The sequence below is a fragment of the Stegostoma tigrinum genome, chromosome 9 (genome assembly GCF_030684315.1).
Source record: "Stegostoma tigrinum isolate sSteTig4 chromosome 9, sSteTig4.hap1, whole genome shotgun sequence".
Taxonomy (NCBI): Eukaryota; Metazoa; Chordata; class Chondrichthyes; order Orectolobiformes; family Stegostomatidae; genus Stegostoma; species Stegostoma tigrinum.
Genome location: NC_081362.1, coordinates 4266377 through 4391847, shown reverse-complemented (window position 1 = coordinate 4391847; position 125471 = coordinate 4266377). Strand labels below are relative to the sequence as shown.

General features: G+C 41.7%; 2 protein-coding genes across 3 annotated transcripts; one reads left to right on the top strand and one right to left on the bottom strand.

Moving 5' to 3' along the window:
* The first annotated feature begins 45260 nt into the window (after positions 1 to 45260).
* Positions 45261 to 110616, top strand: LOC125454685 (calcineurin subunit B type 1). 2 transcript variants are annotated; one of them, XM_048535724.2, is made up of 6 exons: positions 45261 to 45643; positions 66320 to 66359; positions 96132 to 96308; positions 105141 to 105200; positions 106455 to 106639; positions 108705 to 110616. In XM_048535724.2, the coding sequence occupies exons 1-6, from the start codon at positions 45641 to 45643 to the stop codon at positions 108750 to 108752; spliced, it is 513 nt and encodes a 170-aa protein (XP_048391681.1). In that variant the 5' UTR covers positions 45261 to 45640; the 3' UTR covers positions 108753 to 110616. The 2 variants fall into 2 exon arrangements, with proteins under 2 accessions (XP_048391681.1, XP_048391683.1); XM_048535726.2 differs by lacking the exons at positions 45261 to 45643; positions 66320 to 66359 and adding an exon at positions 95818 to 95942.
* Positions 110617 to 111200: 584 nt separating this feature from the next.
* pno1 (partner of NOB1 homolog) lies at positions 111201 to 121493 on the bottom strand. The gene is made up of 7 exons (XM_059648320.1): positions 121264 to 121493; positions 119904 to 120053; positions 118139 to 118222; positions 116191 to 116251; positions 115362 to 115479; positions 114681 to 114751; positions 111201 to 111427 (listed from the first exon to the last, which is right to left on the bottom strand). Exons 1-7 carry the CDS (start codon positions 121450 to 121452, stop codon positions 111360 to 111362), a joined length of 741 nt encoding a protein of 246 aa, XP_059504303.1. The 5' UTR covers positions 121453 to 121493; the 3' UTR covers positions 111201 to 111359.
* Positions 121494 to 125471: the final 3978 nt, after the last annotated feature.

Here is a 125471-nt window from a genome sequence, read left to right as displayed (position 1 = left end):
TAATTAAGAGGTTAATGACGGTGATGGAGTCACAGTCAGTTCTTGGGGGAAATACTCATCTGGTTCACTAATATCCTTTAGGGAAAGAAATTGTTATCCTTATCTGGTCTGGCCTACATGTGACTCCAGACCTGCAGCAATGTGGCTGACCCCTCATTGTCCTAAAGGCAAGTACCATGAATGAACAATTAAAAATAACATTATATTTTGTCTCATTTACAGCAAGGGGGAGTGGGCTACAACATGAACGTGACTGATAATCATCGATTGGATGTTAGCTCAGGATTATTCAGTAAATGTTGTCCAATCGTGGAATCAAATCTAATGTTGAGCATCATGTTCTGAGCTTGGAAAGTTGCCATATTTATACCTCTTTCCTTTGTTGAAAAAGATGTCACATTTGCAGTCTTCCAGTTGTCTGACAGTAGTTCCATGTTGAAGGGGGATTATTTACTTGTTATATTCTCTTCTCAAGTGAGGTAGTCATTTAGTACTTCAGCTAAGCCCTTTCTCTCTACAAGAGCATTCCCTTTTTACTCTCTAATTGCCTCATTCCTTTACCAACAGATACCTGCTGTATATGGATTTATAAAAGGTTTAAAGTTACTGTCAGTGTAGTTACATTTGATAAATCTCTGTAAGTGAGTCAGAGTTGCTAATTGCTAATGAGTTATATTTTCCACCAAGAAAGGACATGTATCCATCACTCTTTGCTCACGTAATTTATTTTGACAAAATTGGCAAGTGAAAGAATAGAACCTGATTTATCTGATGAAGGATGCTTGGCACCAAGTCATTTCAGGATTTTGAAATTTTCTGGGTTATGGAATGATGTTAGAATACCTAACCATGTGGGCCAATCAGAAAACACTATCGATACAAATCTTTAACTGAAGCATAAAACAGTGAGAAAACATTATAATGCACCACTGAAAATTGTTTTACACACCCATATACTGTATCTACCACATTCCATCTCCCAGAACCTTGTGCTAAGATGATGCCATGAGCTACTCGGCCATATTCAAAAAATGTTTCCAGATGCTGGGTGTTTCTGAATAGCAGATTTCCAGTCTATAGAGATGATAGTGTATTGACAATACTGTACAGCCAATTTCATGAACATGAATGTTTCTCTTTATAGGCTACTGTGTCTAAAATACAGCAGCTGTGAGGTTAAGAGATAACAAAGTGTGAAGCTGGATGAATGCAGCAGGCCAAGCAGCATCTTAGGAGCACAAAAGCTGATGTTTCGGGCCTAGACCCTTCATCAAAGAAGGTCTAGGCCCGAAACATCAGCTTTTGTGCTCCTAAGATGCTGCTTGGCCTGCTGTGTTCATCCAGCTTCACACTTTGTTATCTCGGATTCTCCAGCATCTGCAGTTCCCATTATAACTGTGAAGTTAATCTCTTTTGATGTCACATGAGGCTTGTGTCTTCCCAGGGATGCTTCTAATCAGGCACATGGCTCATCCCCTTCAGCAGGCACCATGTGTGTAACACTGGAACCGCATAATGGAATGCCAAAGTCAAACATCAGAGTCACACAGGATTTGGTATGAACATGGAATCACTACACTGTGGAAGCAGGCTATTCAACCCATCAAGTCCACACCAACCCTCCAAAGACTGTCCCAACCCGACCCACCATGCTACCCTATCCCTGTAACTCTGCATTTCCCATGGCTAATCCACCTAGCATGTGCATCCCTAGATACTATGGGCAATTTAGCATGGCCAATGCACCCTAACCAGCACATCTTTTGACTGTGGGAGGAAGGCAGAGCACCAACATGAAACCCGCGCAGAAACAGGGAGAATGTGCAAACTCCACACAGACAGTTACCCGAGGCTGGAATCGAACCTGAGTCCCTAAAGCTGTGAGGCAGCAGTGCTAACCACTGAGCCATTGTGCTGTGCAACATATCTTTGACATTTAGCAGTCCATGTTCAAAGGTAAGCAACATCTGCACAAGACAAATGCCAGGCAATAACCATTTCCAATAAGAGACAATCTAACCACTGCCCTCTTGACATGAATGGCACTGCCATCACTGAATCCATCACTATCAACATCCTGGGGTTACCATTGACCAGAAACCGAACTAGACTCACCATTTAAGTAAAGTAGTTATGAGAACAGGTCAGAGGCTAGAAGTACTGGAGTGAGTAACCCACGCCCTGACTCCCCAAAGCTTGCCTTACAAAGCACAAGTCAGGAGTGTGATGGAATACTCCCCACTTGCCTGGATGGGGGCAGTTCCAACAACACTCAAGAAGCTTGACACCATCAAGGACAAAGCTGCCCGCTTCATTGTCACCACATCCACAAATCTCTCCACCACTAACAAAGAGTAGCAGCAGTATGTACCATCCAGAAGATACAATGCAGAAATTCAACATGTATCTTTAAGCAACACCTTCCAAACCCATGAGAAGGACAATGTCAGCAGATACATGGGAACATCACCTCTTGCAAATTCCCCTGCAAGCCATACACCATCTTTTCTTGGAAATATATTTATTATTTCTTCCAAGTTACTGGATCAAAATTCTGGAATTCCCTCCCCAACATCATTGTGAGTCTACCAACAGCTCATTGACTACAGTGATTCAAGAAGGCAGCTCACTACTATTATCATAAGGGTAACTAGGGATGGGTAATAAATGCTGGCCAGCCAGCAATGACCACATGCCATAAGTAAATTTTTAAAATGCAGACAAGAAACAGGAATAGGTTCCTGGGCCCTTCAAGTCTGCTCTGCCATTCAATAAGTTCTTGCTGATCTGATTTTAACGTCAGCTCTACTTCCCTGCATCTCCCCTGATCATCTTTCACCCCCCTTGGTCTTCAGGAATCTGTCTACCTCTGCTTTAAAAATATTTAAAGATTCTGAATGAAATTCCAAAGATTCACAACTCTCTGATAGAAAATAAAAGCTTCCTCTTCTCAGTCTTGAATGGGTGACCGTTTATTTTCCACAAGATCTAGATTCTCCCACATGAGAAAATGTCCTCAGGATGCTATATGTTTCACTCCATTCAAAGCCCAGATGCCCGGGGCTAATACAGGTTCAAATTGCACAATAGCTGGCGAAATTTAAATCTGTTAGCTAATAAATCTGATGTACCTGACCAAATGTCTTTTAAATGTTGTAACTGTACCCACCTATATCACTTCCTGTGGCAGCTCTTTCAGATATGCACCACTGTGAAAAAGTTGCCCCTCAGGTCCCTTTTAAATCTTTCCCCTCTCACTTTAAACCTATGCCCTCTAGTTCTGGACTTCTCTCTCCTGGGAAAAAGACCTTGGCTATTCACCTTGTCTATGCCACTCATGATTTTATTAATCTCTATAAGATCACCCCTCAGTCTCCTATGCTTTTGGGAAGAAAGTCTCAGCCTATCCAGCCTTCCTTTTAACTCAAACTTTCCAGACTCAGTACCATCCTTGGAAACCTTTTTTGCACCCTGTCCAGTTTAATAACATCCTTCCTTTAGCAGGGTGATCAGAAATGTACGCAGCACTCCAAATGTGGCCTTACCAATATATTATACAGCTATAACATAACATTCCAATGCCTGTACTTAATGCTCGGACTGATGAAGGCAAGCATGCCAAATGCATTCTTCACCACCCATCTACCTGTGACGCCACTTTCAAGGAACCGTGTACCCGCACCCACTACGAGATCTCTCAGTTCGACAATACTCCCTAGGTCCCATCACTAATTGTATAAGCCCTGGCTTGGTTTGTCATTACAAAATGCAACACCTTGCATTTATCCAAGTTAATCTTCAATGCCATTCCTCAGCTCACTGGGCCCAGTTGATCAAGATCTCTTTGTAATCTTGGATAACCTTCTTCACTGCTCGCTTTACCACCAATTTTGGTGTCGTCCACAAACTTACTAACCACGCCTCCTATATTCTCATCCAAATTGTTTATATAAATGACAAACAACAGTGGAACTGGCATCGATCCTTGCTGCACACTGCTGGACACAGGCCTCCAGTCTGAACAATAATTGCCTACCACCACCCTCTATCTCCTACTGTCAAGCCAATTTTGTATTCAGTTGGCTAGATCTCCCTGGATCCCATGTGATCCAATCTTACTAACCAGTCTACCATGTAGAATTTTATCAATGGCCCGAGTTAGTACTGGAGATCTGGATTCTCATCCTGACCCTAAGAGTAGAGGTGATGGCAAGTACCCATGACCAAATGGCTCATAACGAAACATTCACAGACAAAAGGCCAAAGCTCCAGCTTTGGGTAGCGAACACTCTGATGAAGGGTCTAGGCCCGAAACGTCAGCTTTTGTGCTCCTGAGATGCTGCTTGGCCTGCTGTGTTCATCCAGCCTCACATTTTATTATCACAGACCATAGTGATATGGTTAAATAAGTAGATGTAAAAATAAGAGCAAACAATCTGAGATTCAAAAATCTCAGGTACAGACTAATTAAAAATAGATGTAGTGTTGAAATGGCTGTGTGAATAATAATACTCACGAGCAGGATTGTGAAGGACAAAATATGTTGTCATTCATATAAATAGATGTATTTGCAGGGCATGCAATTCCTTTATTGGGTAGAGTGAAATTAAGTCACATGTTGTTACTGTTTAGGCCCATTGCTTTCTTTATGAAAGTCTATTCTCTCTACACTGCCCTGCTCTGCTATCGATTTTCAACCGCAGAAGATATTAACCTGTTCAGATTGATTGTGCATATTGTGGAGTTGTGCATGTTTTGGAGTGCATTTGAACGCTCTAACACACCATAGATTTAATGAAACATAATAGAGCTTCTATTCCATGTCAAATGAAAGCTAAATTCCATTGTAACAAACATGGGCACAGTGGGTAGAGCCTTCTCAACCTTATAGCGAAGTGAGAAAGTCAGGAGGATCACATGAGATTAGCAGGACAGGATCTTCCCATCATTGAGAGTAAGAAGTTGCATTTTCCAGCCAAGTGTCGAGGAACGAGTTGAGATTCTTATTGGTGAGTGGCAAGATGCTTATTTACACGCTTTAGTATCCTCATCATTCTCTCACTGATATGCACCAGGCAGCGACAATTCCTGACATGGAACTCAGAGCAGGGACCTGGTCATACCAGCTTCCCGCTAGCTCCTTCAGTCACCAACATCTCAGGGCACACTCCATGGGCAGCAACTACATGTACTCCATCATGCAATAGAACCTCCAGGTCCTAAGGGCAAAACAGGGTACCCAATTGCCAGATAATAAAATGTGAGGCTGGATGAACACAGCAGGCCAAGCAGCATCTCAGGAGCACAAAAGCTGACGTTTCGGGCCTAGACCCTTCATCAGAGAGGGGGATGGGGGGAGGGAACTGGAATAAATAGGGAGAGAGGGGGAGGCGGACCGAAGATGGAGAGTAAAGAAGATAGGTGGAGAGAGTGTAGGTGGGGAGGTAGGGAGGGGATAGGTCAGTCCAGGGAAGACGGACAGGTCAAGGAGGTGGGATGAGGTTAGTAGGTAGCTGGGGGTGCGGCTTGGGGTGGGAGGAAGGGATGGGTGAGAGGAAGAACCAGTTAGGGAGGCAGAGACAGGTTGGACTGGTTTTGGGATGCAGTGGGTGGGGGGGAAGAGCTGGGCTGGTTGTGTGGTGCAGTGGGGGGAGGGGACGAACTGGGCTGGTTTAGGGATGCAGTAGGGGAAGGGGAGATTTTGAAACTGGTGAAGTCCACATTGATACCATATGGCTGCAGGGTTCCCAGGCGGAATATGAGTTGCTGTTCCTGCAACCTTCGGGTGGCATCATTGTGGCACTGCAGGAGGCCCATGATGGACATGTCATCTAGAGAATGGGAGGGGGAGTGGAAATGGTTTGCGACTGGGAGGTGCAGTTGTTTGTTGCGGACTGAGCGGAGGTGTTCTGCAAAGCGGTCCCCAAGCCTCCGCTTGGTTTCCCCAATGTAGAGGAAGCCGCACCGGGTACAGTGGATGCAGTATACCACATTGGCAGATGTGCAGGTGAACCTCTGCTTAATGTGGAATGTCATCTTGGGGCCTGGGATGGGGGTGAGGGAGGAGGTGTGGGGACAAGTGTAGCATTTCCTGCGGTTACAGGGGAAGGTGCCGGGTGTGGTGGGGTTGGAGGGCAGTGTGGAGCGAACAAGGGAGTCACGGAGAGAGTGGTCTCTCCGGAAAGCTGACAGGGGAGGGGATGGAAAAATGTCTTGGGTGGTGGGGTCGGATTGTAAATGGCGGAAGTGTCGGAGGATAATGCGTTGTATCCGGAGGTTGGTAGGGTGGTGTGTGAGAACGAGGGGGATCCTCTTGGGGCGGTTGTGGCGGGGGCGGGGTGTGAGGGATGTGTTGCGGGAAATACGGGAGACGCGGTCAAGGGCGTTCTCGATCACTGTGGGGGGAAAGTTGCGGTCCTTGAAGAACTTGGACATCTGGGATGTGCGGGAGTGGAATGTCTTATCGTGGGAGCAGATGCGGCGGAGGCGGAGGAATTGGGAATAGGGGATGGAAATTTTGCAGGAGGGTGGGTGGGAGGAGGTGTATTCCAGGTAGCTGTGGGAGTCGGTGGGCTTGAAATGGACATCAGTTACAAGTTGGTTGCCTGAGACTAGGCCAGCTGTGGATGACTACTATTTGACTGGATGCACAGTTGGGCTTTAATAATTGCACTAGTATCAAAGAACCTGGGAGATCCCAGCAATAGGCATTTCAGCAAGGAGGGGAGGCTGGACAAGCACAGCCTATTTTCTTTAGAGCAGAGTGGGGTGAAGGGAAGATCTGATTGAGGTGTATCAGATGATGAGAGTCATGAGCAGGCTGGATAGGAAACAGCTGTTCTCCTTAAATTAAGGGTCAGTTATTAAGGAGCATAAGTTTAAGGTGAAAGGCAGGAGGTTTAGGGAGGATATGAGGAAAACCAGATCACTTAAAAGATGGCAGGAATCCAGAATGTGCTGTCTGTGAAGCCTGTAGAAGCAGGAAACCTTAAACTGTTTTAAGAGGTATGTGGGTGAGTACCTGAAATGTCATAATGTTCAAGGTTATGGACCAAGTGCTGGGAAATAGGACTAGTGTGGATAGTTCAGTGTGGGCTTGATGGGTTAAAGGGCTTCATCTGTGCCATATAACCCAATGTCCCCCTGTGTGAGTGGGAGAATGTAGTGAGAGGGGTGCCTTGAGGGCATGATGTATTGGTAATAAGGTAGATTTGGGAAGATAGCATGAGAAAACTCACCAAGGTTTGCAGTGAGAAACCCTCCTAATCTGTCACTCTGATTTTCTGTTTAAGATTCAGCCCAAAGTATTCCATGCATTATCTGAGGAGCTCATTTATGATGTTATTTTGTAAAGTGTTGGGTAAATTCTCACTCTTATGATTTGGGTGCTACTTGCCTACTCACTGTAGAATGCAACAGAGTTTTATAATACTGAGGTCAGCAGAATGTCAGTTCTTTCCCAAGGGTGGTGAGATTAAAATACATGCCCTCTTCTTTCAGATCCAATAGGCCCACACTTGTTCTCCTGCACCTGCAGTACTGGCCCATTCCAGCAGCAATCCAGTTCAGCTTCTTTTTGTATGGTGGCTATCTTTTTTTTTCATAACTCTCATGAATCCCTCCACAGCCTTGCTTTACTCTATCACTGCAATCTTTTTCAGCCTGAAAAGCCTTTGAGATATTGTTGCTCCTTTCAGATTAAACTCTTGTGCATCCTTGACTTTAATCCCTCCACTATAGGTGGACCTTGTTCTATAAAGCAATAGATATAAAAGGGTTAATCCAGGAGTGAGCTGGAGACCCATCCACATTGATGCAGAACACAGCCACTAGATGGAGCATCAGGCAGGTAGGGAATCATAGAAGATAACGAAGTGTGGAGCTGGATGAACACAGCAGGCCAAGCAGCATCTCGGGAGCATAAAAGCTGACGTTTCGGGCCTAGACCCCTCATCAGAGAGGGGGATGGGGAGAGGGAACTGGAATAAATAGGGAGAGGGGGAGGCAGACTGCAGATGGAGAGAAAAGAAGATAGGTAGGGAGGGGATGGGTCAGTCCAGGGAAGACGGACAGGTCAAGGAGGTGGGATGAGGTAGTAAGTAGGAAATGGCTTCCTCTACATCGGGGAAACCAGGCGGAGGCTTGGGGACTGCTTTGCAGAACACCTCCACTTGGTTTGCAATAAATAACTACACCTCCCAGTCATGAACCATTTCTACTCCCCCCTCCCATTCCTCAGATGACATGCCCATCATGGGCCTCCTGCAGTGCCACAATGATGCCACCTGAAGGTTGCAAGAACAGCAACTCATATTCCGCCTGGGAACCCTGCAGCCCAATGGTATCAATGTGGACTTCGCAAGCTTCAAAATCTCCCTTCCCCCTCCCCCCACTGCATCCCAAAACCAGCCCAGCTTGTCCCCTCCCCCCACTGCATCCCAAAACCAGCCCAGCTGTCTCTGCCTCCCTAACCTGTTCTTCCCCTCATCCATCCCTTCCTCCCACCTCAAGCTGCACCTCCATTTCCTACCTACTAACCTCATCCCACCTCCTTGACCTGTCCATCTTCCCTGGACTGACCTATCCCCTCCACCTCCCCAACTATACTCTATTCTCAACCTATCTTGTTTTCTCTCCATCTTCGGTCCACCTCCCCACCTCTCTCCCTATTTATTCCAGTTCCCTCACCCCATCCCCTCTTCTGATGAAGGGTCTCGGCCCGAAACGTCAGCTTTCGTGCTCCTGAGATGCTGTTTGGCCTGCTGTGTTCATCCAGCTCCAAACTTTGTTATCTGGGATTCTCCAGCATCTGCAGTTCCCATTATCCCAAGGAATCATAGAATCCTGACGGCATTGAAGCAGGCTATTCAGACCATTTGAGACCACACTGACTTTCCAAAGAGCATGCCACCTACAGCCATGCCTTGTAACTTTGTTTTTCCCCTGTCTAACCCACCTAGTCCACCCCTGCACACAAAGGGGCAATTTAGCATAGCCAATCCACCTAACCTGCACATCTTTGGGCTGTGGGAAGAAACGGAGCACCCGGAGGAAACTCTCTCAGACTCGGAGAATGAGCGAACGCCACACAGTCACCCAAGGACGGAATCCAACCCAAATCATTGGTGCTGTGAGACAGCAGTGCTAGCCACTGTGCTGCCTGTTAAGGGCAACACTGGGTGATTCTGGCAATTGCACTTGGACACAGTCTCCTATTGCTTGCTTTATCATCAATACAATTCTAACAGGTACTTGGGTATAATAAATATTACCTTGCTATCTTTGATCAGCACCTTATCTGCTGAGACTGTTTGTCCTTGACCGGAGACGAATAAAAATCGCTAGGATAGTATAGAAAGAGGATTGGCAGCATTCTGCCTGTGGTACCCAGGCTTTATCATCTCTATTATAACTGCCGTGTCTTCAGTTGCCTGGACTCCAGGCTCTGCAATTTCTTGCCCGAAATCATGTCCTTCTTTTAAAAGTCTCCTAAAACCACTTTGCTTGAGCTTTGGGTTGCTTTTTGTCCTGTTTTGATCAGTAATGTCTCCTGTGAAGCGTTTTGGGATATTTTGCACATACCAAGTCCCAGGATCTGGCTTGGCTTTTGTAATGCCAGACACCCTACCAACACACCATGTTATGACTCATAATAAAATGCTGCAATGACAATATACCTGAATTTGTTCTGGCACAAGACCCAGAATACTGCAGGAAGAGGCTTGAGAATTGAATGAGAAGATAATTCCATTTCTATTAAGCAACTGAATAGGAACGAAATAAACAATGTGCTTGTTGACAAAATGAAAGAGGAAAGGGTTAGCAGAGACAATTGGCCATAGATGCAAAAACTAAAGCAAGCCATTCAGCCTGGTCTCTCATTCAATGAGATCATTACTAGCTTGATAACCCACAACCCTACTTCCTGCCCTTCCCCTATAGTCCTTGATTGCCTTAATGATTAAAAATTTCTCTCTCTCTCTCTCTCTCTCTCTCTCTCTCTCTCTCTTGAATATATTTAATGACCCAACCTTGACAGCCCTCTGAGGTAATCAATTCCACAGATTCACACACCCCTCCTGAGAAGAAATAGCTCCTTATCTCTGTCTTAAATGTGTGACTCATCATTATGAGATGATGCCCTCTGGACTTCAACACTCTCTTTCAAAGGGGAAACAACATCTCTGCATTTACCCTGTCAAGATCCCTAAGTACCTTGTATTTTTCTTTAAAGGGAAAAATAAAAGCCACAGGGAAAGAAAAGTACCAAATAGTCATGATGGTAAGAAGGATGAGGAAAGAGAAAACAGCGTAGAAGAATAATTTTTAATCCATTTGTGGGATGTGAACATCATTAACTGTGCCAGCATTTATTGCCCATCCCTAATCACCCTAGAGAAGGTGGTGGCTAGCTGCCTTCTTGAGCTGCTGCAGCCCATGGGCTCTAGGCCTCTGTACAGTACTATTATGATGGATCCACAATGTATTTGACAGCATACTCCTGAATTGACGAGTTGTCATTTCAAAATCAGTACAAAATAGGGCACTATCATTAGGTCTGTATTTAGCACAACTTCTGACTTTCCCACAGAGCACCCGTCTTTCCTCACTCATTCTGAATCTGGTGTTTTTTTAATTATATGGGTGTTGCTGCAAATGGCTACTGCTGTGTCAGATTGAACTTCAGATCCCTGACATTGACACATGAAGCAAACAAGAAAATCAGACTGAACATCAATGGTTTCAGAGATAGTAGGAACTGCAGATGCTGGAGAATCTGAGACAACAAGGTGTAGAGCTGGATGAACACAGCAGGCCAAGTAGCATCAGAGGAGTAGGAAGGCTGACATTTCAGAGAAGGGTTCAGGCCCAAAACATCAGCCTTGCTGCTCCTCTGCTGCTTGGCCTGCTGCATTCGTCCAACTCTACACTTTGTTATCTCTTAATATCAATGGTGCTGGGACTAGTGAACAGCTCCCCCTGGTGGTAGGTTAAATTTCAGCCGCTTAAGTTACTTTGCTGAATTTTATCCTGGGCTGTAGTAGTTTGAAAAGATCCGATCTTGGGAGCTAAGCAGACTCAGGCCTGGTTAGTACTTGAACAGGACTCCGCCTCGTATTACCAGATGCAGCAGACTTTTAAATGGGCCCTCTTGTGATATTGTACCCACACCTAGGCCAGGAGACCTAGGTTCGAGTCCCACATGCTCCAGAGGTGTGTAATAAAATTGCTGAACAGGTTGATTAGGAAAACATAGAAGCAGGAGTAAGCTATTTGACTCTTGAGTCTGAACATAGCCCAAACCCTTGAAGAGACAGATGGCCTGGCTTTGGATTAACTCTGTCAATACAGCAGACCCTGGAATTGACTATTAATTCACAACATTAGCATGAGCAATACATTTGGGTGCCTGAATTCAAGTTTAAACAAGATGCTAGAATGAGTACTGCTGAAAAAAGATGCATTTTGTTGGAACTTTTGGTCTTGCATTCTTGCAAATTGTCCTGATGAATGCATGTAAGGGGGAACAACATTTTCTATACTGTACAGAAGCTAGGAGAAGGAGTAGGTCATTCAGCCCTTCCCTGCCCCACTCATCAATATGATGATGATTAGTCCTCTAACTCAATGCCACATTCCCAATTTCTGCCCACACCCCCTTATGCCTTTTAATATCTAAAAATGTAGCCATATTTTTCTTTAATATATTCAGTCACTTAGATTCCACGGCTTCCTAGTGAACAGAATTCCACAGATTCACAAATCTTTTAAGTGAAGAAAGTTTTCCATATTTAAGTCCTAAGTGGCCTACTAGGGAAGACAGTCTCCCTATATCAATTATGTCCAGCCTGGTTAGAATGTTATGTTTTAATCAGATTCCCTTTGAGCCTTGTAAACCTGGCTGAATACAGGCCCAGTTGGGGAAAAAAAATCCCCTCGTACAATTGACCAGTCATTCCTAACATCTATCTAGTGAATCTCCACTGCACACTCTCAATGGCAAGTACATTCTTTGGTGGGTAGGGAGACCAAAATTGCATGCAGTCCTCTAGCTGTGGTCGCTCCAAGGCCCCATGTAACTACATTAAGGATCCTTACTTTTGAACTCCAATCTTCTTGCAATGAAGGCTAATATAATATTTGCCTTCTGAGTTGCTTGCTGCACTTGCCTGTATACTTTCATTGACTACTGTACAAAGACACCTGTATCCCTTTGTAAAATCCACACTTCCCTATATATCACAACTTAAATAATTTTTCTGCCTTTCACATGAAATGTGTAACTTCACATTTGGCCATCTTATACTATAATCTTTGCCACTCTCTTAAGTTGTCTAAACACTGAAGCCTCCTTGCATTCTCCTTGCAATCCTGCCCTGTTTTGTGACATCAGCAAACTTGGAAATGTTGCATTTGGTTGCCTCATTCAGATCATTTATCTATATCATGAATGGCTGGGGTCCAAGAACTGATCACTTGCTGTACCACACTAGTCACTGCCTGTCACCTGGGGGGGGGGGGAAAAACCCATTTACTCCCAGATTCTGTTTCCTGCCTGTCAGCCAATTCTCAATCCATGTTAATACATTACAGTCCATCCTGTGTGCTTTAATTTTTACCACTAGACTCTTATGTGGGACTGTATCAAAAGCCCTTTCAAAATCTAAGTACACCATATCCACTGGTTCTCCCTTATCTATTCTAGTTTCATCATTAAAAATTCCAGTTAATTTATTAAGCATGACTTGCCTTTTATAAATCCATACTCTTTGTGCAATCCCACTAATGCCTTTCAAAGTGATCTATTACCACAATTTTTATAATAGACTCTAGCCTTTTCCTCACTACTGATGTTAGGCTAATGCTCTGTTTACTCTCACCCTCCCTTTTTAAATAACGGGGTTACATGTGCCATCTGCCAGTCTATAGGAAGTGTTCCAGGATATCTAGAATTTTAGAAGATGATTAGTAATGAATCCAATATTTCCAGGGTCACTTCCTTTCCTACTCTGAGGTATAGATGATAAAGTCTTGGACACTGTCAAGAAAGATGAAGGTTCTTACTGATGGCTGCAAGGTGATTATAATCAGCAAAAGTTTGAAAGTTATCATTAGCTTTGATCCCTGCCTATAAAATGTTGGTAATGAAATACTTACAGTCAAACTTTCTCTTCTGTTTCACCCCAGGTTCCTTCACCGTCTTCTTGACAGTTTAGGTTTCTCACAGTTTCATTTCGAGATAATGGGAACTGCAGATGCTGGAGAATCCAAGATAACAAAGTGTGGAGCTGGATGAACACAGCAGGCCAAGCAGCATCTCAGGAGCACTGTTAGGTAATCTTACAGTCAGATTCAACATAATTGTATAGTATTTTTGTATATTGAATGGATATGTAAGCAGAGGTAAATGTGCTAGCATTTTTGAACTGATTACTTACAACAATAACATGAGCCATCAGATGAACAGGCTGCAACTCCATGCTGTCAATTCTCATTCAAATTTCACAAAAAACAGTAAAATGTAATGATATGCAAAATAAAGCTTAACATCCTATCAATCACAAAATCAACGTACACATTGAATAGCATGAGGGGATGTTGGTGTTGTGATAATATCATAATGTGGAGGGCCTGGCTATCACTCTTAGGTCGGGTTTCAACTCCCATTCCACCATGGAATTTAGATTCAATTAATGAAAGCTGTAATATAAAGCATCCCCAAACAGTGACAAGAATATGGAATTCACTATCCCAAGGTGCAAGTATCTTTAACAGGAAACTTGATAAGGAAGGAATGGAAAGATATGATAATGAGGTCAGATACTGTAAGTGGATAGGAGGCTAGCATGGAGCTTAAAAACTAGCATGGACTTATTGGCCCTGTTACTATGCTGAAATTTGATGGAATTCTAAGAGAAACTTCAGGCTAAATAACAAACATTGTGATATTAATAATTTGCCTACTTCAGATAACTATGATGGCACACCGATACTGGGTGACATGGTGGCTCACTGGTTAGCACTGCTGTCTCAGCACCAGGGACCTGGGTTCAATTCCAGCCTCCGGCAACAGTCTGTATGAAGTTAGCTTATAGGATTTCCTCCTTTAGTCCAAATGTATGCAGGTTAGGTGGATTGCTAAATGGCCCTGTTGTGCAAAGGTTAGCCATGATAAATGCAGGGTTGTAGGGGTGGGTGCCCAGGAGGGTTGGTGTGGGCTTGATGGACCAAATCTCATTAGAGAGAGACAACCAGTAGTGAGTTTAACCTGAGGAGCGCCATGCCTCAGGCAATGGACGAAGTTAAAAAAGGCAGGACCTTCAGGGGAAACTTCAGTTGATGCAGATAAAATCACGTGTGACATGGATAAGGTGAATAGCCAAGGTCTTTTCTCCAAGATAGATAGAAGCACCTAAAACTAGAGAGGTATAGATTTAAGATGAGGGGAAAGATTTAAAAGGGACCTAAGGGGCAATTTTTTCACTGTGAAAATGGTGCATGTACGGAATGAGCTGCCACAGGAAGTGGTGGAAGTGAGCATAATTCCAACATTTAAGAGACATTTGGATGGGTATATGAATAGGAAAGGTATATGGGCAAATAAGACTAGATTAATTTAGGATTTCTGGTCAGCATAGGCAGGTTGGACTAAAGGGTCTGTTTCTATGCTGTACCACTCTATAATTGAACCCACACTGTTGGCATCACACTGCACTGCAAATCAGCCATCTATTCATTATTCAGTTTCACTTTTTTTAATCCAGAAGTGCTCTTCCACACAACTGAATGATCTTTTTCCCCCATCACCAAACTGCCTGTGGCATTTTTATCCATCCTAACTCCCCACCAATAAATCATCTGTGTTTTCAATCGAGGAATTCAAGAATAGCAATACAAACCATCAAAGGTGAAGAGGAGGGGCGAAATCAAAATGGATTTTGAAGGAGACTACTCAACTTCACCTATTTTCTAATCAACCTGTTCACCTCGAACAGGTAGGACTTGAACCAGGACCTACTGACTCAAAGGAAGGGATACTACCATTGCACCACAAGAGCCTCAAACTACTCAGCTTCACAGTCCTATCCACACATTTGTTCCACTTGTACCCTCTTTTATAGCCACCCAGTCAAATTTTCTTATTAATGAAATGCAGGCATCACTGGCTAGGCCAACATTTATTATCCATCCTCATTGCCACAGGACAGTTAAGAGTCAACCACGTTGCTGTGGATCAGATAAGGACAGCAGTTCCCTTCCCTGAAGGGGACTATTGAACCAAATGGAACTCCTCCCCCTGCCCCTGACAATGAATTCAGGGACATCCATGGACTCTCTCAATTCCAGATTTTCAGTGAATACAAATCCCACCATCTGCCATGGTAGGTTTCAAACCTGGTTCACCAGTGATGATAACATCACCAGGCCACTGCCTTCCCAAACCAGTCAACAAATTAATCAATTAACCTGAATAATCTGCTTAACAATTTACTACACTGAGATTTCCTTCCTTTCTAAATAAGATAATTGAAGAGATACAAACAATGTTTGAACGAAACAAAATGAAAATCAAGGATCAGTGTGGAGCTGGAGGAACACAACAGGCCAGGCAGCATCAGAGGAGCAGGAAAGTTGACGTTTTGGGTTGGTACCCTTCTTCAGAAGTCAAAATGAAAATAAAACGTTTTTTATTTCATATCCAAATTTTGCTTTGTATCACAATTGATCAGTAACTTTTGTTTCTTATTCCAAATAAATGAAATCAATATTCCATATTTCTACATTTTTCTTTAAACAAAAAGTTAAAATCAAAAAGTTAATTTGTTTTCACAATGTCTCAGATAATCAGGTAACCCTCTTCAAAGTTCTCCAATAATTTCTTGAGACAAGTATTGTTTTTGTGAAATGATCTGACAACTGGTGACTTATTGTCAACTCACTTTATTTTGGAAATCTTCTTTCTCTCTGCTATGCTATTGCAAATTGACATACCTCATGCTTTCAAGTCCATTACCACAATGTAATTGAAGTTTCTTGCTAGTGGGAGGCTCATTATGCATCATGGCAGTGTTCTCCAAAATTTTTAAGTAACCCATATATATCACTGATCTCTTCTGTAATGATGTGGAGGTGCTGGTGTTGGACTGGGGTGGACAAGATCAAAAGTCACACAACACTAGGTGATAGTCCAACTGATTTTTGTCTGAAGATACAAGCTTTCGGAGTCTTGCTCCAGACACAGAATTTATAAACAAAAGATCAAAGGGTCATAGAACTGAGAATGTATTGAACAAACCTAAGATGGCTGTTAAACCTTTATAACTGATTGAAAATTTAATATGCAAATCCCAGAATTTCTTTCCAGTCACTACCCTGAGATAACTAAAGATTTTATCAGGAGACCTGACATCTCCGGTCAGACATTGCATTTTAGGCATGAGGCCTGGTTTAGAATTTCTGTATTAACTTGGAATCAGATTGGTTTTATTTCCAAAGCAGGAATTTATAAAATGCCACATCGACTGTCTACAAATTGTATGCTTTTTGAACAAAATTGAATGATCTTCAATTTGCAGGTTTGTAATACAAATTGACCCAATAGTTTTGTGTGTGTGTGTGGTGCCGTGGGGTCACCCGTAGTGCAACATTAACCCAAGATCTCAGCTGAGGCCTCATGGGGACTGAATTTGGCTATCTGTCTCTGTCTCTGCTCAGCAACTCTGCGTTGTTGTGTATCCCAAAGTCTGCCTTGGAGGACACTTACCCAAAGATCCAAGGCCAAATGTCCTTGACTGGGAGGGAACATCCCTGTCTGGTGATTGTTGTATGGTGACCATTCATCCATTGTCATAGCATCTGCATGGTTTCACCAATGTACCATGTCTCGGGACATTCTTGCGTGTAGCATATGAGACAGACAACAATGACCAAGTCACTTGAGTGTCTGCCATGCACCAGTGGGTGGTGTTCTCACGTGTGATGGTAGTGTTCATGTCAATGATCTGAGATGTCTTGTAAGGGTTGCCATGACAGGGTTGTGTGATATTGTCCTGAAGGCTGGGTAGCTTGCTGTGAACAATCATCATGTGCAATGTTTAATGTATTCATTGCTCCTTATTCCTACATCCTTTAGAGGGATTTTTACCCTGAGAAGATGGATGGGGAAACTGGCAACATAGTTATATGAACATTAGCATTTCCCTTAACTTCTGTTGACTGATGCCAATAACATCTGCTTGATATTTTGATTAGAGCAGTTAAGTCTTGTTAATGGAATGCAATAATGTCTATATTATTGTACATTATTAAGTCAGTGACTTCCTAAAAGCCTTGGGTTTTATGCCCAGTTTCGTTTTGAGCCTTTCTCCATAGATGGCCAGCTTAGTAGCAAAAGTATTTCACTTGACACCATGTCTGTGCTGAGAAAGTGATTTATCTCACCTATGATGTTGGGAATTTTTTTATTGATTTCAGCATGTTGTCATTCCCAAATCCCAAAAATTCCTTCAGTTTACCTAGATTCTCTTAGTAATAAGGATGAAGATTTTAACCAATCCACTCCACACTGTGGAGGTGCATTTGCTGACTAACACAGCATAAATGAACCGCAGACTTGTTGACTTTTCATCACTGGGTCTGGAGCTTCTTAAAACTAATATACTCCTTGTGACTGATTAGTATCATTTTACCTTCTCTTTCTGAACCCTCTATTTCATGCATACTTCAAAAATCCTGCTATTCCATTAGATAAATTCTTTGCATAATGATATTTTGAGTTGCATCTGAAATGCCTATTGACCATGTGGGAATACAGCAGCATTGTTGCAATGTCAATGGACTGGAAACACCTCTGGGAACTGGAGCTCAAATCTCAGCATGACAACTGATGAAACTTAAATTCAATAAATAAAATCTGGAATTGAAAGCAAGTCTCTGTGATGGTGACTGTGGTAACTATTGTTACTGCAAGAGCCATTTGGTTCATTGGTGCTCTTTAGGAGTGGGAATCTACTATCATTACCTGGTCCGGCCTCGAGTGACTTCATACCCACAGGAATGTGGTGGACTCTTTACTGCCTTCTGGAAATGCTGAGGAAGTCACCATGGTTCAAGGGCAAATAGGGATGGGCAATAAACACTGGCTTATGGACACTCCTGGGGTTCATCTCTCTCTTATAGTTCCCTAATGTCTGTACCTTACTAGTTTTCTCTATCTTCACTCCTTTTAAGCTTAGCTTCTCCTTTCTTATTGACACTGTCAGCCTATAATTGGCTGGTCACATACTGCTGCAAATATGTTACTGCAGTATGTCCCAGGAAATTTTTAAGGTTACAACATCTATTTCTATGGTGTTCTCTTTCTGTAAATCTAAATCCAGTTAATACTAGGAATTTCAGTGTGAGATATCTTAGCGCAGGGAATGATTTAGGAACTCTTCAAGTGGATTTTTTTTTAAATCAGAGGCCAGCAATGCTGCAGAGGAAGTCATGACCATTGGCATAATAGTGAGGAACTCAGGACATAGACAAGTGATGTGGAGGAAATGGTACACAAGTAAAGGCAGGAAGGTGTCTCCCAATGGGCACTCCTTGTCCAATGTCCAGTCCCTTAACTAGGCACTGAGTGACTTTGGCAACAACAAGCCCATCTGCAGCCTCAAAGGCCTCAATTGCCAGCAAGGCCAGATGTTGAGCCACAGATCACCAGCCCAGGCTTTAGCTCTGGTGGTAGTGAAGTATTGGTGCCATCATGCTGCCTAATTAAGTGGTCTACCACCTCCAAACTTTAGTAATACCAGGAACAGAAGGTTCTGTTCCTAGTCTTTATGCTTTTCCAATCTTTATTGACTGAAACCACATTAGGCATCCTGTACCTCAATCAACAATCCTGCCTTTAAGCCTGGTCCTGAGCATAGATTAATCCCCAACTAATATGGTAAAGTCACCATACACCTACTAGACCACAGGCTGCTCTCTCATTACAGAGAGGGATGTAACTGGTGGTGGTTTAACCTGAGGGTCACCGCGCCTCCCACCAGCAGGAATACAAGTATTCAAATGATAGATAGTCAATAGCACTGTATTCACCTCATTTGTGTTGCTCTGTTAAGTTATTAACAAGCACCCAGTGTCTCTGCTTCAAGACCTCTTGTGGCACAGAGGGTAGCATCCTGACATCTGGGCCATGATCTCTGGGTTCAAATCTCACCCCAGGACATCGTGGCCATGGAAGGTGTGTCATAATGCAGCCAAACAGATTTATAATCAATCTGTAAATCCTGTTGATACACCTTTGCAGCCAGTCAGAATAGGAGGGCTTCTTGGCCAGTTAAAACTGCATGATAGAGCAGGACAACAGCTTCTCTACTTTAAAAGACTCCACACACAGGCTGTTGTGGTGATCAAGTGCATTCATGTTCTGAGCGACTATTATATACTAAGACACACACCTACAGATGCTTCTAACTTGGCTGATCTTCTGTGAAGAGTAACCTGAGCTATTCTCAGTGCCTTTCTCTTGAGAGGTGACTGAAAATGCAGCACCACGTTGGGAGAATTTCATCAGTTCTACAGTCCACTGCTGTGTTACAAATCTGCAACTTATTCTGTGCTGCCTTTGAAGAAGCTTGACTTATAAAACCAGAGAGCTGGTTAACACAGGCTTCCATGCAATTGCAGGGCTTTTTGTAATCATACAACGAAATTTATAATTAGATCCATTAGAATGTGCCTGCATGTGTTGCCCTTTCATGAATCATCTCACTCTCCCAGATCATATGATGCCATTGCAACCCAAAGAAAGAGGTTATATCATTCTGTCCAAAGTTTAATCAGCAATTTCACAAAAACAACTCAGCAAAATCTATTAATTATATATTTATTAACATTAAGCACTGTGACACTCAAGCATTGGATTAGCAACTATTATCAGAAATTGGGAAAGATTGGGCAGGCTGGGTGTGTGTTTGTTGAAAAGTAAGAGGTGACTTGTTTGAAACAAATTGAAATCCTGAGAGATCTTGACTCCTGTATTAAGGATGTTTCCTCTTCTGGGAGAATCTAAACCAGAGGTCATTGTCTAAAAATAAGGGGTTGTTCACTAAAGAGATGACGATTATTTTTCTCACCGGGCATTATGAGTCCTTAGAATTCTCTTCCTTATAAGACAGTGGAGCAGAGATTTTGACTATTTTGAAGGAAGACACAGATGATTACTCATAAGCAAGGGGGTGAAAGGTTATTGGAGGTAAATAACAATGTAAGGAGCCATAGTTGAGAAAGGCCATTGGTATTTCTATTACAGAACTTTTTTTTTAGTGCGTGGATAACAACTCCACAAGTGTGTGGTAAGCTGATGGGCCTCCATGAATTACCTCATTTGGGAACTGAACCCATGTGTTGGCTTTACTCTACACTGCACCCAGACACACTGAACCTAACTAAACCCCAAGGCAGGAATATGGTGGAATGAAAACAGTCACAATCTTACTGAATGAGTGAACAGGTTCAAGTAACTGGGCAATTTCATCCTGCACCAAATTCACACAAGCATAAATTAGGGAAACACATTCCAAACAAATAACAAACATTCAATGCACAGTTACAGAAATTGTGTTTGTTTCAGAACAACATATGGTAAGCAGAGGATTCTCCAGGCATGACGGTTCCCAAGTTGCTGGGACTTTGGATGCATTGTATGTGGAAGAAGGCTAGTTAACGAATAATGACGTACATTATCTGGATTGTAATATTCTCATCGCTGTTTGCAAACCCTTCCATTGTCTTGCCCCTTCTCTATCTCTGTAATATCCTTTTCTTCAGCTGTCCAAGATGACTGCAGTCACCCAATTCTCATCCCCTGCTACGCCCTAATTTTTCTTGCTCTACCAGTGGTGATGTGTCATCAGCTGCTTGGGCCCTACTCTCTGGAATTCCTCCCCAATCTTTTTATTAAGATGCTTCTTTTGGTGGTTCTAAATTAACATGGTAGTTATGCTCCTGAAAATGACTGCATTAAATGAAACCATATTATCTGAAAGCCATATTCCAATGAAAATGATGTAAACTTTTAAATTACATTTGAAGAATGCAGAACAAGTACAGAATTCAAGTGGAAGGTTAATACAAACACCAAAATGAAAATGAAAACATGTAAAGCAATGTCTTTTAATTTTGCCACAAATGCAAGACTGGAGGTGGGAGGTTCATTTGGAACTTAAATGTTGAAGACCATCAGACTGTTTGTCTGCTGCTTGGAGGTGGAGGCTTGAATGTTCCTGGAGCCAGTTTTTCAAAACTTATCCAGCCTTGAACAAGGCAGGCAATGGTTAAACGAACTGAACGAGCACAAACTTACCCCAGGAATGCTACGTTTGTCCATATTTTTAAGCCTCAGTGAATCAGCACACATTATTGGAATGATAGACAGTAGAGTAAAAACCATTCAATGGCGAAACCATATTAATTGAGGACTACCTGTACTTCTTTCTGTCTGAAGTGGCATGGTGCCCGATCTTGTTTGATAATTGCTCCTGTGAAGAATGCTTTACCCTTTTTAAGGAACCATATAAATGCAAGTTGTTGTTGTTTAGAGTTCAGACTGATTTCATTCATTAATCTTTACTTCTTGGAATTTTATTTGCAGTCAATTTGCTTCCTCCTAGAGGCTACATTGATTTAACAGAAAACAATTATTCAAACAATAACTCAACTCAGAAAGGAATGATGCAACGTGACACAATCATGTGTGTTTGTCAATGCTTTGTTCATCCCATCACACTCAAGTACAGCCAAAACTCCCCACAAACAAGTTTTACAGCAAGCCCAGCTGTTCATGTTGGGTTTTAAAGAATTGTTTGTCTTCTGCTTTTGCTGCTTGAGGTTCCTGTATGATGTGATCTCTCAGGCAAGGAGGCCAAGCAGAAAATTAAACCTCAGCATTCTGTAGCTGGCCACCAGGAAGCGCATAAGAGCAGCAAACAAATCCCCTTCCTCCCCATGACTGCCCAATAAATAGCCCAGATCATGCTGACAGTTTTTGTTTTCAAAAAGCCACTCTTACTGCGAGGGGAAAAAAAAATCCATTATATACACAGATCTGTGTTAATCTTCTTCCTTATCATTACTATTGTTATTCATATTTTCATACAATAATTTTCCCCAAACTCTAACATAGAGGAATATTCCAAACGGCTGTTATTGCTTTTCCTGCGGCTTCTGCATACTAAACATACATTCAGCCATGGTTAATACAAGGCTGTTGTAACCATGGCGATATATCTATAGTAAAGGCCACAGTGCTTCCTTTTGACAAAGATTTAACTGTTTAGTTTCCCGCGTTATGACTGCTGAAAAGCAGTGTTAAAAATTGAACTAAATTATTTATTGTGTTATTAGCCTTTTGGGCATTTTCATTAGGGAACTGCTCCTTTGAGTAGATTCTTCCCTACAGTGATTATCCACTTAGGAATTTATAACTTTTTCCCATACTTCAGGACTTCTGGCTTGTACCTAACTCTCTTTAATCAATAGGACAAGGAAATTTAAAAGTTACAGGTGGATGAGATTGGGGAAATTCATTTTTATTCAACCCCACAAGAGCAAAATAGTGCAGATACTGAAAAATCTGAAAGACAAACAGAAAATAGCAAAAATACTCAGCAGGTTAGACAGCATCAACGAAGACTCAGAATAAAAGAGTTATTGCAGTTAGTGGGGGAAACTCTTTAATCTCGAGCACGAGGCAGATTCGATGCTGGTGGGAGGTTAATGCATTGAAAACCTCAATTTCCAACCACCCTTGTCACCACCACCCCCGTCAATATGGTATTAATGAAGGTAGGTTAGTGGGTGGGTTGGCACTTTAAACATTGTCGTCAGGTTGTAAGCCAACTAGAGAAGCAAATTTGTCCCTTCTCCAGAGATACAAATCTATTTTATTCTGAACAGTGCCCAAAAGCATACACTCCACTTTTATTTGCAGAATGATTGAACTTATGAAACACTCAAAATGTTCTATTGTTCCCTAGCACTCTGCGCACTACCAGCACCCCTCCCCCCGCAATCCCCACCTCCGAGCCAACACGTACAGTATATTGTTAAGAAGAAATAATGAACCTGGAGTGTTTACTACACGGTCACTGGATCAGGGTTGCTTGAACACATTTTTTTGCATCACCGCTTTGCATAATGCCTTAATGGTGTATAAATGGCAAGAAGCCAAAACAAAACGGGCTTTTGCTAAAAGCAGCTTGCTCTCAAGTATGATGGACTGGGATTTTCAACAGCTATATTACTATGGAGATTTTTATTGTTTCAACAACAGTCCGAGAGAGAGATAATTTTTCCAGCGTATTCTAAGGCAAACAGAGCAAGATGATCTGTCAAACTTTCTAGCTTACTAGTCACCGGGATAAACAGAACACAGATTCACGGTGTTACAGTGTTGCGGAAGGCCATTCAGCCCGCTGTGTTGGTGACAGCTCTCGGTTGAGCACCTCATTCAGTGCGATTCTCCAAACTTCTCACAACCAATTCAGAAAAGGAGGGACGCTTAAGGGGCCTGACAGGGTAAATGCTGAGAGTCTAGGACCAGAGGACATAATCTCAGAATAAGGGAGCACCAATTTAAGATAATGAGGAATTTCTTCTCTCAGAAGGTTCAGTCTTTAGAATTCCTTGCCACAAAAAGCTCTAGGGCAGTGTCCCAGTGTATATTTAAGGCTAAGATAGATGGATTCTTGATGAGCTGGGGAATCAAGGGTTATGGTGAAAATGCAGGAAAGTGATCTGAGGAATGTTGGATCAGCCACGATTCAATTGAATAGCAGGGCAGGCTTAAGATAGAGATAGGGATGTCAGGCAGGATTTTAGGGAGCTAGGGTGGAAGCTGAGAGCTAGAACAAACAGGGTGGTTATCTCTGGTTTGTTACCCATGCCAGGTGAAAGCGAGGCAAAGAACAGGGAGAGATTTCAGCTGAACACGTGGCTGCAGGGATGGTGCAGGTGGGAGGGCTTCAGGTACATGGACAATTGGGGCTCATTCTGGGGAGGGTGGGACAGTCTCTACTTGAACCAGAGGGGCACTAATATCCTGGGTGGGAAATTTGCTAGTGCTATTTGGGTGGATTTAAACTAGCTCAGAAGGGGGATGGGAAACTGAGGTGTAGTTCTAGTACACAGGAGGATGAGCATAGGGAGGATATGGTCAGGATCTCACTGTCACAGGAGTGTGCTGGCAGACAGCAAGCTGGATTGAAGTGTGTCTACTTTAACACCAGGAGTATCCAGATAAGGTAGGTGAGCTTGCAGCTTGGATAGGTACCTGGGACTTCGATGTTGTGGCCATTTCAGATAGAGAAGGGTCAGGACTGGATGTTGCAGGTTCCAGGGTTTAAATCTTTCATTAAGGTCAGGGAAGGTGGTAAAAGAGGGGGAGGTGTGGCTTTGTTAGTCAAAGACAGTATAACGGTGGCTGAAAGAACTTTTGATGAGGACTCGTCTACTGGGGTGGTATGGGCTGAGGTCAGAAACAGGAGAGGAGAGGTAACACTGCTGGGAGTTTTTTATAGGTCTCCCCAATGTTCCAGGGATGTTGAGAAGAGGATCGGCAAAACTATTCTGGGCAGGAGTGAAAGGAACAGGGTGGTCATTATGGGAGGCTTTAACTTCCCTAACATTGACTGGAAATGCTATAACTCTAGTACGTCAGATGGATCAGTTTTTGTCCAATGTGTGCAGGAGGGTTTCATGACTCAGTATTTCGAAGGGCCGACAAGAGGGGAGGCCACACTGGATCTGGTACTTGGCAATGAACCAGGCCAGGTGTTTGATTTAGTGGTAGGTGAGCACTTTGGAGACAGTGACCATAATTCGGTTATGTTTACTTTGGCAATGGAAAGGGATAGGATCATGCCACAGGGCAAGAGTTATAGATGGGGGAAGGGCAATTATAATGCGAATAGGCAAGACTTAGGAGGCATAGAATGGGTTAGCAAAATGCAGGGAATGGTGACAATCGAAATGTGGAGCTGGTTTAAGGAACAGATATTGCATGTCCTTGATAGGTATGTCCCTGTCAGGCAGGGAGGAAACGATAAGGTAAGGGAACCATGGTTTACTAAAGAAATTGTATCTCTTGTTAAGCAGAAGAGGGAGGCTTATGTGACGACGAGACGAGATGGTTCAGATGAGGCGATGGAGAGTTACAGATTAGCTGAGAAGGATTTAAAGAGAGAGTTAAGAAGAGCAAGGAGGGGACACGAGCAGACATTAGCAGGTAGAATAAAGGAGAACCCTAAAGCTTTCTATAGGTATGTGAGGAATAAGAGGTTGACTTGGGTAGGAACAGGGTCAGTCAAAGACAGAAGTGGGAAGTTATGTGTGGACCCTGTGGAGATTGGAGAGGTGCTAAATGATTATTTTTCATCTGTTTTCACTGAGGAACAGGAGAATATTGTATAGGAGATGACTGAGTTACGGGCTACTAGAATTGAAAGGATTAAGGTTAGTAAGGAGGAGGTGTTATCGATTCTAGAAGGTGTGAAGGTAGATAAATCCCCTGGGCCAGATGGGATTTTTCCAAGGATTGCCTGGGAAGCTAGGGAGGAGGTGGCGGAGCCTTTGGCCTTGATCTTTGAGTCCTCAATGTCTACAGGTTTAGTACCAGGGGACTGGAGGATTGCAAATGTTGTGCCCTTGTTCAAGAAGGGCAGCAGGGATGACCCAGGTAATTACAGACCTATGAGCCTTACGTCTGTTGTAGGAAAAGTTTTGGAAAGGATTATAAGAGATAGGATTTATAATCATCTAGCGAGTAACAATTTGATTGGAGATAGTCAGCATGGATTTGTCAAGGGCATGTCGTGTCTCACAAACCTCATTTGAGTTTTTTGAGAAGGTGACCAAGCATGTGGATGAGGGAAGGGCAGTTGATGTGGTGTACATGGACTTCAGTAAAGCCTTTGATAAGGTTCCACATGGTAGGCTATTGGAGAAAATACAGAGGCACGGGATTGAGGGAGATTTAGCAGTTTGGATTAGAAACTGGCTTTCTGTAAGAAGGCAACGAGTGGTGGTTGATGGAAAATAGTCAGCCTGGAGTCAGGTCACTAGTGGTGTGCCTCAAGGATCTGTTTTGGGACCACTGCTGTTTGTCATTTTTATAAATAACTTGGATGCAGGCATAGGTGGATGGGTTAGTAAGTTTGCAGACGACACTAAAGTCCTTGGAGTGGTGGACAGTGTGGAAGAATGTTGCAGGTTGCAAGGAGACTTGGATAAACTGCAGAATTGGGCTGAAAGGTGGCAAATGGAGTTTAATACGGATAAATGTGAGGTGATTCACTTTGGGAGGAATAATAGGAAGGCAGAATACCAGGTCAATGGTAATATTCTTGGTAGTGTTGCTGTGCAGAGGGATCTTGGTGTCCATGTACATAGATCCCTGAAAGTTGCCATCCAGGTTGATAGTGCTGTTAAGAAGGCTTACGGTGTGTTAGGTTTTATTGGTAGAGGGATTGAGTTCCGGAGCCGTGATGTCATGCTGCAACTGTACAAAACGCTAGTGCGGCCTCACTTGGAATATTGCGTGCACTTCTGGTCGCCCCATTACAGGAAGGATGTGGAAGCATTGGAAAAGGTGCAGAGGAGATTTACCAGGATGTTGCCTGGTCTGGAGCACAGGCCCTCTGAAGAAAGGCTGAGGGACTTGGGTCTGTTCTCATTGGAGAGAAGGAGGCTAAGAGGGGATTTAATAGAGACATACAAGATGGTCAGAGGATTAGATAGGGTGGACAGTGAGAGTCTTCTTCTGAAGATGATGATGTCAGCTTGTACAAGGGGGAGTAGGTACAAATTGAGGGGTGATAGATTTGAGACAGATGTCAGAGGCAGGTTCTTTACTCGGACAGTGGTAAGGGCATGGAACGCCCTGCCTGCCAATGTAGTTAACTCAGCCACATTAGGGGCATTTAAACAGTCCTTGGATAAGCATATGGATAATGATGGGATCGTATAGGGGGAGGGGCTTAGATTAGTTCACAGGTCGGCACAACGTCGAGGCCGAAGGGCCTGTTCTGCGCTGTATTGTTCTATGTTCTAAGTTCTAAGATGCTGAATGGCCTATTTCTTCTGGTCTTCTAATAACCCTACTCATTCTTACTAACCAAATAATCTAGTTTGTTTTTGAATGCTTTAAATGAATCTGCCCTCACCATGCTTAAAGGGAACACTTTCCAGGCCCTAACTATTTGTTGTGCAAGAAGTCTTTCCTCAAATCACTTTGCTGCTTTTACTAATTACTTTAAAGCTATGTCCCCTCATGCTTGATCCATACAGAAATCAGAACATTTTCCCTAGTCTCTTGATTTTTGAATACCTTCATCAAAATTCCTCTCAGCCTCCTCTTCTCCAAGGAATACAATCTCAACTTCTCCATAATACCTCACAACTGAAATTCCTCAACGCTGCAAACACTCTCATAAATCTCTTCTGCACTCTCCAATGCCTTCACATCATTCCTGAACTGTAATGCCCAGAACTAGGTGAAGTAGTCTAATTGAGGCCAAACCAATATCTTTTGTAAGTTTAACATAACGTCCTTGCTCTTGCTTTGATAAAGCCCAGACAAATGTATGCTTTGATAACTGCTCTCCCAACCTATTCTGCCACGTTTAACAATTGATGCACGTATACATCCAGGCCCTTCTGCAATGTTCTTAGAATTGTATCTTTTATTTTATATTGTCTCTCCATGGTTGTCCCTCTAAGTGTATCATCTTAAAATTATCCTCATTGAACTTTGAGGATAGCAAGGACTTTTTATTTGCTAAATGGTACAAAGCAGCATTTTATGCATCTGATTTTACGAAATATGTTAAAGAACATCATGGTGATTGATGAATTAGAAAAAAAGTAATTTTCTGCTCACAATATATTAAACAAGACTGTTTCACCTGCTGTCACAAAATAGGTGATAGTAAGTAATTTCATGTAGCAATTTTGGAAAAGACTGGTTGAACGAAAACTAGATTCAACTATGCTACTGAGATAATGGGAACTGCAGATGCTGGAGAATCCGAGATAACAAAGTGTAGAGCTGGATGAACACAGCAGGCCAAGCAGCATCTTAGGAGAACAAAAGCTGATGCTTTGGGCCTAGACCCTTCATTAGAAAAGGGGGAGGGGGAGAGGGTTCTGAAATAATTAAGGAGAGAGTGGGAGGCAGATCAAAGATGGATAGAGGAGAAGATAGGTGGAGAGGAACAGACAAGTTAAAGGGGCGGGGACGGAGCCTGTAGAGATGAGTATAGGTGGGGAGGTAGGGAGGGGATAGGTCAGTCCAAGGAGGACGGAAAGTTCAAAAGGGCGGGATGAAGTTAGTAGGTAGGAAATGGAGGTGCGGCTTGAGGTGGGAGGAGGGGATAGGTGAGAGGAAGAAAGGGCTAGGGAGGTGGGACGAGCTGGGCTGGTTTTGGGATGCACAGGGGGTGGGGGAGGGAGATTTTGAAGCTGGTGAAATCCACATTGATACCATTGGGCTGCAGGGTTCCCAAGCAGAATATGAGTTGCTGTTCCTGCAACCTTTGGGTGGCATCATTGTGGCACTGCAGGAGGCCCATGATAGACATGTTGTCTAAGGACTGTGAGGGGGAGTTGAAATAGTTCGCGACAGGGAGGTGCAGTTGTTTATGACAAACCGATTGTAGGTGTTCTGCAAAGCAGTCCCCGAGCCTCCGCTTGGTTTCCCCGACGTAGAGGAAGCCACAACGGGTGCAGCGGATGCAGTATACCACATTGGCAGATGTGCAGGTGAACATCTGCATGATGTGGAAAGTCTTCTTGGGGCCTGAGATGTGGGTGAGGGAGGAGATGTGGGGACAAGTGTAGCACTTCCTGCGGTTGCAGGGGAAAGTGCCAGGTGTGGTGGGGTTGGAGGGGAGTGTGGAGCGGACAAGGGAGTCCCAGAGAGAGTGGTCTCTCCAGAAAGCAGACAAGGGTGGGGATGGAAAAATGTATTTGGTGGTGGGGTCGGATTGTAGATGGCGGAAGTGTCGGAGGATGATGCTTTGTATCCGGAGGTTGGTGGGGTGGTATGTGAGGACGAGGGGGATTCTCTTTTGGCGGTTATTGCGGGGATGGGGTGTGAGGGATGAGTTGTGGGAGACATGGTTGAGGGTGTTCTCGACCACTACGTTTTCTTGAGGTTGGGGTGGAAGGTGTTGGTGGAGTGGATGGACTGTTCAAGGTCCTCTTGGGAGCACGAGACTGCACCAATACAGTCATCAATGTAACTGAGGAAGAGGTGGGTTTACAGCCAGTGTAGGTACGGCTCCTCTATCCATCTCCCCTCTCTCCCTATTTATTTCAGAACCCTAGGCCCAAAACATCAGCTTTTGTGCTCCTAAGATGCTGCTTGGTCTGCTGTGTTCATCCAGCTCCACACTTTGTTATCTCGTCAACTATGCTACTTCCCAGAACAAAAACAAGCAGGCTATTTTTCCTGGATGAACGCCTATGGCTGAGGGTCAAGGAGGGGGCATTCCAAAGCTGTTCCAATTTGGAAACTTCCATTTTCCTGAACTGTACTCTGCATCTAACCAACTTGCAACCTCCTGCTGCATGTGCCCAAGATTGAAGACTCCTGGCAGAAACTTGTGATCTTGAGTAGATATCATCTTCAAATTGAGGGACTGTCCGCAATGGTGGTGGTGACAGTCAAGGAAAGATTAAAATCAGTTATAAAATATATTTATTTAAAATGTATTACCAGTGTTTACTCACTAGGGCTTTCTTTCTTTGTTGTTCTTGTAATAATTGGAGCTAGCCTGGGGCTGTTTTGTTTTTTGTTGTGTGTATACCAGGTGAGACAACAAGTAGCAGTAGTCAAAGGCAATTATAACAAGGTAGATACCTTACAATTTTGACCTGGTAATGACTGGCCGTGAACTGACCCAGACTGATTATGTTATAGCTAGCAAGCAGCAAGTTGCTGTTGATTAAGCTACCCTGGTATACCAAAAATTGCTACACCCCTCATACAGTGCTGCTTAAAACAGGGTCCCTTTAATTTTTTTGTGTTGACATCAATGTGTAATGTGTGATTCATGGCATTATTCATCATAACATTAATTACATAGATGTTTTGTTGAGGTTATGCAGCACCTGCCTCCTTATGAGAAGCACACTATGGCAGGTTGCCCAGAAGGCACAAACCTGTTTGGGTTCTTTGAGTGAAAGTTATTGGGAATTATGGGGCGCAGGAGAAGGCTATTCAGTCCATTGTGCCAATGTTGACTCTTTCAAAAGGGCTACCCTTACAGTCCCAGTCCCCTTGCCCTTCTTTGTAGCCCTGTAAGCTATCCCTCTCAAGTATTTATCCAATTTACCTCTGAAAGTTATTGAATCTGCTTCTATTTCCCTCTGAGACAGCGCATTCTTAATGGTAATAATAATGGAGCAGTGCATTATGTTCGCAGCTTTCTGTCATTGCCAAGGAGAGGTCTTTTGAGAAATGTCAAATGCTGCTTTTAGGTTAAGAAATGTAGGTTGTATCCGGATCTTCTAATTAGACTGAATGTTATCAGTTTGAATAAGAAATTGCATTATTAACAGCTAGATGAATACATTGGTCATTAGCTTTCTGCTTATGATTCTCTGCTGGGTTGCTGCCATACATTCCACCCAGAAATGAATGAAAATACGAATGCAGTTATTGAGAGGAAGATCATTTCACAAGGTGACAAAATGCATGCATATATCATCGACCTGAGGGAAGACTAGAACAATGTAATGTAACATAGATAACAAAGTGTGGAGCTGGATGAACACAGCAGGCCAAGCAGCATCTCAGGAGCACAAAAGCTGACGTTTCGGGCCTAGACCCTTCATCAGATTGTTACTCTATTTCCTTTCATCATAAATATTCTTAGCCAACTAAGTCATTTAGTGAACAGAGCCATTTTGTAACTTTGTAGCCAGAGTCACTGAAAGGTTCAAAATCAAAAGTTGCTGGAAAAGCTCAGCTGGTCTGGCAGCATCTGCAAAGAAAAATCAAGAGTTAATATTTCAGTGCCTCTTCCTCAGAACCCTGTGATCCTGGGAGGATTCAAAGAGTAAGGGATGAAACTTCAGGTGGAATCCACATGGGGTGGGTCTGAGGTGGAGGGAGTCACTGAAGAATGTGATATGGCTGTGGAAATGAGTTTTAGCAAATACTTGGTCAAACAAGAGGAGTGACGGTGAAGTTAATGTTGTTGGACAAGAAGAATGATGGGATTTCCATTCCAATCTGAGAGAAAAGCAGCACTTCAAGGTGGGTATGCCTAGAAGAGATGTTGTATTGAGTTAAATACTAAATAAAAACTGAAAGAACTGTGGCTGCTGTAAATCCGAACAAAAACAGGTTGCTGGAAAATCTCAGCAGGTCTGGCAGCATCTGTGAAGAAAAATCAGAGTTGCATTTTGGGTCCAGTGATCCCTCCTCAGAGCTGGTTGAAAGGCTGACTGGAGAATTGATCCACATGTACTAAATAGATCTTCGGTTTTGTAAGTTAACCTTTACAAAAGGCGGATTATTTGTCTGTAAAACTGAGGTTTAGGGAGAGAATTACAAAATCTGAAATGCATACAGTGATTTATATGCCTTTTCAGGGTTTTATGCTTCTTCTGTTCCATAAGAACAACAGGCAGTATTTATTACTAATGTCAACACACTAACACATAATTGGAACGTTTCTCAGAAAACTAAACAATAGATCTATAGTCTGTTGCCAAGATAATACTAAACTGGGGAACAAAAAATAATAATGTCCATTTGTATACCTGCATAAAGACATCTGGAATTACTTTTGAAACAGGGCTTATTAGGTTAAACACAAGTGGTTCCTGTTCATAAACAGGCCATTCAATGTGTTGAGTATTGGGTATCGATAAAAGCAAACCAATTATTCCCACTCCCTCTCTTTTGATCCCATAGCCCTGCAAAGTTTACCCCCTTTGTATAGTCATCTAATTCCCTTCTGAAGGCCCTGTTTGAACCTTCCACCACAACCTTTTCAGTCAGTGCGTTCCAGATCCTAATCATTTGCTGTGCAAAAAAAAGGCTTTTTCTCATATTCCTCATAAGTCAGCATTCTCCAGTTCTTGACCCTTCTGTCAATGGGAACAACTTCTCTCCATTCTCGTGACCCCTTCCTATTTTGAATACCTTTATTAACTTTTCTCTCACAGCATCATATTAGATCAATTTCACACAATTATATCAATGGTTTCTCATTCTTTAAAAGATAATATAATGTACTGCCACCAGAACTATAATATGTTTTTGTTGTATATAATTAAACCTCCCCCACACAAGTCTGACAAACTAGACTTTAACAAGTACAACAATACAAACTAAAATTAGGTAGTATCTGAATGTACTGATAGGACAATGAACTAGATTCTTGTCCCAAGGGTGGTACGTAGCGGCCTGGATAACTTGCACCCATGTTACTCCATCAATAACCTAGTAAACTTTCTTCTCAAGTGCTAATCATACATACTAGGGATAGGAGGGAGCTTGAGTTGTGAGGTAGATGCAAGAATGCTTCAATGTGATTTGGACAAGCTAACAGAGTGAGCAAATGCAGGGCAGATGCATTGTAAAGTGGATAAATATGAGGTTATCCACTTTGGTAGCAAAAACAAGAAGTCAGATTATTATGTAAATGTCTATAAATTGAGACAGGGGAATGTACAACAAGACCTGGGTGTCCTTGTACATCAGTTGCTGAAGGTAAGCATGCAGGTGCAGCAGGGGCTAAAGGTGGCAAATGGTATGTTGACCAATACAATATAAAAATTCAAGCAGGGATATCTTGCTGCAATTATTCAGGGCCTCAGTGAGACCACATCTAGAATATTGTGAGTAGTTTTGGGTCTCCTTAACTGAGGAAAGATGTCGTTGCTACACAGAGAGTGCAGCAAAGATTTACCAGACTATTTCCTGGGAAGCGTGAGGAGAATTTGAAGTAGTTAGGATTCAAGTTGGTGAGTTCAGGAGAATGAGAGGTGATCTCATGGAAACCTCTTGAATTCTTTCAAGGCCAAACAGTGTAGCTGCAAGAAGGTTGTTCCTGGCAGGGAGTCCAGAACCAGGGCTCACATTCTGAGGACAGGGTATATCATTTAAGACTGAGATGAAGAGAAATTTTGTCACCTAGGGGGTAGTGTGCCCATGGAAGCTGCTACCACAGAATGCATTTGAGGCCAAAGCACTATGATTTTGAGAAAGGGTTGGATATAGCACTTGGGGGCTAAAGGAATCAAAGGAAGTGAAGGAAAAGTGCGAACAAGCTATTGACTTAGATATCAGCCATGAGCATAAAAATTTGCCACAGCAGATTCGAAAGACTGAATGGTCTACTCCTGCTCTTATTTTCTATGCAGTAATACTGCTCTTTAGTGGATTATTCAAAGACCCAATAGCCAGGAGAGATAAAAGACCTTGCTTTCAACAAAATAAAGTGTACTTCTTCAAAATGAGCCTTCCCACTTATGCAGAGCTGATATTTTCCTATTTTGGACATCAACTGTCAACATCAAACAGAGTTCAGACACAGGTGACCAGATTTCTAGTAAAACTTCATTTAAAACAACCTCAATGCAGTATACTCAGAATGTCATGATGTGAAATGATAGTGAGTGACATTTATCCTTCATAGGAATTCCTCTATGTTACATCAAAGGATAACATTTGCTTTGATGAAATGATGAGCTGTAGTGTTCATGAAGGTGCCCTTTTGAAGAGGTTTATTCTGGGCAGGTGTGAAGCTTCTTAGAAATACAGCTGCAGGATGAACAAAGCGTAATTTCATAAAGAAAGCACCTTATGGGATAAATATATTAACAGTTGCTTCATAGCAGAATCTGAGACTTGCAGAAACCAATAGCATATTTGTTTCTAAACAAGTTACCAAGCTTCCAAGTCATATAAAGAATACAGAATATGTTATAATCCTGAAGCTAGAGTCGTGGCTCCTCTCAATTTTTAGGCACGTGTGGAGGACATTGCAAATGTAAAGAAATCTCTTACATATCTAATGAGCTGTGATTCATACTACCTCCATTTGCATCACAAAGTATTTGGACTAGAAAGTAAAATGTTAAAAATAAATAAATGGGTAACAATAACTTTTAAGTATTCGGGTAAAAAACTAACATTTTACCAAGATCGTGGCTCCAGGATGCTATAGTTTATAGAATATGAACACCCATGTGTGATATCAAATCCTAAACCTACGTGAAAATTAGGCAAACGGTCTTGAGGTTGTGTACTATTTTGATTGTCTGTCTAATAGCACAATCTGCTATGCTGACGGTACCCCACATCTATCAAAAAATGACGAAGACTTTGAAAATTGCTTTACACTGTTCTAAGGCAAAGTGGTAGATATATTCAACTGCAAGAAAGCATATAACATGGTAATGACAAAGGAAACAGGTCATTCCAGCATTCAACATCACAGTTAATAGCAGCAAATTAAAACTCACCTGTCAATTCATCTAGTAACATCTGATGTCAAAAATAGAGCAGAAATCTGAAAAACCATTTTTACAAATGAAGTAATATTCTAAGAAACATTAACTTGAAACTAGAATTTGTGAGCTTACATGTTACGTCTGGTCTGTAATGAATTATGGACATAAAGCCTGGAGAATTACAAAAGAGGAAGAAACAAAAAAATTGCTTCAGAATGTGGTGCTTAAAGATGATCTCAGTTGTAAGCTGGATGGAGAAAATAACTAATGAAGAAGAATGAGTAATAAGAGCTTACTGAAATAGTATCAAAAGAAGTCCAAAAACTCTATTTGTCATGATATACATACAGAATGTAGTTAGAGACAAAAAGAAACCCTGCAGATGCTGGAATCCATGGTAGACAAACAGGAGACTGGAAGAACACAGCAGGCCAGGCATCATCTGGAGGAAAGGAGCAGTCAATCTTCTTCAGTACTGCTCCTTTCCACTAGATGCTGCCTGGCCGGCTGTGTTCTTCCAGCCTCTCGTTTGTCATACATACAGAACAGTCGGATAAAGATTAAGAGATGAACAAGAGGTTGATTGATGAAATTAGACACCACAAAGACTGCCCTAACCAGAATTCCAACAACCACTGTTGCTGTGATCAGGAAGTTTGGAACACCATACATATTATGCCAGAGATAATGGGAACTGCAGATGCTGGAGATTCCAAGATAATAAAATGTGAGGCTGGATGAACACAGCAGGCCAAGCAGCATCTCAGGAGCACAAAAGCTGACGTTTCAGGCCTGGACCCCTATTATGCCACTTGGCACTGCACTCACAAGATGTAAATGAATGGTACAACCCCATGCTGGACCTTCAGCTCCCTTCAGTTCTGAAGGCATGCACTGGTCTCAAAACATTAACTCTATTTTTTCCTCTTCGCAGCTGCTGCAAGGCAGACCTGCTGAATTTCTCCAGCAGTGAGTTATTTCAGGGTCAGGATTTAACAGCCACATAAGATACCTGACTGGGTTGATATTTTCTTTTTAATTTTACTTTTTTGACTGAAAGGAGTAAGTCCCTTCTGTTGCTGCCAAGAAAAAAGGGGTTATTTCAAGGAACACATTGCAGAAAATCACACAGCGGCAACAAATGGTTTTCTGTTAGCTGTTTTTAATGGATAAACAAACAATCACGAGCTGTGTACCTGTGGTATCGCGAAATGTGCTCCTTGCAAATGGAAACTCCTGTTGGGAGAACCAGTTCACAGTAGCACCCTTCACATTTTGTATTACAACAAGCATCAGTAGTGAGGTCTCAATCAACAGGTGGGAACCAGAAAGCTTCCCGATTAGATCCAGAGATAGGCAGGGCTGCACACTCTCTCCTGCCTCGTTAGTGTGTAGTCCACAGCATTTTTGCTGAGTCCAACAGGAAGGATGCGAACCTGAGAAGGGGTTCTAACCTTTGCCGTACGAGGATGACGTCGCTGTTTCCTGTCTGGATCTGCTGTTAGTGTGCAGACTCATGAGCATCTGTGACCAATTCAGGCTGGTCTCGGGAGCCAAAGTAAACAAAAACAAGAGCGAAGCCACATTCTTTGGGACCTGTGCCGACTGATCCTTTGTCCCCTTCACCATCAAGAAGGTTCTGGGAATATAGCTTGGAGGGGCTGAAGCATTTGCAAAAACTTGGGAGGAGTGTTTCGCCAAGGTGAGGCAGAAACTGGGCCCTTGGGGTCTCTGCATTTCGGGTTAAAAACCAGGTCATCAGTTGTGATGTACTCTCTGTTTTTGTGCACAGCGCAGGTCTCGTCTGTTCCCAGAACTTGCCCTGTTGCAGTCACTCAAGCCATCTTCCACTTATCTGCAGATCTAAGGTGGACCGTGTCCACAGGATACCATGTACAAAGCTCTGGATGGGGAGGTGGGGGGGGGGGGGGGAAGAGGAGAGAAGAGGGCAGAGAATGCACCCAATGCTGTCCTCATCTTGATGGCTACATTCATGTGTGGCTGCGTCAAACTGTGCAGCAATCCCTGGTATGCAAACTAAAATGTCACTACATACTGAGATTCTACCTATCCTCGATGTTGTGAAGGAGGCGACTGGGCTTGGCACTGCAGAAAACCCCACTTAGTTGGACCATTCTGTATCACCTGTCCTTCATGCACAAATCTGTGCTCGATCACGAAATGGTCAGCGTGACGTATCCTCAAGTCCTTCTGGAAAAAGGAGAGGGTGGATCCTGTCTCCTGAGCAAACTGTCAAAGTTAAGTGGCAGAATGCCTCAACTTTAAGACAAACACCAAGACATTGATTGGCTGGTGGCAAGAAGGGCACTACTTGTGAGATTCTTCATTTTTCTTTTCTTTTACAGGACAGTAAAGGCCCTTCGGCTCATGATGTTGTGCCAAACTTTTACCCTAAACCTAAGGTCTATCTAACCTCCAAGCCTACCTTATACTATCACCCATATGCCTGTCTAATAGCCACTTAAATGCCCCTAATGAGGCCAACTCCACGAGCCTCTCTGGCAGTGCATTCCATGCCTCTACCATTCTCTGAGTAAAGAACCTACCTCTGACATCTCCCCGATATCTACCTCCACTCACTTTAAAACTATGCCCCTCATAATAGCTACCTCCACTCTAAGAAATAGTCTCTGGCTGTCCACTCCATCCATACCTCCGATCATTTTGTACACCTCTATCAAATCACCTCTCATCCATATTCATTCTAAAGAGAAAAGCCCTAGCTCTCTCAACCTTTCCTTGTAAGGCCTTCCCTCCAATCCAGGCAACATCCTGGTAAATCACCTCTGCACCTTTTCCAACGCTTCAACATCTTTCCTGTAATTAGGAGACTAGAACCGGACACAATACTCCAGATGTGGCCGAACCTGGCTTTTATACAGCTGGACCATAACTTCATGGCTCGAGCTCAATCCTGCTATTAATGCAAGCTAACACACCATACACCTTCTTAACAACTCTAGCCACCTGGGTGGCAGCTTTCAGGGAACTATGGACATGAACCCCAAGATCCCACTGCTCCTTCACACTGCCAAGAATCTTTCCGTTAATCCTGTATTCTGCTTTCAAATTTGTCCTTCCAAAATGAATCACCTCACACTTTTCAGGGTTAAACTCAGTCTGCCATTTCTCAGCCCAGCTCTGCATCCTATCAATGTCCCTTTGTAACCTAGAACAGCCCTCCATACTATCCACAACCTGACTCACCTTTGTATCGTCCGCGAACTTACTAATCCACTCTTCCACTCCTTCATCCAAATAGTTTTCAAAAATCAAAAATCGAAGAGGACCCAGAACAGATCCTTGTGGTACACCACTTGTAACTGAGCACCATGTTGAATATTTTCCATCCACTACAACCCTTCGTCTTCTAAGGGTCAGCCAATTCTGAATCCAATCTGCCACATTTCGCCCTATACCATGCCTCCTTACTTTCTGCATGAGCCTACCTTGGGGAGTCTTATCAAACGCCTTACTGAAATCCATGTATACCACATTCACTGTTCTATCTTCATCCTCATGTTTGATTACCTCTTCAAAGAATTCAGTAAGGTTTGTGAGGCATGATCTACCCTTCACAAATCCATGCTGATTATCATGAATCATACTGTGCCTTTCCAAGTGATCATAAACCCTATCACTCAGAGCCCTTTCCAATAATTTGCCCACCACTGATGTAAGGCTAACTGGCCTGTAATTTCCAGGGTTATCCCTATTCCCTTTTTTTGAATAAGGGAATGATATTTGCCTCTTTCCAATCTTCCAGCACTATACCTGTGGACAATGAGTTTATGCTTGGATTTTCTGTGCCACCGCACTCAAAGCGGCTGCAGGGGTGTAAAAACTGTCATACATCTCCTTCTGGAATGTGCCTTTGCAAAGGAAGTCTAGAGTGAGATGCAGTGGGTCTTGTCGAGGTTATGTCCTGAGCAGCTCGCTGACACAGGACTATGTGCTCCACAGGCTGTTTCCCAGGATGCACACCGAGACAAACATCAACTGTGCCTGGAGGACTATCAACATGGTGAAAGCTGCTCTTTGGTCTGCCTGGAACTCAGCAGTCTTCTAGAGCAAGGAATTGACCTCAACCAAGTGTTGCAGACTGGCTCATTCCAAGATCCAGGGCGAAGTGCGGAGGGATGCACTAAAGCTAGGGGCAGCCGCCACCAAGGCACGGTAGGGAAAGACCATCAGCCAAGGTCTTTATGCCAAAGTACAATGGGAATCCATTCAGTTATCGGAACCTCCCAGTGCCTCATATGTATGTACATATAACCTTGTATAGGAAAGAGGAAACCTTGGGTTCGCTTGTTCTGCACATGTACAGAACTGAACTGCTCTCATGACTTTGTATGTAATATAAAGACTTTTTTAATGAATCTGTGTATTTTTGGAATAAAAATTGCATTGTAATGAACTATATTTATTTCTGAAATGTACTGTGTTTGAATTTGATTCTACAGTTATATTTTGACTATTTGACTTTACCTGGTGTTTCAGATCAAATGGGAGCTTTATCTCATGATACCATGTCATCTTGGTGAAAAGGTGAGCACAAGGCATGATATCCTCGGGCCGTCACTGCTTCTTTCTGGATAAGTTCAGTACTTTTTAAATATCTTGTTTAATTTTCATTAAAGCATTTATTACATATTATTATTTTGAACAATTCATATCTATATACCCCGAGGCAAGACATTGAAACATTCTTACTGTGGGACAATGCCTTATGGATGTAAAGTTCATTCATTGTATATAAACTGAGATTACTTAATCGCTTAAGAATTTTTAAAAAAAATCGGTTAACTACAGTTTTAATCACTTTTAATAGATACATTTATCACATCTCTCTCATTCAACAGTGTCTTTAACTGATAAAGTACAATCGATCATAAATAAAAAGTCTATTTTCCCTTTCTGTACAGAGGTTGCTAGTTCATACTTACTTATAAAGAAGCACCAAGAAAGAAATTATAACTAAATTGTTCACTGAAAAAGAGAACAACAAAAAAATACTGTGTCATGATGTCCAAAAACGCAAATTAAAAATATTGGGACCCTTCATGCAGCCACTGGCAACAGCAAGTGCAACACAACCAAAACACAGAGCTTCATTAAAAAGAATAAAAAGTAATGGACAGAGCAATAGAGATTTTGGTTATCAGCCCAACACAATTTTGTGGATTTATTTCTGTGATTCACTGTCTACTGATGTGTATCATGCACTGACAAGAACTGAACAATTACAACATTTGCCATTAAAGAATGTTGTTGCCTCTACACCCACAGTTCAGCTCTGCTGGGGATCAGAAATCACAGTAATTTGTTTTGACAATTGCTTGTGTGATAAAAAAAAAAGTGCTAAACGGAAGTATTTCATTCTTGTTCGCCATCAACTAATGCTGGAATGCACCACATGATACCTGCTGCTAGAAGTCTGGCAAACAAACATTGATTGATTAATTGATTGATTTATTGTCACATGTACAGAAATACAGTGAAAAGCTTTGTTAACAAACAATAGAAGCAGATCATAGTAAGCAAAGAACGTATAGATCAAAAAGACTCAAGACAGAGGCACACATGTTATGTTGCACAGGGCATGCGCGAGGTAAGATCAACATTAGCAATATCAGCTTTTTTTGAGGGTAAAGAGACCATTCAGTCTGATAACAGCCAGAAAGAAGCTGTTTCTGAACCTACTCGTGCACATGCTCAGGCTTCTGTATCTTCTGTCTGATGGAGGAGGTTGTAGGAGATCATTACCGGGGTGCGATGGGTCTTTGATGATGTTGGCCGCCTTTCCGCAGCAGCGAGCCATGTAAATGAAATCCATGCATGTTATGTTAGCTTCTATGATGGTCTGGGCTGTGTACACCGTCTTCTTTAGTTTCTCACAGTCCTGGGCAGACCAGTTGGTATTTCAAGCCATTATGCACCTGTATTATAATCAATGCTCGTTCTTAGTCAGAGGGTTGTGAAACAGAGAGATCAGCCATTGTTGCAAAGGAAAGTCTGCACCTCCCATTCTTGGAAGGCATCCAACCCCTTAATTGAAGCTGGAGTCAGAGTTCTCAAGGATAAAGTCACCTTCCAGAGTACCTGGCTCAGACTTCTAAAAACGTGGCGCTGATGGACAGAGATGATCTGTATATTGTTAAAATGGAATGCCTGCATCTTAATGAAGTTAGCTGTCAACTATCACTGCAATGTATGTTGAGTTTCTAGCGCACTGTACCTGGGGGAAGCCAGCTCTGCTGGAAAAGACTACCACCCAGGCTATAGCACTTACTTTCATCATTGGGGAATGAGATGTGGAATGATCTCACACAAACTGCATCGGTAACAGCCTTGATACCTTTGTGGGCTGAAGGTTGAGAAATCCTACACAGGTCCCAGAGGACCCTTGGAAGCATTTAGATACAGCAAGCTTTAGTACAGTTGTCACCTAATCTAGCCAAGGCCCCAGACTTACATTCCAGGTGAGGCAGCGATTTATCTGCACTTCACTCACTCAATCTAGTCTACCATAATTTGTTGTTCATTGCATGGTTTCCTCTACAGTCAGACCGGTTGACCATTTCGCAGAACACTTACATTCTGTCCACTAACATGACCCCAGGCTTCCAGTTCCTTACAGTGTTCCCACACCAACATTTCTGGGTCAGGGCTGTTGCAGTTTTCCAGCGAAACTCAGTGCAAGTTAGAAGAACAGCATCTCATCTTTCACTTAGGGATCCTGCAGCCTCTTGGATGCAACATCAAATCCAACAACTTCAGAGCATAATTATGTCCTTCTCTCCATCCTGGTCCTGTTATGATAACCAAACCATTTTCACCCACTCTTCATCTTATTATCACATTACAGTTCTTGCTTTCAGCACAGCCTACACATTTTATCCTACTCTTTGCCTTCATTATAGTTGCCTGTAATTTGTTCTGTTTCACAAAGATGACCATAAGCAGTTAGCAATGGTCTGGATTGCTTGAGGACAGGATTTGTATCCCATAAATTTGCTCACTATATAGATTTCAGATGCAGGATTCTACAATTACAGGTATCTTTAATTTGTACTATTTCAGTGCCCTCAGAGGTGGTAGTGATAGCTCTTGACATCAAGGAGCTCTAACAAAACTGGAATCAATGGTTATCAGGGCAAACTTTCCACTGGTTGGAATCATACCTGGCACATAGGTAAATAATTGCGATTGCCGGGGGTCACTCATCTCAGCACCAGGAGATGTCTGCAGGAATTCCTCAGTGTAGTGTTCTAGGCCCAATTGTCATCAGAACTTCAAAAAGTTCAGAAGTGAGGATGTTTGCCGAAGATTGCACAATGCTCACACTATTCAGAATTCCTCAGATACTGAAGCAGTCCATGCTCAAATGCAATAAAATCTGGACAATATCCAGGCTTGGGCTGATAAGTGGCAAGCAACATTTGCGCTACACAAATGCCAGGCAACAGCCAATGAGTGAATTAAAAAGGCAATAAAAAAGATCACCTATTCAGCTTTTCTTCTGTCCCACCTTGCTATCAATAATCGTCTCAGCTGCCTACCTTTTTCATATCACTCTCTTTCTCTCAATGGCCTTACTTCCACTCCTATGTCTTATGGTCTCTCTACGTGGGCTCCACCTCCACCTCCACTTATCCACTCACCTCTCCCCCAATATCTTACCAAACCCAGCTCAGCATAGATACCCCATTTTCTTAGTTGTGATCAAATCTGATGAAGAGTCACTAACACTGCTTTCCCCCCCCACAATGATGCCAGACTTGCTGAGTTTCTCCAGCAATTTCTGTTTGTGTTTCAGTCCTCAACAGCATTGCTTAGTTTTAGTAAAGAGGTACCATGTTCCTCGTGTTGTAAAGTACATAACTATTTATATGTTTTGTAACTGTAGACTTCAGATTTGCCCGAAGAAACAACTGCATTCCAGGAAAATATACTGAAAAAAATTCTCATTAATACTGCACTGTTAACATTTTTATCAGATGTTTTTGCTTGTGATTTATTTGATTTGTAGATTAATCCAAGACTGTAATATTGCTTTGTCCATTCCCAAAACGAAAGCATTAACGAATCGGAAACAGTCACATAGACAACAAATTTGTTTTAAACAAAACACAGAAAGATGCATGAAATGTGAGGCTGGATGAACACAGCAGGCCCAGCAGCATCTCAGGAGCTCCTGAGATGCTGCTGGGCCTGCTGTGTTCATCCAGCCTCACATTTCATTATCTTGGATTCTCCAGCATCTGCAGTTCCCATTATCAGAGAAAGATGCAATCACTTTTCAGAATGTTTATCTGTGTCAGGTGCAATGTACAGTTTGATCAGAAGCCATAATTGTTCCAAACAATCAAAGGAAGGTGGGGATTACAGGTCAGCATTCCCAACTCCGATTGGATATATTCTTGGGGGAATGATGGCATGACCGCATGTCCTGCCCTTGCAACCACTTCACACAATCAAAAAGCCTTTCGCAGTCTCTACACCTCCAATATTTTATTATTGAGAAAAAGATTAGACTTTTGTAAGGCACAATATCCTAAAGCATTTTCACAGCCGATTAAGTATGTTTTAAAACAAATTCACTGTTGTAATTTAGGAAATGTCACATTCAATTTGCACACAGCAAGCTCTCACAAACACCAACGTGCAAACTTATGTTTATGATGTAGAATGAAGTACAAATATGGCCAGGGCTTCACGGATAACTCCACTGCTGTTCCAAGTAGTGCCATGAGATCTTTTACAATCACCCAAGCAGACATATGATGCCTTCAATTTAAATGATGGTTAAAACCTGAAAGATAAGTGCCTCCAACGTAACTATTTTGAGCTCGAGCCCTAATTTAGGGCTTGAAACCCAATGATTCAGTGGCGAAACAGTAATACCAACTCAGCCAGAGTTAGCACAAACAACAAATGCTCACAGAAAGTGAAAAATAAATCCACACAATTTCTTTAATATCCTCAATGTATTTTCTCCAGGGTTTCATACTGACAGTGGTATGGAGATTGATTTGTTGATGGAACCTCTGTGATAATCCTAGAGTATTGGTCATTTAATTATTGGTAGGCAGACGGAGGGAAGAGGTGGGTGGGGAACAGGGAAGTGTTTGACTTGCAACTTCCACTATCCTGGAGTTTTTTCATAAGTCTGTAAGAAACAGGGTCCAATTTCCACACAAGATGTTAAACCAAGGCCCAGTCACAGAATTGTGATCATTCAGGAGGCCATTTCAAATCATCATCATCATCAAATCCCTACAGTGTGGAAACAGGCCCTTTGACCCAACAAGTCCACACCGACCCTCAGTTCATCCCACCCAGACCCATATAACCCACTTAATCCACACTAGGGGCAATTTAGTATTGCCAATCCACCTAGCCTGCCCTTCTTTGGGCTGTGGGAGGAAACCGGAGCACCCGGGGAGATTTGCCAACTCCACTCAGACAATTCCCTGAGGCTAAAATCGAACCCATTGAGAGGCAACAGTGCTAACCAGAGCGCAGTTTCAAAGAAGAGGAGAGGAGTTATTACTCCTTGAAACTCTCCACCTGTCTTTCCTTCTTTGTTACACTTCTCAAAACCCTAATACTTTGACCAAACTTTCTGTCATCTATCACAATATTGCCTTATGTGGCTCAGTGATAAAGCTTATTTGATGACTGCTCCCGTGAAGCGCCTTAAAACCACAATGCAATTTCAAATTATGGATCTGAAGAAGGGTCACTGGACCCGAAACATTAATTCTGCTTTGTCTCCATTAATGCTGCCAGAGCTGCAGATTTTTCCCAGCAATTTCTGTTTCTGTTGCAAATAATTGCTGTTGTGGATGATCTGATGTTACATTGCAGTGGATGGGAAGCTTCTGGGTGCAAATTGGTCGCTCCATTTCTTACACGAGGACAAAGACCACGAGGCTGCTACAAAGGGGCACCCTCGGTGTCTCTAAAGCGATTAGAATGCCCCATAGAGCGATGAAAGTCGCTATACAAATTCAATTTCTTTCTTTCCATGAAGTCCATCTCTCCGGCCAAGCTTTTGACCGCCCTGGCCCATGATACCCTCCGTATACGGGTTTCCAATGAGTTGTTGGTTTGGACAGTGGTAGGGTTGGAAATACGTCAGTCAATATTCCCACCTTCAGACGCACTGTACAACGCAAATTGCTTACGGCTTCTGTCACTTCTGTTTTGTTCGCCAGAGGTGCAAAGAACAAGAACAAGCGAGGAACAACTTCATCCGAAGTGTAGGAGAGCAGAGACAAAATGGGCGCCACAGCAAGGGGCGAGTGTTGTTGTTGTAGTGGTGGTGGTGGTGGATGGACCTAACGTTTCCTCATTTTTTTTAACCAAGGGCACCACCGTGCGGGTGCGCGCTGACGTAGGAGACGGAAGGAGCGAGAGCGCGCACGTACCTTACCGCCCGTTCGGAAACGGGACGAGGTGGGTGGGGGCTGAACCCGGGACGTTAACTCCGCTCTCTCTCTCCCACGACAGACCCGAGACGAGTTCTTCCAGCAATTTCGGCGCGGTTCTTCTTTAATCGCCGAAGGGCGGGGCCAGCGCGCGCGGTGACGCGAAAACGCAGGCGGACGGGGTGGGGAAAGGAGACGTGCGCGCGACGACGCAAGCGGACGGGGCGTGCGTGCGTGCGTGCCCGCCCGGATGTGGGGCCGCTCCGTTCGTCCTCCCCCCCCCCCCCCCCCTTGCGGAATCAGACGGCGGCGCCGAGCGCTGTGTTGGGGCTGAGGGGTATTTTCTTTTCCCTCTAAGCAACGTCTTTTTATTCAAACAAAAGCAACCGAGAGCTGGGAGGTTGGGGCCGGACAGAGAGAGAGAAAAAAAAACACAAATTCGGCAGCGGATCGATCATTTTGTAGAAGGAGCGGGGGTTAATTTTTGTTTTTGAAAAAAGCCACCCTTCTCTCCTGTTCCCCTCTTTCCCTAAACCCCCCCCCCTCTTCCCTCTCTCCCCTCCACAGCCGTCGCTCGGGCAAAAAAAAATTAGTCACAACTTCCCGGAGAAAACGGTGGTTGATCGAAATCTCTGGAAGCTTCACCTTCGGCGGCCAGGATGGTGAGCGGGCCCGTTTTTTTTGGAGGGGGATGTGTGTTGGGGGGGGGTGGGGAAGTGCTGAGGGGGGTTTAATGATCAATTCGCGCGGGGTTATTTGTTTTTTTTAAAAAATTCTCTGTTAGCACCAATCGTCGCGGCTCTCTGTTCTCTCCTGTCAGGGGTTTGCAAGAAGGCGGGCGGCCATCACGGTGGCACCGCCGCAGTCTGGGCCCAGCCTGCTCTAGGCGCAGCCCTTCGCCCTTCTCTTTCTTCCCCCTCTCCTCCATATCCCGCCCTTAAATCACCACCCGCCTCCCCTGTCCCCTCTTCTCTCTCCCCCCCCCCCCCCCCCCCCATCCCAACCGGTATGGCCGGGCTTCCTTCCCTTCTGCCTGGCCTCGCACTCCTTCATTCTGCAGTCCCTCCAGGCCCTGGCACCTCCTCTCACCTTCTGCTGTCTCCTGCCTTGGAGCCCCTGCCCTGCATGGGCTGGCATCGTTACATTAAACGTTATTTTTGTTTCACACTCCGCCCTTTATCCTCTTGAGCTGCAGCTCTGGGGCTGTGTCCCACTCTTGCATGCTTGCGTTTACTCGCAAAGCTGAAGAATCAGCCTTGCAAATCTATTTTCCCACCCCAGTTCCTTGCCCCCCTCCCCACTCTTTGTAGGTCGCACATAGACACGCTTCAAAAGACTTCATGCGTTGTTTTATTTTTGCCTACTTAAGAGAGCGAGGGGTATTTTCAAAACATTTTGCCCTCTACTCAGAGCATTCCACCTGCCTCACCATCGCAGGAGCATTGGATGCAAAATCTAACTTTTTTTTGTAGTAATAAATAATCTTCACTTTGTTTGGACTATCCAAGTAGAATGTGTTTTGGTAGTCTTGAGTCGGGGGGATCTTTCGAGTTGTGCATTTGTATTTTGAATGCTTCTTATGAATAGACTAAAATATTTTTACTCCTCAGCGGTGAGTTCGAGTCAAGTTTAAAATAGAGGGGAAGGTGTTGGCTAATATTCAGAAAGATATATAAATGTTTAAGTATTGGAATTTAGAATAGAAATAAAGTGGTTTCTAACCTATAGTCCAATGAGGTGCATTATAGTACTTGAGATTGAAAACAGATAACTTATCTATAATAATTTCTAACTGGAGTATATCAGCTGTTGGCAATCTTGAACAGAAAATACTGAAAAAGATTAATCAACCTGTAGAGGGAACAGACAAGTTTCAGACAGAATCCCGATCAGAGCTTTATACAAAATTACTTACAGCAGTTGTAAAATTGAACTTTCTAATAAAGTGTCAGATAATGGAGGTTCCAATCTGCTTTATTTTGTAGGCATAGCATTTAATTTTAAGCAGCTGACAACTTTTTCATGTGGATTGTTTTTGAGATCCCTCTTTATTCGGAATCAGTGACAGTTTTATGTTCCATGACTACTTAAAATATAGGTTGAAATGTTGGAAACAAATTGTAAAATGAATAATTTCAGAAATGATCTGATGTGATGAGTTGGATCTTAAAATTGAAATCCCTTGAGAAACCTCCTCGATCTTTATTTGGTATAGAAAATATACGATTTGGTGTTTGTAAACCATTTTGCATCTGATTTTGTTTACCATTTCTTTGCTTGTTTGAAAATGTAGCATGCTGTCAGTGTTGTTGAGACATTTGAAGCTCCAGACAAGAGTTTTGCAACTTGTCGCTATGAAAAATCACCATCAAATAATTTTTAATTTGAAATGAAAGGATTATTGGACTGAAGCAAGCAGCTGTTTAAGTTACTGTAAATCTAATTAACTGTCCCAGAAATTTGAGATGTGGATTTGATACACTTGTGTATAAATTGGATTCTGTATGGTAAAGCAAAATAGCTGGTGGGAAATTCAAATCGGTGCTTCTCCTGGGAAGTGTTTCACTAAGTTGAGCTGATGCTTGGGGAATAGGATATGCCTTCTCTTCTTGCAACTGTGGAGATCCCATGTGGTACAGTGCAATAATTCTGCAAGGCTTGTTCTAGCTAGAACACCTGATGATTTACCATGTTCATGTTTCTCCTGTGGATGAGCAAATTTGCACCAGTTAACTACCAACATCTCAACCCTTATAGAACATAGAACAGTACAGCACAGAACAGGCCCTTCAGCCCACAATGTTGTGCCGACCATTGATCCTCATGTATGCACCCTCAAATTTCTGTGACCATATACATGTCCAGCAGTCTCTTAAATGACCCCAATGACCTTGCTTCCACAACTGCTTTTGGCAACGCATTCCATGCTCTCACAACTCTCTGCGTAAAGAACCTGCCTCTGACATCCCCTCTATACTTTCCACCAACCAGCTTAAAACTATGACCCCTCGTGCTAGCCATTTCTGCCCTGGGAAATAGTCTCTGGCTATCAACTCTATCTATGCCTCTCATTATCTTGTATACCTCAATTAGGTCCCCTCTCCTCCTCCTTTTCTGCAATGAAAAGAGACCGAGCTCAGTCAACCTCTCTTCATAAGATAAGCCCTCCAGTCCAGGCAGCATCCTGGTAAACCTCCTCTGAACCCTCTCCAAAGCATCCACATCTTTCCTATAATAGGGCGCCCAGAACTGGACGCAGTATTCCAAGTGCGGTCTAACCAAAGTTTTATAGAGCTGCAACAAGATCTCACGACTCTTAAACTCAATCCCCCTGTTAATGAAAGCCAAAACACCATATGCTTTCTTAACAACCCTGTCCACTTGGGTGGCCATTTTAAGGGATCTATGTATCTGCACACCAAGATCCCTCTGTTCCTCCACGCTGCCAAGAATCCTATCCTTAATCCTGTACTCAGCTTTCAAATTCGACCTTCCAAAATGCATCACTTCGCATTTATCCAGGTTGAACTCCATCTGCCACCTCTCGGCCCATCTCTGCATCCTGTCAATGTCCCGCTGCAGCCTACAACAGCCCTCTACACTGTCAACGACACCTCCGACCTTTGTGTCGTCTGCAAACTTGCTGACCCATCCTTCAATCCCCTCATCCAAGTCATTAATAAAAATTACAAACAGTAGAGGCCCAAGGACAGAGCCCTGTGGAACCCCACTCACCACTGACTTCCAGGCAGAATATTTTCCTTCTACTACCACTCGCTGTCTTCAGCAGCCGAGGACAAATCTGGTCCAGGCCTGGCGACTTGTCAATCTTAATGTTTGACAAAATTTTCAGCACATCAGCTTCCTCTATCTCTATCCATTCCAGCATGCACACCTGCTCTTCAAAGGTTTCATTCACTACAAAGTTCGTTTCTTTTGTAAAGACAGAAGCAAAAAACTCATTTAGGGCTTCCCCTACCTCCTCAGGCTCCACACACAAGTTCCCTATGCTATCCCTGATCGGCCCTACTCTTTCTTTGATCATTCTCTTATTCCTCACGTAAGTGTAAAATGCCTTTGTGTTTTCCCGGATTCCTTCTGCCAAGCCTTTCTCGTGCCCCCTCCTGGCTCTCCTCAGACCATTTTTGAGCTCCTTCCTTGCCTGCATGTAATCCTCACTAGCTGAACTTGACCCTAGCTTCCTCCACCTTATGTAAGCTACCGTCTTCCTTTTCACAAGAAGCTCCACCGCTCTCGTCATCCAAGGTTCCTTTATCTTACCCCTTCTTGCCTGTCTCAGAGGGACATATTTACTCATCACTCCCAACAACTGTTCCTTAAACAGTCTCCACATGTCTATAGTTCCCTTACCATGGAACAACTGCTCCCAGTCCATGCTTCCTAACTCATGTCTAATCGCATCATAGTTTCCTCTTCCCCAATTAAATATCCTCCCATTTTGCCTAATCCTCTCCATCTCCATAGCTATGTAGAATGTGAGGCAGTTATGGTCACTATCACCAAAATGCTCTCCCACCACAAGATCTGATACCTGCCCCGGCTCGTTTCCGAGCACCAAGTCTAGAATGGCCTCTCCCCTCGTCGGCCTGTCAATGTACTGCGTTAGGAAACCCTCCTGAACACACCTTACAAAAACAGCTCCATTCAAATCTTCTGCTCGAAGGAGGTTCCAATCAATATTAGGAAAGTTAAAGTCACCCATTACAACAACCCTACTGCGTCCACACTTTTCCAAAATCTGTCGACCTATGATTTCTTCAATCTCCCTGCTGCTATTGGGGGGCCTGTAGTAAACCCCTAACGAGGTGACTACTCCCTTGTGAGAACTCAGATATTGCTTTGCTACAGGAAACAGCTGAATAATATTGTAAGCCCTCATGTAGTTATTTTTTCTCTTTAGTCCAGGAGTGCTGCAGCGCTGGTAGTACCCAAATTGAATTTATAAACTTGTGGCTTTTGGATTATGAATTCAACGTGAAACCTTTATTGGTCTGTGACTTGTGACTGCAGTGAAAAAATTATTCATTGAGTATGCTTTGGGATTATGTTTCTGCTTGTGATAGTTTTTTAAATTTTTGGTTTTAATTATGTGCACATTCTTCAGATGTAGCATTTTCTACAATTATTATTTGACTCTGTCAAGCTTCTGCCTTCCCACTGTAATGAAATGGCCCAAACCAGTTACATACAGCAGCTGCTCTGATTTTTCTTCTCCGCCCACCTCAGTCTTTCTGCAGCCATGGACATGGCCTGCTGTGCCATCTTTCTTAAGTGCTTTGCCTTTGTTTTCAGAGGATTTCCCTTGATTGGCGTCTCCGACAACAGCCCTTTCAACGCTCATTCTATTGCTCAAGCGTCTCCCCAATGATCTAACCTTGATTGTGTCCTCTCCCTTTTGTGTATACAGCTTGTTGACAACATGACTTGGAGATGTACCGAGGGTTCCCCATGTACACTGATAAGTTATATCCGTCTGCCCGACTGCTGCTGCTGTGCTATCAGACTGTTTTTGACACCCAGTTGTGGATGAGCTGACATTTGGTTTAAATGTTAAAACTGAAACAATGGCCACCTACCCCAGCATCCCACTTCCTCAAGCTGTTTGCCACTTCTTTACCTCCTGGCTAGCCTCTTCAGGAACAAGACTTTTTGCACTATGCGATTTTAATTAGTCACTAACATAGAATGGAAGTGTTTTTGCTTCCAATTTTGGCATGGGCAGACAATGTGATCGTGAATTTCTGATAAATAGTGCAGACTTTTGTATGACATATACATGGCTTTTGGTAGAGCTCTCTGGAGAGCACTTGGTAGTGAAGTTATAAAATTGACAGAGCCATTACTAGAGAATAGATAACTGCAACCATTTTACAATTCTGTAATTCCTCCTGTAGCTTTTAGGCTAATTTGGTTAACTGAGCACCTGCTGATTTTTCTTGGGATTTGCATTTAAGTAGTGCTTTGTGCAACCTTGATTCCCCAAAATGCTTTGCAGCCATTGAAGTACTTAATGTGGTGTTTGTCATGATCCCTCAAACAGCGATCACAGTCATGCAGCACGGAAACAAACCCTTCAGTCCAACTTGTCCATCCGGACCATGAACCCTAAATTGATCTTGTTCCATTTGCCTGCATTTGACCCGTATCCCTCTAAACCATTCCTAATCATGTACCTATCCAGAGATAACGGGAACTGCAGATGCTGGAGATTCCAAGATAATAAAATGTGAGGCTGGATGAACACAGCAGGCCAAGCAGCATCTCAGGAGCACAAAAGCTGACGTTTCGGGCCTAGACCCTTCATCAGAGAGGGGGATGGGGAGAGGGAACTGGAATAAATAGGGAGAGAGGGGGAGGCGGACCGAAGATGGAGAGTAAAGAAGATAGGTGGAGAGAGTGTAGGTGGGGAGGTAGGGAGGGGATAGGTCAGTCCAGGGAAGATGGACAGGTCAAGGAGGTGGGATGAGGTTAGTAGGTAGCTGGGGGTGCGGCTTGGGGTGGGAGGAAGGGATGGGTGAGAGGAAGAACCGGTTAGGGAGGCAGAGACAGGTTGGACTGGTTTTGGGATGCAGTGGGTGGGGGGGGAAGAGCTGGGCTGGTTGTGTGGTGCAGTGGGGGGAGGGGATGAACTGGGCTGGTTTAGGGATGCTGTAGGGGAAGGGGAGATTTTGAAACTGGTGAAGTCCACATTGATACCATATGGCTGCAGGGTTCCCAGGCGGAACACGAGTCACCTCCCGGTCGCAGACCATTTCCACTCCCCCTCCCATTCTCTTGATGGCGTGTCCATCATGGGCCTCCTGCACTGCCACAATGATGCCACCCTAAGGTTGCAGGAACAGCAACTCATATTCCGCCTGGGAACCCTGCGGCCATATGGTATCAGTGTGGACTTCACCAGTTTCAAAATCTCCCCTTCCCCTACTGCATCCCTAAACCAGCCAAGTTCATCCCCTCCCCCCCACTGCACCACACAACCAGCCCAGCTCTTCCCCCCCACCCACTGCATCCCAAAACCAGTCCAACCTGTCTCTGCCTCCCTAACCGGTTCTTCCTCTCACCCATCCCTTCCTCCCACCCCAAGCCGCACCCCCAGCTACCTACTAACCTCATCCCACCTCCTTGACCTGTCCGTCTTCCCTGGACTGACCTATCCCCTCCCTACCTCCCCACCTACACTCTCTCCACCTATCTTCTTTACTCTCCATCTTCGGTCCGCCTCCCCCTCTCTCCCTATTTATTCCAGTTCCCTCCCCCCATCCCCCTCTCTGATGAAGGGTCTAGGCCCGAAACGTCAGCTTTTGTGCTCCTGAGATGCTGCTTGGCCTGCTGTGTTCATCCAGCCTCACATTTTATTACCATGTACCTATCCAGGTGCCTATTAAATGTTGTAATTGTACAATGCCTCCACCACTTCCTCTGGCAGCACATTCCATATATGCACCACCTTCCGTGTGAAAAAGTACCCCATAAGATCCCTTTTAAATCTCTCCCCTCTCACCTTAAATCTGTGCCATCTAGTATTGGACTCCCCACCCTGGGAAAAAGATATTTGCTATTCACCCTATCCATGCATGATTTTATAAACTTGTTTAAGGTCACCCTTCAGTTCTGGATGTGAGTTTGCTTGATGAGCTGGAAGGTTCGTTTTCAGACGTTTCGTCACCATTCTAGGTAATCTCATCAACTCCATCAACAAACACATACACTCCAAATCAATGTGCTTGTTGATGGAGTTGATGATGTTACCTGGAATGGTGACGAAACGTCTGAAAACGAACCTTCCAGCTCAGCAAGCAAACTCACGTCCAGAACCTCAACCTGAGCTACAAATCTTCTCAAAACACGCTGGGACCCCTCAGTCTCAGACACTCTAGGCAAAAAAAGCCACAGGCTTTTCAACCTGTCCCTGTATTTCAACTGCACGGGATCTTCTGCAACCGTTTGAAAGGCTCAGACCTTTTAATGCCCCATCAAATAAGTAATAGTTTGGTAGTGCAACATTCCCTCAGTGCTGTATCGAAGTGGTTGGTTAATTCAGTTGGGTGCCTGGTTTGCAATGCTGAGTGCCAACTACAGTGTGATCTTTTCCCGTATAGGATGAGGTCAACGTGAAGGTCCTGCCTTCTCGACTTCGCCCCTCACCTTCAGCACAAACCACCATTTGTGTTTTTCTAATGAAAAAGCTACCGGGATTGTGGCAACTTATCTATACCAAAGTGTCACTTTTCGTGTGCGCTCAAGTCGTGGGGCTTGAATCCAGTGCCCTCTGATTTGTGGAAGGCTAGTATCAAAACTGAGAACTGAGGTTATAAGGAATTATTAATAAAGTTTTTGTAATTGGAAACAAGATGCTGTAGTTTCAATTTGTCTTTATCCTAGATCTTGCATTCCTAGTTTGTCTGACTAGTCTGGCCCACTATCTAGTAATTAATGTGTATTTAAATGATTGACATTAGACAGCAATGTATACATTATTATTTTGGGATTAGAGAATCAGGTTTTGGTGAAATGCAGCTTGCTGAAAATGTTAACAGTTGTACTTTTTCGAAACCATTATTTTGTTTTCTTTCCTTCCATTTGTTACAGTTCCTTTATTTCTTGTTAAATAAAATATGCTTATTACTTGTTGGGTGGTGTTTCCAAATCTGTATGAGGGAATGTTGGGTTTGAGGCTATTTTGACGGTATAAGTAGTAAAGTAAGGTGTTTATGATACTTATTTTGACAGTACCCAACGTTGGTTCAGTGATTCATTTCCAGGGAAGAGTTGATTCTCAATTTGTTCAATTTGTCTGTTCTTTCCTTGGGTTCTATGTAGTGGACTATCTCCAGCTTTTTCAGTCCTTTTTTTTCTTCATTTCCACCCTTTTTTGTTTTTGCTACTTTCTGTAGAATCTGGCTGCCACAAGGTGTTACAGGTTAGATAGAAATTTCTGATGAGTCTATGTTAGTGTTCGCAAAGAAGTCAAAGTAAAGAATTTGGCAATTGAGATGTGAAGACGTTAAAATGTTGACTCTCATAATAAATTGAACTTTTCAGTATAAGTAGAATCTCAGATTTTGGTGTACAGCCATTGTTTATATGATGAGCCTTTCTTTTTTTTTGGTTCTGAGCAGGGACTAAGTATGTGATTGTAATTTGTAGAAAACTGTAAACACCATATTGAGAGACTGGCAGCCATACACATTTTAACTCGTACCAAACCAGATGGGATAACAAAATAGACTGGTTTACTCTAGATCTACAAAACTAGTATATAAATAATTTGAGACATACATGATTTATAAAGCTACAGAGGAGAAAAACCTGATTTTTCAACATTACTTAGATGATTTTTATTTTTAAATGCTATTTGTAAGCTGCAAATAGGTATGTAACTGCTGAATCTGTTGACTTACAATATTTGTGCTTTTGTGGGGTAGCATTGAGCCGCTGACACCTAGTTCTGCAGCTGCCAGCTGCCCAGTAGATGGTCTTGCTGAAATGTTCATTTCAGATTCCTGCTGATTGTTGAACAGTGGGATGACTTTTGGAATATTGATAAAACTGTGTACTTAGAAAAAGTGCAAAGAGCGCATTCATTTGGTGGTGATTGGAGCACTATGCTTAATACCGGCAATGAACAAAACACATTCATGTGGAGGTGCTGGTGTTGAGCTGGAGTGGACAAAGTCAGAAGTCACATTACACATTATAGTACAATGGGTTTATCTGAAATTATGTAAACGTTTTGGAGCGCAGTCTTTTTGTTACGTGCAGTGATAGAGAGCAGAGCACACAGAATCAGTTTTTAGGTGGAGAGATCAAAAGATCATAGAACTGGTGTGAGTGGAGTGCCAGATCGTAGGTCTCTGCAGGTGACCAAAATGTCAACAGCTGAATAACCAGCAAAGGCATGACCTAAAATCCGATTAAATGAGGAGAAAGATAATTACAAAAGGTTTAAAAATAAGGTGGTGCTGGAGACAAACAAAATGACTGGAATACCATGGCAGGTGTAAGAGTCACATGCTGAGGGTCTAACCAAATTAATAAGTAATTCAAAAGTGTACAAACTGATTAAGGTAGAGAGAGTTCATAACAACTTATCAAGGCGATGTTGTCAAATCAGGACAGTCAGGAAGATTTTACAGATACAGAACAGTATGGTGGGGTCACCTGCAGTGCGACATGAACCCAAGATTGATGAACCCATCAGTTGCCAGTTCTGACATGCCACAGTGGAAAAACTACTACAACCTCGGAGGAGGACGTCCACAGGATATGACTGACAGACTTCATCATCCAGTACTTCCCCAGAGCGGAGAAACTATGCCGTGTTCTTCGCAACCTTCAACAGGTCATCGACAATGAGCATCTTTCCAAGATCTTCCCTAACCCTCCACTTCTTGCCCGTGAACAACTGCAAATATTAAACAGACGTTTGCTGTGAACAACAATACCAGCCTTCAGGATAATATTGACCACAGCAGCTCGCAACCCTACCATGTGTCAGAGGTTGCCATTCAGATCGTCGACATGGATACTGCCATCACGGGTGGGAACACCACCCACGACGTACATGGCAAATACTCTTGGGACTTGGCCACTGTTGTCTATCGCATACAATACTGGCAGAGATGCTCCGAGGCATGGTATATAGGTGAAAACATGCAGATTCTGTAACAATAAATGAATGGACACTATGCTACAATTGCCAGCCGGGAATGTTGTCCCCCAAATAGGGAGCATTTCGGTGGTCAGGGCATTCGGCCTCCGATATTTGTGGAACCATCCTTCAAGGCAGACTTCACGATATGCAACAACGCAGAATTGTAGAGCAAAGACTGGTGACCACGTTTTGTATCTGTAAGGACAGCCTGAACCATGATCTTGGGTTTGTGTTGCGCTACAAGTGACCTTACCATACTGGTCTGCATCTGTAAAAAATCTTCCTTACTGTCCTGATTTGACAGCATCACCTTGATAAGTTGTTATGAACTCTCTCTACCTTAATTAGTTTGTACACTTTTGGATTACTTATTAATTTGGTTAGACCCTCGGCATGTGACTGTTACACCTGCCATGGTATTCCAGTCATTTAGTTTGTCTCCAGCACCACCTTATTTTTAATCTTTTCTCATGATTCCTGTGCCTCAATTAATCGAATTATAGATCATCCCTTTGCTAGTTATTCAACTGCTGACACTTTACTCACCACTCCTTGGTCACCTGCAGAGACGTATGATCTGACAGTCACTCCCATCAGTCCTATGATCTCTTGATCTCTCTGCCTATAAACTCTGGGTCTGTGTGCTCTGCTCTCTCACTGCACCTGATGAAGGGATTGTGCTCCAACAGCTTAATGTGATTTCGAATAAACCTTTTGGACTATAACCTGGTATTGTATAAGTGTATAGATTGTTTTGTCCCTGTCTCCCAGGACGGGACCCTCTATGTATCTGCTCGGGTGTGATCTGATGGCTCAGCACAAATCAAAATTTGACCCGAGGACCTTTCTTTGTCATCAGTGTTGAATTTAGCCATGCATTTAGTTAATTGAATTAAATATATTTGTTCCAATTTTGTATGACTTGGTGCTTTTTTTATTCACTTGCAAATACTTTTCAGGTAATCATAAGTACTTTTCATTCAACCTATCCAGCAGCTAATGCAATGAGATATTCTGGCAGTTCACCTTTATTCTGACTCGTAAGATAGTTAAAAAACTTGCGTTGGAGACTATTGTATGTAACAGCAGAGCCCTTATTTTCTTTTTTGTGTGCATGTTGAGAGTTTTATCTGTAGTTGGATATAAGCTGGGAACCCAGATTGTTCAATTCTTTTGACAATTTTTTTTTGGAATGGTTAGTTCAGTTTAAACATGCTGACATTCATGTGCAGCACCTACTTTCTTGGAGCTGAGAACTCGTATGAAACTGAAGATACTTTATTCTTGATGGATTCCAGTGCCAAAAACCTAAGACTGAGGTCACCAAACAGATCGCCTTAAAATTTGAAAACCTTTTTTGGCAGTCAATCCTATTTGTTTTGTTAATTCCACCAGTAGCTTGACCATATAATTAAATTCGTTGATCAATTTACTTTGTGAACAACCCACATTGTTATGTTTGCACGAGTGATCATTCAATCCTATGTCGATTTGTAGGCATCCTTTAATGTTTCATAACCGAACTTCTGATGCAATAAGTAGTTGTAAAACATGTTTAACATAGTATTTTTCATTAAATCTTGCACAGTTTGTTGACACAACAGCCTTTCCCTCTACTTCTCCCTATGCTGTTCAGCACTGTCCCTTTCTCCATTCTGCCAAATAACTGACACTAATGAAAAGTGTGTAATTTGGTATTTGGCCAATGTATACTTCAGTCAGTGTATATATAGAGGTTAGAACTTGCTTTGCAGTGGACCCATTCTGTACTTTCTTGCTGACCTGTTTTATTTTGTCAAAACCCTCTTTTTCACCCCCACAAAATAAAATCATGACCTGCAGAACATTCTTGCCTATATATCTGGGTCAAAATGGTAACATCGTAAACAGCCTTCATTCAGAAGGACACAATCTAGCAATTATACCATTGGTTGTCTTATAAAGTTAAATGAGACAAAACTTCAAACTTTAATTCCTGTGTCAATGCACATTCACTGCGATTTCAGTAATTGGCAATTTTATAATTCCTGTTTGTAGTTTGCATCTGTCCAGTGCTGGTTGTAATGTTAATTTCTTGTCAATAGTACAAATATATTTCGGTACAGTTGTTGTAAAGTAATGAGGAGTAACTACTATTTTTCTAGGGCTTACACTGTTAAACATCTAGCAGTTTGTAGAGCTGGTTCAAATTCAAGTTGTTCCCTCCTAGCCCACCAAAAACAAACCCCTCATAAATTCTCAAATTGAAGGAAAAAAATTGGTGTCATTCAGACCTTATCTAAAAGGTCTAAATGATACAATCAGGTATGGAAATTTGTAGATGGAAAATCTCCCCAGTCTAATGCATTATAGAAAGAAAAGACTACTTTAAATGGGTAGCTCAAAATTGTGGTAACAGATGATTGGATTCATAGACATGTACAGCATGGAAACAGATCCTTTGGTCTAACTCATCCAAGCTGGTCATATATCCTAAATAAATATAGTCCCATTTGCCAGCATTTGACTCATAATCTCGCTCAACCCTTCTTATTTGAATACCCATCCAGATGCCTAACGTTGTAATTATACCACCCTCCACTGCTTCCTCTGGCTGCTCTTCCCATGCGAGCACCACTCTCTGGAAGAAAATGTTGCCACTTAGGTCTCTCTTTAAATCTTGCCCCTCTCACCTTAATCCTCTCCCCTCTGGTTTTGAACTTGCCCACCCTAGGGAAATGACCTTGTTTATTTACCCTATCCATGCCCCTCATGATTTTATACAACTCTAAGGTCACCCCTCAGTCTCTGGTACTCTGGGGAAAGTAGGCCCAGCCTATTCAGCCTCTCCCAATAGCTCAAACCTGGCAACATCCTTGTAAATCTAAACTGAAAGAACTGTGGATGCTGTAACTCAGGAACAGGAACAAAAACAAAGTTCCTGGAAAAGCTCAACAAGTCTGACCACATCTGTGAAGGAAAAAACACATTTCGGGTCCACTAACCCTTCCTCAGAACAGTCACCGGACCCGAAATGTTAATTCAGTTTTTTCCTTCACAGTTGCTGCCAGACCTTGCTGAGCTTTTCCAGCAATGTTGTTTTTGATCCTTGTAAATCCTTTTTTTTGTTGAACCCTTTCAAGTTTCTCATTATGCCTATAGTAGGGAGATCAGAATTGCACCTAGTATTCCAAAAGTGTATCGGCGCAACTTGACCTCCCAACTCCTACACTCAATGCACAGACCAAGAAAGACAAACATACTAAATGTCACCTTCAGTATCCTCTCTACCCAGGACTCTACTTTCATGTACTGCAAAGGTCTTTTTGTTCACCAACAATCCCCAGGACTTTACCCTTTAGTGTATATGTCTTACCTTGATTTGCATTTCCAAAATGTGGCATCTCACATTTATCTAAACTAAACTCCATCTGCCACTTCTTGGCCCATTGGCCCATCTGATCAAGATTCCATTGTACTGAGGTAATCACCTTCGCTATCCACTACATCTCCAGTTTTAATGGGGTGATGTAGATGCAACCATTGGTCTCAGCCTAAGACACAACTATTTTTAAAAATACTTCGTAAATTGTTAGTTTTATAAAATATTCAAATTCAGTTACTAAGATTTTTGTGTTTGATCTTGTGGTGAATACCTATCGGTATGGCCAATCTGATCCTGTTGTAATTATTCCTTTTAAGGAATGCAATTTACTTTGGTAAAATACTTCTCTTCTTCGGATATCATAGGTTTGTGTTAGATGTTTGAACTTGATTTGTCTACTGTGATGTAGAAGTTCTTTTATTGCAATCAAACCAAAGACAAGTTGTGTCATGCCCCTTTTTTTTAATATTTGGATAAAGGTCACATAGCTGTGTTTGTATTTTTTTGTTGCTTCTTGATGAGCCATCTTTATACATGGTTTTATGATTTTCTTTTTGTTTGTGCTTTACGATTGAGTTTGTAAATGAAGGTTTGGGTATCTTTCCATTGCGTAGCTTTAAATCTTGAGTGAATTTGGAATTAGGGCCCAACCAGCCAGTGTTGTGTGCACTGTGCTTTATGGTTTCAGCACAGATCAAAATGTTTGTACCTACAGAGTGAGATTGTTTGGCTAATGCCCAATCACGAGTTGATATACAATGGATTATTTTTTGACTTGAATGTGATCCAAGTTAAAACCCTTCATCTGACAGGGTAATTGAGTCTTCAAATAGAAAACTGCATATTGAATGCGTACACTTGAAAATGAGATCAAGAACTAGAATGTTCTTGTCGCTGCTGTTGTAAAAGTAGAGTAGTGAGGCAATGGAGAGACTTGTAAAAAGCTACAAGGATTTTGAATTCACTCTTTTGGGGGAATCCCATCAAAAACCCTTGCGTGTCTCACCTTCCATTCTTTTTTCAAAACTGTCCAAGGTTCAGCTCTTTAACAAAATTTCTGGTCTCACTCTCGTTTTTATCTTGCCGTTCATGTCATTTTAGACCTGACTGGTCTGTTGACTTTAAAGTTGCTGTATAAAAGGCAGATTCTCAAAATGATTGCATACAAGAGACTGAGAGTTTTAAGATTTATTTTGTAGGTGTGCAGCTGGGTGGAAATATTTGTGTAACTAAGATAAGGTGGTGTGGGAGAATGGAATAATGAATCATCAAACACCGTAGAGAGGTTAAGGGTTCCCATTTCACAGCTGTTACTGTTTAAATAGTCCCTTGGAATTGAGGTTGACTTGGTTCTACTTTGGCTTGATGAATTCCTTAGATGGTGATCAGTCCAAGTTTGTGATATACAGGCTCCATAACATGGGGATGTGCTTGAAGGACTGGGCACATGGTGTTTGGAGATTTATGACTTTGCTCTGAAGCTTCAACTTCACTTCTGCATTCCCAGCAAAGTGTCTGTATTTGTTACCTTCCCGAATAAATCTTGCGTATTTTATTCGGTTATGAACCAAAAACTCCTGTGAATTATCAAAGCTAAATACTGTGGCTGCTGGAGAAACTCAGGCCTGAGAGAATCTTTGGAGGAAAAAAAGAATTAACGTTGAGCCCAGTATGACACTTTAGTCTCCCTCTGTCTCCCCCCCCACCCACAGATGCTGCTAAATCTGAGTTTGCCTAGAACTTTCTACTTTTATTTCAAGCTCCCATGAATTACTAGGGATATTTGATTCAATGATGCTTTCAGAATGCTGAAGTTCTAAGTAAAACAGTTAGGAGTTTGGTGTCCAGCATGCAAATGACATGTTCCATTCAATGGGCTAGCTTTTAGTAAAGAGTAGCCTAATGGTGAGAGTGTAGTCTTGAGCAAGGATGCTTCTGGATTTAGAGAATTTTGTGAATGCACAGCTGATGGTGGTATTCCAATGCTTTGTATTGCTGCTGTGGTTTGTCAGACCCTAGAAAGCATTTAGGAAGCATCGTGATCTCTGGTGTTCAGTAAACCATGGCCTTGGTCTCTGGTTTGAGAGCATGTTATAATGATTGACTTTTGGTTTTGGGGAATGTAGAAACCAGATTGAATAGATTCAAAAGAGAACCTATGCAAGGATGGTGTACACCTCAGAAGTGATAACTTTAAAACTGTGGATGCTGTAAATCAAGAACAAAAACAAAGTTGCTGGAAAGCTCAGCAGGTCTGGGAGCACATGTGAAAGAAAAAACAGTTAACGTTTCAGGCCCAGTGACCCTTCCTCAGAACAGAAGGTGTTCTGAGGAAGAGTCACCGGACCTGAAACAAAGTGTTAGCTCTGTTTTTTCCTTCACTGATGCTGCCAGACCTGCTGAGCTTTTCCAGCAACATTGTTTTTGTGATTGTGTGAGAAATGAAAACGTATTGATAGACCTTAGAAAGTATTGATAACTTAAGTTGGTAGCTGGAGAGTTGAGAGAGTATTGAGGGTTGATGTCCTGTTTTTAGGGAAGTGTGGTTGGATGGAGAAAAGATGATGCCACTTTGTGTTGGTGTCTCCAACAAAATCATTTGAATGAGTTGATTGTATAGTGGATTGTGAGAGTTGAAATTTGTCAGTCATTTGGAGAAGTTTGAGATAAATTAGAGGTTAAGAGTTATTGGGGAGGAATGGGGCAGGGGAGTTAATAGTGACAGTGCCATCTACTTCCAATTATCTTCTATATTAAAATTCATAACTCCCCTGTGCTTTTGTGCTCAAGATGTGAGTGAATAGGGTAGGGTCAGGTGTGAGGAAACATGAACCCGGAATTTCCTGCCTTCCAGCATCATTTTTCTTGGGACCGTAGAATTTCACGTGCTTCAGTCTAGTTGTCAAACAGATGTTGATTATCTGGCAGTGGGTTTAAGATGCCAGAACAGGAGACTTGAACTTAACATTATCGATCAGATTGTCTTTGATAGTATTAATGTGACAAGTGAATGGCTGAGGAGAGAGAATCATGATTAATGCATGTCAGAGGATGCAACTGAGCTGTGAAGGAGACTTTGACAGTGGCAAGCCCTAATGATGTAGCACCGTGATTGGAAGAGTTGACATGGAAAATGAGATTGAGGGCACATGTGATATGCTTTGAGCCCAGTCTCTCAAAGGATGCTGGGGAAAATTGGATTTGCTGTATTAAACTTTGCAAACACACTGTGCTGATCATCAGCTTTCTTTTAAATAGTATGGTATTGAAATATTTTTGATGACTTAGAAGTTTTAAAGTGTTGTTAATTTTGTATTCATACACACTGTGTTCCTGCTTACTTTGATACTGTGTGCTGTCTCCAACTGCTAATGCTCTGGCTTCTTCTGGTATGTTTTTAATTAAAGTAGTGGATTAGTCATAGTTTACTTTATAATCCAGTTTGATATGGTTTAGCCTTATTTCAGTTTCTGGACTTTTATAGCATTTGGAAGATATTTTGAAAAACATAATTAGTGTAGGACCACTTTACTAAAACTAAAAGGAAATACTTCAACTTTTAGCATTGTACTTTGTTGCTTAAATGGTCTAGAAAATTTGAGATTTGTTCAAAATGATGAAATTGTGTGATATATTTGCTATTGTAGTTTCAAGCTTTTCTGCACACTTGAAATTGGTACATAATTGTGACTGAAAACCACACCTGTATACTTTGTGCACTCTGGTTTCCCCTTGTACTGATTGTGAAAACGTGCTCAAATTTTGCCGTGGTAATGACAATGAAATTATTGATCTTTTGATATCTATTGAAAGTGACAATTTTGGGGCATTACACATCCAGAAATGAAGATGTTACTGATTCTGTGCTCTCCAGATGTAGTTTTGAGTTTGTTTTTTAACTATTTGAATGCTAAGACAATGTAGTATCAGACATGCAAAAATATTTAATGTTTCAGGCTATAAATGCAGCTGCATGTAAACATTCTAGTTGAGATTTTGGTACCAGGTAATAGTTCTTGCATCTCTTCGTTGATGTGAAACTTGGGTGACATATTGGCATCCCTCAAAGCAATAAGAAGCATTCCATCTTCAGTGTCTGATCTACTTGCTACATCAGGTATCAGTAAAAAAAAAATCCCAACAGTGGTCCTTTCACAGTGCTGCTTACCTCTGCATGCTCATCAGAACTCAGCTCTGCTGGGATGGCCATGTGGTTCTCATGGAATGTTCCAGAATATTCAGGACATACACCACAGCCAGCAGAGTATAGGGATCCACACTGCAAGATATTCCAAACTGAGGTTGAAAGGCAATCTGAGCTATGCATTTTGGATCCCAGAACATCCAAAAAAAGAACAAACTTGGACAGGCCCGAAAGGAGGTCTCTGTCATCGAGCAAAATCTACGTTTATGGGGAACAGAGTCAAGTGTCTTCAGGACAAATGAGTGTGGCACAAAGCCAGTGTCTCCATCTGTCGCACCAACACCAACTTTGTGTGCAGTGTTTGCATTCATTTAGGTAAATTGAGACTTGGTGTACTGTCACGTGTGAGATGACATCAACCTTGTCTGTAAGTTTTTTTTTCAATGTCTTGCTGACCAGACATTCATAGAAATGATAGAGAATCCATTAATTAATTAAGCATGATTAAGTGGTCCTTGGCATTTGGATTTAAGAGAAATGAATTGAGGGGTAAGCTCATTAAATGTCAGATTGCCTTTGACTGATGAAGCAAATGGCCTTTTCAGCTTAATGAGCAAATGCCTTGAATGCTCAGTTGTTTGCTGAACGATCTTGAACATTCTGTTACATGGATGCATGATTCATATTGACAGTTCGTCTCAACTTAAGTGACTTATGTTCCAATCCAATGCTGACGTAACAGTTTAATTCTGAGAGAATGCTGCATTGTTGAAGTTACTGTTACTTGGATGAATTACGACAACACTATTTGAAGAGGACTAAGTTCTCCTGTTGTCCTGGTGGCTATTTCTCCTTCCTCCAAAATGAACAAAACGTTGTAACTTGTTTGTGTTTGGGGATACAGGCGTATGTCTGTAGATCAAAAATACATTTTGTTGTAAAATGTTTGGACATGCGGAGGATGTGAAAGATGTGATATAATCATCAGGTGATGTCTCTGTGCTGAAGTTTATTTGTGTATGTTCCTCCATACCTACAATACTCCCTCTGGCCCATTAAGTGTTGAGAACCAAAGTGATTTGTTGTATAGGATGAAATTTTGCAGTGGTAATGACAATGAAATTATTGATCTTTGATTTTGTGAAGTGCAGCCATTTGGAAATTGCAATTTAAGCTAATTATATTGCTGTATTACGTTTAGTTGGATTAGCAATAACTGAATGAATAATGACAGGTATTCCAGATCTCTCTGAGCTTGTGCCCCATGTATTAATTTTGTGATCCCCTGTATTTTTTTCAGAAATTTTGCTTCTTGGATCTCCAAGTTTGAAGTTACTTGAAATTGCTCGGAGGTGTTTCCTTGTGAATTTGCTTTTATCACTGCACGGTCAAATCCTGTTTACTAAAGTAGTGCTCAGACATTGTGCTGAAGCTGTGATAGCAATACGAGAAGCAAAATAGGTCTCTGTGGAAGGTATTCCTTGGTTGTTAGAGTGAAAATTAGGATAACTATAGATTGCCCATAGATAAAAGGTAAAGTGTCACAGGAAGTAAAGTATCACTCATTTGGTTCCCATGTTTAACTGTGGATATTGAAGTGTAGATTTGATTTCTTTATAAAGGCAAGTTCAGAATTGAGACCTTTTTAAATTTCTAAAATAATGTTACAATGCATTTGGACAAGATAGTGAAATAGCAGCGGAATCAGAATGTGCACGGAAAAATATGTAACCAGTGAATGAGGTTGCATATCAGCCATTGACCCAGATAATTATAACTCTGACGTAGGAAATAAGGAGTGGGGTGGGAAGATAGGGTTGATGGTATGGCTAATATTGAAATATCTGCCACAAATTATATACCTCAAGTACCGGAAGTTAGCTGTATTATCGTCTACTGAGATGCTAGTGAGAAGACTCTCTGCCAGTAGGTTTTATTTAAGGTAAAAATGCCTTTATTATTAGTAATTTAAGCTGTAAGTGAAGTATAGCAGTTGTGTATATCACTTGCCATGTATTTCTATTAGTGTGTGTTTTTACATTGATTATATAGACCTCTTGATCACCCAGCACACACTTGATCCCCTGGTGACGGTTAGTAAAAAGTTTGCGGTGCAGCAACATCAAAAACTTGTAGAAACAGCATGAACAAGGTGCATTTACTTTTTACCAAATTGCTTGCATGGTGTGCGTTCTGGTAGGAGGAAAATGAGAAAGTGGTATGGAGAAGACTTGTTTGGAGTGCAAACACTAACATGGGCCTGAGGGTCCATCTTTGCCTCTGCTTCAGCACCCCTGAACCCACTGCTGATACAGTGGGCCAGATGATGCCCTTCTGCACCTGTAACATTAATTCTATGTGAACTCCTCATTGAAGCCTTTGTTAGTTCAGTCTGTGCTTTCCTGGTTAGCTCCACATCTTCCAAACCACCGTAAAGTTGAATTTAGCCAAAGCTCTGCTGTAGCCTCCTCCCACCATGTGTTGTTCCACCCCTGTCCTTTTGAATAGAATTAGTTCCTCTGTTTTAAATTTCCTATTCTTTAGATCCTCAATTGCCTAGCCCTTGTCTATCTTTGTAAGTATTTCCAGACCTAGAAACCTACCAGGTTTGGTTCCTCCAAATCTAGTTTCTTATCTTAATTGCTAATAGTCATGAACATTATTTTAGCATTCAGATAGCTATACTCTCAAGTGGTGCTACCCATCGTGGAGTTTGAAACCCCAAGGGGAGTCATGAGATCTGATCCTGAAGGAAGCTGTGGAGCTCCCACCAAGTTAGAGCGGATGTGCTCCTGTAAATGCCAATTGCATAACTTGAGGCTTTGTAGCAGAAAAAACATCATGAATTGTAAAGGATGCAAAAGAGAAGAATTTCACCGGTAAATGCTGTAATTTCAAAGAGATACTGTTTAACTCATTGAAGTTTGACTTCAGTTTTCTTCGAGATATGAGTGAAGTACTTGTATGCTTTAAGTAAGTATGGCATTTGTTTAAAACAAAAATATGCTTTACAAATACCAAGTTCCCATAGTGAGCTGTGTTTACGATGAATTTACTTCTGGCTAGGCAAAGATATACAAAACCTCAGTCATTCAATGCATGCTGAACTGCATTCATTTGCTCTTGAGTTTAACTTAAACTGTCATCTTTTTCAGGGAAATGAAGCGAGCTACCCCTTGGAAATGTGCTCACACTGTAAGTAGTTTCTCTATTTAAGATAAGTTTTCTGTTTATTAACATGTATTTATATGTATATTTTGTTGTGTGTATCTTTGTGATACATCATAATCACCAACTGGTAGTTTGTTGATCCTGGAATGCTGAGAGGAAATTTCATAGGTTCTTATTATTTGCTGTCAGGTAAGCAGCCGTTTTGAAAGGCAAACATTCCCGGATCATAGCCTTTGGCCCATTTGAGTCTGTACTGCCAAATAGGTACTGCTACCTGCACCAGGCCCGTAGCCTTAAATGTTATGACACCACAAGTGTTCATCCGTGTTTTCTGTAAACATCTTGCTGCCAAATCATCTACAGTGTTCATGGTGCCGTAATTATTTTTCCAGGCTAGTCCTCAGTAAACATTTATCTTTGATCTCTGAGTTAACTGGTCTTTCATTCTGTGGACTTAATTACAATAAATCTTTCCTTGTATCTTTCATTCTGTAGTTTCAATTTATATAGATTGCTGTGGTTTTGTGGCATTGATTTGACAAGTGAGAATTACTTTTGTTCTTGTATTGGATATGGACCATCCCTTAATGTCCTTGAACTGCAGGGCTTAGTATACCATTTCAGAGAGTAAAGAGTCAATCATATCTCTGATCAGATCAAGTAGGGGCAAAGAATTTCTTTCCCTATATAACATTAATGATTCAGATTTTTTGTTTTTACAGAAATTGATAATTATCATAGCCATTATAATTGAAATTAGCCTTGTATTCAATGTTTTATTGATTATAAATTCCAGTAGTTGTTGTCGTGGGAGTTGAACCTGTGCCCCAGAGCATTAGCCTGGCTCCCTCGATGACATAATTAGTGACATTAGTACTATGTCACAGACTCCCCCACTTAATGCCTTGATGGAGAATATTTAGAGATTGATTCATTAGAAACATAACATTGACGAAATAGATGAATTTATTTGACAGGGTTCATAGATCAGTTCTCGGAATATAATATTGCTCATTACCACCCTTCCCTCTCCTCAGATCTTTTCAGATACAATCCTCCCATATCTCTATGCGACTTTGTAGTTACTGTCTCGTCTCACGTTTCTCAAGCAGGCAGAGAAATGACTCGACCTCTTTGATATCAACTTTAACCCAGATTCGCCTCACGCTGTCTCCTGATTTTCTTTGTGCTTCAGTCCTTCCTTACTTTGTATTCACCACATTGTAGCTTATCTTGAGGTCTGATAGTTTACGGTCCTAGTCTCTGTCTTTCTCGTTTGTGATTTTAAATGGGGATTTGTTGGAGGTGGAATGATGTATGCTGGTTCTTGTATGAATTTAGCCTGTAGTATCAAATTCAGTTGAATTATCAAAAGTACTTAACCACGTCTTATCTCTGCCCATTTCTTACGTAACTGCTTTTGATATGAGAATGTTCCCCAAGAATTATATCACAAGGTTAGCCAATTTGACAAGTCACATGTTGACAACAAAACTTCATGTCTTTATGAAAGTATAAAAAAGGTAATATCTCTTAGGATCAAAACTAAAATACGAGCCTCTGTTCACTTTTTTCCATCTGACTCTTAACCAGCATCGCCTGTTCCTTTATCTAGCTTCCACTCAAATGTGCCACTACTATTTCTGTCAAGTTTGACAGACTGTGTAGGAAATGGCCCTACTCTACTGCAATCTGCAATTAAGTAGTGTTGAGATACAAATCAAGCATCATCTAACAGGTTGGCAAAACAGGCATGAGGTACAAAATGGCTACCTCCTGTATGCTTGTTTTTATTGAATTGAGGCATGAAGGTCATTACAGACAAAAGCAGTTTACTAATACTAATAGATCAGACTTTGTTTTGAATCAAACTTGTATGTTTCATAAATGATTACAGCAAAGACTGATTAATCATTCATTCCAGCTAGAAATCCAAACATGGTGAATGGATTTGGAGGTAGCAAGAAGTACAGATGTTGGAAGTCAGATTTGATACATTATGAGTTGTGTTCCTCCACTGTCACTGTATCGACAATGGAAGGACTTGGAGATTCGTCATCCACGTAGAACATTAGATCATAAAAGCGTACCAGTGCTGTAGCAGTGACTTGCTATAGTAGAAAAAGTTCTTCACCTAAATATTCTGTTCCTTATTTTTTGGCTTGCTGAAAGCTCTGACATTTTAAAGTCTTCATGATTTAAGTGTTTAAGTATACTTGCTTTTAGGCTGTGGTCTTGATGTTCTGGTGCTGAATTTGGTCTGTAAATAGTTGCTCATTTTCACCCTGCTTCTGTTATTGTATTTTGTCTTTGAAAAGTGAAATAAGCTGAGTATCCAGTCGTGACAGCCACAAAAACTGCATTTGTGAAGTGCCTTCAGCACAGGAATCTTCATGGTCCTTCAGAAGCACAGTCAAATTGGCACTGCCTACCGTATTTTCTTCCAAGTTGGGTTTTCGGGAATATCTTACGGAAGGAGGGAGAAATGAAGAATTCTAGAGGGAACTGCATGCTTTGGATCTACATTACTGGAAGGCACGGTTCTAGGTCTTTAGTTTGAACGGAATAGTTAAAACACAAAATTTAATGTTGGAGGATTGCAGAATCCTCAGAGGGTTGTGGGGCAAGTCGTGATTATGAAAATGGTTTTGACGCCATGGAGGAAAGTTGAACGTGAGAATTTTGAGATCTAGGTATTTGTGAACAGGAAACATGCATGCCAGCAAGCACGAGAGTTCAAGAATTCTAGAATTCTGCCTCTATGGACGGTAACATTATGGTGAAGTGCTGTTTGTGAAGGACAAAAGTTGTAGGACTGGCATGACAAGTCAAGAGCCTATTGTTATGAAGAGGAGTTCAAACCCCTCTGATAAGTAAACTGAAACATAAGCCCCCAATCTGTTATGGTCGGATTAGAGGTTCCCTTCTAATAATTTAAACCCATAACACCCAGAGAAGCTCACCTCTCCTTTAAATCTGTTTAAAAAGAGTGATTAAATGAAAGAAAATTCCTGACATTGACTTTGTAAGTAACAAGTAACAATTTACTAACAGTGAACAAATTAGACCATACTTCCACTCCTGTGTCTTAAGGCCATTCGGCCCGTCAAGTCCACTCCACCATTTAAACCATGGCTGATGGGCATTTCGAGACCACTTCCCTGCACTCTCCCCGTAGCCCTTGATTCCTTCTGTTGATCTTTGCCTTGAAGGCATCCAACGTCCCGGCCTCCACTGCACTCTGCGGCAATGAATTCCACAAGCCCACCACTCTCTAGCTGAAGAAATGTCGTCTCATTTCAGTTTTAAATTTACCCCCTCTAATTTTAAGGCTGTGCCCACGGGTCCTAGTCTCCCCGCCTAACGGAAACAACTTCCTAGCGTCCACCCCTTCTAAACCATACATTATCTTGTAAGTTTCTATTAGATCTCCCCTCAACCTTCTAAACTCTAATGAGTACCATCCCAGGATCCTTAGCTGTTCGTCATATGTTAAAACCTACCATTCCAGGGATCATGCGTGTGAATCTCCGCTGGACATGCTCCAGGGCTAGTTTGTCCATCCTGAGGGTGTGGGGCCCAAAATTGGACACAGTATTCTAAGTGGGGCCGAACTAGAGCCTTATAAAGCCTCAGGAGCACATCGCTGCTTTTATGTTCCAACCCTCTTGAGATAAACGATAACATTACATTCGCTTACTTAATTATGGACTCTACCTGCAAGTTAACCTTTAGAGAATCCTGGACTAACACTCCCAGATCTCTTTGCACTTTTGATTTGCAAATTTTCTCACTGTTTAGAAAATAGCCCATGCCTGTATTCTTTTTTTCCAAAGTGCAAAACTTCGCATTTACTCACATTGAATTTCATCAGCCATTTCCTGGACCACTCTCCTAAACTGTCTAAATCTTTCTGCAGCTTCCCCACCTCCTCAGTACTATCTGCCTGTCCACCTATCTTCGTATCATCAGCAAACTTTGCCAGAATGCCCCCAGTCCCTTCATCCAGATCATTAATATAAATTAATAGAATTACTAACAACCGAACAATTACCCTTTAACTACTAACTATTCCCTAACTGAAGTAAATGCTGCTGGTATGCTGTTCCAGTAAAGACATGTCCCACTTATAGAAACCCAAGTAATCAGAAAATAAATTAAAACGTAGTCTGCCAAAGTCTACATGCCTGTTCTGGCTGTCAGGGATGTTTTCTCTGTGAAGCCTTCTGTGAGGACTCTTAGCTAGAAGTGCCATGATGCCTTTTTATGGATAGATGGTGCTATTTTAAGGGAGATTAGCGATTTCTTCTGAGAGCTAGGTGCTTATTTTACAGGTGGCAGTTCACTCTTCACTGATTTTTTTTTTCCTAAATCCCTCTCCTTGTATCCATTGGATGACTTATCATTTTTCTTAGAACAGCATTGGTCTGAGCTTGTCAAAACCATCAGATTTAAATTCAGTTGGTTTTCAGTCAGTAAGTGTTTGGTTTAAATTAATTGGCCAATTCCAGCTTGTTGCCAAAGCATCAAAACAAGCCAAAGGTTTTAGATCTCACAGCCAATTGATACATATTTCAGTTTGAAAACTGGCTGTACATCTTCAGCTACGTACTTTTTTTTCCTGTATAAATCTCTGCACATAGAAAAGCACTTCTTAAAGGAACTACACACTCTTCTCCCTTATCATTTTTGACAAACAAATTCTAGCATCCTGCCTTCCACTTCACAATTACTGTACACAACTTCATAATACTATGCAGTCGTTGAATTGGGAGATAAGAAAATCCTGGATGAAAATTTTAACACATCTCAGCTGAGCCAGAGGTGGAGACACAAAAATATGGGGATGATTTTTGTAAGAAAGTAAGTACTAAGGTTGGAAGGTCAAATTTCAGTCAAGAATGATATGGTTGGATGGGTTGAACTCTCCCTGTAGTCATTGATTCATACAGCATGGATACAAACCCTTCAATCCAACTTGTCCATGCCGACCAAGTTTCCCAAACTAAACTAGTCCCACTATCCTGCATTTAATCCAGATTACTCCATACCTTTCCTATTCATGTACCTGTTTAAATGTCTTTTTAATGTTGTAACTCTACCTGCATCTACCACTTCCTGTGGCAGTTCATTCAACATACAGTCCACTCTTTGCATGGTAAAGTTACCCCTCAGTTCCCTTTTAAATTTTGTTCCTCTAGCCTTAAACCGATGCCCTTTAATTTTGCACCTCCCTACCTGGGTGAAGACCTTCTGCTGTTAACCTTATCTATGCCTGTCATGAATTTATAAATCTCTAAGGTCACCCCTCAACCTCCTCTGCTCCAGTGAAAAACATTTCAGCCCGTCCAGGGTCTCCTTTTTAACTCAAGCCCTTCATTCTGGCAGCATCCTTCTTAAATTTTTTTCTGGATCCTCTACCATTTAATAATAATTTGTTCATTTGGGCTAATTGCGGCTTATGTGGTTAGGTACCAGGCCGTGTGACAATTGAACTGGGAAAAGCAGCTTGTGGGAGTGAATGTCTTAAGCATATATGGGCTTGCCAAGAGAATGAGAAGTAGGCGGGGATGCAAAAATAAATGCGTCGTGGACAGGACTCCAGTATTGTATTTTTGTATAAATAACATGGTGTAGAGCTGGATGAATGGAGCAGGAAGGCTGACATTTCGGGCCTAGACCCTCCTCTAGAAATGGGGGAGGGGAAGGGGTTTCTGAAATAAATAGGGAGACAGGGGGAGGCGGATAGAGGAGAAGATAGGTGGAGAAGAGACAGACAGGCCAAAGAAGCAGGGATGGAGCCAGTAAAGATGAGTGGAGGTGGGAAGTAAGGGAGGAGATAGATCAGGTTAAGGGGCCGGGATGAGGTTAAGTAGGAAAAGGGGGTGCAACTTGAGGTGGGAGGAAGGACAGGTTAGGGAGGCGGCGATGAGCTGGGCTGGTTTTGAGATGCAGTAGGGGGGAGGGGAGATTTTGAAGCTTGTGAAATCCACAATGATACCATTGGGCTGCAGGGTTCCCAAGCAGAATATGAGGTGCTGTTGCCTGCAGCCTTTGGGTGGCATCATTGTGGCACTGCAGGAGGCCCAGAATGGGCATGTCATCTGAGGAATGGGAGGGGAAGTTGGTGGTTCGCGACTGGGCAGTGCAGTTGTATAGTGCGAACTGAGCATAGGTGTTCTGCCAAGCGGTTCCCTAAGCCTCTGCTTGCTTTCCCTGATATAGTGGAGGCCACAACGGGAACAGCGGATGCATTATACCACATTGGCAGATGTGCTGGTGAACACCTGCTAAATGTGGAAAGTTGTCTTGGGGCCTGGGATGGGAGTGAGGGAGGAGCTGTAGGGGCATGTATAGCACTTTGTGGTTGCAGGGAAAAGTGCCGGGTGTGGTGGGGCTGGAGGGACAAGGGAGTCACGGAAAGAGTGATCCCTCCAGAAAACAAATAAGGATGGGGAGGGAAAAACGTCTTTGGTGGTTGGGTCGGATTGCAGATGGCAGAAGTGTCGGAGGATGATGTGTTGGATCTGGAGGTTGGGGTGGTATGTGAGGATGGGGGGGGGGTCCTGTTTTGGTTGTTATTGCGGGGTGTGGGGTGTGAAGGCTGGGTTGCGGGAAGTGCGGGAGATGCTGTCAAGAACCTACGTGCTTGCACTATTACTTAACTTTTTCCAATGTTGTCTGTACCAAATAAGTAGATAATTTTTAACACCCAAATATTGTTCCCCAAACCAACCTTGTATTTGGATTTCTGATGCACCAAAACGATCTAAGTCGTGAATTTCAAAACAAAAATTAGATTGCCCTCTTCAGGGAAAATGTATAATGGAAAAAAAGCATTTCTCTGTTAGTACAGCCAACTCTTCTACCAGATGATGAGAGAATGGGAAAGCAAGGGGACATTTGGCATAATAGAGGCTGATTACAGTATTTTTCGTAAAGTGGAGTTTCCTGCAAGTGTGCTGGTATGACATTCCTTTCAGGGTTCACCGATGAAGCACATTTGCTTTCATTAAAACAAATTAACATTTGTTTAATTGAATCAGCATGCAAGAAAGTTCAGATATGTGTAGATTCATTTATTCAGCCAGTCATTGGATGAAATCCTTGTGGCCCAAACGAGAGAGTGATTTTCCAAATTTTCCTTAAATGCACATAACTCACTCATAAGGAATACTGTGACTATGATCTACATTACTCAGAACCTAATAGATGAGTGCAGTAAAGCTAAAATAGCCTTTTGATGCTGATCGGAGCGTGGTTGAGTCAGTCAGGTGTTGGTCGGTGCTATGGGACCAGGACCACCAATGTTGCAGCCTTGCTAAGGTCATGTCTGTATTTTTTATATTTAAGGTAGCACTATCATAGTAAATCAATGCTATTGCTACTTTTGATCTATCCCAGAAAGTGGTAATGTAGTTTCCATTAGTTATGAATGTAACATTGCTTGATTCTTCAGCTTATGTACATCCTTGAAATTATGTACCCCTTGGGAAAGGCAAATCAAGAGAGAATGGAAGCAATATTCCACAGAATAGCTCGTGGCCAGTCCTTTTAAAGTTATTCTGCCATACATCTCCAAATCTTAACCTGGAAGTAGACAGTTTACCTCTGTCCATATGAGCCTACAGGACATGGGTGGGCCTGTGAGAAAAGATAAATTTATGATTTACCTTAACTGTTGAACACTTTGACAGTTAGCTTTGCTACAAACCAGGATTTGGTTAAAACTATTGGTGCTGACCAGGCTTAGATTATGACAAATCTTGGACATGTTAAAAAATCAAGTTGGCTAGCATATTGTAATTTAGCCTCTGTATATTTTTGTCCATTCTAGCTTTGAATAAGCGAACTAATACTTCAAGGGGGATCAGTGTTGAAATGTATTACCTCGGTATGAGTACAAAAGCTCTTGTGTCCAAGGATTTTCCCATGATGTGATTGGACAGAGGGTATATATTCTTTTTGAAACTTCTGGCGTCTTGAATTGGAGAGACCTGCAGTGACCTAGCAACGTGACGTTTATCTGTGATCTGCCAATAAGAAACATTGTTGCTGATTTCAATTCTAGATTGATAGTTGCCCAATTTATAGATAAAATCTTGGTATTTGGCTAAGAGTCGTCCTTAGGAACGTGAGGCGTGAGAATCTGTTCACAAACTGTACTATATTCAACTTTATCAGCAGTTTAAGTGGAAACTTTTTGTGGACGTGGTCAATTTCTAGATATTACTCTGAACGGGACAACTACTTGATTCAAACAATAACCTTCAGTGTCAGTAAACAAATACAACCACACATTCCCTGTGTTACCTAAGCATTTCAAGTTTTATTGAAGCAAAGTTATGTCTTTGCCTGGATTTCCCTGGCGCATTTGTACCATCTGGCTATTACTGAGAGAGCTATGAAGGATGAAATGCAAGAATTTCCAAGCTTTTTACAGTCATTGGCCTCTTAGGCATGTACCACAAAACCAGCATTCAGTTTGTCATCATTTTCATTAGCTTGTTTAATGTCTTGAATTTCTTGTGACTCAAAATGAACCAAATCAGAATATTATTAATTAAATGACCAAAAAGCAACACTTCATAAATTTTAGGCCACAAATTCAAATCAGAAACTAACAAACCAGAAATATAAATGCATGTAGTACTGAAATTTTGTTTACTTGATGGATTTAATATTATGTGGACTAAAGCTTGAACACACCTGCAAGCATGATTACAGATATTTGTAAGGAAGAACTATGAGGAATCTGCTAATTTAGGGTTGTATTCCACCTTGTACTATATCTTAAAAGGGATCTTGCTGAGGTAAACAAGACACAGAAATTAGATCCCCAGCTTTTTCAGATGCTAAGCTCACGTCATTAGCAGTCACGTTGGAATATTCTTGTTTAACAGTATGAAGTTCATTTGATTATATTTGTTTCTGTTGGATTTTAATTTAAAATTGAAATTTGTGAGACGGTGAAGAGAGAGATTTTTCATTTGCCTCACCAGCTGAGGAACAAGATTTAAAACCTTGGTTACTCAATGTTATCTAAACAGTCCTCTGGGTTTTGTTTTACACTTAGCCAAATGCATGGGTGGTTTATTTCTGGTCTGTTATTTAATCTGTATGCACTTTAATGTTTAGCCAAATATTTCCTATGCCATGAAAGCTGCATTCTTAAACTGAGTTGGTGTAATTTTTTTGGGTAGTATGGATTCTGTTCATTATTAATAGACAGGCTTTAATTCATAAGCATGTGTTAACTGTTTAATTTCTTAAGTTGAATTCAAGGGGAGTGAACTTTGTCACGAGATTTTCCATTTTCCTTTGATTTCTACATGGTAGTTTTATTAACTGTATATTTGGGATTACCTTTAGCTGAACTCAACTGTAAAGGCTCAGTTTTAATGCTTGCTGTTTTGCATTTTCCAATGCATTAGGTAATCACCTATTGATATAAAGTCATCACTTTGCCCAACTCTTCCTATTAGATGCATTTAGTTTCTCGAGTATGACAAGTGGGATTGTAACTAAGCTGTTTAACTGCATTTACCTGAGTTGGCTCCATACTGTTTCATACTTTTACTAACAAATTTTTATGTGGTCTGTGAATCTAACCCCAACGGTTTTTGGGGAACAGAGTTTCAGACATCCTGACTACAACTGAAGGACTGAGCTCAAATTTTAATTTTAAACTTCTCTTTTGCAGGTGTTGTTAAGAACATTATTTTTCTGTTAATGTCATCATTTCCCCCATGATGCCAACTTTCAGAGGCTAGCAGTTATCTTCCCACCTTTCTTTATATTTTTCTCATGCAGATGCAAGTAACAGGAAAGTAAGACCTGCATGATACTCTTATTCTTTTGTCTTTAAGTCTCATTTAAGTATTCTTTTAAAATTTGGTTTGGGAGGGAAGATCTAGTTAGGGCACTGGAATGTACCTGTGGTGAGGAAAAGGGGGAAATCATGAGGGATGCTAATTTTATTTGGTAGTTAAACTCCACAATAGGATTAAATGCAGACTGTTCAGATTTTTCACTTCAGTTGCAGCTATTGGTATTTGTGTAAACATAATGCATGTTGAATTTTATGAAATGAATTATAACGCAAAAGCACTCCCTGAAAGAGTGATGGCCGCAGATTCAGTTACAATGTTCATTAAGCAAATTGGATACATACTTGAAAAGGAGAGGTTTGCTAATATTGGGGAAGGACCTGGGGAGGGGGAGTAATTAGATAACTATTTCAAAGAGTCAACACTGGCGCAGTGGATTAAATTGTCTCCCTCCTTTGATGCTGCATCATTATATGATGCAGTGTATGTATTAGATTTTGTTAAATATTTAGAATATTTGTTAGAATTTTCATTTTTAATAACTTGCTCAGCATTTGTAATCTCCTTCCTTTGAAGGAAACATCTTAATGTAGAATTTTTAACTGTGAATCACATTCTTAATTTATCTAATTTGTTACATGATTTAGTTTATGCATCAGCTGGAGTTGGTGTTCTGTATTTTCTAATAAAATAAAATATGTGGTAACAAATGCAGTGAGGAACAGCTTTGGCAGATTGGCCAAACATAATTTACAATGATTGGTATGGTGTTAAGCTTCCAGTCTATATGCTACTCAATCTATCTCTGATTCCATTAAAGGTCATATGCAGGCCAGGTTGAGTTGCAGCTCACAGCTGGATCTTCTTTCATCATCTTTCCTCCTTTGCTGTCAGTGTCTTGTCCTGGGGAATGAATAGGATTTAGTCCTAGCCCAGGCCTAGTTCAGATTTGAAGCCCTTACTATTTTGCCCTTTCTTTTGAAATGCACTACCCGGGAAGTGGTAGAAGCAGATACGATGGCAACGTTTGAGACATTTAGACTCATGAACAGGCAGAGGATAGATGGATACAGATCATATGCAGGCAGATGAGATTAGTTTAGAATTGTGTCATTGGAGGAGGATGGAAGAGAGTGAAATACTGAGCCTCCCTCTCAGGAGGAAAATAAATGCAAATGATTTACGTCATGCTGAGCAGGAGTGGGAGATGCAGAGGGGTAGAAAATGAGAATTACAAGTCCTGTGCATAGTTTTCTTAGTGTTGAGTGAACTAAAGTTAGGATAACTCACGGACTAAGAAAAGGTGCCAAAGAATGTTGGGTCAAATGCATCAGGTTGAAAAATGGGACTGATAAGTTTATAAGTTGCATAGAATGAAATATAATGTCAAGAAATATAGTGTTGTTGACGAAAACTTCTCATCTTGGTTTTATCTCATTGCTGCAACATAAGAGGGCTTTTTGATGAAGAAATAGATTTCTATTGTTTAATAGAGCCGGAAATAGCAGAAAGACTGCATGTCTCAGCCCCCACAAGAAGTTTTTGATAAAATGTAAACTGCTGGAGAAACGTGGCAGATCTGATAACATTAATCTGAAGACGACTCATGGGGCCCTAATTGTTAATTTTGTTCCTCTGTTCACAGATGCTGTCACACCTCCATTTCTCCAGCAATTTCCGTTCTTATTTCAGATCTCCAGTATCTGCATGCTTAAGAAATTAGAAGTCTAAGAAATAAAAATTCATGGTTCTTTTTCCTTCAGATACCTCTTTTATTTCAAGATTCAATAATTGTAAATGTATTTCTTTTTAAAGAAACTCTGCTATGACTGGAGTCCATTCTTGATTGCTTGGATGCGCTAGAGGCAAAGATCATACAATAGCTAACCTACATCTGTTTTTTTTTTAAAAGTATACACCCTTCTATTCCACTTAAGTATCCCAGTGGTAGGTTTTAAAATAGTTTTTATTAGCTTAAATACTAACATCAAGAATAGATCATTCAGGTTCAGTCCTCAACATGGTTCATAAAATTAGCAGTCGTTCCACTGGTGATGAACTTGCTCTAATTGCTTTGTGCCAGCAGTACAACTGAATAGATTGGGGTACTGCCGAATTGCATGTAGCTTAGCTTTGACGAATGTAAATTTTGCTGATAAGTTGGGCTCCAATTTAAGATACTAAATAAATTGTTTGTAATCACTTTTTACAATAGTGTTAATTTTCTGAGTCATCCCTTTTATCCAGAAGTAATGAAATACATTTAATTCCCATCTCATAGGCTGTTTCTTCAAAAGATCTGATTGTTGCATTAGGGAACAAATTTAAAGTCTTCATCTGACAATTTGTGAATACATTTTATAAATATGTTTTGTTATGAGTAATTAGTATATTCATGAGCAGCTGGCACTGTGAACCAGCATAGCATAATTTGATTTGCTTTGTTTTAGAAATGACTGATTGGTTTCCAGTGAAACATGTTATGGTAACATGATATTTAGAAATCTGTAGTTTTGCAGGATGCCGGTTTCTTTGACTTTGTTGTATCACCAGTTGGGGCAGCTCAGTGGTTAGCAGTGCTGCCTCATGGTGCCAGAGATACTGGTTCAATTCCATCTTCAGGTGACTGTCTGGAGTTTGCACATTCTCCCTTTGTCTGCATGGGTTTCCACTGGGTGCTCAGGTTTTCTCGCACAGTCCAAACGTCTTCAGGTTTGGTGGCTTGAATGGGAGGTGTAGGGGCATGTGTAGTACTTTATACAGTTGTAGGGAAAGTTGCTGGGGGTGGTGGGGCGAGTGGGGAGCGTATGAGGGGGTCACGGAGAGAGCAGTCCCTGTGAAAGACAGACGTGGTGAGTATATCTTTGATTGTGGGGTGGTATTTAGGTAGTGGAAGTGGTGGAGAATGATACATTGGATACGGAGGTTAGTGGGGTGATATGTGAGGACAAGGGGGATTCTGTCTTTATTTTTGTTGAAAGGAGGGGCTGTGAGGGCAGAGGTGTGAGAAACGCAAGAGATGCAGTAGAGAGCGTTTTTGACCATGGAAGATGGGAGAATATTGCGATCCTTGAAATAAGAGGACGTTTGGGATATTCAGGAGTGAAACACCCCATCTTGGGAGTAGGGGGATCACATTCTTGCAAGAAGGTGGGTGAGAGGGGGGTGTGGTATAAGTAGCTGTGGGAGTTGGTGGGCTTGAAATAGGTGTCGGTTTCGAACTGGTCACCAGAGATGCCGAGAGGGAGGTATCAGATGACCCAGATGAATTTGAGGTTGGGGTGAAAGGTGTTAGTAAAATTGATGAACTGTTCAGGTTCCTCGTGGGAGCACGTGACAGTGCTGATACAGTCATTGATGTTCAGAGGAAGAGGTGGGGTATAGTGCCATTGTAGGAAGTGGGAGGAGTTGAAGGAGAAGTTGTTAAGGATGAGGACAAGTTCAGTTAAGTGGATGAGGGTATCGATGGAGGGGGACTGATTGGGCCTGTGGCAGAGAAAGAAGCAGAGGACTTTTTGGCCGTCTGCATGGGGAATGCAAGTGTGCAGGGATAGGATGTCCACAGTGAAAATGAGGTGTTGGGGTCAGGAAATTGGAAGTCTTGGAGGTGGAGGGTGTGGGTGGTGTTGCGCATGTAGATGAGGAGTACCCGGACCCAGGAGGAGAAAACAAGAGTCAAGGTAAGCGGAATTAATTTCAAAGGGGCAGGAGCAAGCAGAGACAATGGGCTGGCCGGGACAGTCAGGTTTGTGGATTTTGAGAAGGAGATAAAAACAGGCAGTGCGGGGTTGAGGAACAGTGAGGTATGAGGCTGTGGGTGGGAGGTCACTTGAGATGATGAGGCTATGAATGGCCCGAGAGATGATGTTTTGATGGTCGGGGTGGGGTCATGATCGAGGGGGCAGTAGGAGCAGGTGTCAGGGAGTTGGTGCTGGCCTTCGGTGATGTAAACATCAGTGTGCCATACTACTACTGCGCCTCCCTTACCTGCAGGTTTGATAGGGAGGTTAGGGTTGGAGCAGAGGGAACGCAGGGCTGCATGTTCCACCAGGGAGAGGTCGGAGTCAGAGAGATGGGTGGAGAGGTTGAGGCAGTTGGTGTTGCGATGGCAATTGGAGATGAGGTTGAGGTAGTGTAGGAAGCCTTGGGCTGGTGTTGAGGAGAATGGGGTGAGGTAGAGGTGGGAGAAATGGTCTGGAGATGGTGGGTTAAACTCACAGTTTAAAAGAATAGGCACGGAAGGGGGAGGTGGCAGAAAGTGTTTGTCCTAGTGTGAATGGAATTTATTGGTGTGTAGATGCAGGGGAGCCCTTTATTGAGGACTGACTGTTCATCCTCAGTGATTGGGGTGGGAGTGGGGGGGGGGGGGGGGGGGGTGGTTGGTCTGGGGAGATGGTGAAGACCCAGCAGGGCTTGGGGCTGGAACTGGTGTAGAGCTGTGGATGGGTATGGGGTGAAAGGGGAGGGGAGAGGGAGGGCGAGTTAGTGACATCATCAGCAATGTCGGCAGAGGTTCGAGAGGTGGGAGCGGTGTTAGCAGCAGTTTCCTTGATATTTGTGGTGTTGGCAGTCCTCTCAGCGTTGGTGATGGAACTGGCGGTGTCCATGGTGTGAGTGGCAGCAGCAGAGGCATGGTTACCAGCATCAGAAGTGATGTGACCGGCATTGGCAGAAGTGACAAGATCAGTGGCGTCAGCCGGTGAGGTGATAGTGACCACGTAATGGAGGTCCTGGGTAGGGTTGAGGAATTGTGGTGGAAGAGGCCTCTGTTTGGTGGTAGGCACTGGTAAGTTTAGTGTACTTACGGTTTTTAATGTCACAGAGGGTGGAGTAAAAGCATTGAGGATGTGGATCCTGCACAGAATGAAAAACAGAAGAGGTCCTTTGCAGATCTGGGAGAGGGAGGCTCTGAGCTGGGATGGGCTTGATTGTAGTATCAGATAATGTCGATGTATTGCTGAGAGCATATTTTTGAGGAGCTGCAGTGAAAACCATTTTTGGGGCGATCTAGATGTGTGTATGTAGAGGTTGTCACAGTCATGGCCAAATTGGGAATGGCCTGAATGTAGATTGGAGTCCATTGGGAATGATCCAGTTCTGTAGGCAGGTACTGAGAAAGGAGACGTGGCTGTAGTACCTGGTCTGCTTGAGGATGTGTTCGAATAGTTTCAAGGGCGAAGAGATTACCATAAGGTTGCTGTGGGACAGATTCACTGAAGTCTTTCTGTAGTGAGGAAGATTATCTTTTCAAAGTGGGCATCCCTAGAAGAGGCTTCGCAGTGGGGGTTATAACTCAGTTAGTAAGAACTACAGATGCTGGAGTCAGAGATAAGGCATTGTGGAGCTGGATGAACACAGTAGGTCAGGCAGCATCAGAGGAACAGGAAAGTTGACCTTCAGGGTCAAGATCCTTCTTCAGAAAAACCCCATTTCTGAAGAAGGGTCTGACCCAAAAAGTCAGCAGGTCAGGCAGCAAAAGAGCAGGAAAGCTGTGTTCCTCCAGCTCCACACTGCCTTATCTCTGACTCCAGCATCCACAATTCTTACTGTCCCTTCAGGTTAGGTGGATTGGCCATGCTTATTTGTCCTGTAGTGTTTAGAGATGTGCAGGGTAGGTGGATTAGCCATGGGAAATGCAGGGTTGCAGGGATAGGGTAGGGGTGTTGGGTCTAGGTGGGATGCTTTTCAGATGGTTGTGGACTAGAATGGTCTGCTTCTACACTAGCGAGTCATGGCCTATTTTATGGAATATTTGACATCTACGTACTTTCTGAAAACTGGGGTATTCCATAATTTGAAGTTTAAATCCTCTGGAGCCTTCCAGTGTAATGCTGGAAATCATTACTTAATGTAACAAAAATTATTTGCACTTGTGTAGCATTTAAATTTAAACATTTCAGGGTGCTTCAAGGCAGTGATTATGAAGTGTAATTTGCCATAAAACCACAAATAGATTTTCAGGATCGAAAGTTTGATTAATGATGTACATTTTACTCATCTCAAGAAGAGTAACCTGACTTGGAACCTGTGTGCCGGGAATGCACTCGACTTAGTTGATGAGTGCAGCTCCAACAATGCTGAATACGCTTGACACCACCTAGCACAAAACAATCCCAAACAATTGGCATTCCATCCTGATGCCTTCAATGTTCATTCCTTCAACCACTGACACCCAGCGGCGGCAGTGTGTACCACCCATGAAATGCATTGCAACAACTCACCTACACTCCTTCGCCAGAATCTTCCAAACTCCATGATCTTTACCACCTAGAAGGATAAGGGTGGCAGATATGTGATAATACCACTTGCAAGTTCCTCTCCAAACTCCATACTGCCTTTGACTTGAAATTATATTTCAGTTCCTTTACGGTTGCTGTTCAAAATTTTGAGAGCTTCCTCCCCAGCAGTACCTCTGGGTTCACCTATTCTTTGTGGTCTGAAACAGTTCAGGAAGGCAGCTCACTATCATCTTATCACCATTCACAGTTGCCATTGATAAATGCTGGCTCAGCTAGTGACACCCACATTCTCTAATTCAACAAAAGTAACATCGACAGCGATGTGTAGGTTTAGGAAAGTAATTTCAGAATTTAGGGCTATGCAATTGAAGGCATGGCCACTAATCAAGCGGTGATGAAAATCGAGGAAGCTTCAGGGATTAGATTAGAGAACTGCAGCTGCCTGTAGGTCTCACCATTACATTATTTTTGTTTAAATGCTGTTCTTGCTAATTTCAGCAATTCAGAGAAATTTTTTTAGGAGTTGGAAGTAGGATTTAGGCCACTACTGTTTGCAGATTTGTTGCATCATAGCAAATTAATTATAAGCTGATGAGTAACTGTACTTCTAATTTACTTGTAAATGAAATGCACAAGCATATCAGCAGTATGCTGCTGTAGCTGTTAGTAAATGTGGCTTGATCTAGTTTTAAAATGACAAACCAATACTCGATTTAAAAATTAGTTAATTGGAATGGCAGTTATGCGGTTCAGTTTATTTAAGTTTGTACTCTGTAGTGTGTTCAACCCTAACTCTTTTCATGTGCTTTTGAACTTTTCACTGCTGAGAAAGTGATTCGTTCATTCGGTTTTTGTACTTTCATGATGCAAATTAATCTGCACCTTCTCCATGGTATCTCTAAAGTTTTGTGTATGCATGTTGTAAATGAAGGGAGGTATGTAATGTGATGCTGTCTGGATTGATTTTCCCTTCTGCAACTGCTATAAGACATGCTTCAAAAGATTGTGATTTCAAATAAACCTGTTGGACTATAACCTGGTGGCGTGTGACTTCTGACTTTGTCTTCCCCAGTCCAACAGCAGCACCTCCACATCATGGCTGTCAGACAACAGAAGCATTAACATGACTTCTGAAGGCAATCATAAGTAGGACTACTCTGAGGCCGTCAATGAACTGGTTCCAAATTCAGGCATGGTTACCAGATGCATTTTTATTTTTGTCAGCATACACTGAACAATTTTATCTTTTCAAAAGGTTTAGAATAGTATTTTATTGAATAATTTCAGATGCCAGCTAAATACTCATACATATGGAAAAGAGACAAATTGTTGATAATGCCCAAGAATAAACATTGAGTTAATTTTGAATATAATCAATCATACCCTCACAGTGTAAGCAAATACCAAATACAAGTTTTTCCTACCTCTGCAATGCATACCTAGGGGTATGCTGGGGGTAGCATTCCGTGCTGAAATACGGAGTTGCTGTACTGATTTGTCGTCCTCAACAGATACTTAATGGTAAAACCAGGCAGTGTTTGCGCCAAAGAAACATAATGCTTCTAAACTGCCAAAATGGTGGAAGTAAATTTGAGTCATAAAATTAGTGAATCCATTTCTAATTGACCTATTCAGAGGTATTGTAACACAGACCCTCTGGCTTAGAGGCAGGGACACTACCGCTGAACTGCAGTGATTTGAACTAAAAATCATTTAAAACCATGCAGCTGTGGAGATTGAAATCGCAATAACATGCATATAAACTGAGTGTGTGTGACTGCTGTCGCTATTGGAAAGATTCATTTTAAACAAATTAATTTTGATCCAGTCATTGGTATGATGGCTAGTGGCTTTAATGTCTTTTTCTTTAGTTCTAGCAGTTGATGTTTTTTCTTCATTTATGTTTGATTAAGGTTCTACCCAGTGTGAGTATTGACAGGCCATTCTATGCCACTGGACTCATGCGCATTTTCCATTAGGTCTCAAGTGGAAACGTTGAATCTCTTTGTCTAGCTAGGTGACTGAAACTTTCTTTCCAGTTTCCTTTCCGTTCTTCTTTCTTCAGTGGCCAGGATGACACTGGCTAATTATGTACAAACTAAGGATTGAAGAGGAGGGCCCTGAGATTTTACTGCTGAGAAGTAAAACACTTTAGTCATTGGGACTCCTTTCCATGTGTGGATCATGTGATTGGTTGACCTTCTGTAGCAATGGGAGAAGTCTACAGTATTGTTCCTCTGTTGAGCTATTCAGACCTATGTCTATGCTATTATAAATAACTTAGCATGACCATGGAGTTCTGACTCTTAACACTGTCTCATTTCAGAATTGAAAGATAATGGTCCATTTGTGAGAACGAATGCATTTTTCTCAATGTTTCATTGGTGCTTCAGCTGAAGAGTCTGGTTTAAAATATGTTTGTTATTAAGAACAATTAGTTTGCTTTTATGTATCATCCTTTTATCTTTCTCAGGACATTCAAAGAACTTCACATCCATTGAAATATTTTTGGTGCAGTAGAATTCAACCACCAGTTTGTACATAGCCAGATCCCACAAACAGCAGTTGATTAATCCCAGCTAATCCTTTAAATGTTTCTTTTACATAAAAATGTTGACTTACCTGCCCTCCTTCCAATTTGGGTTTTGTGTCACTTCAGCAGTCTGATATGGCCATGCCTATTGTCCCATTAGCTCCAGCATCGGCTACTTGCTCATCATGGCACATGCAAACACAAAAGAAAGGTGTAAGCTATTCACCTCTTCAAACTTGCTGTTCCATTCACTATGATCATGGCTAATCATCCAATTCGATAGCCTGTTCCTGCTCTCTCCCCCCTTCCCCCCCCTCCCCCGCCATACCCTTCAATTCCTTTAGGCCCAAGTGCTATATCTAACTCCTTCCTGAAATCATATGTTTTGGCATCAGTTGGTTTTGATGGTAGTGGATTTGACAGGCTCACCTCTTCCTCGCTGAAGAAATTTTCTCCATCTCAGTTCCAAAGTGGTTTACCATTTAGACTATGGCCCCTGGTTCAGGAATCCCCGCCATTTGGGAGCATCCTTCCAGCATGTACCCTGTCACGTCCTGTTAAATTGTATAGGGTGAGAGTCCCCCCAACCCCTGCATTCTTCTGAACTCCAGTAAATAGAAGCTTAACTGATTAAACATCCTCATACGTGAGCCCTGCCGTCCTAGGAATCAGTCTGGTAAACCTTTTGTTGCTGTCTTCTTTAATAACAAGAATATCCTTCCTTAGATAAAGAGATCAAAGCTATGCCCAGTGTTCCAGGTGTAGTCTTACTGTGTACTTGAATCCACTCAACTGTCAATCTGGCTCGGACTTTGGCTTAAGTTCTTGTCTGTCTTGAGTGTTCAACTTGACAGTTGGTGTTGTAATCTCAATGGAACTTGATTGTGAATTAATTGCTTGTCGACGTGATTGATAACTGATCCATTGTGAAGTGTTGTCTAGAATTAGTGTCACTCATTGCTTTGAACTTTTTATTCATTTTTTGGGATGTGGGCATTGCTGGTTGGCCAGCATTTATTTCCCTGTCCCAAGTTGCCTATTGAGAAGGCGATGGTGGTCTGCCGCCTTGAACCACTGCAGTCCACCTATCGTGGGTTTACATGGAATGCCATCAGGGAGGGAATTTCAGGATTTGGACCCAGTGACAGTGAAGGAAGGGTGATAAATTTCAAAGTCAGTATGGTGAGTGGCTTGGATGGGAACTTGCAGGAGGTGGTGTTCCCATATATCTGTTACCCTTGTCCTCCTAGATGGAAGTGGTATTGCATTTAAAAGGTGCTGTCTGAGGATCTTTGGTGAATTTCTGTCGGGCATCTTGTAGACAGTACACACTGCTGGTACCGAGTGTCAGTAGTGAAGGGAGTGGATGCAGTGCCAATCTAGTGGGGTGTTTTGTTCTGGATGGTGTCTAGCTTCTTGTATTGTTGGAGCTGCACTCATCCAGGCAGGTGGGGAGTATTCCATCACACTCTGGACTTGTGGATGGACAGTCTTTGGGAAGTCAGGCGAGTTACTAGCTGCAATATTCCTAGCCTCTGACCTGCTCTTGTAGCCACTGTTTATTTGGTGAGTCCAGTTGAGTTTCTGATCAGTGATAACTCCCAGGTTGTTGACAGGGGATTCAGTGATGTTAAAAACACTGAATATCAAAGGGCAGTGGTTCGATTGTGTGCCTCTTGGTGCTAGTCATAGCCTGGTATTTGTGTGGTGTGAATGTTACTTGTCAGCCCAAACCTGAATATTGTCCTGATCTTGTTGCATTTTGACACGGACTGCTTTAACGTCTGAAGAGTCACGAATGGTGCTGCATATCCCCACTTCTGACCTTTATGATGGAGGGAAGGCCATTGAAGCAACTGAAGATGGTTTGACTAGGACATTACACTGTGGAACTCCTGGAGCTGAGATGACTGACCTCCGACAACCATGACCATGTCTTGTGTGACTCTAACCGCTGGAGAGTTTGCCTCCAATACCCATTGATTCTAGTTTTGCTCAGCCTCCTTAATGCTATACTCTTTTCAATGTAGCCTTGATGTCAAGGGCTGCCACTCTCACCTCACCTTTGGAATTCAGCTCTGTTGTCCACGTTTGAACCCAGGCTGTAATGAGGTCTGGAGCTGAGTGGCCCTGATGGAACCCAAACTGGGCATCACTTTGCGGGTTGTTGCTGAGTAGATACTGCTTGATAGAACTGTTACTGACACCTTCCGTCAATTTACTGATGCTTGACAGGGCACTGATGGGGTGGCAATTGTTTAGGTTGGATTTGTCCTGCTTTTTATGTACAGGACATAATTGACTATTTTACACATTCTTCAGTGGATGCCGATATTGTAACTGTACTGGAATGGCTTTGCTAAGGAAGTGGCAAGGTCTGGAGCACAAGTCTTCAGTACTATTGCTGAAATGTTGTCCGAGCCTGTAGCCTTTGCAGTATCCAGTGCCTCCAACCTTTTCTTGATAACATGGAGTAAATCAAATTGGCTAAAGACTGGTATCTGTAATGCGGAGGACCACTGGAGGAGGTCAAGCTGGATCATCCACTTAGCACTTCCGGCTGAAACTTCAGCCGGATCTTTTGCACTGATACGCTGGGCTCCCCCATCATTTGAGGATGGGGATATTTGTGGAGCTGCCTCCTCCAGTGAGCTATTTAATCATCCACCACCATTCATGACTGGATGTGGTGGGACTGCTTGAAGTTACCAAAGCTGTTGAATATTCTGGGTGATCATGTTACTTGTCAGCCCAAACCTGAATATTGTCCTGATCTTGTTGCATTTTGACACGGACTGCTTCAACGTCTGCTTTAATGCCAGAAAACTGAGCACTTGCTAATGTTTCCCTCTAGTTTTCCACCAGAAAATTTCCACAGGAGTTGCACAGTAAGCAATTGTCACACTAACTTTTTTTTTACAAGTTCTCTCAAGTGAATCCTTAGAGGGCATTAAGATTAATTTTTTGCAGGGTGTTCCAGTCCTTAAAGTATTTTCCCAAGAATGACTAGTCCAGTAAATTCCAAGTGCTTTTTCTGTGTATTTAGTATCTCTCCATCTTTGTTCTTTGTTTCATCTGAATAAATAAATCTGTAGAAATGTATTTAATACATGGTCTAGTGTATTTTAGAACAACAGGTGAGGTTAACCCGAACACAGCAGAAATTAAGGTCACCACTCTGTTCACTGGAGTCTCTTGTAGAAACTACTATTTACTGATTATGAGAAGCTTTTGGGAATAAACTCTACCGTAATTACCCTGTTTGTCTATTTGGCTTCAGGTGTGTGTTTATGTGATAAAGTACGGAAAGGAAGTCTTTGGGCCTATATTCCACCTTCAAATAATTCGCCAATAACAGACGGTCTAATTGTTTATTGGTTACAGTTTATGGGATTTTTGTTAATAGACAAGATTGGCAACAAGTTTTATGCAAAAGTCATTGTACGTAAAAGATTAGTATGTCGTAATAGTGTTGTGTGACATGAGAAATACAACTGCTTTGAGTAGAAGATGCATGTGGCAATGTTATTCTGAATTAGTATGTTGTAAAGTTCTGGTTCTGTGCCTTTCAGCAAAAATTAATGCAGTTTTGTTACATATTTTTTGATATGACAATTGGTGAAGCTAAGCATTGGCTATGTGGAAAAAGTTTTTTGGAAATAGTTTCATTGATGTCATTTGAGATGTTAAATTTGATTACGAATGGATATTTTTGTTGAATCCGTGTATTGATGTGTAATGTGCCTTGTATATCAGTAGGAAGGATCCAAGCAGTAAAACTAATTTTACTTTTAGTTGCAGTTGCAAACCTAATATCTGTATCGAGCCTCTCTATAGTGGTTTTAAATCAGTTCGCAGAATAAAAAATAGTGAATGGCACTTTGAGATTATTAAATAGACTGAGATTTTGGGAAATGACAAATGGAATGGGCATGAGGTGGTTGGTTGACGTGATAGGCTTATCTGTACTAAGGAATAGAAGATGCACATAAGTACACAGCAATGATGTGTGAGAAATGAAATCCATGATGAAACATTTGGCTGTACTTAGATTTTGCAGCTTGAAGTTTTCAGTCATAATGAAGCTGCTATTAAGGTTGGAGTATGTAACTACATTTCTACAGCGATACTGCAGGGCACAGTGTATCAAGAGTAAATTTCTGGTCCGGCTGACTTTGTAATTCTGTATCCCTTTTTTGCTCAATTTGTCATCAAAAGATCTTTGATAGATGAATAGAACTGCTACAGGGAAGGTTCTGGAACATTGCTATGTTGTGAAGTATTGAGCTTTCTACCTTTTAAATTTTATCAAGGCAATGTTGATCATATTTTCTAAATGTTGAACAAGTGATTGAACAAATGATAAACAAGTTAAATGGAAGAAGGCTACTGTTATTGGCTCTGTCACAATATCGCAAGAAGTGGGACCAGACACTGGGTGATGTGTTTATGACTTTAGGTAGCTGACAAAATTAGAATTAATGAACGCTGACTTTGTAGATCACAAATATAAGGTAGATCTGAAGACATGAAGGGAATTCTAAATAAATATAATTTGATCCTCAAAATTCTGAATGTCATCTTGCATGGATGACCCCTTGTTTTTAAATTGTGCCTGTAAGTTCTAGACAGCTGTCCTGCTAAGAGAAACATGCTTTCAGCATCTATCCTATTTATCTCCTGTCAGAACCTTTCATTGTTTTATTCTGTAATGAAGCCCAACCTGCTGAACCTTTTCACAGAAGACAATCAGTTCATTGCCAAAATTAGCCTAATGGCACCAGTATTGATATACGTAAGTGTCTCATCAGTACTCTATGGTTGTGTGATAACCTACTTTGGCTTATCTTCCTGGCAGTAAAAGACAACGTTCCATTTGCATTCTGAATTATTTCCTGCATGTGCATACTGACTTCACTGATTCTTGTACCTGAGCCCTTTTGTACTGCAGTATTCTGCAGTCTCTCTCTGTTTAAATAGCATGTTGCTTTTCTGTTTTTGTCAAATCCACCAAATTCTTCTCCCTTCCATTACTACTCTTTGTACCCTCCTCAGGCTTACTTTGCTACTTTATAGCCACAGCAACTTTGGTTGCGTAATGGTGGGGTTAATTTGGAGTAAAGGTTGGACAGGTTGTACTTTATCCAAAAGAGTTTGGAAGAATGAGGTAATTTTGCTGAGTGTACTTGATGGCGTAGATGCTGAACGGGTGCTTTCTCTTGTCGAACAGTGTTGATGGCTTTTTAATTTAAAAAAAAGCCGTTCCTTTTAGAGCAGTGTGGGGAGATCACAACTGGGGGGCATGTTTTTAAGGTGGGAGAAAAAACTTTTTGAAAGGGACATCAAGGACAACTTTTTTTAAGTGGTTTGTGTGCAGAACGAACTGCCAGAGGAAATGTTGGATACAGGTACAATTACAACGTTTGAGAGATTTGGATAAGTACGTAAACAAGAAGGGTTGGAAGAGGTATAGGCCAAATGCTGGCAAGTGGGACCAGTTTAGTTTGAGAACATGGTCAGCATGGACTAGTTGAACCCATTGGTCTGTTTTAAAATAAAAACCGAAAGAAGTGCAAATGCTATAAGTCAGAAACAAGATCAGAAGTTTCTGGAAAAGCTCAGCAGGTGTGGCAGCATCTGTGAAGAAAAAACTCAGTTACTGCTTCGGGTCTGGTGACCCTTAGGTGCTGTCAGACTAGGTGAGCTTTTCCAGCAACTTCTGTTTTTGGTCTGTTCCCATGCTGTTTGACTTTTTGACGGTTTTTTTTATTGAGGGTGAGAGTTCTGGGGAATTAGTTTCTCCGCAAAGGAATCACTGAATATTCTTAAGACACAGGTGGACAACCCCTGCCTCCTTTTGTTAGGGGTAGGTGAGGATGTGGATTTGAGACCACAATCAATACAGCCATGATCTGATTGAATGTTGGGTCTGGGTCAGGTGTTGAACAGTCATCTTGTACTCCTAACTAGTTCATATGTTTGTATACTGTTGAAGAAGAACTGATTGATTTTCCTTTAATGTCAGTTTCAAAGCGGATAGTTTTTGTATCTCAAGTGAATTATGGATCAGACCAAACCCATTCAAAATATTCAAAAGATAGTCTGGACTATAACTCTATTATTTTAAAAGGCAAATATAAGGGGGTGCATTCCGGATGCAATTCAATTGGCCAAACTATCAAATTTAAAGCAAAACTCACTTGGTTTATCTACTGTAATTAAAATACAACAAAAAGGAGAAATTGGGATAACAGCTCTATTGGAAAACTTAACAGTATAATAGATACTGGAACAGTTAATTAAATAAAGTCCAAGGCACCTCAAGCTGTTTACTGTAGTAGCTCTGGTAGACTGTTCAGTACCTGCGCCTTAAAACCCCTAATGACAGGACAAAATAACCTCTTTTTAAAGCCATAGCATCATCACTAGTGTTTTGTTAAGTTTGGGTGGAAACAGTTGTATTTATTGACTAGTGCACACCTCCAGTAAGGTGCTTCATTAAATCCCTGTCCAAAACTTGTTCTCTCGTTGTACTATGCTTTAGAGAGTTGGATATGTTGCATTCTGATGTCATTGACCATTTTGCAGATTTGAGGTTAACAGTTTTTGCACTGAGAAGCCATGGTATTTCCCTATAGGTTTGTTTTTTCTGGCCGCCTTGAATTTTGCCACAATGTGGAAGTAATTGGAATGGCGATCTCGAATGTAATGTAAGGTTGTAAGCACTGACTGCTAAGTTAATATATAAATCTGGTTTTACTTCCACACCTACAAGTCTGCCCTTTATCCTAAGAAATCTTGGAAGAGATTTCACTACTTCAGGGACTAACCCAGGATGTACCATGACTCTCTGAAATTCAAGTGAATTTCCTCATGTTCCATCAGTGCCCCAAGTTGAGAAGCTTTGTGGGGATCCTGCCATTTATTTGTGGCCAAGTGATTCTTCAGCTTCTCTTCAAAGACACTTTTGTTTAAAAATAAGTTTGAGGATTGTAGTTGAGCTTAGGCCCGAAACGTCAGCTTTTGTGCTCCTGAGATGCTGCTTGGCCTGCTGTGTTCATCCAGCCTCACATTTTATTATTGAGGATTGTAGTTGTTGACTGGGCTAGCAATTAATGTCCATTTCTAATAACCCTTAAAGGTGGGGGTGAGTTGCCTTCTTGAAATGTGTAATTCATGAGTGTGGTAGTACACCCACTGTGCTTTTAGGAAGGGAATTCCGGGGTTTTGATTGTAATATTGCAGGAATGATATAGTTTCAAGTCAAGATGGTGTGTAACTTGGAGTGGTGTCTGCAAGTATTATTCCCATGCTTCTGCTGTTCTTAACCTTCCAGGTGTGAGGCTGCAGATCTGGACAGTGTGATTGAATGAACCTTGGTGTGGTGCTGCTCTGTGTTTCTTAGTTGCTACCCACTGCTGCAACAATATATTGGTAGTGAAGGCAATAAATGCTGAATGTGATGGATGCGGTGCCATCAAGACGGTTGTTTCCTTCTGAATGATGTCAAGATTCATGTAATGATGGGACTGCTCCATCCAAGCATATGGGGTGTATTCCATTCCTCCCTGGCTTGTGCCTTGTAGATGGTGAAATGGGTTCGAGGAGTTGTGAAGTGAGTTATTTGCTACAGAATTTCCAGCCTGGATTCTGCTGTTTTTAGCTGCAATATTTTTTACTTGTTGGGACAGTTCAGTTTTTGGTCACTGGTAACGCTCAGGTGGACAGTTTTTGGCAATGGTAGGTGCTTGATACAATTGAATGTCAACGAGTGATGGTTAGGTTGTTTTTTGTTGGAGATGTGTGATTGCCTGGCACTTGGTTGGTCTGTACTATTTCAGACTTTTCTGCTCAAACTTTTGTTTCATAGCATTCATCAAACTAACTACTGGTTTTTGCTTTGGGGCTGAGCCCAACAAGGCAAATCTTACAGCCTTTTTCCCATACAGTTCTGTCTCCAAACTGGACATGAACATCAACCCACATTCCATATGATAATGAAGTTGTTAATATTTTCTCTGCCTATGGATCAGCCTTTGTTAACATTTATCTCTTACTTTCCTCCCCTCAACTCTGGAGCTGCAACCATGGTGCCAAAGCTGAACAGTTAACTGTGTGCTTGCTCAAAGTAAAGTCTCCACCCAAGAGTTCCCTTCAATCAATCTCCATTGCAACATGTCGTACTTAGGGGCTTTACAAACAAAAATGCAAACTAATTACTTTTGTCATTAAAATAATTTCTGATTCTGTCGCTCACATGAATAATTTATGTCCAATGGAACTTACAGCCCTCTTTTCTAGTATTACTGGTCCTCACAAAGGACTCTTATTTAAATCTGGCTTGAATTTATTTTAATCTGGGAGCTATGTAAATAACTTAAATCTTTTATTGAGGTTATATTGTCCTGGCTCAGTTGAGCTCAGAGATACAGGTAGATCTCCTGTAATATGATAGTTCTGTTCTTGTGTGACCTCATGCTATAGAAAATCGCTTTGTAGGAAAATCGCTGTAGAAAGTTGCTATACCTGTACAGCAGAAAATTTGCATTATCCAAACAGTGTCCAGTTCATCAATCACGTTACAGCCAATTCACATTAATGAAACACGTTATGGCAGAACACCTGTATGTCATTCATTGTTCATGTACTGACCTTATAAGGTAAACGGTTATCTTTTAATTGTAACTAATCCATGTTTGTTTGATTTGCATTTGAGATGCTATTCATTTCTTAACCATGTTTGCATTTATTTATCTTGATTACAATTCCTAAAATGTTGCATGTAAAACTAGCTTTTTGCAACACTGGATAACGCAAATTTTATTACTCCTTTTTTAAAAAATCTGGACATATTCATTTAAAAAGGCTGGAAATTGGAGGAGTTGCAGCACACTCATCATTGACCTGGAGAGACAAAAATAAACTTCACATTTGAGTCTCATATAGCAGATAAATTGTGCCCATGGCAAGTAGTGGGCACTGTGTGTGATCTGTGGATGTATCAAGCTTGATGCACTGAAAAGCCTTGTACTGCAGTTTCCAATTTATATATACACTTGTTAAAGAACAGAGGCTTGCAGCCAAGATTGAAGTATGCCGATTAACTTCATCACAGCTAATCTGCACTGAAGTAGAAAATCAGTACTGCTGAGACAGCATTGAAAAAAATTTACCTTTCCTGGAGTGTGTGTGCGCGCAAGCGAGCGACACTGTGAATGAAAACGTATCGCTAAAATTGTTTGATTACTTCAGTATCCAGACGTTGAGTAATGTTTGATGTACACCACTAATAGCTACTGGATCATCCAGTAATCATCCACTTCCAATTTTTATTTCAACAGATTTTAATTTTGGGTCAGCTGTTGCTGTTTCCAACTTAAAGTGCAGTGCAACTGTCGTTCTTATTCCATCCGAGGAAGTTGGTATCTTGTTTCTCATTGTAACTGATGTCCAGGAAGGGCAATAGGATGCAAAATCCTACATCACTTATTATGCAGGAACAGCCTGTGTGTAATTCTAACTTGCTGTAGTTTGACATTCCTTAAAGTACAAAGTATGACTAGAGTCAGTGTGTTGAAAGAATAAATCAGATTTTATAACTGGGTTGGATTAGGATTTTCAGATATTGAATGGGCATGAAATTGAAATTTGATTTAAATTTTCACTGGTGCTCCCAGTTGGTTGTGGAAGAAAATACTTGTCATGTAGTACTTAGCCACTGGTCAAATTTATTAATGTCACCTGGTCAATTCAATTTTGCTTGAATGATACTTGCTGTTCTTAACAATGATCTACAGGAGAATCATTTCGTGCATTGCATTCCTTAACTTTGTAGTTGTAACCCCAGTCTCAGTAAATATCGTCTCACGGCTCTGGCACTGTACCTTCATCTGTGGTTGCAGAGACTCACCTAATGAATTGTCTAGTTGTATTTTTTGTTTCAAAGTGATATCTGTAGCCACTTCCAAGTGTTAGTTTAGTATTTCATAATTTAACCTTTTGTGTAGCTCTGTTATAGAAGTTGATGTTTGTGTAAACAAAGTGTCATTTATATCAATTGGCACAATTCATTGGCCATTGGCCCAACTGCTGAGTCTCACCAGATCAATTTGAATGATTGGCTCCACTCGATGTTTTGCTGTGGAGCACAATTTTCTGCTCAGAGCTTAGAAATTCTAAATTCTAAATATCCTCCTATATCATTTACGGTGAACTGTCAAGAGATAAAGTTTGAATCCTCTCAGCCCCTGACTGCTTCTATTCATTTTTCAACATATTTTTACATATTTCCAATCAACAAAATGTGCATGGGTGTAAATCAGCCCATAGAACAAAGCAGTGTGAGGGTAGCTACATAATTTATTTTGATTTGGTATCTTAAAAAGGTAGGCATGTTTTTTTTCTTGTTTGAAATAGCCCCAGTCCTTCACTTCCTCTTCTCTTCCAAACAGGACCTTCCAACGTTTGCATAAGTAGGGAGTGTGGGTCTGGGTTAAGAAATTTCAAGAGGCGCTAGTGATGAATCTCCAGCAGACTGTTTCTTTTGAAATGTTGTGTCTGGTCAGTCTGTGATCTCACTTTTCACATTTAGTTTTAGATGTTGCTTCAGTCTATAGTTTGCATAGGATGTATGGATTTGAACTATATACAGTATAAACTTAACTGTTCTATACTTGTACATAGCTGTCATGGCTGTGTTTACTCTGTAAGCGTCAAGTCCATTCAATCATTAAACAAAACAATGTCCAGATCTCCACCTGCACCATGGTGAAGTTACGCTGGCTAAAGATTAATAGACTATTTGTGTTTGCTCAAATGCACTAAAGCCAGACTTCTTAACTCTTGGATAGGACAAGGATTTGATTAATCTGAATAGCAGCTGGGTCATAATACAACCTACTGAAGCTTGGAGTTAGTAACCAATGTATTGGCTGGCTCTGCTTTCAGCGTCGAACTTAGAGAGATTGGATCAAGATGGCTAAGGCCAGGACAAGCAAGAACCTGAGTGAGCAGCTTTAAGCAGCTACATTTGAATTTAGATTGGGATGTGGAGGAACATTTGTATACCTGGGTTTTGAATCTTTCTCCATCCTATAGATTTGTGAAGAAACTGGTGCTATTTTCTAACTCTTCCTTTTTGGTGGATAGGATGTTGTGTATAAAAAATATTAATTCACGAATTTTACTTTTTCAGTTGATGCCGATGAAATTAAACGGCTAGGAAAGCGGTTTAAGAAACTGGATTTGGACAATTCTGGCTCATTGAGTGTAGAAGAATTTATGTCCCTACCTGAGTTGCAACAGAACCCACTAGTGCAACGAGTTATAGATATATTTGACACTGATGGAAATGGTGAAGTTGACTTTAAAGGTAAGGTCTTTTTCAGCAATTAAGTTTAAAAACCTTTTTGTGCAAAATCTTTATTTTAAAAAAGAGGTTAGTTTTGAGTTGGCATTTATGGACTTTTAAATAAAGATGTCTATGAATATGTAGTATCCACGTAAAAAATGTTATCACTGCATTGTTTATAAATTCAAGTTATTTGTTAATAAACCTTAACCAAGTAATGTGTTAGAATTTTCTGCATAGAAAGGTATGCTTACTGAAAATATGCAAAGCATATTATCAACTATCTATATTTGAAAATCTGAGGAGAATTTGTACTGTATGAACTAGAAATTCCGAATTTAAATTCGCTAAACAGTTGAAGCAAGGTGTTTACTGTTAAGGAATTGTTGGTAGTTCATTCGTGATTCTCCTCCAGTTTTATGTGTCTTTAACATGAACTGTATTTTGAATCTTAATCTACTAATAAGGATTCGAATTTAATTTATTTTTTGTCAAATTTGAATTGTAAGGCAAAAACTTTCAGTATTACTTAAATAGATGAGCAATTATTAACAAAGCTCCATAGAATTGGCACGTTTTTGATCAGTTACTTCAATGTGCCACAAGATCAAAAACATCTTTTAGTGTGAGCGCAATTGTTTAGTTACCAAGTGTTAGATGTACCTCAATTCTTAAACACAGCCCTTAGTGAAATTATGGGTTTGGGACAATATTTAATATTTTATGATCACCTATTTCAATTGCACTAAGTAGAACATTTGATGGACTTTCCAGATAATCTTTAAAATTAAAGTTGTATGAAATGAGGAAATGAAATTGAGTTTGTAGCATTTAATATTTTGATAAATTTCAAGGTTAGAATCTTTTGAGAGTGAAGGTGCATCTATGCATCAATTTTACACAGATGAGCTGCAAAATTTCAAGTAACATGCATCAATTTTTAACAATGCTAATTTTATCAACTTCCCTATTTCATTTCCCTAAATTTTGCAACCTAGCCTCCAGTTATAACATGAAGTACAAAACTAATCGACTTTGTTTCAGAAAAGCTAATAAAAAATTACAAAAGAGAAAAATGAATTTAAACGGCTTCATCTCCAATTTATAGATGTATTAGGTTTTATCATCTTGAGATGAGCATTTACTGCATTTAAAATCTTTAACAATCAAGTAAAATAACTCAAGATTTGAACGATTTAATCTGTTTTAAGTTTTTAAAAAAATGTTGAATGGGAGGTGTGTCTTTTCAGTGTCAAAAAATAGCTATATCTCATTAGAGAGTTTGCTTACGCCACCTTGACTCCTCTGTTCAAATAGCTGAAATGTAAATGTTATGGTTGCTTCAAATGCTGTTGAAAAGAACAAAATTTTTTAAATCCTGCCTTAAAGTGTGCATATGCCAAGATGAATGTATATTTGTGGCATTCACTTCTTATTTTGTAAACCAGTGTAACCATATTCTTTCCAACCTTTAAGTTTTATTTGAATAGGCAAATTTTGAAGTCAAATAAGATAGAAATGAGTTGTTAGTTTTGAAAGTGTACTGAAATTAGAAGGCTTATCACTTTAGCCTGTGCTTAATTATTTCAGGGTTGGTTAGCTTTTTTAGCTGCTTGTCTGCTTTTCAAGGTAGAATAATGCCAACGTTGTGGGTTCAATTCCTGGACTGGCTGAGGTTACCATGAAGTGCTGTCTTTCTCAAATACTCCCCTTGCCTGATGCATGGTGACCCTGGGGTTAAACCACCACTACCCGCCATCTCTTTGTAATGAGAGAGAAGCCCTATGATCCAGTCAGAGTATGGTGTTTTACCTTTTACTTAATTACGTCCAGAGATCAGGTTGGCTTAACCAAGAACTGATTAATTTGTCAGAAATTCATTCAGGTTTGTATTTGGTAGAATATTTTTTCAGTTTTTTTGTCTTGACTTGTGGGAAAACTCTTTTTTTCCATTGGCCTATAATTTCCTAGATTAAAACAGAAACATAAATAGGAGCAGGAGGAGGCCATTCGGCCACTAGAGCCTGCTCTGGCATTCATCACCATTACGGCTGTTCATCGAACTCGATAGCCCAGTCCTGCTTCCTTCCCATATGCCCTAAGTATTGTGTCTGGCTGCCTCTTGAATACATTCACTGTTGGCATCAGCTACTTCCTGTGGTAATGAATTCCACAGGTTCACCACTCTGGGTGAAGAAAGGTCTCCTCATCTCCATCCTAAATGGTTACCCAGAATCCTCACTGTGTGACCTTTGGTTCTGGACACACCCACCTTTAGGAACATACTCCCTGCATCTACCCTGTCTAGACTTGTTAGAATTTTATAAGCTTGTATGCGATTACGTCCCTCATGCGTATGAAATCCAGCAAAGACAATCCTAGCCCAGTCAATGTCTCCTCATATGTCAGTCCCAACATCCCTGGAAATCAGCGTGGTTAACCTTTGCTACACTCCCTCAAGAGCAAGAGCATCCTTCCTCAGAAAAGGAGACCAGAACTGCGCGCACTATTCTAGGCCTGGCCTTATCAAGGCCCTGTATAACTGCGACAAGACATTGTACTCAACCTCTTGCAATGAAGGCCAACATACCGTTTGCCTTCTGCACCTGCAGTGACTGGTGTACAAGGGCACCTGGGTCCCGCTGCACACTCCCCTCTCCCAATTGACAGCCATTCCGGTAGTAATCTTTTTGTTTTTGCTTCCAAAATGAATGACCTCACAAGGAGTGAGGAGTGAAAAGTGTGATTTGTTTTTGTAAGAATAAATCTATCTTCAGGGCAGCTGATAGAAGTACAGTTTTATTTCAGATGTCCGTAATACAAATTATGGCAATTTTTTGGAAGAAACAGGCTCCTTTTTTCAGTCATATACTACTTGTGAGTAAATTGTGTGTCTGAGTGTTAATTTTCTACCTAGATTTACACTGGCGAGTACAGTCAGCTTGCATCAGCCTTAAGCTGGTTTCATCTCCCATCTGGTCATGTGAAGTCTTTTGATTTAATTCCCTGAGACCTTGAATAGGATTTAGATGAAGGTAATGTAAAGCTCCACCTCCATTGTTATAAAAATAACACTCAATAATCTGAGTTTGGCGCAGAGCAAAGGATAGCATGCCCTTTGTTTGACATTTTATAAACCATAAATTGTTTGGAATGATTTGTTACATCATCTGGCAGATTGTTAGTTTAATTTGGAATTTTAGGTGCAGTAGATATTACATTGGGAGACCTGACTTTTGATGAATGAGATGCTGAAGTGATAATTCCATAGGAGTAAATGGTGAGAGTTTGCCTTTCACCGTCTACATAAGATGTTGAATAAAGGTTTAAACTTATCAGCTTGTTCTATCCTACTGTATGAACGTTGCAAATTATCGTTTTCAAAACCTTAACAGGAGAAATCGATTTGCCTCAGGCTTCTTTCACACGAAGTGCAGGTTCAGACCCTGCCTTTTGGTTGAGCTGTGGTTGAACATGTTTGTGGTTGGTAAAATTTGTCTTTTTTGAAAACGGATAACTTTGTTTGAGGATGCTGCTGCAGTTAGTACTTCAAAGTGTTACTGTTGGATTTAAGGTAAACTCTTTTAGGATGGACTTTTTAAAAAATAAACTGAGCACATTGCAATTCCATTAAACGTGAAAGCTTTTTAAACCTCTTAAATAATACTGCTAACAATTTTACGTAAGTCAAAGCTTAAATATTTCAGGTGTATAAGTCCTGTTATCCTCTTCCAAATGACTGCTCCCAACATGTTCAAGCTGGTGATCTAGAGCTATCTGTGCTTGGATAGTTTCATGCACTGTATAAATGTCCTCTGTAAAGCTGTGGTGAATTTTGCTACTGAAGAATATTCCCTCCCTAATGGCATTGTGGTCAACCTGGTGGATGCAGCGGTTCAAGAAGGCAGCTCACCACCACCTTCTCAATGGCAACTAGGGATGGGCAAGAAATTCTGGCCAGCCAGCGATACCCACATCTGACAAACGAATAGGAGGGGGGAAAAAAACTTTGTAGTATTTGCTTGGCTACAGACTGTCTACGCCTTGGGAGTTGCGATGCCTCCAGGGTAGGTTTTGGAATTTGTGCAGTGGACCCAGTGATACTTGGCAATCCTAAATCAGCTAGTAAGGCAACAGTTATCTAAGATGTACTGCAGTGCATTATGCTACTTAATAGTATGGTGCTGGTTGATTCGTAAATGACACCCGTATTTCCTACTCTATCCCTCTTTACCTGCACAGTAATTCAGATTATATGTTGTTATTTTGTGCGTGAGTGCATGCATGCGTAGTGCTGTACCTAGTGGTGGTGCTGCCCACACATGCAGCTTTTCTCTGTTTGCATTTTCTTCATCTGAAATTCTATACTTTTCTATTCCAAAACTGGAGTCATAGAATCATGCAGCACGGAAACACACACTTCAGTCCAGCTAGTCCATGCTGAACATAATGCCAAACTAAACAAGTCCCATCTGCCTGCTCTTGGCCCATGTCCCTGCAAACCTTTCCTATTCCTGTACTTATCCAAATGTCTTTTAAATGTTATAATCGTACCCACATTGCTGCAACTTCAAGAAGTTCATTCCCCACACAAACCACTCTTGGTGTTTTTAAAAAAAAAATTGCCCCTCATGTCTTTTTCAAATCTCTCTCCTTTCACCTTAAAAAATAGAACCCCCTGTCTAGAAATCCCCCATCCTAGGGAAAAGAAAACTACCATTAACTTTATCTATACCCTTCATTATTTTATTAATTTCTATAAGGTTGTGCCTCAATCTACATTCCAATAGGGGGAGAAAAATGTCCCAGCCTGTCCCTATAACTCAAATCTTCCATACCTGCCAATGTCCTGGTCAACCACCTGAACTCTCTCCAGCTTAATATCGTTCCTTTAACTGGGCAGCCAGAAGTGGACACAGTATTCCAGGAAAAAGTCTCGCCAATATCCTGTACAACCTCAATGTGAGCTCCCAACTCTAGTACTCAAAGGACTGAGCAATAAAGACAAGTGTGCCAAACGCCTAGATGTATACATTATGGAAACAAGTGCTTCAGCCTATCTTGTCCATGCCAAACAGGTTTCTGAAACTGATCTAGTCCCATTTATGTGTTTGACCCGTATCCCTCCAAATTTTTTTTTCAATTTTACAGTCCACTTCCCTATTGTCTATTTTCAAATGACTTGGCCTGTTTCAGCTTCATTAAAAATTTGGAGAATTCTGTTGCTCCTATTCAATGAACATCTGATATAAGCTAAAGAAAATAAGTGGTTCGCACCCAAGTCTTTAAACATCGCTTTGGGCATGCTCAAAGAAATATTTTGACTGTTTTTCGAATTTTAACCATAAAGGACTTGTGCTATTTTTGCCCATGATCTCATTGGTTTGTGTCATTAGCCATTTGCTGAATTTGATACATTTTGGCTGAGGGATCTAATTTATTTGTTGAGATGCCCTTGCTTGAGGCAGTTCATTTTATACACATTTCTTCCCCATATCCACAAGAGAGGCTACAACTTGTGATAGCAATAGGCTATTTTGAGTCCCTCATCTTGGGTAGAATTTTGGGAATCGTTGACATGGTGTTTTGAGCATTGGAATTATGTAAATGTTGAGCTTGCTGATATTTAATTGTTTGGAAGTACAGAAGCTTAGTTTTACTCAAAAGGAGACATGATGAAGCTTTTCGTCTTGCCCTCACTAAGAATCATAAGAATATCAAATCTCGGGGAGCAACAACTTATACTACATGTGAAGATGCTGCTCTTTGGTTGGCATGTGGAATCTGATTGATAGAGGTGTTGCTATGAAGAATGCACTAAGAAACAGTTAACTACCAAGCTTTTGTTTAAATTCAAACCAAGCAGCTTGACTTTGGTCAAGGTACTGCCATGGGAAATACACAAAGGACTGGTTGGCCCACAAGCTTTTATTTATTCGAAAAGGCACAAATGCACTTGTTATTTCAGTTTGCAAAGATCAGAGCCCTGCATTTGCATTTGTTAGCTTCTGACATTTGTATTCATCTAAGTGTTCAAGTTCCAACAAGTGCAACATGTATGTACACAAAAAAGTGTGGAAGCAGGCCATTTGGCCCAAAAGGTCCACACCGCCCCTTGGAGCATCTCACCCAGATCCATCCCCCATAACCCACACACCCCTGAACACTAGGGGCAATTTAGCATGGCCAATCCACCTAGCCTGCACATCTTTGGACTGTGGGAGGAAACCGAAGCACCCGGAGGAAACCCATGCAGACACGGGGAGAATGTGCAAACTCCACACAGTCGCCTGAGGCTGGAATCGAACCTGGGTCTCTAGTGCTGTGAGACTGCAGTGCTAACCACTGAGAAACCGTACCGCCCAAATGGCAGGTATCTTTTCCTGACAGTGGGATATTTCCAGACTAGGGGGCACATTTTTAAGGTGAAAGAAGAGACATTTTAAAAAAATGACATGAGGGGCAAATCTTTTGCAGTGTTTCATGTGTGGAATGAACTTCGAGAGGAAGTGGTGGATACAAGTACAGTTACAGCGTTTAGGAAACATTTTAGATAAGTACATGAATAAGAAATGTTCTGAAAGATATGGGCCAAGTGTAGGCAGTTTGGGATCATAGGTCAGCATGGACTGGTTGGACTGAAGGGTCTGTTTCCATGCTCTGACTATAGCTCATTTTAAAGTTTGAATAATGAATAAAAGCAGTTCCTAATCTTCAAAGCTCCTAAAAAGATGTCAGCGTTTTGATTGGGGGGAAAGTTGTTACTATTGTGTATAAATAGTGACTGGAAATTAATTGATGGACTAAAAAGCAGGAGTGATATGAGAAAAGCACTTTTGCTCAAGGTAAAGTAATTAAGTGCTCCGTCTAGAAATGTGGTGGAGGAAGCCCCAATTGAAGAAAGCAAGCGGTTGGTGCTAGGAAATGATTTGAATGCAGTCACGATGGGTTGATTGGTCTCATTTTGCATCATAAGACTTTTGGAGTTCTTTAAAGACTTTGAAATGTTGAATTGGGTGACTGAAATTGATACTAGATGTTGAATTTGTCTGGACTGCAAGGTACTTTCTGCCTCTTGTTTATTGCTTATGTATGGCATGTTTAAAGTGATGACTCCACATTCATTAGCATGTTCACTCCTTATCTATGTGATTAGCCCAGCTGTTCTTACATTTAAGGGACAACATAGCATCATTACTTGCATGTCTGGTAAAATCATTTTTTAATGTGTATGTTAAATGTTGCATCTCAGGAGTAAGCAGGATCAAAATATGCCGGTACTGTAATTCCAAAAGTTTCAAATCCTGTGCCTGTACCATTCTGCAAAAGGTTTTACTAAATGATCCAAATAGTTTGAGAGTTCATTTAGATGTTATCAGTCACTGCTTCACTTTTGTAATTTAAGAGCAAAAGGCAGGACAGCAGGGAAAAAAACAGGCTTTTCCGCCTCTTTGGGTTGAAAACAATAGTACTTTGCCAAAGCTTTCTAGTTTATAAAACAGTTAATTATATTACTGACTGTCAAACTTTCTAGTTAGGGAGTGCATGTAGGAGCAGCTTGTATGTGTGCGTTTGAATCTGCAGCAGAACTGCTTGACCATAGGAATTAGAAGGACCTGAGTGCGCGCGTTACCTGGCCTATAGTTTGTGACAGGTGGCTGTGGACTCTGGAATGGCATAGGACCCAACCAAAGTCCCAGTTAAGAATGAGCTTCCTCGGATCGATTTGCATCCAACTAATTTTTAAAATATTTTGCCCATCCAAATGTAGTTGTGAAATGCATTACTGTTTCATTTTAACTTCACAAAGACAGGTTTAAATTAAATTAAATTAAATTTTCTGAAGGGTCTTGACCTGAAAACAGCAAACTTTCCTGCTCCCCTGATGCTGTTTGGCCTGCTGTGTTCATCCAGCTTCACACAGTGTTATCTTAAATGTCTTGTGTAAGTAGTGTGTTTACAATTTTGGTAACACCTTGTAACCAAACAATATTCTTAAAAGTATGGAATGGGATATCATTTGTTCCACTTGTTAATATTGTGCATTGTAGGCAGCTCTCCCAGTATTGGACAAAGGGACTTCAGATATATTTGGCAGCAGTTTTTTTTCATAGAAACAGAGTCATTCTTTAGAACATGTGCTGTGTTTCATTGTTATTGCCACAACCTGTTGAGATTCGTTGAAAGACAGAGCACTGTGTAACTCAGCAACAAAAAAAAATCGATCGGTACACTGAACAGTTAAGGTAATTCTTATGAATCGGTCAGCTCGTTGATAAAAGTAAAAGTTAAAGTCAAAATAAGTGAAGCAGTCAGGAAAATGAGAGACTGGTTTAGCATTTTTTGGCATAAGTTTATGCATACTGAGTTTGCATTCAATGAAGCATTTATTCCTTACGGAGTAGTTTTCCAAGATGTTTCTCTGCTCATGTGAATGAGTGATAAATACTGTCAGTTCACCAATAGGGGAGCTTTTACTTGAAATAAGGGTTACACTTAGCTAGAGTTTAACCATTCTTTTAAGTAAAAGCTTCCCCATTGGTGAACAGTGTGTCCGTGTGGTTCAGTGGTAGTGGCCTGACCCATGGACTGGGAGGCTTCTGTTCAAGTCCCACCTGCTCCAAAGGCGTGTAATAACATCTCTAAACAAGTAGATTAGAAAAATAGGTTAAACGTAGCTGGATTAGGTGTCAGTTTGAAGTGTCCCTGAATTTGGATGTTGGGTGTAATAACCATGTATTTACAAAGCATTTTGAAAACAATATTTGATTATAGTTTAAAATGATTCGATTCTTTTATGTGATTGACTGTTTCAAAATATCAGCAAGCCCTGTTATGGAATTGTTCTTTCAGAGTTTATTGAAGGGGTCTCCCAATTTAGTGTCAAAGGTGATAAAGAACAGAAATTGAGATGTAAGTATGATTTTAGTGTATTTGAATTTTAAATGATTAATGCATGTTTCCTTTTGACTGCATTTCTTATTGCTAAAGATAATTGAAAAATTTGTGGACTTGCCCATTGAAAGTTTGAAGGATGAGGGGAAAGCCATTACGTTTTAATTTTCATTTTGAACCTTTTGGGTATTAATTTGCCTTAGCTGAGTGGGAAGTACTCTTTCGCCTGAGCCAGAAACCCACCGGCCTCAAGCCCTGCTCCAGGGATGTGAACGCATCATTTTGACAGGCACTTTTGAAGTACTCAGAGTGCAGCATTACTGGCATTAATATATAATTGAATGAATATAAAGTATCTTATAAATACTGTACATGTTTCTCGATAGTGTTCATTGTTTGGGTATTTTTGTACCGTGGTGCCTTCCTAGTTAACTTTTGATTACACTTCCCATAACATGTTTTCATTGGGACTGGTTGATGAGTGCTTTGGGGTGTTGGGGTAGAATTCTTAACATGGCAGGATCTCATGATCCTGGGTGGAACTATAAAAGTCAGGATGGTTCATTTTTAAAAACATATTTTTTAAAATTGTTCTTCATGGAGCTTTGGTCTTTTTAAAGTTGCAACCAAGTTTACTTTCAGTTCCCTGGATGTTAAATATTAGAATTCCCTTCCTGTGTTACCCTGTCCCCCTCTCTCCTCCTTGAAGACACTTTTGTTTGAAACACAACCTCTTTGATCAAGCTTTAGTTAATCTGATGTTTTTTTATTATGCCATTGTGAAGCATCTTTTGAACACAGTATTGTGTTATAGGTGCAATGTAAATATAAGTTGTTAGTTAAGTCATAGAATCCCTCTGGTGCAGAGAGAGGTCATTTGATCCATTGAGTCTGCACTGACTCTGCAAAGAGCACAGACCAGAGCACCTGGTGGAAACCATGCAGACACAGAATGTATAAATTCCACACTACCAATGCTGGAATCGAACGCAGGTTTCTAGTGCTGTGAGACAACTCTGCTGCCGCACAATTATTTTGACATATGTATTGGCTGATACTTTAAATATATTCAAGGGCATCTCGAAATTCATATAGTTATTCTTCATGGGATAGAAGCTGCACTTCCCCCATTGTTAATTCATAATCAAATGCTAAAACACAGTTCATCCCAATGGTGAAAGTAGCTCAAAATTATCTAGAAGATGCCTAAAGTAATACCGTAAATTTAAGAGTTTTACTGCAACGGCAATCCAAACTATTTTTCTTTCTCAGTTGCTTTCCGCATCTATGACATGGATAAGGATGGGTACATCTCTAATGGAGAGCTTTTCCAGGTGTTGAAGATGATGGTGGGGAACAATCTAAAAGACACTCAGCTACAACAAATTGTAGACAAAACCATAATTAATGCAGATAAAGATGGAGATGGAAGGATATCTTTTGAAGAGTTCTGTGCAGTAAGTAAATCTGTTTTCTGCACAAAAATGTTGCATTTTTTCCCCCTGTCTGAACAATTTACTAGGACCGAGCATCACCAAGGTATTTTATTTGTTCTGTTAATGAAAGATAAAATGAGGATTTTAAATATTGAACATTTAAGTAGACATGCTTGTATTGAATTTTTAATGTTGAATTTTAATGCTGTTAGGAATATTGAAACTATTTGACTAATGTAATTGTTCTGTTAAATTTTTAAAGTTGATTCTCCTGATTGGGTCAAGGCATAGCCAAAGAAATCCTTATATATTGAAAGTTACTAAGGATTTGCTTACTTGCAATTTTATTTACTATAGACTTAATTCTCCAGCACCAGTGCTGCTGAAAAATGAAATCATTTAGCATTGGGAAAATTTGAAATTATTTCCAAGGCTTTTGCCCCCAGACATGAAATACACGCAGAGTTAAATCATGATCCAGCCATGTGGAATGATGTTTGAGTTCCTTATTTGTGCCTGGGCTTCCTCTCCTCCAACTTCAGCATTGCCCCTTGACTGAAATAAAGTCTTCAGCAGTGGCATGAACTCACCTGTTAAAATGGTTCCAGGAATGACTGCCAGTGAGAAACTGTCTCTGCAGTTCACTGCTCAGTTAGTTGGCACAGAACATGTCAATACCAATCTGTCAATACTTGTTGCCAGGTGATGTAAGTACAAATGAGGATAGTAGCTTGCAACATCCACACACTGAGCATTACTGTCCAAACGTAACCGTGCAAAGGCCTATACATTTAGCACATCACACTTCAGTGCTATGGATGCTAAATAGTAGCTTTCTTTGACTAAAGTGGATTCTCTTTGGTATGTGTTTGTGGACTGAAAATGGATGAATTAATGGGTAGGTTGGCCATCCTCTGCACTGGATAATCTCAGTTGTTCAGTGCTCAGTGGGTTAGTTTGAATTTGGTAGCCTTTGAATTCTGCATTGTGTCGTTAAGATGCAGTGGCAGAGGTTGTGGTGTTCATGGTAGAACAGTAGATTGTATGGTATCACTGCAGCAGCCTGGTGCAGTTTTCACATGTTGAGCCTAGTTTCCTCAGAACTCAATAGATTATACTTCGAGTGGATGCATAATCAAAAAGCGAAAGGAGGCCATACTGGTTTGCCATATTAGTTTGATTTTTTTTGTATGAGCAGTTCGAAGGGCTGCAACTGTGCCCTGTGCTGTTCCTCCCCCGCCATCCAAATGTGTCCACTTGCCAGCAGGGCGGTGTCACTGCAAGTCAGAATGCCTTTACGTGCTCAATCCAGCAGCTGCAACTGCTGATGTGGCTAGCTCGGCACAGATGGACTGAACATTTGCAGAGGCCTTCAAGGAACTCGAATTATTTTTCATAGTCACTGTTGTGTTCTGAAAGCTGTGTGTACTTGATCTGTTGTATGGCATGGATTGCAGACATCCATGACTGCAAGATAAACACTTCTTACAATATGTTGAATATTAGAGCTACGAAAATCATCTTGCTTGAAACTAACAAATAAAGCAGTGGAGGTGAAGAAGAATGGACGGACACACCTTGTTGTTTGTTAGTTATATGACTATGGAGTAAGAAACTATAATTTCCAAACTGGAAACTGATCTTTATTCCAGTTATGTGAAACACAGTATTGGCATGCTAGAATCTATTTAGTTTGGTGTTGACACATCTATGGCCAGTCTGGAATGGGATTTCCTTATTCATATTCCTGTTTCTGAATCTTGATTTTCCTATCAAAAATAATTACAGTGGGGATCCATTATAACATGGTTCAATATACTGAAATTTTCTTAATTCAGGTGTCTTACCAAAAGAGAGAAATCTTTAATTTAAAACTTGCCAGTTAAAAATAGGAGTTTTCAATTTAACATGGACTGGTAATATTGCAGTTTTAATTTTGGGGCTTCAGCATGTTATTATATGCTTCTGGTTTTTGTATAGATGATTTAAAGAGCCTGTCTCCTAATTATCCAAAATGTTGCATGTTTCGCAGCTCTGTTATTTGGTGATGAAGGCAAATCCTCACCATTTATACTTTCCTATCCAGGTTGTAGGAGGCCTAGACATCCACAAAAAGATGGTGGTTGATGTGTGACCTCTTTCAAGGCTCTACCCAACACTTCTGCTTTCTTCTCCATTTCTGAAGATCTGCTCAAGACATCCAGCAATGCTTTCTGTGTATTTAATGGAAGTATTTTCTCTGTGAAGCCACTTTTTCCAACATGAGCGTCAAGCCAATTAAGTGTTATTGAACTTCAATTCTCTCAATAACCCAGTGTAGCACTTTAAAAAGTCTGAAGGACAGCTGTAAAGGAGCATCTCAGTGTGGTGGAGAAGGGGAAGGGGCTGGATTCTTATTTATTTCATTCTCATCTTTTATAACAAGGAAGTATATCTGTAGCTTTGTAAATGTAACAGTAGTAGTTTGGGCTTTAATAAACTTGATGCAGAGATTTGATCTGATATAATTAAAAAGTAGTCTACGAAGTGCCAAGCATGGATTACACAAATCATTTTAAGATACTTTTGTCAGAACATTATCGATGTGTGTTTTTATTTGCTTTCCCATTATATGTATTTCTTGTCTCGTAATAAATTTAAAAACTGTTGAAAAATAGTTCTTCCATGTCAACAGGGTATTTTTCCACTGTTCTTGTTTTGGTATGTTGCCTTTTAAAGTAAACATTTTTTCTTCTGGTCATAATTATTTACATTTTGTTAACAAATGTTCTGTATTTTATGAGTTCCTTGTTAGGGACTGTCTGTTTAGTTAGTTCCTTCCCTTGGTAACTGCTCCAACATATTGTAGATAACAAGACTCCCAAGTAAAATGGTAGGATGGTTAGGTGGTATGTCCTTATATACTATCATGGTAACTTGGTGACAGTTACCAATTCAGGACACTTTATCAGAATTCATTGTTGTTGGAGTCACACCAGATTAAACTGCAAATTGACCTGAGATATGTTTTGAGAACAGCATAATATCCCAGTTCAGTTCATGTCATCATGTGGACAGAAAAGGACAATCCGTATGTGTTAGTCTGGCCTTTTGTTCAGGAGAAAACATTCAGAGTTAGCTAGTTATACCTCCTGGTTATCCACTTGTCACATTCATTGTGAAATTGTAATTTTTTTATTTTTGGAGTTTGAAATTATTCATCCTCATCTAATTGCAATTTGTTTAAGTGCAATACAAATAGTGAGCTGTATTTAGAGTACCTTTCACGCAAACTATTGCAATCCCCTTGGCTTTCTAGTGAATGCAGGATAGGTTATAAAGGAAGTAAATAAAACTTGCACCAAGAATAGTTTCTATAATTGATGTAATCCAGTCTCTTCATTTTAAATTGTCATGGGGGAAAGAGAGCTGTCAAAGATTAAATCAACACACTCTCCTGTTGCTGTTCCTTCAGCTAAGTGCTGCATACTGGAAGGCTCTGACTTTGTGTGAGAGATCCAGGTGCTTGGTGTCTTTGCATGATTAACTTTTTGCATGTAGATTGAAATATTCCTCTTGTTTACATAAATTGCAATGTTCTTATAAAAGTTGCCAAATGTTGGTAAATGTTGAAGAAAAATAACTCCACTAACTATATTCTTTCTTCCTCTGGATCAGTGCATGGCTTGTAACCACAGCCAGTTGTATCTGCTCCACTGTCAGTTGCCATGTGCTCTATTTCAAGGGGAAATCTAGTCTTCTGTGAATTTATTTGTACATAAGTATTTGTTAGTCATGTAGGGAATGCTCTTTCCCTTTGCTTGTGCATAATTTGACTGCAGTCCAAGGTAGTGCACACATCTTTTTCCTCATGGGGGAATGTTTTTAGTTTGTGTAGGGGGAAAAAAGACAGTTAATGTTGAATGTTGAGTTTTCTTCTCTGCATGTTGCATCATATGCTGTGGGATTATTGGAATCTTCATCTGTAAGTACATTGAAAATAAAATATTTGAAACTTCTTTGTCTGAATAGCTTACTTTGAGGGAGAACAGTTAGTATTCTGGAACAAAGTGCTGGAGGTACTCACCAGATCTGGCAAAGGCAGCTGATGTTTTGAGTCTAGTATGACTTTTCAAAAGTTATGATCAAGAGTTAGTCATCATGTCAAGTCCTGCTGAGTTTCTCCATTTTAATATTTACTGAAAATCTGACTAGCTTTAGGAGCATAGAATTTTGAATAATGGGGAAAGCTGTTGCTCTCTCTCCGGAACCCTTGAGCTCGGCCAGTTTGTTCTTACCCTTGCATTTCACTGAGATGAGCTCAGCTTGTTTGTCACTACTGACCTGAATCAAACCCTGCTTGATCTTAGTTTCTAGTCAAGTGCAGTCTTAAATAACCCACTCCACAACACTTCAGTAACTGGAACTCAGCATAAGCTCTAGTACACTTTCCTGAAATCTCTGCATCTTTGTCAAGACAATGTGAACAAACACGGTTGTCAGATGTTGTTCCCTATCACCCTTACAAAGGCACTAAGAACACTGACAAATTTATATGTTATCAAGCAGTTTGTCACAGTAAGTGAAAACAAGCTGTGCAAAGTATGTCTAGAACAATTTATTTGTTCTATCCCATTTTGTCTTTGAAAACATTTACATTTAGTAAATGCCTGTAAAATTCTATATAATTTAAAGTAGCCACTGGAGAAAAATACTCCCAAACCAGTCCTTGAATTCGTTGTGCAGTGAGATCACTGCATGATCAGAAACGTTCTGCTGCTCTGCTTGCTACTGCTCGGATATTGCCGTAAACTTTAGATGGAGGGCTCCCTGTAACAAATTAAAAATAAAAAAATCAGACAGCTACAAAATTATCATCAAGTAAATGCCAGGTTGAATACAAAACTTGCTGAGACTCACAGGTTGGTGTTCAGATTACACAAAGATGTCTAATTGAACTGAACCTAAATCTGACAGCGGCGCCGCCTCTTGCTCCCCAGAGGAGCTCGAACAGTTCATCCACTTCACCAACACCTTCCACCCCAACCTTCAGTTCACCTGGGCCATCTCCAGCACATCCCTCACCTTCCTGGACCTCTCAGTCTCCATCTCAGGCAACCAGCTTGTAACTGATGTCCATTTCAAGCCCACCGACTCCCACAGCTACCTAGAATACACCTCCTCCCACCCACCCTCCTGCAAAAACTCCATCCCCTATTCCCAATTCCTCCGCCTCCGCCCCCACGATAAGACATTCCACTCCCGCACATCCCAGATGTCCAAGTTCTTTAAGGACCGCAACTTCCCCCCCACGGTGATTGAGAACGCCCTTGACCGCGTCTCCCGCATTTCCCGCGACACATCCCTCACACCCCGCCCCCGCCACAACCGCCCCAAGAGGATCCCCCTCGTTCTCACACACCACCCTACCAACCTCCGGATACAACGCATTATCCTCCGACACTTCCGCCATTTACAATCCGACCCCACCACCCAAGACATTTTTCCATCCCCACCCCTGTCTGCTTTCCGGAGAGACCACTCTCTCCGTGACTCCCTTGTTCGCTCCACACTGCCCTCCAACCCCACCACACCCGGCACCTTCCCCTGCAACCGCAGGAAATGCTACACTTGTCCCCACACCTCCTCCCTCACCCCCATCCCAGGCCCCAAGATGACATTCCACATTAAGCAGAGGTTCACCTGCACATCTGCCAATGTGGTATACTGCATCCACTGTACCCGGTGCGGCTTTCTCTACATTGGGGAAACCAAGCGGAGGCTTGGGGACCGCTTTGCAGAACACCTCCGCTCAGTTCGCAACAAACAACTGCACCTCCCAGTCGCAAACCATTTCCACTCCCCCTCCCATTCTCTTGATGACATGTCCATCATGGGCCTCCTGCACTGCCACAATGATGCCACCCGAAGGTTGCAGGAACAGCAACTCATATTCCGCCTGGGAACCCTGCAGCCATATGGTATCAATGTGGACTTCACCAGTTTCAAAATCTCCCCTTCCCCCACTGCATCCCTAAACCAGCCCAGTTCATCCCCTCCCCCCACTGCACCACACAACCAGCCCAGCTCTTCCCCCCCACCCACTGCATCCCAAAACCAGTCCAACCTGTCTCTGCCTCCCTAACCGGTTCTTCCTCTCACCCATCCCTTCCTCCCACCCCCAGCCGCACCCCCAGCTACCTACTAACCTCATCCCACCTCCTTGACCTGTCCGTCTTCCCTGGACTGACCTATCCCCTCCCTACCTCCCCACCTACACCCTCTCCACCTATCTTCTTTGCTCTCCATCTTCGGTCCGCCTCCCCCTCTCTCCCTATTTATTCCAGTTCCCTCCCCCCATCCCCCTCTCTGATGAAGGGTCTAGGCCCGAAACGTCAGCTTTTGTGCTCCTGAGATGCTGCTTGGCCTGCTGTGTTCATCCAGCCTCACATTTTATTATCTTGGAATCTCCAGCATCTGCAGTTCCCATTATCTCTAAATCTGACAGCTGCTTGGTATGTTTGAATATAGCCTCTGGCTAGTGCAAAGTTTCTCCAGCTTCAATTGAAGAAATAAGTTAAACCTCAATGGTTCTTGCTTTTAAGAGCCCTCTAAGATAACCCACAAAGTTGAAGCAACAGGCCCACTGCTCAATTGAAAAACACTATGCAAACAAAACTAGGGAGGTTGAGAAAGTAAAGCACGAGAAAAATTCCACAGAAATAATTCAGGTAGGCACTACCAAGTTGTTGAAGCACCTCAAACTCCATGTAGAGTTTTAATGGAACAAGGCTGGACAGCAAATGAGTTGCTGATGAGTTTGGTTTCCCAGTAAAAACTAATTCCAGCATTTTCTGTTTTCATTGTGATTTTTGCCTGACTGTTCAGGAGGTTTTCATTATTAGCTCTATTAGCACTAAGTAGTACAATCAGTTAAGCTTCATTTTCATTTCAGTATCTGTTAAACTCTGCAAGCTTAAATTGTAACTTTCAAAGTTAACAAACTGGCCCTTCAAGCTAACTGACTTCATCAAAAGGTGAAAAGGATGTGGTAAATGTGTGTGGATGGAATGAGTTTATAGATTAGCCATGACTATGTGACAAATAGGGGGAGGCAGCAAATATCTTGCTACAATCTTCCTATTCTCCCACATCATTGAAATTGGACATTACAGCACAGTACAGGCCCTTCGATGTTGTGCTGACCTTTCATACCAATCTGAAGCCCATCTAACCTACACTATTCCACGTATATGCTTGTCCACTGACAACTTACATGTACTTGAAGTTGGTGAATCTACTACCGTTGCAGGCAAAGCGTTCCGTACCCTTACTACTGAATAAAGAAACTACCTCTGACATCTGTCCTATATCTTTCACCCCTCAATTTAAAGTTATGCCCCCTCATGCTCGCTGTCACCATCCTAGGAAAAAGGCTCTCCCTATCCAACCCTCTGATTATTTTATATATGTCTCAATTAAGTCACCTCTCAACCAACAAAAAACAGCCTCAAGTCCCTCAGCCTTTCCTTGTAAGACCTTCCCTCCATACCAGGCGACATCCTAGTAAATCTCCTCCGTACCCTTTCCAAAGCTTCCACATCCTTATAATGTGGTGACCAGAACTGTACTAGTCCAATGCCAGTTAAATAATTTATCTAAAAATACCAATAGAATGATTTCATGCTGTTTTCAAATCACCTCCATTTTGGCACTGTCTAACCAAAGGCAAAAGATAAGTTTGCTTCTGCTTCTAATAATTTTACTAGTTAACATTGCTGAAAGTGACATTAAGCACCACCTTCATGCTTGACAATCATTTAGTTCACCCTACTAATGAGTTTTTTCTCACCCAAAAGTATGAGGGGCTTCAGAGAAATGAGTGAAGTAATGGTCCACTAGTCAGCTTAATCAAAACTGACATACTCCATTTCAGTGAAAATTAAAGCAAAATAAAAGACAGGCACTGGAATTTAGTGTATGATAATGCAATAAGAATTATGCAAATATTTGAAATTGTTTAAGGGAGTTCCTTGCACTTTGTTAGTTTACAAATTCATGCAGATTAAGATCACTATCATACCTAGGATAAGGTTGCAGATTGCTGTCCGAGCCATCTTAATGTTTTGAAAAGAGCCAAGGATGTGGACTTTCCTATTAATACAAAGAATAGGTCAGATTTGAACACATTCATACAACATTCAACTCATAACATGGTCTCTAACTACATTTAGCATTCTACTTGTTTAAATAGAAACCAAGTGAATAATTTGGCCAACACAAATAAGTTGTTCATAAGATAATGAAAACTGTAATTAGTAAATTTCAGACACTTGAGACAAAAAGAACATTAAGAAAATGGTTCAGCAAACCTTGTTTTAACAGGCACGCTGTCAATCAGCAAAAACTTTATACCTGAAATAGCAGACATTTACTGCATTATCACAACCTCTGCAATGTCAGAGTAGTCAACTGAGGGTGAGAGTGAGAAGGCTCTCAGCTGGTAATTTTAATCTAAGGCAAGGATGCATTATTATTTAAGTCATTTATACTGCAAATAAAGCATAAATAATGTGTATACCCTTGCATTATGTTTCTATTAGTGTGTTTTTACATTATGTGGATTGCTTGAAGAACTGGCACCCTCCTGGTCACACAGGTGCCAGTTAATAAAAAAAGTCTGCTGTACTTGAAGTTTTAGATTTTAGTGCTATTCCCACATTGAGAAAATTTTTAAAAGAGCCCAAAATGATTGTGTACTCACGAGTCAGCAAGAACTATTCTTGTTCTTGTTACATTTTCTATTGTAAATTTTGTTTTTCCTCCTTTGCCAGCTATTCTTCCGATTGCCCTGGAAAGATGGTCACCTTTTAATGGTTTCACTGGAGGAAGAAATCAAGTCTGAATTATCATTTCTATTTACACATTCACTTTAGTTATACAGAAAGTTTAAAATATTCAGAATTGATTATTCCTTTTTGACAGGGAGTCAGGCTTCCCAACTTTTCTCCCCATCTATCAGATAACAAATTCCAACTTCTAACGGTAATATCATCTGTTTGAGCAGAACCGCTACTGAAACACACCGCTACACAACTGTCACTTCCAGACTGGAGTGGCCAGTCTCCTGTCTTCTGTACACGTCAAATTATCCAAAATGGTCCTTTAATTTGCAAACCAAATTTTCTCCCATTACTTTTAATTTAAAAAGATGCTCCTCATTTTCAAATCAGTTCGCAGCCAAGCATTACAGCTTCCCAAAGTTCTATCGGCCCCTTGCACCCACAGCACACCCATAAACACACTGCATTCCTCCAAAATATCCCAACTCTTTATTCAACTGCAACTTTGTGCATTGAATTCATCCCCTCCCATCAGATACTTGTCCACCTCTTATTATTTTAAGATCTTTCTTGAACTCTTCTACCCCTCCAAAATATGTCAGTCAATTTTTGTTCATTTTACACCCTTGAACCTTTCAGTATGTTACTATAAATAAATATGTATAGTGGAGGTCAAGCAATTCCTTACAGAGCCAGGTTAAACAGCCATAACTTTTGATACTGATAAAACAACAGCCATAATAAACTCACCATCAGTAATGTCAAACGTTTCGAGGAATAGGTCATCCAATCGAACTAATGCTAAGGCATCCTATATAAACAGATAAAATAAATAAGGACTGGAGGTGAATTTTACGCACTGCAAATTTAAAAATTAAAACTGTACAGCCAAAGATTGAATCTCTTAAATAAAAGGTTAAATTAAGATCGTATTTGTCTATTCCACTTCTGTGAGTTACAATCAAAGATCCAATGGCACTGTTCTAGCACACCATAGACTTGTGACTTCATTCTTTCATGGGATGTGGGCATCACCAACTAGGCCTACAGACACACTGATACTAGTTTGAGGAAGGGTCACCGGACCCAAAACATTACTGTTTTTTCCTTCACAGATGCTGCCAGACCAACTGAGCTTTTGCAGCAACTTTGTTTGTTTGTTTTTGTTCCTAAAAGATGTTGCCCATTTATGATGGTCTTTGAACCAAGAGCAGTTAAGCGTTAACCAAATGGTTGTGGATCTGAGTGACATGTTATCTGTACTGCTATCAAAACCTACCTTCACAGTTACACCACTTCCATGCTGAAGACAACCAGTCTCATTAATGAACCAGATAGGCTTTTGCAACAACTGATGGTAATTGCCAAGGTTACCATTACCAAGAATTGTTTCATATTCTAGATTACTTGAATTTAAATTCAACCCACTACTGTGGTAGGATCCGAACCTAGGCTGTAGAGCATTAGAGATAGTAGGTACTGCCGATGCTGGAGTCTGACATGAGGTGTAGAGCTGGACGAACACAGCAGGTTAAGCAGCAGAGGAGTAGGAAAGCTGATGTTTTGGGTCTGGACCCTTTCCTGCTCCTCTGACGCTGCCTGGCCTGTTGTGTTCATCCAGCTCCACACTTATCTGTAGAGCATTAGCCAATTGACATTACCAGTATGCCACCATCTCCCTGCAAGATAGAATAAATATAAAACTGTTTTGCATTCTGCTGGACATAGAAGAATGCTTTACACCATTTCTGTTAGAGCTCAACTGTTTAAATAAATGTCAAACTGCATTATTACAACTTTACTTTCACAATGAATCCTGAATTTTATCTTGATGAGGCATTCCTTAAGTTCAAATACCTGGTTCTTAGGTCTTAGCTGTTGCCTCCTGCTTCTCATTGCAGATGCATGACAGTTACTAACATAATACGCAGTGTCAGTGTGGTTGATCAATACAGATTAGAGAATCTCAACAAGCACATTACTTTTAAGGATAAAACGTTAAATGGCATGCAGGTCAAATACATGGATTTTCGCAATTTATAATAAGCAGGATATCGCCTGCCACTTTTCAAAGTGAAAAAAAATTCATGCCACATAACATGATGCAACTTCAGAAATTATTCCATTAAAAGCCGAATTTCTGAAAATTCCCACAGCATGAACTGTCCAACGTACGCCATCAGGAAATGGCAGCATTACTTCTTCAGAGAAAGGTAAGAGTGGATAAGTTAGATAAAATTAGTTACAAAATGTGGGTGATGCTGACTCTGCTAGCATTTATACTTGGAGGACAGTTAAGAGTCATCCACATTGCTGTGGGTCATATTTGCGCAGACCTTCCCTAAAGGACATTAGTAAACCAGATGGACTTTTTGATGACAATTTACAGTGGTAACCTGGTAGCTATTGGGTTCTTAAGCCAGATTTCTACTGAATTTAAACATCACCATCTGCCATAGTGGAACTCGAACACGTGTAATCAGAACACTAGTCTTGGGGTTTTGGATTACTAGTCCAGTGGCAATACCACAACACTATCACTTCCCCTGACTGAACAACATTCAAACCTCATACTAATCAAGTACCGTTTTAAAAGATTGGTATTTATTGGTAATTGATGAAGAGTACTACATGTTACTTCACTGCAGGTGCCCTAAGATACTTAGCAGTAATCCACCCTCAGAGTGCATTAACTCACCTCTACTTGGAATCCAAGAACAAAAGCCTTTACAAAGTCTGAAGCCTTCGTCAATGCACTTATATCTTGTGTGTCTTTACAAGTCTGGCAAAGAATTGCACAAATATTTTTACAGAACAGCAATGGATGTCAAGCACTTGGCTTCTGTAGTATCTTGATGAAAGATATCAAAACAAGCACAAAACAAAGAGGAAAGTGATAAATACTCATTAGATTAGAGAGAATTTCTGCAGCAAAATAATGTGACACTTCTGACAGAAATAAACTCCTATTCTCCACAGTTGCTGCAAGACCTGCTGAGCATGCTTTTAATTTCACGTCCCCAGCATTTGTTGTATTGTGCTATTGTAAAGGTTAGGAGTGGCTACAAGTTTAGTCTTAAACATTGTCTGTTTAAAAGTTAATACGTACCATTAGTTTTAGAAAAAAATCAAATCAGACTTGAAAGTATAACACACTACCACCTGGAACTAGCCCACGAGTTGAGTCCCATATTCATTAAACCACATGATGGAACAGACTAGGTCTCTGCTCAGTTCAAAACAGATTTCATATAATTTCCCTTTACTCCACAAGGGGCTCCAGAGTGGGCCATGTGGTGCTTCGAGCCTGCTCCACTATTCAATTGGATTATGGCTGGTTTGACATTCTTCATGTCCATGTAACTGTATTTTCCCCATAACTTTTAATTCCCCTACTGATCAAGAATCTCTCCCAGCCTTAAAGATATACAAGAACTCTGCCCTCACAGCTCTTTGTGACAAGGAATTACAAAGACTCACATCTCAGAAGAAATTCTTCCATATCACTAGAATTAGGCGCTCTGGCCCTAAAAATGAGTCTGTTAAACTGCAAAGAATTGGAAGGCATTCTAAAGAATTTACTTTAGAAATCCTTTAATGTTAAGATTTGCATTCTGGTCTAGAAAGTAAGGTGAGTGGTTAGGATCTGGAATACATTGCGCTGGTGTAACAGAAGTTGATTCAAATGTGACCTTCAAAACAGCATAGAATAATTACTTGAAGAGACATATGGAGGGTTATTGGAGAGAGAAACCAGGAGAAAGAGGTGTTCTGCTCTTACATGTGCTGGAACTATCATGATGAGCAAATGGTTTGTCTCAGTGCAATCACTTTTACGATTCTCCTGTGCATAATTTGCCATTGTTCTAAACATACTATGTACGCATAACCTGGCCTATGGAGAGGAAGTGGATCCATTCTATCCCCTGCCCTGAACAAAACACCTAAACTGAATCAGTGACAGTAGGAACTAGCGAGTTTTGAGAAGATTTGTAGCTCAGGTTGAGGTTCTGGATTGAGTTTGTTCGCTGAGCTGGAAGATTAGTTTTTGGACGTTTCGTCACCATTCGAGGTAACATCATCAGTGAGCCTCCGACGAAGCGCTGGTGTTGTGTCCCGCCTTCTATTTATATGTTTAGGTTTCCTTGGGTTGGTGATGTCATTTCCTGCTAATGCTGGAGAATCTGAGATAACAAGGTGTAGAGCTGGATGAACACAGCAGGCCACGCAGCATCAGGGGAGCAGGAAAGATGACGTTTCGGGTCTGGATCCCTCTTCGGAAATGGGCATTTCTGAAGAAGGATCCAGACCCGAAACGTCAACTTTCCTGCTCCTCTGATGCTGCGTGGCCTGCTGTGTTCATCCACTAGTAGACCTTGTTAAACTGAATCAGTACCTGGTATTGCTATTTGTATCACCAACACATTATTTCCTTTTGTAACTATAATTCTGAGCATAGTTACCTTGATTTCAACATTTCTAGTTTTCAGGTTAAACCTCACTTGTAGCTGCAGGTGTTCAACAATTGGGGTAAAGATTTTCAACCAGTTCTCTTTCAAAGGTGTATATCTGTGTGCAGGTACAGCTACTTTGCGAATTTCATCTTTGCCATCCTAGAAGAAAAATGATATCTCTCAGGATTAATGCAAACTTTAAAAGAACCACATGTGATCTCTAAAATGAATCAGAAGACAGACAATAAGATTATAGGGATAGTAGGAAATGCTGATGCTGGAGAATGAGATAACAAAGGTGCAGAGCTGGATGAACACAGCGGGCCAAGCAGCATCAGAGCAGCAGGAAGACTGACTTTGAGTCCAGACACTTCTTCAGAAAGATTATAGGAACAGAATTAGGCCATTCGATCATGGCTGACGTGTTTCTCAATGCTATTCCCTCAACATCTCCCAATAAACCTTAATCCCTTACTTAATCAAAAGCCTATCTCACAGCGTCTTAAATAAACTCAATGACTTGATCTCCATAGCCCTCTGTGACAATGAGCTCCACAGATTCACCACCCTCTGGTTGAAGAAATTCCACCTCATTTCAGTTCAAAAGAATGTCCCTTGAGGTCCCAGTCTCTCTCAGGATTGAAAGCATTTTTTCTACATCCACTCTATGTAGATCTCTCAATATTCTGTAAACTCGGAGTACAGATCCAGAGTGCTCAACTGCTTCTCAAATGACAAGTTCTTCATCCCCAGAATCATTCTTGTAAGCCTCCTCTAAACTCTGCAGAATGCCAGCACTTCCTTAGATACAAGGAAGAGGTTGTATATTTCTGCTGTATTCTAGTCATCTTGAAATGAATGATCACATTGCATTTACCTTCCTAACTGCCACAAGGACCTTAAGAGAATCCTGAATTAGATCACCCAAGACCCCTGTGTTTCAGATCTCTGAAGCCTTTCCCAAGTTAGAAAATAGTCTCTAACTTTAAAATGGGGCAGGATGGGGAAGAGAGGGAGGGAGGAAGAACAGAATGAGCATATTCTGAGTGCGAATGGGGGGGGGGGGGGGGAAGAGTGCGAATGGGGGGGGGGGGAAGAGTGCAAATGGTGGGGGGGGGGGGAGTGCAAATGGTGGTGGGGGGGGGAGTGCAAATGGTGGTGGGGGGGGGGGGGAGTGCAAATGGTGGGGGGGGGGAGTGCAAATGGTGGGGGGGGGGAAGAGTGCAAATGGTGGGGGGGTGGGAAGAGTGCAAATGGTGGGGGGGTGGGGGAAGAGTGCAAATGGTGGGGGGGGGGGGGGGGGGGAGTGTGCGAATGGGCGGCGGGTGTGTGACTAATGAACCGTATTCCCACCGTCCTCTTCACCCACCAGCTGGTGTCCGGAGATAGCGGGGAACTCAGGCCTTTTGTTCGCTGGCGGGTCCTCCGCCTCCATGCCGGCCGCTCCCGTCTCCATCTTCCTCTTACGCTTCCCCCGCTTCTTTGCGGCGCTGATGAACTCGAGATCTCGCTCTGCATCTGAGCCCAGCTCCGGTCCTGCCATCACCTCCGCCGCCATGACAGCTGCTCCGAAAGGACCCCAGCCGAGGGCTGTCCACTCTACTCGCCTGATTCCCCCCCGCGTTCCATTGCCGGGGATAGACCGTATTCACAGTGACGTCACTGCACAGTCAGGACCCCATGGCATGTGCTCGCTGGGCAGGGCTCTTCTGCACCACGTGCACCCTTAAGGCTCGAAAAGGCCATAAGAAATAGGAGTAAGAGTTGACCATTCGGTTCTTCTAACCTGTTCCACCATTCACTGGGATCATAACTGATCCAATATTCTTCACGTCCACTGTCCTAACCTTTCCCCATACTCCTTGATTCCCTGACCGATCAAGAATCTTTTATCTTAGACTTAATTATACACAAGGACTCTGTCCCCGCAGGTCTCTGTGGCAATGTTTTCCAAAGATTCTCAGCCCTCTGGGAGAAGAAATTTTTCCTCATTTGTCTCAAACTGGCACCTTCCTATGCTGTGGATGACAGAGTTGGGGTGGATGAGGTGGTAGGATGGATAAGAGGTGTGGGAGGTAGGACGCTTGAGGGGGAGTGGTGGGGTAGGACTGAGAAGGGGACTGGGACAGATGGTGGAATTGGGAGGGTGGGCAGATGAGGAAGGTGGGGCACATGAGACAGGGTAAGAGTAGGTAAGATGAGGCATGCGGGGGTGCAGATTAGTGAGTTGGGGTGATGAGGAAAGGGGTGGGATGCCCTCTTGTCCTCGACTCTCCAGTGAGGGGAAAATCCTCCCAGCATTTATCCTGTCAAGCTCCTTAAGAATCGCATATGTTTCAAGAGACCAACTCCCATGCTTCTAAATGGCACGAGTAGAGACCCAAGCTGTTTAGCATTTGCACAGCATTTGTTCATTAGACAATCCATCCATATTGGGGATCATCTTAGTAAACCTTCTCTGAGGCCTGGGATAGGGGTGAGGGAGGAGGTGTTAGCGAGTTTTGAGAAGATTTGTAGCTCAGGTTGATGTTCTAAATGTGAGTTTGCTCGCTGAGCTGGAAGGTTAGTTTTCAGACATTTCGTCACCATTCTAGGTAACATCATCAGTGAGCCTCTGATGAAGCGCTGGTGTTATGTCCCACTTTCTATTTATCTGTTTAGAGTTCCTTGGGTTGGTGATGTCATTTCCTGTGTTGGTGATGTCATTTCCTGTTCTTTTTCTCAGTGGATGGTAGATTGGCTCCAAATCAATGTGTTTGTTGATGGAGTTCCGGTTGGAATGCCATGCTTCTAGGAATTCTCGTGCGTGTCTCTGTTTGGCTTGTCCTAGGATGGATGTGTTGTCCCAATCAAAGTGGTGTCCTTCCTCATCTGTATGTAAGGATACGAGTGATAGTGGGTCATGTCGTTTTGTGGCTAGTTGATGTTCATGTATCCTGGTGGCTAGCTTTCTGCCAGTTTGTCCAATGTAGTGTTTGTCACAGTTCTTGCAAGGTATTTTGTAGATGATGTTCGTTTTGCTTGTTGTCTGTATAGGGTCTTTAAAGTTCATTAGCTGCTGTTTTAGTGTGTTGGTGGGTTTGTGGGCTACCCTGATGCCAAGGGGTCCGAGTAGTCTGGCAGTCATTTCGGAAATGTCTTTGATGTAGGGGAGAGTGGTTATGGTTTCTGGGCCCGTTTTGTCTGTTTGTTTGGGTTTATTGCTGAGAAATCGGTGGACTGTGTTCATTGGGTACCCATTCTTTTTGAATACGCTGTATAGGTGGTTTTCCTCTGCTCTGCGTAGTTCCTCTGTGCTGCAGTGTGTGGTGGCTCATTGGAATAATGTTCTAATGCATCTTCGTTTGTGGGTGTTGGGATGGTTGCTCCTGTAGTTCAGTATTTGGTCCGTATGTGTTGTTTTCCTGTAGACGCTGGTTTGAAGTTCCCCATTGGCTGTTCGCTCTACTGTGACATCTAGGAATGGCAGTTTGTTGTTGTTTTCTTCCTCTTTTGTGAATGTTATGCCAGTAAGGGTATTATTGATGGTCTCGAAGGTTTCCTCTAATTTGTTTTGTTTAGTGATGACAAAGGTGTCAGCCACGTAGCGGACCCAAAGTTTGGGTTGGATGATTGGCAGAGCTGTTTGTTCGAGTCTCTGCATTACTGCCTCTGCTAAGAACCCTGATATCGGAGATCCCATGGGTGTACCGTTGGTTTGTCTGTAGGTTTTGTTATTGAAAGTGAAGTGGGTGGCAAGGCATAGGTCCACTAGCTTGATGATGTTGTCCTTGCTGATGAGGTTGGTGGTGTCTGGTGTATGTGTCTTCAGTTCTTCTAATAGCATAGTCAGTGTTTCTTTGGCCAGGTTGATGTTGATGGATGTGAACAGGGCTGTTACGTCAAAGGAGACCATTATTTTATCCTCTTCTATCTTGAACTTGAAACATCTGAAAATTAACCTTCCAGCTCAGCGAGCAAACTCACATCCAGGAGGAGGTGTGGGGGGAAGTGTAGCACTTCCTGCGGTTGCAGGGGAAGGTGCCGGGTGTGGTGGGGTTGGAGGGGAGTGTGGAGCAGACAAGGGTGTCACGGAGAGAGTGGTCTCTCTGGAAGGCAGAAAAGGGTGGGGATGGAAAAATAGCTTGGGTGGTGGGGTCGGATTGTAGATGGCGGAAGTGTCGGAGGATGATGTGTTGTATCCGGAGGTTGGTGGGGTGGTATGTGAGAACGAGGGGGATCCTCTTTGAGCGGTTGTGGCGGGGCGGGGTGCGAGGGATGTGTAGCAGGAAATGCGGGAGACGTGGTCAAGGACGTTCTCGACCACTGCAGCAGGGGAAAACATGGACATTTGGGATGTGCGGTAGTGGAATGCCTCATCCTGGGAGCAGACGCGACGGAGGCGGAGGAATTGGGAATAGGGGATGGAATTTTTGCAGGAGGATGGGTGGGAGGAGGTGTATTCTAGGTAGCTGTGGGAGTCCGTGGGCTTGACATGGACATCAGTTTCTAGCTGGTTTGTCTGAGATGGAGACTGAGAGGTCCAGGAAGGTGAGAGATGTGTTGGAGATGGTCCAGGTGAACTTGAGGTTGGGGTGGAAGGTGTTGGTGAAGTGGATGACCTGTTCGAACTCCTCTGGGGAGCAAGGGGTAGCGTCGATACAGTCATCGATGTAACGGAGGAAGAAGTGGGGTTTGGGGCCAGTGTAGGTGCAGAAGAGGGACTGTTCCACGTAACCTACAAAGAGGCAGGCATAGCTTGGGCCCATGCGGGTAACCATGGCCACCCCCTTTGTCTGTAGGAAGTAGGAGGAATCGAAAGAAGTTGTTGAGGGTGAGGACAAGTTCGGCTCGGCAGATGAGGGTGTCATTGGAGGGGGATTGGTCGGGCCTGCAGGACAGGAAGAAGCGGAGGGCCTTGAGGCCATCTGCATGAGGAATACAGGTGTATAAGGACTGGACATCCACGGTCAAAATGAGGTGTTGGCCGCCAGGGAATTGGAAGTCCTGGACGAAGTGGAGGGCGTGGGTGGTGTCACAATGTAAGTAGGGAGTTCCTGGACCAAAGGGGAGAAAATGGAGTCCAGATAGGTGGAGGCAATCCGACCCCACCACCAGACATTTTTCTATCCCCACCCTTGTCTGCCTTCCAGAGGGACCACTCTCTCCGTGACTCCCTTGTCCGCTCCATGCTCCCCTCCACCCACACCACACTTGACACTTTTCCCTGCAACCGCAGGAAGTGCTACACCTGCCCTCATACCTCCTCACTCACCCCCATCCTAAGCTCCAAGATGACCTTCCATATTAAGCAGAGGTTCACCTGCACATCTGCCAATGTGGTATACTGTATCCACTGTACCCAGTGTGACTTCCTCTACATTGGGGAAACCAAGTGGAGGCTTGGGGACCACTTTGAAGAACACCTCCGCTCGGTTCGCAATAAACAACTGCACCTCCCAATCGCGAACCATTTTAACTCCCCCTCCCATTCCTCAGATGACGTCATCATGGGCCTCCTGCAGTGCCACAATGATGCCACCCGAAGGTTGCAAGAACGGCAACTCATATTCCGCTTGGGAACCCTGCAGCCCAATG

Bases quoted from the DNA above. Each gene is read 5' to 3' on its own strand.
- LOC125454685 (XM_048535724.2), top strand. The intron at 105,201-106,454 runs GTAAGTATGATT...TTTCTTTCTCAG, and splicing joins TAAAGAACAGAAATTGAGAT to TTGCTTTCCGCATCTATGAC. The intron at 106,640-108,704 runs GTAAGTAAATCT...TTTCCTATCCAG, and splicing joins CTTTTGAAGAGTTCTGTGCA to GTTGTAGGAGGCCTAGACAT.
- pno1 (XM_059648320.1), bottom strand. From the start codon at position 121,452: ATGGCGGCGGAGGTGATGGCAGGACCGGAGCTGGGCTCAGATGCAGAG. The intron at 120,054-121,263 runs GTGGGTGAAGAG...TTTTTCTTCTAG, and splicing joins CTATCTCCGGACACCAGCTG to GATGGCAAAGATGAAATTCG. The intron at 114,752-115,361 runs GTGAGTACACAA...TTGTATTAATAG, and splicing joins AGAATAGTTCTTGCTGACTC to GAAAGTCCACATCCTTGGCT.